The sequence below is a fragment of the Pocillopora damicornis genome, chromosome 14 (assembly GCF_964200805.1).
Source record: "Pocillopora damicornis chromosome 14, jaPocDami1.2, whole genome shotgun sequence".
NCBI classification, from domain to species: domain Eukaryota; kingdom Metazoa; phylum Cnidaria; class Anthozoa; order Scleractinia; family Pocilloporidae; genus Pocillopora; species Pocillopora damicornis.
Window position 1 is genome coordinate 13,421,772 of NC_142683.1, and position 117,525 is coordinate 13,539,296.

A 117,525-nucleotide genomic window follows, 5' to 3' on the forward strand; every position below is an offset into this window, starting at 1 on the left:
GATAATGAAGAGACAACACTCGGTCAACGGCTAAAGCTGTTATTGTCGAAAGAGAGGTTCCACAAACAGAAAACCCCATGACATGAGTTGCTCGGCCAAGATGATTGTTTCCTGTTGTATACATGTAAGCCAAAATGTAAATCGGTTGAGCGAAAAGGGCAACAAAAAGGTCTGAAACAGCCAAATTACCGAGGAAAATCATGGATGGCGAACGGAACGATGGAGTCCTCAATATGGTGACAAGAACCAAAACGTTGCCAATGATGGATACGAGCATCAGAGGAGCGTTAAGGATACAGTTTGCGATTTCAATGGTCCCTAATCCGGAACTATTCTCCTGGTTGCGGGACTGGTTAGTTCCAAAGTTACTTGCAATTGCCATCTTGGCGGAGATGATTTAAAGACGCGTTAAATTCGGTTAAAAGATAACCTCGTATGTGAATGCATAATGCAACATATGTCCAATTGAGTATTGGCATACTTTTATTTGCATAAATTAATAAGCGGAAAAGAGTACCAAATGTTTCGCTAAAATGAAAAAAAGGTAAAATATAACTCACCAACTATTCGCCGCTCTGCCCATTTCTTAGTAAGGTCTTCCTTTCCTATTGTTCTAAATGGAAGCGTCTGTTTCACAAACCTGGAATGAAATGCTGGCGTTTTCCTTTTTTTTTTTCTTTTTTTTTTTTTTTTCGTCTTTTCTTTGCATAATTTCCATACATAACGTATACAACCGTCAATTTGTTTCTTTTATTGTTAACCCAGTGCCAAAGTCTGTATTAGATATCGAGGGGAAAATTTGTTTCCTGTCGTAAACACTAATTGAAAAGAAAAAATGCATATTCGTTTTATGAGAGGAACAAAAACTTGCCGGTAGTTCCATACGATTCTTGCCTGGTGAAATTACTCGCGTTAATAATTTGACATTTAGAATGTATTCTTCTCTATCGCAATCAAAATCTCAATTACTTAAAGTGAAAATGCCTCCGATTTCACTAACGATTCCATTTTTTATTATTTTTTTTTAAAGAACTTGTTGTACTAGTTAAGAATATTAATATACGATAAGGGTTACAGGATATAGTTTCGGTTAACCCTCTCACTCCCAACATCTCATTGGTAATTTTCCTTACTTTCCGCCTTAAAATACTTATGATTTCAATTTGGTATTGGATCGACTTATAGTCCACTAATTGAGTTTTCATCCTTATTCTCCTCACTTGTCTGCTTGATTCCGTGTTGATATTGTGAGGAGATATTCTGTCTCGGTCACTCGTGGGAGTTAAAGGGTGAACGGAGCATCATTAAAGACGAACGCATTACTTCGTTCAATTTATGTCAACTAAAAGTCAAGATTTTTGCAATTTCGACAACCCAAACTGTAGGTACTTCTAACTTGCTATTTCAAGATATGTCTTGCTTGAGCACTTCAACGATCATTCAAATCGAATATTTGCGGGTTCCAGATCTTTCAATGACAGTTACATTTTTGTGCACATTAGCAAAACCGGACTTACCTTCCTTTGAAAACAGGAAGAGGGCATGCCGGAAATGCCTATCAATTTGGTACTCAGATACGGTGCGCGACCTTCAGAGTCATCTTATGGTCATCTCCATTAGCTATTGCGTTTTTAGACGTAATGATAATAATAATAATAATAATAATTATAATAATAATAACTTGCCGTAGGAGATAAATATTTCAGTCGCAATTTTTCGTTGCGATTTTCTTTTGAAAAGAGTAATAAAAGGAGAGAATAAAGCTTTATCACATAAAATGAAGTGTTGCACAAGGATTTCCAGCCCTATCGATGCCAATCAGCTGCTTACTCATCACTCGCCTTTTGGGCCACTCTGTCCGGTTGATGAATGAATGAATCACCAAGCCTTCACCATTTTCAATCCATGGTCTTTTAACGAAATTTTCTCGGATTAAGGCCACTAAAATACTTAAAAATTAGTATCGCTTGCCGGTAGTGACGATCTTTTCTCGGGTATTGTAGACCTTGTTTTCTTCATTCATCAATAAAATCTACTTTCTTTTCATGTCAGTAAAGGGCTATTGTCTTTATAAATTAAACAAAATAATACATGGCTGTTTATAGATATGGAATTTCTCTTCTCGTGTTCAATTCAAGGAAAAACGAAAAGAATAAAAAAAGATGCGTTTTTCGATTACTTGTGAGTTTCTTGCACTAACTCGAAAAATACTCGGGAAAAAGTGTTTTTTTTTTTTTTTTAATTTGTTTATCGTAGCATATTTTTTGTGGCTTTCTCGTCTGCACCCGTCTATCGAGTCCTGTTAAGGTTGAAACAAAATTTGAGAAGTTTTCAACACTTAATGGTCATAAGATGAAATACTGCGTTCAGTCCATATGTCATGACCTCGCGCCAAATATTTTCCCTTCCGGCACGACCAAACTCATTCAATAAGTATATATTATCCTGTCTTGGTTATACTGCTTTCACTGTCTTATTTTGTGGCTGGATTGCAAATGATTTAATGGAACGCCAACGAAATATGATGAGTCGTGAAACTCTTAGACTTAAAATCTGAAAAGATTTTGATAGCATGATTTATGCTATCTGTGTGTTGAGGCGCGATTGCTAAAAGTGAAAAGAACCATCCAATTTCAATAAATTGATCACAAACGCTCTCGGCCAGTGTTTGGCCTAAAAACATGAAAGCCTCAAAAGCTTTGGTTTTTTATCTGTTGGTCTGAAGCTGGCTGAATCAAACTGAGAGAATATTTCCAGAAACGAAACATAACTTTTGCATGAAAACTGCCACATCGATCACAACATACACCTAAGTTATCTAGGTCGGTGGGTGTTAAAGGTGTAATAAAAATACGTAAACAGTTCAAAGGTTGCGGCTGCCGCTCAAAAGTGTTACCGGAGTAATATGGGTTTATTCAAAATGTTGCTGAACGTAATTTGTCGGATTTAATAGAAATTTTGCGTCAAATGTGTACAAGCTGTCGCTTATAAGGGTTTGATCTTGCGAAAGTCAATAAACTTCTTTATTAACTGCCCAAAAAACTTATCGTGACTTCAAGTCATTTATTTACAGCGTAGTACAGTGCAATTAGTTGTTTTCACTGTGTTTAGGGAGCGGATTTGTGCGCTTTCAAGGTGTCACTTATCGTTGAAAAGACCCCTTAATCTACGTCTTACGAATACAAAAAAACTTGGCTGACTTCATTGTTGCGAATTGACGCCTAACCATTAATTCGCTAATCCCTTTGCTTAATTTTGTTCTATCGTTTGACAAAAGCACTTCCTTTTAGTTTTTAAAATTGCCGCTCGAAGGTCTCGAAGGCGCCAACAGTAGAGAAATGGATTGATGGATGAGTTGATAAAAACTAAGGTATCTGCTAAGATCCACTCAATTTTCCAAAGTTCAACTGATATCGACATGCTAATAAACAAAGGTGTGTAACATAAAATCATTGCAATGAAATAAACAAAAGCGTTCTCAGCACCTTTCTTCGAGCGTTGGATTTCTTGATTCTTTCCAGAATTCAAACTTTCTACCGCTTTTTCTTGAATTTTTATCTGTATTTGATGTCGTCGGACGATGCAAAAAATTTTGACGTAAGAAACGGCGCAAGTGAAAAGAGAGATAGAAATAGAAACGGTGATAGTATATTCGTAGACAATTTTGTTGAGAAAAGCTGAACATGATAACAAGACGGCAATGATCCATAAAGCTGCCAATAGATAAATGGCACGTCTTTGAGTCATTAGTAGTGGGTATCGCAAGTGAAGATGAAGAGCTAAGAGCCGATCCACCCCTATTGTTGTCATGGTGAATAGAGAGACACCACTTGCAATAAAACCCAATGTCCTCGTTGCCTCGAAAACAGAATAATTTTTCAATAGATATGAAGCAACGTAGAGTGGTTGAACTGCCAAGCTAACGAGAAGGTCAGACACAGCCAAACTGCATAGCATAATTGTGCTTGGCGAACGGAGTGAAGGTGTTTTCATTACAGCTACGAGCACAAAAGTGTTGCCAGACATGGTTACGAACATCAGGGGAACATTGAGGACACAGTTTAGCTCAACGATGGTTTTAAGACTGTCATTCTTCTCTAAAAAGTATCTCTCAAATTCACCAGCCATTTTAGCTCTCGTCTGCTCTCTTGTAGCAGTGTCCTGTTGTTAGTATTGCTCCAATGGACACGATCACAACTCCAGATGGAAGATATTGCCCCAAAGCTTCATAGGGCCCTTAAGATGTATTTCTGTCATGTTCACCTGCCACTTTGAGTCTGTTTTTAATTGCTGCACCCTCCTCTTATCGCATTGATCAATACTCAATCGTGCATAATTTCTGTAAACAGCACGCATACGTTTCCCTATTTGCGATAGAAGATTTCATTTAGCAATAAGACAAAATTTGACCCGAAAGACATTTTCTAGTGAGACTTCAGTTCATTCGTAAATGTTCATTTCTATTTGCTCATCGATGACAATCTTCTTTCCGTAAACTCTTCTAAGCAGGCTTTTCACGCAGCAATTTGAATTCATTACTGGGGGCAGAGTTGGTAAAACAAAATAACTAATTGGCAGAACAATGGCTCAGCGCGTGCGTTTTAAAGTTGTGTAAATGTCTTAGCCGTTCTATGCAAAACAACAACGTGAAATCACCGCAATTTGCGTCGTTTGTGAACCGAAACCGCGACTGCAAATTATTTTAATTTCCATTTGGAACTTTACGCTTCTTTTATACGTTATGCTGAAGTTGAGGTGTGGCGCGGTATGAGACGGTAAACACATGCAGCCATTTTTGAAGTTCTAATTTAAGGCAGAAATTCATTTTTCAATCAAAGTCTTCCTTGGCGCCACCGTCCTGACTACTTTAGGTCCTAATCACGTAATGAAACCAATTGTACAAAATATAAATGCATACATTAGATGAAAGGAAGAAAATGTATTGCACATGGCGTGAGGTTTTTATTTATATTAGAACGACTTCTTAGGAAAAAAATATTTGCTTTACTTCCTTCAAGACCAAAAAACATTTCCGAAACGCCTTTCAAATTTAATTACAAATCGGTTCTCCTCGTGTGTGAGGGAAATCTAAGTGAAATGGTGTTAAAAATTATCTTATTTCTAAGCACACTACTTTATTCAGCTTTTTTGGGAAATGTCTATAAATATCAGTTTTTCGTCTTTCTTTTTTCTCAGCTCCTATGGGGATTTACGTAAATGTGATTATTTCAAAAAGTGTCCATTGCAGTCAGGGGGAGCCCTGATTATTAATTGATGTCCAGGGTTGAACTCTCCTATGCGTTTCCGGTAACAACATCTTCAGTTGTTGACCTATCAGATAAAATTTAGCCCGCGAAACATTCCTTTGTAAATTGTAACCCTCCCAGAGGTGATTAACATGGAACTTCTCCCTATAATATCCATACTTTATCCTGCAAATCCTGCAAACAGATACTGAGAGAAAACTACAATTTATTAGGTAGAAATTGTTATCTTGATCTTACATTAAATTCTCATTACTGATTTGCAAGGAAATGTGTAGCTGCTAGAGGGGAGAGGTAGCAATCAGATCTTGGGTCAGCTGATGCCATCGAACGACGCAATCAATTTTTTGTGTAGAAAATGGTGCAAGTGAAAAGGGAAAAAGCTATAGAAATAGAAATAGTGAACCATAAACATTCTTATCAAGAACGCCTGAAGAAGATAACGAGACGGTGATAATCCAAAGGCCTGCCAATAGATAAACGACGCGCCTTTTGGTCATCAATTGCGGATATCGCAAGTGATAATGGATAGCTACGAAGCGATCCACGGCTACAGCTGTCATAATGAGGAGTAAGACACCTTTTGCAAAATAGTCAATGGCTCTTGTTGCCTCGAGAACAGCAAACGTTTTTGTTTGGTAAGAAGCGAAGTAAGCCGGTTGCACCATCAAGCGGACAAGAAGGTCAGACAGCCAGGCTGCAGAGCATAATCGTGGCCTGTGACCCGATCGAAGGTGTTCTTGACACGGCGACTAGCACGAGGGTGTTTCCAACGATAGTTATGAAAATCTGGGGAGCATTGAGGACGCAGTTGATGATGACGATGATTTCAGGACTTGTATTTTTACATGAAAAGTATCTCTCGAGTTTACCAGCCATCCTTCGCTTTGTCACAATTTACCCTACTACCTTAAGATAGACACAATTTACATGCAAAAGTAATGGCTGTATTTGTTATGTGTTTTTGACGTTTATGCTTCCTATTCACCCTTTATTTCCTTTCTTTGACATCCTCAGAGAAAAGCAAACTCAAGGATTGCTTTTGTTCATTCAAAACCCGTTTTGAGCGCGTTGATGAGTACTGATTTATTTGATAACTGCGACTTGCCCACAAAAGTATCCTTGTAATTACATCACCATGAGGTAGGTTTTCGAAGTAGTAGCCTGAATTCACTGTCGGGAGTGGTATTGATCCTCGAGCCTCATCGCGAAACTAAAGTGATGAATCGCCCGTCTAGCTCACCAGGGGAAAAAGCATGGCAGGTGGTTCCAAGAGATTTGAACTTAGACGGCTCCTCTGACAATTTCAATTCTTTTGTCTGTCAACATTATCAATAATTTCCTGAAACATCCTCTGAGTTTAATTACGAATCATTTCCTCAAATGAAAATCTGATCAGCAAGATATTGTCTGAAAATATTCTCTTCCTTAAGCGCTCTTTGTTAGACTTTGGTTTTAGGGTGCATCACTGATTGCTCTTTATACAAATTTTGATTAAATCCTTAATGTTATTCTTTTTTAATTTTTATTGGGAGCTATATGAGCTATAATAATTTCTTAATCGTCAACTGGATAGATGATCAGGTCCGTGCGATCTTTGGAATCAATTCCGAATTGTAAACCCTCGCGCTTTCTAAAGCAGACCTCTCGGGAAATTAGTTCTATTTGCTTCATAATAAAGATGGTTTGAAAGCAAAGATCATGTTACAACTCGGAAACACTCTATTCATTTAAAGTGAACACTAAGGAATCAAACGTGGCGAGTCTGGGTTCCTTCGAAGTACTTTGCACGAAGCACGGTGCATAGGAAAAACGTGGCAATTGGAGAGGAGATTTTCCGAACGGATACGAGACTTTGGATGACGAAAACTTTAGTGCTTGTTAAAAGTTGCTGCATTGGTATACCTGTCTAATTTTCGAAGTAATAATTGATCGAGACGAATTTAATAAAACAAAAGTTACACACTAAAAGCAATTCTCATCTCTCGGGAAATTATTGTCATACTGTGTCGACGTGTCAATAGGGAGATGATTATTAAGTTTACTTTTTCGTTGTTTGCTATTTTTTTTTTGTGACAATATGGTTCATTTTTTCTTTTGGTGAATTAGTACAACATAACATTTTGTTTTTCGTGTGGCTTACACAACATATAAACCACTCTATGTCATGGCCCGGGATATTTTTTCCGGGGTTTTTCACGGTGAACAGAACGCTTGTCACTCGGTTTACTGAGCCACGTTCCCAGTCACTGGCGATAGTCGAGGATAGTTTGCAGTAGTTACATAAGCCTCGGAGAGCGGCCATATGTATTTATGGATGTAAAACGTTGTCGAAGATCGTTTTTTATCAAGTTATTCGTTCATCTTTGTTGCTTAGATTTCACACGGTGGCTTTCCTAGAGTCGGCTTGTCTTCTAAGTGCGGGTTACAGCGAGGTGTTGTACTCTCACAGGCCAGTATTTCACGGTGTGAACCTTTCGTGTAGGTTGCACCACACTGAAACTTAGGAGTCATTTGAGTCTGCTTGGAAAATAATGGACATCAACGTCTTAACAGCGACAAAATAGGCTTTCGAATCAATAAAACTACGATTCTCCGAGGCGATGCAAATTAGGGCCAAGCAAGGCCTTGCGCTAATTTGAAGATTCCGAGGCCCCATAAATATTTTGTTTGAGTAATGAGATGTCCAAAAAGTATTTTTCAATCGGGAGATTTTGTGTCAAAACGTAGAACTTTAAGAATTTTCAACTTAACGCTGCGCAATTGTCTGGCCATGAAATCAAGTAAACAACGATCCAAGCAGACTGAATTCTACTTCGTGGGTTTCGTACATTCAAGAAATCTGTACGTTTTTCGCTTCAAACAGCAAAGCAAGAACTGTTTTGAATAACGCTTACGTCTCGAAATATTTCTTGGCAAATTTGGTCTTGGCTCCCATTTATAGATTTCATAGAACATGCAATCTCTTCACACACGGACGAATTTGCATAGTCACTTTTAAATTCGATCTGCAAACCTGTTTGCTGACGTGCAAAAATAATTTATCTTGATTATAGAGTAAAAACTTAAAATGCATCTATCACTTTTTTTTCCTTGAAAATAAGTTATTGAAATGGTCTTTCACTGGCGCTTTTTTTTGGAAAATATGATTTATAAAAATTTACTCTGCATTGCGTTCGCCTTTCTGGTTTCTCCAAAATTTTAACTTTAGCATAGGCACATGTTACGCTCAAGTGTCAACGGGTGCTGAAGTGCTGGTGGACATCAAGCCAAAAAAACATTCATATAAATTGGTTTCCTGGAGTTAATTTCACATCTGTTGCCTTGAAAAAGACAATCAACCTACCAAACTTCAGAACTCAATTCGTCTTGGTTACGTTAATAAAATCAGGACTGAGTCTATCAGGCCACTGTGAGAGATGAGGTTGAATTCCTAAATCTTCACTTTCAAAGCAAGACTACATCTGCAAAATGCGACTTCTATAATAAAGATTGACTTATAACCCTCAACTTGAAAATAAGGATTTCAGGAACTCCGATATGGTCTACGATATGCTAGTTATCTTGTTTTATTGTTTGTCAGAAACAATACAGAAAACTATCTAGCCGTGATCACAAATTAGCTCTACTAAGAGAAAGTCAGTGAGAGACCAGAGACGTATAATTTTGTTAGCTTCCCATCGTTACAGCTAAATTGCGATAGGATATTAAAAATAACGACCGATCTGTTAATGTTATTGTCGAATTTTCTTGATATAATGCCGCTTCCCCAGAATGGATCATAGAGAATGAAAACTCAGTGGATATGAGACAGAAGTACCTCGTCACAGAAACATGATCCAGTGATGAGCTGGATGCCTTTGTCTTTGATATGTTGAGATAAAGAATCGGTTTGACTTGCGACCGATTTTAACGACGAGTGCATTTAAGTTAATTAGCCAAAAATTCAAGCTGTGCATTTGGAAACTCCTCTTTTCCTCGACGCATACCATAGGAAACCAGCTTTATAAAATTAATAAACTGACTGCAAGGAAGCCCTGATTAATAAAGTAGTCTACCGAATACAATAAGAATAAAAATCTAATAGGAATGTTTTGGACGACTATTACTACTATTACTAATGCTATTTACCTTTTACACATAGTACCATTAGAGTGAAAATACTTCGATGTCTCATTCATCTTTGTGTTTATACACGAAGCCAGTTTAATCGACGCGTGAAATAATTTTGCCGTTTTCACCCAAAAGTGGCAAACTCAGTAGGTAGGAAAGCATATACCGATGTAGCGACACAAAAGACCGCTAAAGCTTACAAATTAGGGCTAAATCTTACAAATTAGAGTAGTTTGTTTTGCATCTTTATAGTTGTTAGACTCATTAATTTTACTTGCAAGATATCTGCTTTGCCATGTTTACAACTGCCTCTCGAAGCTCGCGGAGACGCCAACAGTATAGAAACGGGTTGATTGATGAGTTCATGAACAGCAAAGTGTCGGCCACGATCCATTCCATTGGCCATCTGTAAGTTGGGGAAATCGCTACAACTAACCAAGTAACTGATAGAGGTGTATAACACATTATCAGTACAATGTAAAAGATAAAAGTGTTTTTTGCCGTATTTCTCGACTCTCGCATGTTATGATTATTTCCATTGATACTACCTGCTACTGCCCTTTGTTGGACCATGATCTGAAGCTGATGTCGGCGAACAATAAAATAAATTCTTACGTAACAAGCCAGGCAGGTCAATAGGCAAGTGGCGGTACTAACAGCCACAGTCACAGCAAAGACATGGTTTTCCAATAGCGTTAAGAATAGAAAGATAAAAGCAACAATCCAAAGAGTTGTCGAAAGGTAAATTGCACGACGAGTTGTCACCAACTGCACGTATCTGAGGTGATAGTGAAGAGCTATGCACCGATCCACGGCTATTGCACCCATTGTCCACAGAGAAACACCACATGCCACGAAGCTCGTTGCTTTCATTGCTTTGTAGAAATTGGAGCTCTTTGTTAGGTGATAAACGATAAAACTTGGTTGTACTAGGATTCCAACAAAAAGATCGGAAACAGCTAGACAGCAGAGCAAAATTATGCTTGGTGAACGAAGCGAAGGGGATCTCAATATAGCAACTAGAACCAGAGCGTTACCAGTAATGGAAATAGGAATAAGGAAAGCATTGAAAATACAATGAATGATCTCGACAGTCTCTAGACTAGAATCACCATCGTTGTTTTCAAAGTGCTTTGTTTGATTTGTCGTCGCCATACCTGTTTTTGCGATCTAATATTCTTTCCTTTCTGCTGTAAGTACTTCACCTCAATGGTTATCGTTGGCAAATGCACCAAAAGCCACAAATCTCAACACATACGCTGGTACTTAAGCGCTTGACATCATCAAAGAACTCTTTTGATGACTCAGCATCAGTTGGCGGAGTGTCGATCTTTTTTTCTGACGAGTAATTAGCATACAAATCTTCCTAAATGTTATAGTTTTATTATTTTCCCTCATTTCTTTCTTTGATTTATGCTACGTGCAACACTGTGCTGTCAAGTCGCCATCTGAAACTTATTAAAAACAACCTGTTTTTATGTCAACACAGCCTTACTAACGCGTGTTTACAAGATAATTACGCTTAAAAAAAACGCTCTGTTCATTTGCTGCGGCGAATATGCGTCAGTGGAACATCCATAGAGTATAAGTGAATATCAAATACAGCCTTAGGTGATAATTGCTGATGAAAAATCCAACTATGAGGTCTATTCAGGCTTTGTGTAAAACGACGGTAATTAAGAACCCTTTGACGTAAAGCTGTTTTTTCTTTTCTTTTCATTTTTTTCTCATACTCTCTCTCAAATGGCACTATTTTGTAAGAAGCAAACAAACAAACAAAAACGAGCAAAACATCATTTTGAGCTGGATTGACATATCAGTGGAAGTAATAAGAAAATTGTTCATGACACAATTACATATGAATTATAATTTTATATTCAAGATGAAGTGGCAGCGATGCGTGCGTATTTATATCTATATTATATATCCCATTAGTAATTCCTAGTTTCCTCCTTAATTAAGGCTCGTCGGTAGATTACTTCGCGAGAAAAACGTAGTAGGAAACGGAAATACGTTGCTGGTGGAATATTACGTAAGTTCTCTGACGAGCAGGATAATTAATGACGCTGATAGATGATAACAGTGGTTATAAAAATGGCAGTAACTATATACTTCTATGCCTCTACTCATATGATTCAATTGATATGAGTTTGAATTTAAAGTATTGAACATTCTTTCTTGTGGTTAGTTTGGTAGCAGATCAACGTGGAACCAACTTGCGACTAGCCTTAGCTAAAAGCTATGGTACTTCCTGAACCCAGCTTGAAATATTCCCACACTGCTGTAGTCTTTATTCAAGATACATCAAACAAGGATGGACAGATGTTTTTCCCTTTTTTTTTTCTTTTTTTTTATTACCTGAGACAATTTTAAACTGATTTAATAACTTTTTTAATAAATATGTTGAACAATATTCGATTGATTTCGTAGACTGTGTTTAGGTCAGGTTTAAAAGGGAATTATCGATAACGGAATATTTTAAACTTTAGTAATGTATTTACAACTGCTTCCCTTAGTACAGTCTCCCAAGGGGTTTCATGAGGGTTCTGTTTTTGCAGTTTACAATATTTCTATTCTTTGGCTCGCTACCTTTTATAAATTTATTTGATAACTGTATACTCTCAATGACTGGGACTCCTTTTATTCCAAACCTTGTCTCAATTTCGTCTTGAAATCTCGAGATATCGTGACTCAACAATCGGTGAAAGATTTTGGCGAAAACTAGTTTACTCTGTTTGCAGCCGTAACATCTGTTTAGTTGTCTTAACAACTGCCTTTCGAAGTTCACGAAGTCGCCAGCAGTATAGGAAAGGATTGATGGATGAGTTCATAAACGCTACGGTCTCCGCTAAAGAAAATTCGTCTCTCCAGTATTGACGGAAAAAAGCGGAGACAAACATAGAAATAAAGAGTGGCGTGTAACATAATATCATCATCATGTAATAAATAAAAGTGTTTTTGGCACTTTTAGTCGATCTCACGATGTTCAATTCATGTCCTTCAGCGTTTTTTGAAGTTTCCTTCGCCACTTGTTTAGTTTGAATCGCGATCTGTAACTGATGCCGGCGAACAATGCGATAAATTTTCATATAACATATCGTACAAATCAGTAGGCAAACAATTATAGAGGCAACTATAGTAAAATGGAAAATATTCATCTGCCAGAGGGTCGAAAGGGATAACACCACACAGATTAACCAAAGCGCTGCAGATGTACAAATAGCGCGATTTAAAGTCATAACATATGAATAACGCATGTGAAAGTGAAGAGCCATTAATCGGTCCACGCTAATAACTGTTATGGATGAAAGTGAAGCACCACACACAGAAAACGCTACTGTCTCCATTATCTGACGCAGAGATCTCTCTCTGGTTATTTCCCTGGCAATGTAAAGTGGTTGAGCTAAAAAACCAACCAGAAGATCAGAAAGGGTCAAGTTGCACAGAAGAATTATGGACGCTGAACGAAGCGAAGGAGTCCTCAACGTAGCCACCAGCACCAGTGCATTACCGATAATCGCCATGAACATCAGCGGCACATTTAAGGCGACGTTTACGATGTTTAAGGTCTCAGATGTGTTGGGAGTATTCGTCCTTGTTTCGTCTACCATTTTGGCCCAAATGCTTTTGTTTTGGAGTATCGGGGTGCGTCGATTTGAGTTGTGTGTTGTGTATTTGAACAGAATTTTAATTTAACTTCAAAATCGGCTTGTCTTCGCGTAACTTAATTAAGCGAAGAAAAGCCAATTTTGAAGGTTGATGCCAATTTATTGGCAGCTGACACTAGTTTCATGCGAGAGATGAAAGCAGATTGGCTCTTATGTACAATCCCCCGGGTAGATTGTGAAATACTGGGGCCCCGTGCATGGGATTAGACACGGAGTCGGCAAAAATTAATATCGTCAATGATTTTTTTACGCCGAAAATATCATTTTTATTCGGTGAGTATCGTTGTATCTTTCGTAAAGTATCGTGAGCAGAAACTGACCATAAACAGTTGCTTAGGTACTCAACTAACGTTGTTCTGTGTGTTATTAAGCATAGGATGTAAAAGGTTGATGTGTAAAACAGACCCATGCTGTCTATGTAATATCATACTGAATAAGAGAAAGTTAAGAGAGGAACATACATGAATATATTGTCAGAAATTGTCAGGCGTGTTTCTCCTTACGCATAATTTCTGCTTGCTTGCTATTATTGGTACAGGTCGAAAATAAGTGTATAATTTGCGATGTGTAAAGAGGTTAGTTAGTCAGCTTAGCTTGTAACAACTCTTTGTTGAATTCAACCATGTCATCAGATATGCGTAGGAGTTTTTAAAACCTCAGCACATACAATGCTCCAGTTCGTTAACCATTTTCAAAGGTTTGATTGTCTTTTCAAAAGATATGTTTTTCACCCTGTCCGTTGAGACTGGAACAATACAAAGCCATCTGTGACGGAAGTCCAGTTTTTTTTTTTCTTTTAAAGCACTTGCTGGGTTTTAAATTGATTTAGTAATTTATAATTTTAAAATGATTTATACAATCAAGTTTTATTATTTTATCAATATCGCTAGCTGGGTATGCAATTACTTGGGTCATTCAAACGATTTTACGATCAAATCATTTTAAAAAAATTTCACTTGCGGATTGAAAACCCCCGAAATATTATAATTTTTTGGCCATTTAAATCGATTGCGTAAGAGATAGTTTCCGCTTACTCAAAAAAACATAAGCTATTCCAACGCCTACGCGCGATCTAGGGTAGGTAATGCTAGATTTAAGTAGACCTGCCATAAAAAAGAAGCAACTTTGCAATCAAGGCACTGTTGAAGATTCAGGATGCAAGAATAGTCCTTTAAAGTGCACCTCAGTGTATTCTCAGACCGGCTGTGAGGAAACCCCCCCCCCCCCCCCATGTTTGCTGATTTGTTGCATTGTCCTGAAAAGTCGTTCAAGGTAAACTGATCCAATAAGGATAAAAGATATCAGGAAACGTAGCTTCAAGAACCTTTAATTACTTTTTCTACATTTTTATTAGGCATATTCTCAATTTTGAAAAGGTTAAGGTAATATGACTGAGTGGAGTTCAATTTGGTCTGTAATCATACGAGTGATGACAATATCAGACGACCGTGCAGCAGGTATTTATGAGACACATCTCCACTGTTTCTAGAGACATCAATGCTAAACTTAATTCAAAACGTTTTCATGACCCGTTTCTCTTTTATTGTCTTCTGAATGCAAACGAATCACGCTTTGAAATATTTATGTATTTTTGCATCAAGGTTTTGCAATAAGAGTTATGTGAAAAAAAACTTGCTCGGGTAAAGATCCTGAGGAACCACGGGGGAAAAGCTGTCCTTCAATCCAAATATTTTTTTTCTTTTTCAAATTACCAGCATTAAACATTTGGAAATTTTCACTCAAGTCAAGCGATAGATATAGGATAAGTCACTCAGAGTTTTAATCAAAATCTTACGGATGATGTCTTGTTTATCTTTAAGAGGTTTTTTAGACTTCAATAATTTTTTTTTTTTTTTGCAACACATGTATATATTTTTCCCCCATTGTAGTTTATTATCGTGTATTTACTATCATGGTATATTACGACAGAATAGCCTCGCATAGAGGAGCCGTAATAATAAAATGTATTTGTATTATGTTAAATATTTCATGGTTATACTGTAATAAAAATCTAAATTCGAGTTTCTCTTGTGTAAACCTCGACATTAAAACAAGGTGTCTTGTTAGTGGTGGTTCATAATCTGGTGCTGAACACAAACAGCCTTATGTCTTCATGTACCGGTGTCTCTGCTACGATGAGTCAGCAATTTTCATTAAGCCTACCAGTTCTCCTCCATCTGTCGACCTGAGATTCACTGTAATATCTTTAAAACTGCCACCCGGAGCTCGCGAAGGCGCCAACAGTATAGGAAGGGATTGATGGCTGAGTTCATGAACACGACCGTTTCTGTGAAGATCCATTCATTTGTCCACAGATCGGGGAAAACAGAAGTTATTGCCTCGGTGATAAACATCGGCAAATAAAGAAGAACCATAGTAATGAAATAGATAAAAGTGTTTTTGGCACTTTTGGTTGATTTCTTCACGGTATGATTATATTCAGCATTTAATACCGCTTGTTGTTGGGCTTGAATCTGTAACTGATGCAGACGAACAATACGATAAATATTAATGTAACAAGCACTGCAAGTCACAAGGCAAAGGATGATACAGAGAGCAATGGCTAGGAAGTAGGTGAGATCGCTCAGATGATGCGAGAAGGATAGCAACACGGCGATGATCCAAAGAGTTACCATTAGGTACCTGGCGCGACTTGTTGTCATCAGTTGCGGGTATCGCATGTGATAGTGAAGAGATAAGGAACGATCAACTGCTGTGGCTGTCATAGTGAAGAGGGAGACACCGCTAGCTACAAAGGCTAAGGTAGCCATAGTTGTCTGCAGATAAGTCATCCCAGTTGCGGAATTTGCAATGTAAACCGGTTGTACAACCACGCCAACGAGAAGATCTGAAAGGGCCAAACTGTAGAGGAAAACTGTGCTTGGAGAAGAAATAGATGAAGTAGATGATGTTTTTAGAATGGCAGCCAGCACCAAGATGTTTCCAAAGATGGACACGAGCATTAGTGGAACATTGAGGACACAATTTATGACAACGATTGTCTCAAGACGAGTTAAATCGTTTTCGGGTTTGCTTGAATAATTACTTACAAATTTACTTTCCATTTTCACACCTGCAGACTGGTTCTTTAAATCTGTGCAATCACTTTTTATATAGCTTTAACCGGAAGAATACAGTCCAAAAAGTGTTTCCGCCGGTCTGAGAAAACACTGAGGTGCACTTTATAGGACTATTCTTGCATCTTGAATCTTCAACAGTGCCTTGATTGCAAAGTTGCTTGTTTCTCATGGCAGGCCCACTTAAATCTAGCATTATCTACCCTAGATCGCGCGTAGGCGTTGAAATAGCTTTTGTTTTTTTGAGCAAGAGGAAACTATCTCTTACGCAATATACTGTAACAGCCGTCAATTCGATGTCAATTCCACGTTTTATTCGATCCGATCAACTACGCTCAGCACACCGTTCGAATACAATACCGTACAAGAAATCCTTACAAACAAGCAAGTGTCTCTATCCGTAACCTTGAAAACTGCTGAAATATCCGTAATGCTTCCGTAATGTTCTATTCCTTCGATGTGAGACTAGTTAAACGATCCTTATCCGAGAAATAAAGGCGAAAATAACAAGCGATAAAAGCACATGTATGCCGAGGTTTGACCTAGTGTCGAATGACAACACCTCGGCGCAGACTGGGCCTAGTGCACAGGACACCTAGCATTTACAATACGATCTAAATGGCAAAAAAATTATGAACGTATCAATTATCAAGCCTAAAAGCAAACTGCTGACTGGAGTAAATCAAAGTTTTTTTTTTTTTTTTCTCGCATTGGCTTATTAAAAAAAAGACCGAAATGATGATTGGTAAGGTTGCTAAGCAATTTTTTTTAAGCAAAAAAGAGTAAGAAGAACTATCAGTCTCTCAACGGGTGTTGTGCAATGAGCAGGTAAAAAAAGATTAACTTGTTGACATCCTTAATCTTGGAGTTTTGTTGCAACGACAGATTTGACCTGAAAATAGCTTTGTCGAATCTTGGAGTTACTCTGCAATAGTTGATAATAGGATTAGAATTTATTTGACGAGGGATTATTTAATATCTGACGCTGTCCTTTGAGGATATTTGCTTTAGTGCAACTAATCTAATTATTTTCAGCGCTACTGCAATTTCTTTCATTAAAGTCCACATAATGACCCCTTTAAGCATTGGTGCTCCGTTTTTCTAATTGTGACGTGCGGCATGTGTATCTCCATAATCCCTTGAGTTGTTTGACCAAGATGAATTAACAAATTTCTACTTGGGCTTGAAGCGAATTTCCTGTCCGTTTGCAATCAAATTGTTTAATGCGCATTGACGCAAAACACAAAGATGTCCAGTTGATGTGCTATAATTTCATTTCGTAGAGGTGATATGTGAACAACAGGATACATCAGAGAGACGTGACAGTGTCAGAAATGTCAAAATCATGTCGTGAAGCTTTTTCCTCCTTCACTTGATAGGAACCTCAGGAGAAAAACGTCTTGGAGTAATTTGATGTCTGTCATACAACGCAGCAATTTACAATTCTGGTAGCCTTGAAAAGTGTTGGCGCTGCTATTAAAAGGCATGACGTGAAACGGTACCATGGCTTATAGTATATATCGTTTAACACAAACTTATCGCGCTTTGATTTATGTTACTGTCTTTCACAACTCAGAGGCTTAATTTCTATTGACCAATAGCAAAAAGAAGCTCTATTAATCGCTACTCACATGGCATTATACTTTCCTGTGCTTTATTGGAAGTTCTGGATGGGAACATCTTATCTAACCTGCATCACGTCGTGCCCTATAAGTGAGCAGTGACAAGCTTAAAGTAAATCCTCGGTGCCTCTCTACACGACCTTGAGCTAGTTTCTAAGCCGCGCTAAAACACCGAGAGGCGTTACCCTTTTGCAATCTATTTTTTAGCGTCTTCATGGTAGTCAAGTAGGATTGACCCCCTCGCCTCGTAACCGTCAAAGAAACGAGACCGGGGATGGCCTGGCAGGAAGGTTTTTACGTCTTTTAATTTTCATCTCATCCCTTGGATACTTTTTATAATATCTCAGATGAATGAAAACCAATATCTTGTTTTATTTATGTGTTTATCTTTAGAGACAGTGGCATTCACATTTGAACGTCGGATATGACCTCAACGTGGCAAAGAACTCATTAAATGAGCGTACTCAATGAAGGCAGCAAAAAACTTGTCGAGGTCTCAGTGAAAAACAGCGCCATTGCACACTGGAATTTTTGGCAGCCGACATATGTGCAAAGTATCACAGGACGGAAATCAAAATTCCGGTTACGAATGCACAAAGAAAATCTTGAATAAACAATTTTGTTGAACTACCGACTGGAACGTATGACATAACTCGTTGATTTTATACAAGTGGCGAAGGCTTATTCATCGGGTCTTACTTGTTGCCCGTGCATAATCTCTTCTTCAACCTGAATGCTGAGTAGAGCATCATGCAGGCTACCTGAAAGGTAGGGGAAGATTTATGTGTAACTCCATACATGTACTATTTAAAAAAAAAGACTCAGTCGTAGAGGTAATCTATTTTTTCGCCATTGTTTTGACTTATAAACAAACCGCATATAATGGAGTATGGCATTAGACTGAAATCTTGTTTAATTAAGAGTCTCTTTATTTATCAATTCATGAATAAATTCTTTAGACAGTTTTGAAATACACCCAAATACACTGAAGCCTTTCTTTTTCTTGCCGTTTCCGTGAAGGTGTTCGTCTGGACCTAGTGATTTGGGTATGCTCTCTTGTCTTGATTCCTCGGTCATCTCGATAGCGAGACTTGGCTTTTTTGATGGATGCAAGACCATTCTTGATCGATTCTGCTCATTTGCTTGCACGTGAGGACGTATCATTGTATTAAATCGCATGCTAACATCAATCGTTATTCATTATACCACGAAGCTCTTTCGCGCTACCGTCGATGGCATCAATTCCACTACGCTTTGTTTACTTTTTTCTGCCAATTCATAAGCTTAGAGAATATATATAATTGTTCAAAATCAAAATAAAATCTTCGATTGGATAAATCGATAGAAAGAGCGATCTAACATTTTTTTTGAAGTAAACTTATAATATTAGTATTTTTTATTTTTCATGCAAAAAGGACAAGTGCGAAACATTCGAATGTGTCAAGATTGTTCTTTAATTACTTTCAAGTTCCATGACAACAGTTGTAAAGTGAAAAAAGGAAACTATGACAACAGTATATCTTAGCCAAAAATTTCCACGATATTTACCTTTTCTTTATGGAAAATTTATATTTTTTGCATGAAGTCAGTTTAAAACTTATCCTTTTGTTATGAGATGAGGTTTCAGCGCTCGTTATCGAAAAAACGTTGCTTTCTGTTGCTGGCGTTTTTCGCTGCCGTTACAGTGTTAGTTCAAAATGCCATCGTCATTCTAGTGTCGTTTTGTAACAACAATTTTTGTTATTGGAGGCTCGGAAACTTCGAAAGCCGTCATTCAAGAATGATTGGTAAGATTTTGTTATACACTTATTATGTTTGTTAACCTATGTAGATTTTTTTTTAGGTCAGCACTGATGGGTAAAAATGGTTATCAAAAGATATCTTAAGTGTACATATCTGCCAGTAATACATTTCTGAAATTTTGTGAGAGACACGGTCGCCTTGCCGTTAATGCGTTGTTTTTGATATACAAGGGTTTCTAATCCTCCCTCCCCCCCCCCCCCTCCACCTGCATTTTGTCACGTATCCTTAAGAAAATTCTCCAGTAACAATTAAAACTCCTGTTTGAGGAGGAGAGAGGCACAGCCAAGTTTTCCTGATGACACGAATTTGAGTCCATCGTTGCACACTTACGGGGACATTCATATGAAAATACACCAGCAAAGTGGGGTCTGTTCAAATTATGGGGACATTTTCGCTTCCCCAGAAAAAAAGTCTTATTTAATAGGTAGTCTTTTAAAAATAAATCGTCATAATGAGTACTTCTTTTTGTGTGTAAGTGTGTGTATGTGCTTTGTTTTGCTTTTACTTTGTTTCGTTTTGTTTTGTTCTGTTATTTTGGTATAAATGTTTTTCTACTTTTTCTGCTGCGATTTTTTGAGAGACACGGTGACCCTGCCGTTAGCGTGGTGTTTATGATAAACGATGGGTTTCTTACCCTCCCCCCCCCCTTCCTGTTTGTTACTGTTTGTTTGTTTGTTTTTCTTTTTTTGTATGAATGTTTCCTATATTTTCCTTTTTAACGAACTTTTTACTCAAAAAAAAAAAAAAATTAATCAAGTAGTCTACTTCCATCAGGTTTGCATATTATGGCAAGTATAACACCATTATTGTACTCTGTACTTTTACTTATTTCACCAGAAGGATTTTTTTCTCTTCAAGTTTATATATTGGCAATTCTTTCACCAGACCTCTTTGCAAGAAATAAAATTCCAGAAGTTATAGAAAGACTGGATAGCCGTTTACAAGTTGACTCTACCGTAAAAACTGTCGGTTGGCTGCCTGAGGAAGATTGTGAGTATGGAATACAGACATTTTTTTGTCATATTCAAATCTTGTGAGCACTACGAAATTCTGGAATCACGCTGACTGAAATGTGAGTATTTATGCCTATTGCGCGCCAATTTTTTCGTTCTTTCTTTCTCTTAAGCCGAAAAACCTAACAAATGTGAAATTCCTGAAGATTCAAGATTTCCCCTATGTTCTTTCAAAGTAAAGGTACGTTTTCAAAAAGATATTTTACGGGAAAACGATTTAATTAACTAATTTTGTATATTTCCTAAAGAAAGTTTATTCATGATTTCTCTACTGTTTATTATCTTTTAGTCTTTCCCTGATTCATGGAATCCTAAATGCCACGATGGAAAACATAAGGTGAATCTGGATGATAGCTGTTCTGTGATTCAATATCTCAGTGAGGTTAGTAAATTACCGATCACAAATTACTTGTAAAACTGCTTCATGATTCAATGGTTGCTTCGAATTCATATATTCACAAGCTAACCACGCAAATGAGAATCATCAATATTTTGTCTTTTCTATGATGTTGTATGTTTTTGCTTTCTTGTAACACTTAGGTCGAAGCATGGTGTCCAGTTCTGCCATGGCGACAAGACATGGATCCCTTCAAGCCATCAGTTAATCAATCAAAGGTTTGTGCAAGGCTCACGGCAAAATCTGGTAACAATTCATATAAATAGAAATTTTGTTCTTTGAAATATTGTCATGGCAACTTCCTTTTGCTAAAACTAACGCTGAAAGTGACTCCTATTTCGTAATCTCTTGAAGCCTCTTGACAAAATATATATCTTTGTAAAACAATTAAAACTTTTTGTTAGTAGACTCTGTTCACCTACAGAATCCGTACTGTTCTAGGCAAAGATTCGCACAGATGTATCGGGATTACTAAAGCAACTTACTGATAACCGTTATGCCTGGATGAGAATTCGCATCACTGAAACATGGCCGCAATGGATAGAAGCCGTCAAAGAGCTTGCTATCAGGCAGGGCATATCAGAGAGGAAAAAGAAAAAGGTGATAATATTTTAACTTAATTTTGGTAACTTTCAGATATTTTTCTGGAAACAACCATTCTTCCGCTATTATTTTCGTGCTTGGTAAACAGCGATTTTTTTCTTCTTCAGATCGCTCTTTATATGGGAAGCTTAGAATTCAATTTTAAGATCTTTATGGAGGCCTTCAATGGTGGCGTTCTGGGAGAACTCAGCCAGTGGAGTGACGTCATGAGTGTTCTGTACATATTGGGACATGATTTGGTAATCACGTCGGACAAAAAAGACTTGCCAAAGTAAGTGCGTTAGTGCTCTTCGAGTTCTACTTTACAAGTATCAAGAGGACAGGGTTCATGTTATGCAACTCTTAGAGAATACGGGACGTGATGAAGGGAAAGAGACAACGGCAACGGAACAGTTATTGGAAATCACCGGAATTTGTTCTCTCATAAATGCTGCAGTCTGATTAGAAACGCTTTTCGCCATCTGTTCCGTGAGTGGGTAGAGTGAGTAACCATACAGAGTGTGATCGTTAAATAAAAAATGCAATGAAAAAAAACCGTGCATTTTTTTGTCAATTTAAGTTTTGAACTATTAGCACATTCGTATCTAAAAAATGATATTTTTCGGAATCGCCTATGGCTAATTTATTTCGGTTTTTTATACCGAGAGAGGTTGCAATTTATCCATTTCAATTCAAGAGTCTTAGTTTTAAAGATAAAAATGATTTTTGTGTAGATAGGAAGTTGGAAAATTTAAACGTTAGTGGTCCGTCTTGCTCTCCTCCTTAAACGTTGTGACCTTCTTTTTTGCAGTATCATCACACCTCCTGACTCGGACGGCTGTGCTTCCAGGAAACTGAACGACAGTTTGGATCTGATATTCACTGATATCATAGGTGTTGAAAAATTGCGCGATGCTAGTGGAGCACATCAATCTCGATACAGGTTAGACACGCTAAGGTTAAGACGTTTCCTTTTCGATTTTAAATGTTTAGATTACAGACGTTAAATTCTGCATGGCTCAGAGTAAATTTACACGGAGTTGATCATCACCGCAAAGCTTTGAGCTCACCACAATTTACGTTAATTTTTTTATGTTTAGCGGGTCATTGAAAATTGTCATTAGAATAGATAAAGATATTTAGAGACAGAATAAAAAAAATGAAAACAAAAAAACAAAAAGAAAAACCAAAAAAGAAAGTACGACATTTAAACTTTGCTTGACCACTATTTCATGTAAGCGCTTGCAAACACGTGATCCTCCACGGTCAATCTGCCTCGATTAAAAAGCAACATGGGGTCGTCAAGGAGGCCTCGGGGTTTTCAAACGCTAATGGGATACTAGTATGGCCAACAATGGAAAACATTAGTATTGCATATGACAATCTAATATATTTCGAGTTGAGCGTGCTTTCTCTGTGTAAGGATCTGTTACACTAAAAGGCGCGTACAGTAAGTACAAAAACAATAGAGATAACGCATAGTAGGTATAGTCCCTCGCGATAAAATCAAAATATCGCGAGATAAATGGGAATTTGTTATTACGCACATGATGAGTTGTCACGCACGTTGTTTCCGTGGACGAGACGACAATGGTTGCAACAGTTGGAAATTTCTTTCTTAAAGGGGTTGGCGATGCAGAAGTCACATCTAGAAATTTACAAATCTGCAGAGTAATCACAAAGATTAGATAATCCACACTTGTTCTCAGACACTGACAGCCATCTCTGAACATGTCTCGTAAGATTTCAAAAAATCAAGATTTACTGTACTGATTCACAGAACTATGTGCCGTAGAAGTATTGCAAGTTACCATCCAATGATCTTTTCACGAAAATAAAACACTCTTGACCTCAAAACATACCTCCTCGACTGTTGCAGCCATTGTCGTCCACGGAGATACCTGGCGTGACAGCCGATCACATGTCCTCTGTAGGCTACCGTAATCTAGAGTCTTTTTCTCTCAAAATTTGGCTAAAAAAACTCATGCTTCTAGCGAAGTCTGTTTGCTTCCCCTATTTCTGACCTTTCGCAGTTGTATTCCCACTTAAATGAACTTTGTGTGATCACATAAGGTTTCCATCAACAAGCTGAGGACCAATCCACATTAAAAAAGGTTATAACTTGGCTCCTATAGCGTTATTATTTGACTCCACAATATTAATTTCCCAGAGATTGGCATTTTCATGTATTTATTTATTAATTCGTTTATTTCTTTTTGCTCTATTTCTTCCTCACTTAGATGCAAAATTCGTGTCCTTGACTCATTTGGGTCTGACGCTGAATTCAACTTCGCGTTTTACAAGGAGAATATTCCTGGTGGGAGATCCGTGTGGGGAAACTTAAATCTGCTCCTTCCACAGTTTATGACTATGTACCGTGAGTTATGGTTTTCCATTATTTTACGTGGCTATCACTTGTTTTGTTTAGTCTGCTTTTTTTTATACCTTTTATGTAACTCGATGGTAGATTATTTTGGGAGCATTTATAGCATTTCGAAGTCATTATTATCACAGGCATACTTAAATTATTTAAACAACTCAATATTTTTGTGAGTCATATGTACGTTCATGCTTCCTCATCAAATTGATTTGGTGTGTTTGTATGCTAGCCTTTTTTGCTATGTTTTGTTTTATTTCATTTTGTGTTTTGCTGTTTGTATGTTTTATACCGTGTTTTGCTTTCTTTTGTTTTATGCTTGTTTTTTATTTAGTCCTAGCTTTTTGTCTCTATTTTCAGCGCACAGTCCTGATAATTCGTTCGTTGGCTTTGCTGTTCCAGATAAGAAGCATCTAGTGGAAACAAAAGTTACAAGAATAGGAACAAAAGCGCTTGTTTACGGAAAAACGCCTTTTTTCTGGGAGGTAAGGAAACTCACAAGTTCATCTGCAACGAGATTAAGGTCCTATTTCAATCGTCTGATGATGAGGTTCGGTCACAAAAGTCCTTATGAATTTCGTTAATAAGTTTATCCCTTTAAACTCTAAAAGTTACTAGTCTGTAAATTATCCTTCCATAATTAGAACTGAGTCAAACAGTAGGGCCATAAAAATATTGAAATTGAGCGCGAACGAAGGAAGCAAGCCTCTTGATTGTTAACCAATACTCCTTAATTATTAATACAATGGAAAATGTGTAGAGAACAGAATGGAGAAAATAAGGATCAGTGTTAGTATCCAAGAGCTGCACACATACCCCTTCCTAACCCAACAATAGTCATTTGATAACAAATTGGGTTTAATGTTGAGTTAGGGGAGGTTTAGGTGCGAAGTTTCTCAGATACTGATATGAATATACCTACTGATGTTTTGATCTAAAGGGGGGGCTGGGAGTTCTCTCATAATTCAATTCTTTTAAGGGTAAACTAAAGTTGCGATAGGGCACATAAGAAAATAGAACCCATGAATAAATGAGAGCAACTTAACAGAAAAAATGTTATTGCAGCTTTAAATTAAAATTGCATTCTCTTTAGGGCAAGAGACATTATCTCGATATAATAAAGAAGCACTTCCCTGAAGTCCATGCCAACATCGGAACGAAAAACGTGAGGAAATTTGTTTTGTTTGCTTGTACTGAAGTTTCACGAACGAAATTACAATAACTGCATCAAAAATCATTTAACTCCGCACTGATTTGTATTGAATACTACACATCCTGACTCAAATCTGACCTTATCTGTGAATGAAAAACAAACCGACAATTACTGTCGGCTCCGGGTTAACCCCCTATTCATGTTTATATATAAAATAAATAGCCTGCATGTTGCCTCGCGCGTCATATTTTTGTTCTTACCACATTTTGAAGTCATCTGTGATCAAATACTGAACCGACGCACGGCAACGTAGAACCTATGTCAAGCAGAGCTGGAGATCTAGGGAAAATTCGTGTACGTCAAGTCAACCTATTTGTTTATTTGACGATTTATTTCTTTCATTATTTATCTATTTACTTTTGTCAGGAGAGCGAGCTTCTTAAGTATGAAGTCCCAGAATATATCATCAATCACGGCATAGTGAACATAACCACGCTATTGAGTCTCTTCCAGAGTAGTAAGGTAAAGAGTGAGTAGCCACAACTTTTTTTTCTACTTTTAACAAAAACCAAAAGAAAAAAGAGCACAAAATGACTGAACAACAAAACAGCTTTAAACAACGTGGGGTAAAGAGAAAAGTCGCTCGCTCTCAACTAAACTTCAATTTCGACTTCTTTGCCAATTATAGTGCGCGTTATATTGGCCACAAGCCCGAGCCATATAATCAAGATCATTAGTATATACTAAAACAGTGCATAGCGTTGATGGCAAACTATGATTGGCCACTCCAACTCTGAATATCCTTTGTTATTTAGCAACTTGCATGGGATTTGCACCCGAAAATATTGCAATCGTTGCAGAGATAATGATCAAAAAAATATATGTTTGTGCTACTTTATCTCACTGTCTTAGTATATACTAAAACAACTCAGTGTCGGTGACAAGCAGTAGATATTTAACTCGCCGCTTCCAAGCTCGGTAAATATCCACCAGTGGCCACCTCAGCTAATGTGGATAGTTTTTAATTATGATGCATTCCTCTTTAATTATATCATCATTCTTTAATCATTTTTTAATCAGGTTTTTGTGGGTCTTGGAATGCCATTCGAAGGACCAGCAGCTCTCGAGGCACTGGCTAATGGATGTTTCTTTATAAATCCCAAGGTATATCAGAGAATCATTATTATGTCAACAGCGTGCTTTTTTCTACATCCCTATTACTACGTTATTACCACCCTTGTGCAATTTTTTTCGTGTTAACGTAAATGGCCCTGGGGATGAGCACTCGTCAGGCCGCGATGAAAAAAGTACATAGAAAAAAAAATTATGAACGAGCTTATATCCTCCAATTTTTCTTGAAGTTTATTCCGGCATACGATCGTCTCAATCACGGATTTTTCGCAGGAAAACCCATGAATAGGAAGGTATGTATGCTATAAATTATACCCATGTTCCTACTAACACCACATGAATTAATTGTTGCGCTTCTTTTTTTTCTTTTCCCAATAGGAAGGGTTACGTTTAAGATATATATCCGTTATTTACCAAAGTTGTTCGGTCAAGATGGTTAAATCTGACAAGCTTTGTTCTCTTTTTGAGTCTCTGTGCACTCAGACGAAGTCGAGGTCCCTAAAACCTAAAAAAAAGAAAATTAAACTATAAAAATTAAAGTTTACAACCGTTCAATCTTGACCGAACAAACATAGTCAATAAAGGGCTTATCATATAGCAGAACGATTTCAACCAGCATGCTTTTTACGCCACCTCTCGATCAGCTAGGGACATCCAAACGTTCATTTTACTCACATTTTTAGGCAAGGTATTTCCGTGGTACATCTGTAATGAAATGTTAATTATTCCCTCATTATTTTATCCGATTGATATTTTTTTTGGTGTTAGATCACATCTCAAAATCCATACGCCGAGGTATTCATTGGAAAACCATTTGTACAAACAGTTGACATCAACAATCAAGCAGAGGTTGAAGAGGCCGTGAGGAACATACTTCAGTCAAAGGTAAGTTAATAATATCTTCGTGACACAAGGGAAACGTCTCTTTGGATAATTTTTACTTGAGTTTTGTGGGTAACCTTACATTGCATCGGTTTTTACTTCACCTATATCTCTGAGATTGGTCTGAAAGACTTTCGCCCCTTGTCTCAATCAATTATTGGAAATAAAAATCCATCGTGACTTAGTCACTCGCATTTTCCGGCACTCATAAGATAGCCCGAAATTGATTAAAAATGAAAAGTGGTCCGGCATCTGTATGAACTGATTGAGAAAAAAACACTCTTTCACAACAAACGAACAGATGGCTGTAGATGCCAGGATTTTAGGGATTGGTATTTAAAAATGACCGAGCAATTCCAAGCCCCTTCAGCCAGTTTGGTCCTTTATACTCTAGGGTCTCATTGGCTAATTTTGACATTTCCTTTGTCTTGATTGCCGCATTGATTACTTTCAGTGATTTTTCTCTACGAATAAGCTTCAAATTGAAATGCACTCTTTTGTGATTTGCATTTTGGTTGGTCCATAAAGATTATTTTGAAAAACCTTGACCCAAAACGGAAAATACTCGAAGCCACACGTACTTTCAGAAGTTGTAAAATACATTGTTTTGAAAGTGTAAGTTCGACTGAGAGATACTATGTCATTGTTTGGGGCAAGCCAGCTTTACCAATAAAAATCGAGAGAAAGAGGCAATTTTCAATTTTTTCCTTTTGTTTTGTTTTTTTTAAATGATTTTCAAGTTGTTTTATTTTGCAGGCCACTCCACACTTGCCACACGAATTCACGGTTCTAGGGATGTTAGAGAGACTAAATGCTTATGTAGAATATCAGGTAGGCGATCTATTCCTACGTTCTTTATCTCTTGCTCAGTATTTCTCATCCTTGATAATCAGGAATAATAAAACCCATCCAATCCTGCCAGCCCTAATGAAGAGGAATTCAGATTTCTATGCCATGAGTAGTGCCTTGTAGGGGCTTACTTAGTTACTTGGCGTGCTTGTTGGCTTGTTTAATTTTTGGGGGGGGTTTTGTTGCTGTTGTTATTATTGTTGTTGTTTTGTGTGAGTGTGTTTTTTTTCAATTTATTTTGATTCCATACTTTTAAATCTACGATAAACTTCACATCCTACAATTGTGTAATCGTGGTACATAATACCCTAGATCATACTTAATAATGGTTTTCTTCTGAGCCTGAGAGCCGGTCCTCATTATACATAATTTGTACTACGGGACACGCGTTTTTCCACCTGCGGGAAGAGTCGGGGAGAGGTTTGCCGGGGGTCTGGCGCTAATGGCATTCCCAGACCCCAGGCAGACCTCCAGCTGGCTCGCGTTGCTCAAACAGGCCTCATCCTTTCCTGCAGGCAGAGAAATGCTGGTGCCTAAGTATAATAATGAAGGCCTGCTTGAAAACTAGTTTTTACTATACACTGCGTATGTTACTAGCATCAATAATTACGGCAAAGAGAACGGCTTACCATCTCCCTGATTAAAAACTCCATGGCCGACTTTACTCTCACCTCAACTTTGCCCTCTCCCTTTCTGAGATTTATCTTTTCTCTTAAAATTTTCGTTTTACTCTGGGTGAGAGAGAAGTTGTGTCTTTAAAGAAATGATGGGTTTTCCTTAACTCAGGACTTTTGTCGCCCTAATGACTGGCCTCCTATCAAAGAACTGAAAACTGCGATCAGTAAAGATGGCCAATCGTGTGAGTTTGCGTGTCTGGACAAGGGTCTCGTCTGTGAGCCTACTTTCTTCCCATTAATCAACACAAGAGACACATTCAAAAGGTAAGAAGATTACGAGTACACATTTTTTCGGTCTTTTAACCCTTTAAATCCTGTGAGCATCTCATATCTCTTAACAGTTACAAACATCAAGGTCACGAGAACAATGGAAGCTCAAGTTATCACTGTAGTTAATATAGCAAATATATAAAGATACATTCTGACTCACTAAACCCTCCGTTTTCCGACTTTTCCATGCAAGAAACGATACCATTTTTCTTCCCTTTTGAAACTTTTTTCGAAAATATTTGTTTCTGGACGTTTGAATGTAATCGATAGGCAAAATGATGCGTTTTCGAACGAAAACGCTCCATTGTGTGGGGATTTAATTTCATCCTTTCTTTTATTAGAGCCAGGATGCCCTGCAATGCATCAACGATAGAACGACGTGACAGCATCCTAGCTCCATCAATGAACACAGCAGACAACACGTGCATGCTACAGAATGAGGCACTCCTATTTAGCTGCCGAGCGGCAAAGGCTGGTGTCGTTCGTATCTGCCCTTGCCGCTCCTACCGCAAAGAACAAGTTGCACTGTGTGAATCGTGCTTGGGAAGCTGACACCACTGACGGCAAAAGAACAAACATGTTAAAAACCAATATGTTTATATTCTCTTGACTACTGATTCGTGAATGTGGGTTTCCAGACGTTTCACCATCCATAAGATGATTACAGAGGAATACACCAGCCTCGAAACTCAGCCTTAGGTCTCAGCACTAGATCAAGAAAAGTACAGTTTGATCTCTTAAGAGAATAGCGCGTTTTGACCAAACGTTGTAGAACAATTTATTGCAATGACACCTGAAGACTGAAACGATGAATCACGTATACGCATCCAACTTATGTCCACAAATCTTCTTTCTAAAGGAGATGTAAACGTGTAACAGTTTCACTGATGTTCTTACCACATTTTGACATCCTCTGTGATCTATTACTGAACAGACGCACGGCAACTTGGAATCTATTTGTTTTATATAACAAAGAATTGAAAAAGGTTTTAATGATGACGTCATCTATACGTCTGTCCTCCAATAGATCATGAGTGAGAACCAATCAGAATGCGTGCATTACTGAGCTTATTATGTAAAATTAATTTGTTTCTAAAAAATACTACAGCACTCATAAGAAGCAAATTCAAGAATGAGCAGTAGCTTACAAATATAGTGATAAAAAAATATTGAATGAAATAATAGACGAGAAGCGAATGAAAACAAGGATAGATGTCATAAATTAGAGAGGCGACAAAATTGACATATAACTATGGAAAGACTCTGGAATTCACGAAAAGAAGGCAACGAGCGTTTTGCCATCCAAACAACGCATAAATCGGAGTAAATAAGGACTTTTTTTTAGGACAAATAATTGCAGCATGATCCCGACAACACGACGTAAATAAATAAAAGGTGTGTTTTACCAATAATACCATTTCCCTTTTTTTTCTTCAATGAGATGTAATCGTCATCATTCGTGTTTAATATAAATTCAGCAACTTCATTAAATTCCTATTTGCGTACAGAAGCCTGTTTTGTGACAGTTACTAATGGCACTGTTTACAAAACGCCACCTGTTGTGTTTGAAAGTCTCTGCATGGACAAAGGCGTCTGGCAGAAGGTTCTTTAGCCACGCATGTAAAGAGGATAGGCTGTTTCTGTAGCGTGCACATGTGGGTTGACACATCGTAACTTGGAGCTAACAGTGACTCTTTGGTCTCCACAGCGCTACACTTCATTCCAAACCTTGTGAAGGGCAATATGTATATCATATTAGAAGTTTTCGTGAGTAATATCGCAAAGAAATTTTTACGAGTCAAAATACAAACAATGAGTTGCGATACTCAGCGACACTAAGTACCAAAACTTCTTATAAGCTTTTATTATAAGGCAGGGAAACCGAAGCAAATAGAGAAGCGGTTTGCGACATGTATTGCATAACGCTCGCTCCTTATTATAGTAAAAATAACCAACTGTCCTATTAATAGCACAGGATATTTTTACTCGAGTCGGCCAGCTAAATCTGGAGTCTCAACACCCTATAATCATGCTTCTTAAAAAAGATGGAGAAGACTTACTTTTTAAGATCTTCTGTACTGTTAATGTCCACAAAAAAGGTCGGCTCACACAGTGATTCTGAAAAAAACAGAACAAAACAGTACATGATAATGAGCTTATTGAACTTTCAGAGGTGGGAAATTGGTTAAACAGTCCATACGTTGGGCAAGATTTTCACCCTTAGCGAAACTCTTTGACTAGCTTGTAGTAAGAGGATTAGCGGGAGAAAAAAAATATGAAAAGAAAAGATATAAAAGACTTACCACGTTCTTTGCAGACATCAACGCACGATTTTCCAGCTGCACCCATTGATAGTATCATTTCTGACAATGGAGGCCACCGCTCGATATGCTCACAAAAGTTCTAAGGAAACAAAAAAGAAAATTCTGTAAATTAATTTTTATCCTTCTTTGTCGGTCCAGCACAATAATTTTCGATCCCATCCTGAGCGATTCTTTATTAAAATGTATGAGGGAAACCGCTCAGGATTTATCAACAACCCAAAAACTGTGCATCATTTGTTCAAGACAGAACTCCGAGACCGTCCAAGTCCTTTGCTCCGTTTTCTGTCAACCATCAACAATTTTCATGCTTTTTTCTTGGGTTTTTTTTGGTCGACCTTCCTTTTTCCATCCTAGTTTTCCATGCTTCACTAGGTAAAGTAACAGTCAATCTCTTTATCAACATTGATCATATTATAATAAATTATAAAAGTATGATCTCAAAATCCCTCATTAGCACGTTTCTTTCTAAAAGTGAGTGGATAATAAGGACAACTTTTTTTAAAACTATGTCTATTCCGAGTTATGATGAAGTTACTTTCCGGAAGTACATTAAAGTTACTTTCTTTAAGGGATAAGTTGTGCATGCCAGGAATAGTTGAGCCAAATAAGCTCAACTGGCCAAGCTACGTACGTGCAAACGTAAGTACTCACATAATATTCTGTGAAAGCATTCACGCGTTCCAGCATGCCTTTATGCGTCCATTCATGAGGAAGGTAAGGCTTGACCTACAAGAACGAGTAATCTAATCGATTAAACAGGTGGTCTAATTTTCCATTTATCAGCTTAGGGTTCAGTCCGTCAATCACACCTTAACACGTTCAGTCAGCAAATTAGTCAGTGACTCAGTCACTCACTAGGTCAGTCTATCAGTCACTCAGACAAAAATTTGGCTAGGTTTAATCAGTCAGTCTTTCACAAAGCACCCATTAAGACAAGCAGCCAGTTAGCCAGTCAATCTGTTTGTCAACCCTCAGCCCGTTCGTAGGTCAGTATTCAGACAGTCGGCAAGTCAGTCAATCAGTCACTCCTTCAGTTCATGAGCCAGCCGATAGTCTACTGTGGTCGTCAAGTCTCTGGACAGCGAGTCAGTTCGTTCGTCATTCATTTAGAGAGCCAGCCAGCCAGTCGTCAGCTTCTACCCTCGCGCGTGACTCGCACTTCGCGCCGCCTCGTCCTTTCCTCCGATCGAGTGAAAAACGAGAAAAAATTACGCCTGTTCTGTAGGCTACCTTAAATTAATATCTCTCTAAGATTTTGATATGACATCGACATTGTCCCTATCACAATCTCCCCTTCAATCTCATCATTCTTCTGAATTATCGTTTTTATTCTATGAAGAACTGACACTTCATTTGCAAAGGTGTAAATACCTCAGTTCTTAACATCTCCTTCACAGCCTCTTCCACATGCGAAAGATTAGAAATATCAACGGTGAACACGTGTGGCTTTCCGATGAAGACTTCGGCGTAAGGATTCTGTGATGTAAGCTAAAAACAACACAAATGACTAACATTGCAGCAAAGCCTCGGTAAATTGCTGTTGCTCAACAATAAATAAAAGCTTAAAAGATTACACATTTCCCTCGGCAATGTTTCCCAGATTAGTTATGGATATTGAACTTAGTGGAGTGCAAGTTGGTCTGAAATTGTACGCGGGATTTCAAAATCAAGCAAGCGCGCAGCGCAAGTGTAATTAGAAATCAACCATTACATTATATCTGTTTTGAAATCCCAAAACCCATCGACGAAAAAATAGTCAATCTCTTCTATTAGACTCCCGCACAAGCCTTAGCAAACCTGACTTCATCTAACAAAAAATATCACCTCAGTCTCTTACGTTTCTAAGAGTTGGTTTCAACTTGAAGAATCCTGTGTTGAGGCGATTATGCGGAGGGTCAGACTGCAAAACAATACTTAATAATAATAATAATAATAATAATAATAATAAAAGTACATTTTTAATTTTCATTATCTATATACAACTTTACCAAAATCCAAATCGTACCTACATGCTAAATTGCTAAAGAGAAAGATCTTTTTGACATCACATAACAATGCAGAAAAAAATTAAATCATCTTTGTTTTATCTGCGTACATTCGGAAATTAACAAAGGGAAAAAATGCTCTCTACACAATAAAAATAACGACAACAATAATAATAAAAATGAGATATAAAACAATAATGATAACAATGTCAATAATAATGATGATGATGACAAGACGAAAAACATCTTTCTCTACTTCTTTACCAAGCTCAAAAATTTATCATATCTATTATTCTCTTTAACAACGATAATTATAACGATAGTAATAACGATGATGACAATGATAGTGACCATACTGATAATGAGGGTAAAGATTCTCAAATCACAAATAACAGCACTCTTTAAATAACCTTTTTCCTTGCGATTACATCAATGACTACCTTGGCATTTAGAAAAATACATCCTTGTGCTATTGCTTCCAGGGGTGCAGGGCCTTCATACGGAAATCCGAGACCTATGAACACCTGAAATGATTAAATATGACATCGGTGCTTTGATCAGGCAAGGCAAGGCTTCAATAACGTCATCGTCGCCGTCAATATCTGAAGAAATGTTGCACGTTTATTTCTAATGTCTCCTGAACTCTTTTACTCATCCTTGAAATGTGATCATTAAATCAAGCATTAAGATTGTGAGATAAAAAGGAAATGATCACGAATTAGAGAAGTTCTTGATTGTTAAAAAAACCCTGTACTTGTTGGAACCGAAATGCATAGAGAGCAGTAAGGAGAATATGCATACTGATGTTGGGTATACATGGTTTACGCAGGTTGTCCGCCAGTAATTATTAAATTGCACAAAAACAATGTCGGCTACTGATCCAACATCTTGAGCCTATTTTTCCTTTTGTAGTCTCTATTTTAATCCAAGTGAAAGTCGATCTCAAATGTGGTTGTCGACAAATGAGGCACGTTTTCCTTATTCTGGTTAGTAGTTCAGCAGAACATTCTTCTTCAAAAACTCTGGCTCTTATGTTGATGGCATGTTTATGGATTGCGTAACAACTCGGACTGAACACGATTTTAAAATTCTACACTTCTCCTAAAATATGAAAAGAAATTAATAGTAAGCTGCTTTAGGTGGTCGCTTAACAGAGACAATTTGGGTCTCAAGAGGGTTCAATTTTGGTGTCCATGCCCACTGGACAATGGTGCCTGTTACATGAAGAATATCTTCGGAGTAAATATGGGAACCCAAAATTAATATCTAAGTTGGATTATACTTTATTCGAGGTTGCTCTGTATCCACGCTACATGATCACCTTAGTTTCCTGTAAAAGTTTTTCTAAGTCGGGTTTGCTAAGAATGCCATGTGATATCACGTACTCAGGAATATTTTCTTTGATCTCTGCTTCCTGAAAACAAAAGACACCAGTAGTTTAGTCACTAGTAACAATCTACAGGAAAAATTATTATACATGCATTTTTGGCAAAGTAAAAGTTGCAATCTGTATTATAATGCGACTAGTATTTGGAGCAGGACTGCTTCTCCTCCTGAAAAGAGATTTGAGACCACCGGTGGCTAATCCACAATCGAGATCGTCAACTGAGCAGTAATGTTCGATCAACGGTAAAATTACCTATCCCCCAACCTTGGATAGAAATTTCTATCTCCCTCAGACTTTAGTCTCCAATATGATATCGAATATGGGGCAAAACTTTTCACGCAGAAAAACAGAGAGCTTATTGAGGCACTGTCGTTAGCAATATCATACAGCCTTCAGTTATTTACTTCAAACACTTTTTTCCATCAACATTTTTCCATCTCTGCAAACATACCGACGTAGCAGAGAACGTTCCATGTATTTCTAAATGTTTATGTAACGTGTCGAGGTATTCTCTTTTTCCCTGCAAAGGAAGAAACGATACAAAAATTAAAAGGAAACTTTGAACAGGGAGGCTTCGAGGAAATCACCTTGTAACTTATCAAACAACATTAAAGGATGCTTTGATTATTTCGGCGTTTTTTTCCTTTTTTGTTTTATCGTAACATCGTGTTTGTTTATTTCAGGTGAATTGGCATATGGGTAGCCATGCAGGCATGCGCGTCAGTCATCCCTTACGACAGCTTATATATGAGGTGTCACACAACGTTTCGTTTTATAACTAAGACCCTTTTGAGCAAATCCTTCGCTTCATTTACTAGTAAGCGCCGAGGCCCCATTCAAACCAGCTTGAAGCTTATCTGGGCCAGCCTGCATAAATATCGCTAATAAATAAATAAATAACGTAGCAGCGACGTCTCCCTCCAGATATTTTGTGCTTCTCTAAAAGCGTTAATACGATTTTCTTTAAGCTCAAGGTTTCTGTGCAACAAGTTCTTGAGAGGGGATATGAAATGGCTTTGATCGGAGGCTATTGCACGTAAAGTCGTCTTGGTAAAAAAAAAAAAAAAAAAAAAAGGTGCCAACGCTATCCTCTCTATCCCTTGTGAGGTTAATGGGCATCCAGGCATCCAACAACGAAAAACTACAGCACGAGTATAATTAGAAAGTTTTCTTAGGAGAACGCTAAGGACACAAACTGTGCGTCGTTTAAAATTTGCAGTCCGTGTTCATCGTGCGAATCCTATACAAACTTGATCTCTCTAAGCCTGTTATTTTCCCTTGAGTTGTAACATTTTTCAAAATTTGCAAACAAATATTTAGTAACTTGTCAAAATATTTGACACAGTTCATTTTTTGAGTGAACTTGGCGATCGCTGCAGGCACGTCACCAAAGCAAAGCACACACTCATTGCCAACTCTTTTTTCTGAGAATCTATGTATATGTCTCCCTGGGTGATCGAAGGAACAAAATTAATAATACTAGAGAGCCATTGGACCAGCTTAAAAACCCTCACCCGCCAGAAGCTAGCTTCTTTGCCATAAACGAGTCCGATCGGTTTTTTCTTCAATGGTTTAACGTCTTCTGGAATAGGTTCACCAACCACAAAGCCCAGAAACAAGTTATCTGGACTATGAGCTGATGAGAAGAGCAAATGGTAATCACTTTTCTGAGAGCGGGATTATGACTCGGTTCTTCTAAGACAGGAAAAGATCAAATTTAATTCCTTACTAATTGGTTATAAACCTCTTACGCCTTCGGATTTATACTAATCCTTTTCGTTTCTCGTTTACGCGCAAGTGTTACAACTGTTTGTAGTTTTATCTTTTGTTTGTTGCTCCTATTTGAGGGCATCCGAAAGCGTTGCAAGGAGGGGTAAAAAAAATACAGACAAACAAACAAACAAGATAATTGTAAGTGTAATGGTTAGGATCAACTGGGGATTTTGTTAACCACTCGTACGATTACAGACCGAATTTGACTCCACTCAGTCTTATTAACATAATTAATCAGTTTTGTAAAAGCAGCTTGAATAAACAGCATGGAAAGTCGCTTACGAAACATTGTCATGATCTGCCGAAGATTGATATCAGCTCGCGCCCACGCTGTCTTTTCGCCAGGTATCACGCCTTTATATGCTCCATAGTTAAACTGTGCGTCCGTTCCAAAGGAATCAAGAATTCTTATTCGGCATCTAGGAATGGAATTACAAAGTACCCACATTAAACGCGAGACAAGGACTAGTTGAACAGTTTATGAAGAAAAAAATCAAAAAAGGGTAACTATGGCATAAATCCAAAGATTGAGGGCGAACTGGCAACAAACAAGTGCAAAGCAATAAAATAACAAAAACGAAAACCATCGAAATAACCATACGACCGACCTAATGAACGGAAACGGCACCGTCCGAAAACAACACGATAACGGAAAACCGTCCCAGCGACCGGCTGACCAACCAAAGAAACGAAGGAACGAAAGAACTATGGAACGAAGGAACAAGTTAGTTCAAACATACATCTGACCTCTAACCCCTACACTTACCTATAAGGCGACAAATTTGGAGTAATGTGCCTGAACATGTTGGTAAACCCATTGTAGTCTGTGTAAATCAGGTCAAATTCAGGCTCGAATATATCAGCACAACCACGAAACTTTGGAGCCGACATATAACTGAAAAAGAAACATACAAATGCCAAGCAAACAAGCACAGGAAATCACTTATATAAATATTGTCATGAACCATAAAATATTTTTCCTGGCGCTCGATTGGTCTAAACGCGTCACGTTACCGACAAATGTCCGTGCATATTTTCGCGCTAATTGAAGGCTACTATTTATATAATGCGACATGGACACGTCTTCAAATGCTCCAATATCAACGCAATCGTTGTGGATAATAACGAGAGATAAACATCACAAGTAACCGATGAGAAGTCAAGTTTAACACAAGGAAACGGTATCTAAAACACGACAGAGAAATTTTGAATTGAGTGTCGAAAAGCCAAAACCAAAGTGATCTCAGGCGATCCGTCAGAAGAAAGATCAAGATCATCAGTAGCCCATAAGGACTCTTAGTGGAAAGAAGCAAACTCCTTGAGGTGCGAGAAAATGTGAATGAAAAAGTCGCGATTGTTTTTAAGTTTTGCATATGACTTGTTGAGAAGATGGCGCGAGAGTCTTCTGGACCAATCACGAAGCAGCATAAATTAAGACTAAAGCGATGCCGGATTACTTTCAACTGAAAAAAGCTTTAAGGGGTTAACGCACGTGAGAAAGTGGCAATTTAATTCTTACTGCTTTATTCTTAAAAATTTGATGGGTTAAGAAGATTGCACGAGTATTATTGACCAGTCGAGGGATAAAAAGACAAGACCAATCAAATGTTGTAAATCCAATTCTAGAGAACGTACATGTAATCACAACTCTGAACCAATCAGAGTGTAGAAAAAGAACACACGACTCGAAGAAAACAATACAAGATTTGCGTTTGATTGGTCGAGAAGAGTTTTCTGGACCAATGACAGAGCGGAGCGAAGAGAAAGGAAAACTCGACATTCAATTCCCAACTGCTGTAAAACTGCTCTGAAATTGCTTGACTCAAACTTACCTCTGGTACGTGATAGAGTTGACGGAGATTGTCACGTCATGTCCCAAAATGTACAACGCCGCTATCAGATCGCTCCACTGCACCATCTCTCCCAGAGGTCCACCGGTAAAAGCCATATTCAGCAACATGGGGTTATAAGCATACGTGCCGAGGAAAATAAAAATCTATGGAAAGAGTTAAAAACAGCGTCTTAGTCAACTTTTCCCTTGCTAATGTTTCGCGTTGGAGAATGAAATCGTTTCCTTGAAAATGCAAATCAAGGTTCTTCGAGTGTATCAAAACTCGACTCTCGATACTCTACTCTCAAAAATGACCGCTACCTTTTTGACGTGATGTTTCCTGCGTAGTGATCCCTCTGTTGTGAACTGTTTGGCTGCTGCCACCCACCGAGGCCACATTCTTGAGATACGGTCACGCATCCACCGCAAATTCAATTTATTCAGGGTGTCTATGAATGTTTGATCCAGCTCAAATCTCATTTCTGCAAGCTAACAGAAAAACAGTAATATGACCCTCAGCAACACGTTCATTTTGACCAAGGTCGTGTTACAGTGCACAGGACTCCATTTTCTCTCAAACAACTATCCACCATGTTCACAGCAGGAGTAACACGTTTACTATAGGTAATCTGATGTCTTTCATCTATCACGTCTCTCATAAAGCGTGGTAAAATACACGTTAAAAACACAGACAAGCCAACATTTCTCATTCTCAATGATGCTTCCATTCTTCGAATCCCGTATTAATTAAGGGTCCCCAAAAGGTTCTTCAATACCGCGATCCCGAATAAATTTTCTCTCAATCCCGTAGTCCCGACGGTTTATACCGGCCAATCCCGATCCCGATCATACAATTTTGTCTTCGCTCATTTCCTAAACTTAGAACGGCCTTTCCGGTGGTTGATGATTTTCTTAATTAGCATTGATTCGTTAAAGTCTATAGTCATTGTAAGGCATGAGTTTATCTCTTTTCACCAAGATGATGATATTGTTCATTTAAGAAGTTCTGCACGAACAACGCACGCTAGTCACGGTAGCGACGTCCTCTCATTAAACTTCGATCACAGAAAAACGTATGGGTATAGGTAGGTCAGTATCAAAGAAACGAAAACCAATTTCAAACAGTGGATAAAACACAAAAGGTCACGGCAATCCTGTAGTTCCATAACAACGGAGATAAAAACAAATTAACTGAACACAATACTGCTCTTCAAGCGAACACTTTTTCCGAGGCGGGAACCTCTTCCGAGGTAAAATCAGCCTCGGGGAATCGTATTCCATCTTCCTCTCCGTCTTGTTTCCCGCTGTTTTCTCGCTGCTTCTCGAAGTCAGAGCATTCGAGACTGACCCGGGTTCGACCTGCTGAACTTCTCTCTAATAGAGGTACGACGGGAAGTTCCAGCTCTTGCCATCGTTGTTTCCTGTCTGACAGAGAGCTAATGCACTGCTGCAACAAATGTTTACGCCCGATCCCTCATCTTCTGTATGTTCTGTGGTGCCATCGGCACAGGTGGTAACGGTTGAATTTCTGGTATGGCCGACAGGATCATGGCACGTTCGGGTACAGGATACCAAGAATTTGGATTTGTTAAATGGTACGCCGTCTAATGGGTTGTCCTCATTAAGCCTTCTCAGGCTACATTTCCAAAGTTCCTTGGGTAGTCTAACACCGTGGAAAGTTTATCTTTGTAATGCACAACCGAAAGAATATTCTTTACAGTGTCGTGTAACTCAACAGGTTAAGAGCATCATATTAGTATAATTCTGAGACTCGCTGGAGGCATTTCAATTGACGCAAAAGTCTTAGACCACGTTCTACATGAGCTCTGCGGGCCATTGTGGATTTTTGATAAATTGGTAACTTCGCTTCTGATATAATTTTCATTCCCGCAGAATTACTGAAGAGTGTCGTTAAGTAGCCCGACCGCCTCTTAAATGATAGAGAGCCTGTATGCCTGGTGCTTTTTATGACTGAGAAGATCAATTTCTTCATAAATTCTCGTCAACGGACATCTCTGTTCTCGGTTTGTTTAAGTGATTATTTCCCACATCACGCTCCTCAAAATCACCGATTTCAGTGTCCCGTTCATATTAGCAATCCCGCATTACGCTCCCTCCTTAATTTAAATTCCCGGATCCCGGCCTTTAAATAAGCCCGATCCCGGATCCCGAAAAACCTATTGGAGACCCTCTTAATTCGTTGAAATTTGAACACCTCCAGAACCAAAGAACAAAAAGGACGCTCTGCATGATTGGTGCGAGATGTATACCTTAATGCGGTGATCTGATTGGTGCGAGATAAATACCCTAAACGATCTGATTGGTGCGAGCAACATACCACTCTATACGCTAACATAGTTTTTTTTTTTCTTTTTTTAAAATTACTTTTTTCACGTGTGCTTGATATCACCAATCAGCTGCTGCACGTCATTCGCCTTTCACGCACTCGTTCAGGTTGATGAAACCAGGGAGTATGGCTACTACAGCACTGAAAAACCCGTATCGCTCACCGAAAGTGCCGTTCGAACTTTTCTAGTAGGGAAAGAATAGCCAAAATTCGAAAAGAAAAACCAAAAGTCACCTAATCAGTGGTTTTGGTAATGGCATTTTCCGCGGCTAAGAACGAAAATCGACATCTGGAAGATTTGCCACAAGCCGCTGTTGGCTGTGTACCTGAAAGATTTCTTCTTTTGGTGAGGACAAAATAAGTAACTGAGAATTTTTTTTATTTTTTATTTTTATTCTTTCTTGTTTCTTTTTTTATTTTGAATTTTTATTTTCATTCGTTTATTGAGTCGATTTTTGTCGTCAGTGAAGGTCTATTGTATGTGTTTATATGATAAACAAAATAATACATGGCTGCTTGTAGACATGGAATTATTCTTCTCTAACCTCGGGTTCTTTGGTGCTTGCACCGTTTTTCCGCCGCCATGGCAGTAATGGACAAAATCTTTCAACCTGTGACGGGAATTGCATTACCAATGTGCATTAGTGCGGTAGTTATTTAGTAGAAAAGGATATGAACACTGTGCATTTAGAAAATTGCACCTAAATAGTTTACAGAGAGAAATATGACACTCGAGGTGAAACAGAAATTTGCTATAAGAACATACCTCACTAAGGTAAACAATGACAGAGCAAAGGTTCTCTGGCTTCAGTTTGTGTCTATCAACATAGCATTCTGCATTTATGTACCAAAATTGCTGCATAAACTGAGAAGTTGATTGGGGTAGTGAGTTAGTTACAGACACATTTTATATAAAGTCAGTGAAGAGTTAATATATAATTATGGTCGATGTAAAGATCGTTAATACACAGCATGCAAATAACAAATAAAACATTCATAGGAACTGCAACAAAAGCCCTGAAAGAAAAAAAGACATATTTCTGTTCTATTTGGAACCATGCAAAATTTTAAAAATTAAAACCAAAAAATTGGACGAAAAAAGCTTCTCATTTAACCTGCAATTAATTTCATGAAAAATAAAGAAAAGAAACGACCCCTGCGGGTGGACTCCAGTTTTAGAAGATGCAGAGAAGAAGCAAAGACAAAAGTTATTTCATTGCAAGTTAATTGTTGTCAAATTTCTCCATGCATATGGAGAAGATTAGAACCCTCTCAAATGTGCCATGCTATCAACGTGTGGCTTTGTAACTGACAGAGGGTTGTAATTTAAGTTCCCAACTAATATCTGGGAGACAACTACTCTCTGAGTCCTAGTTGTATTACAGATAGTAACCCAAAAAGAAACATGTTATATACCATTATTCAGTCCTACATGTCACGCCAACATTAGGAAGCACACACTAAATGTAAGGTCTGCTAAATATCTTACTTGAATTTTTGATTCACAAAATGGGAATAACCAGTCATATGGAACCTGGCATTCTTCTTTGCTGAGCTTTTCTGGGTTAAAGAAAATGAAAGAATGAAAAAAAAGACAAATCAGAGGAATATGTCATGAAAAGCTTCTATAACAATTTCAGTTACTGCATATCTTAAACAGCATTGTAACTTATAATGTATCACTAACGCAAACTGATTTATAACACATGTATCAACAGACTGACTGAATGTCATTGTCTGCCAGCGTAATTGACTGTCTAGTATTCGGGTTTAGATTGAATAACTTTTAGAACGACAAACAGACTGACTGAACATATAACTTAATCACTCCATGACAGACAGTGACTGACACTATTATGACACATTATAGGTCTAAAATCAAGCACCTGAACTCTCAATATGGTATTCCGGTGTTTTTACTCTTTGAGTTACATCTTGCTTGTTTGAATCATATGCTGCAATTAATAATTAAAGCAAAATAAATACAATGACAAAAACACTCTGTATAAGATCTAACAAAACACAGTTATTACTTCTATCATTTTATCATTCATGTAATTATCATTATCAGAGCCATACATCTGAACTCAAAATCATGCCTGCTCTGCAGGCTTACAGGTTGTGAGTAACTGATCACAGCTTGGGTATTAATCAGATTACTGTAATGACAAAGGTATACTATATCTAACGGACTGAATTGGACTGGTCTGAACTGAGCTCTACAACAATTCCCAGAGGGCATAAAGGGGGGAAGGAGAACCAAGATTAACATCTGCTCAACCTTTCACACCCTAAGATCAGCATGTGTATTCTCTTTACTCCTCTATAAACATTAACTTTGGCACTGGCAATGAGAATTGTGCCAAAATTCAAGAACTTTTCAAGCTTGTGATCATTTTTTTAAAAATCTAACGAGCCTATTGTTTGATTCCACATTGATGCCAGAGTGAAAAATCTGCTTGATATTAAGGTTTGGGTAATTTCTTATTACCTGTTTTCTGTATAATGTATGGATATTGTAGAGGGAATTTACATGTTAATCACTTCTGGGAGTTAAAGGTAGTTGAGGCAATTAGCTGTATTCGAAAGAAATACTGCAAGTCTGCAAGTCATTACAAAGTACAATTTGCATCATGTTCATGTGCGAATGTTGACAGAAATGAAAGGAAACAATTGCGAAAGTGTGAAACAATAGACATTTTTACGAAAGAAGATTTGTTAAACAAAAAGCAGATCACACAAAAGAATGGATACTGCTAAAAAACAAGATCTGTTAAACAAAATAGCCGAACAGTACAAAACAATGGATACCACTAAGAGACAATGATGATGTACCAACTGAGCTTGGAAATCTTCAAAAACTGGAACAAATAATAATTGCACAGCGCATTGTATTTGAAAAAGTAATAGTTACGCCAAAAGAGCAACAAAGAAAAATTAAAGGTGTGGTATGTAATTTACTAGTAAACTATGCATAAACATATAACGTACTACCTTGTCCTCCCGAACGATTTGGTACATATCTCCTTAATTCAAAAAGAAAACTTTAGTTCATGAGACATTTTTATTTGCAACCTATTAGACCTGAGTTCATAATTATAATAACGGCGCTTAATTGGTTAAAAGCTAATAACCCCTGGTATAAAGCTATTTAAATTGATTGTGGAGATAATGATGTAGACTGGAAAGATATGACACACAATGAGAGTAATGACACTACCTTTGTGACAAACTTTCCACCAGCAAACCAATCAAGCAATACGGTATACTTTTCGCTTATGACACTGACACTTTATTTGTTTGACCCAGACAAATTAAGATATAAGATTTTGATAATTTGTGTGTACGAATTAGATGTGAGCAGATTTAATATCTATTGATGATAACACCTTGGCACAGTAGTTGCTATTTCTTGAGGTCTTTGCTGTCACATATGGCACTAACACTGACACTGACATGAATATGTCTGCAGATGTAAAGCTATTGACGAAAAGACTTGTTTCAGGTATATACAAATAAGATCTTGTTTTGTTCTTCTAATGTTACTTGGAGTCAGGTCCACTTTAAAATTTAAGAGTTAGTTAAAATTGCTTTTCCTATTGATATGGAGGTCAGATCAAATTGACCAATGGGTTTGATTCATTCTGCTGGTAATAAATAAAAGTTGAAATACAAAAGTTCCAAATTATAAAGTGCAAGATTATAATTTTGCTGGAGTGTGTAATCATACAAAACAATACATTTTATTGTCCATTCAAGGGACTAAGTCACGCAAGGTGTCCAAGCCAGAGGCTCAAACTATCCCTGAATGCAAAAAATCGAATGACAAGAAAACTTCATTTCATTCATTTTCATTCTTCCCAAGAAAAGACAGGTGGAAACAGAGTAATTTAAAAGCTGCCTTGAATTTTTGAAAAACAAAATTCTAAACTCAAACTATGCAACATTGAAAGAAAGTCCGCGTAAAATGAATGAGAGAAGAAGCATATACTTCATGCCCTAGAAAAGATATGCAAATTGCCAGACGACCATTGAATCTCGTCACGTAGGTATAATACACTTTCATAGCTGTATATCAAGTGACACAGTTGTCGCAGTTTTGTCGTTAACTTTAGGCAACGGACATAATCTATTTTTAAACATAACAATCAAGTTTCATCGAAAAAAAGAAGCCCGAGTACACGCAGATATACGTCGAGTTATATTTAAATCTCATCTTTAAACTTAAACAGTCAATCAGTCATAACACTTTGGTGGTCAACCAGACCATACAGTATATGTGATCCTCTGTCAATTTATTTCCTTTTTAATTGTTTTTGTTTCATTTCAAGATAATGTGGCTTAAGGGTGCATTGTGTTTAATTATTTACATGAAAATGAGACTAATAATTGCTTCGTAGCTGTCAACCACTTGAACTTGAAAACAAGCATCCCTTATAAGAGATTCGAGGGCCCTGCTACAATATCGTACTCTTAAAGACTTAAACAGACGTAACCATGGTATAGAGCTCAATAAGTTTACTACAACGAGCGCATCAAATAGACACTCCGCGTTCATGACAGCTGTACAAGTGTGCATAAATAAGTAACGAAGCATTAAGAAAATTAAAGGAAGTCACAGAGGCCAGCTGTCTTTAGTTCGATCTGTATGAGGTATATACTTATATTTCTGCTTCTTTCAATCAAGAAACAGATCTATTGCTTTGTACAAAATTAAGCCCATGATGATAATGATCTCCTTGAATGCTACGAGCACAATAAAAAGCGATCAGTAGTCATCATGAAGTACGTATATGAACAAACAAGAGGAGCGTTACAAGGTTGTTTTCGTCTAATTTCAACCCTTGAGCGCATATCAAACGACGCGGTAAATGGAGCGTTGCAAGCTGGCAGTGTTGTCCTCGTTTAGTTTTAACCCTCGAGCGCATATCAAACGACTGCACTTCCCTTAATTTACGTGGTAGATGGAAGCAAACCAACCTGCAACGATCGATCCTCTTTTGGAGTCTGAGTTCATTAGCAGTTCCGCGTAGAAATAGAAACTGATGAGAGTGCTCACTATCGTTGAGAAAACGAGCAACAAAATGCAATATCGTCTGCAAGTTGGCCATGACATCCTCCAGAATGAATGATACGGAGGGTCTGTTCGGCCTTGCCACCCGGGGTAAGAATTCATGTTCTCTGGCGGTGAATAGGTTTTAAATGATCTCTTAGACGGGATCAGTAGTCGTCACGAAGGTATGTATATGAACAAACAAATTGAATAGAGCGTTGCAAGCCAGCAGTGCTGGTTTCATCTAATCAGCCCTCAGGCGCTTATCAAATGACCTCACTTTCCTTAATATACACGATAAATGGAAGCAAACAGACTCTTCCTCGCAAAGCAACAAATCGCACGTGTTCACGGACTCGGAACGAATCAATAGTCGACATAGATTACGGTCGCTTTGTTCGATGGTCGTTTCTTTCCAAGTCTTGTGGTTGTCTGGGCGATCGATGTAGATGATGTTCTTTTGAAGGATGCAAGTGGCCTTCCGAAGAGCACAAAAGAATTGGATAGTATACTTTCATCGTGTCATTGCTATCTCGATGATCATTTGAAGTACTCGCCTTCCTGTAAGCGTTTTTTAGAGCTTCAACTGTACTGATAGTGCAGTGTACTTCCAATTTTGGCAAAAATTTAAAGTTTACAGAAGTTTATGTTTTCTTTCAAAAGTTTTTTTTTTGACATGAGCCACAACCGGCAGGGCCAATTAACAAAATAAAAAAGGTCAATTTCGAGTAAAGAAAAGAAAGGCAACGCTAACGCTAGAGATATGGTAGCTCCATCTGTTCAGAAATGGAGGAATAAATATGGATTTTACTAGAGTAAGAAGGTCTTTTTAGTAAAAATCACTTTCATTTATCATTTCAACTGCACAACAAAATCGTATACACTCTTTGCAACCTTATTCTCCAACCTATTAAGTTACGAGAGTTGTGTGACAATTCGATGATCTGAAAAGGCTCTTATACATGCCAAACAACAGAGAACCAGTAAGGCTGATATTTAACAGTGAGGATAAAAAACAAAATATTTCCAAAAGCCTTTTCTTATTAGGAATAAAACTAAATGAGGTCAGATTAAACTAATGTGGAGAGGTTTGTTGATCTCTTTATGAAAATGGATTTACATCTATCAAATTTTAGAGAAATGAGACTCATGTAAAAAGGGGACTTTAACATTGCATATTCTGCAGTAATGGGCGTTGGCTTGGATGCCTATTTGCGGAAATTAATAGTTTTCAAGCCAGGGATTTGGCTGTGCTAATTTTAATGCAGAAAAATCATAAATCAGTCACTTAAGCTTATAGCTCTGACTGGAAGCTCAAACACTCTTAAGGAACAGGACAATATTTCATATAAACTGAATTTGTAATTATATAACTTATGCGAATAGCACGTAGTTTTCTTAGGGGCGGTACCTTGGGTACGCCCCTTCTTCTCCGAATTTTCTGTTTACTCTATTGTTATATAACAATCTTCTAAGGCTATTTTCTCGTAAACTATCTTTTCAAGCGTAATTTCAATTCTGCCAATAGGTTAATTATAATTTTTATATTATCAATCTTGTCTGTGTTTTGGCCGATCTTAACCGTAAAATGAAGAAAGTTAGGGTAGAAGATGATTTTGTGATTGCGTAAACAATTCGAAAGTGCATACTTAGTATGCAGGAACTGTCGTACGTACTCTAACGTGATTCGCTGGCTGAAAGGGAGCGATCGCGGTGTAAGAAGATTGACAGCTTAGAAGTGTCATCTTTGGTGTCACCTTTATAAGCTGGTGCACAGTATCTTTCAATCAGAGAATATAGCAAAGTAGAAGAGTGTGGACTTATGTCGAAAGGAATTAGTTGAACTGTAGTGAATAAGATCAAGACTGGCAAGTCCCCGAGAGTAAGAATTGGAGCTCAGCCAGGAAATAAAGGTAATTCAACCGAGTGTTAGAGTAAATCTTCTATCACTTTTCTATGCAAGAAACGGAACCGTTTCCTTCCTTTTGAAACCTTTTTCGAAAATATTCGTTTCTGGTCGTTTTGATGTAATCGATAGACAAAAGATGCGTTTTCAAACGAAAACGCTCGATTGTGTATGTGGCTTTAATTTCATCTTTTCTTTTATCAGAGCCGGGATGCCCTGCAATGTATCAACGATAGAACCACGTGACAGCAGCCTGGCTCCATCAATGAACACGGCAGACAACACGTACATGCTACAGAATGAGACACTCCTATGTAGCTGCCGAGCGATAAAGAGCATTTGGGGACTACCGCCTATCCCTAACCCAAACCCGACCATTTAGCTCATTAAAAAACTTAATTACTTTAACAATCAGAGGAGTTTTTCTAAGCCCACAAAGGAACAGGGACTTTGAAACTTGCATATTTCAAAGCGCAAATGACGCTTTTTTAGTTCACTGGAAATTTTTCCATTCTTAGAGTTTTTCTCAGTCCACAAAGGACCTGCCACGTTAAAATCTTTCCGTTGTGCCCAGCTTATTGCGATATCTCTAACGAACCTTTAATTGTCTCGGAATTGTCCTTATTGACCGAGATGTAAAGGCATGAAAAATAAAACGAGAGAAATTCGAAAATGAGCTTTTGAAGCTACCTTCCTAACCCTTGTTGAAAGTTTTTTTTTTTATTTTGCTTATCAACCAAATTCTATTCAGAGAGGATTTCCTCGACCCACATAAGAGCTGTGACTTTGAAACTTAAGCAACACAGACCGCTAATTACGCTCTTTCCGACGTGTTAGACATTGTTCTAGAAAATGTATATTAAGCATAGATATGAGCCTGATACTGTGACAACAAAATTCCGTTATTGAACTTTAGGAGACAAGTAATTGACCCTTGTAAAACGTGGTCGATGTTGCATATTGAAACAGTAAAATTACGTTGGCAACTAACAGGAATGGAACTAGTTAGAGAAGCATTAAAACGGGCAAAACAAAGAGGCATGACATACAAAATTATTTTAATGATTACTAAAAATTTAAGAAAAAAATTAAATTTAACTATTATAGAAATTCATATAGCTAGTGTCAATCGATGAATCTACGTCCCAAATATTCTATTGGGACTGTGCCCTTATAAAATTTTTGGTAATAACTACAATCATCTAGTTAACGACTGTTTAAAATATTTAAATTTGACAAATAAATACAATAAATTTGTTTCTAAAAAATGCTACAGCACATAAGAAGCGAATTAAAGAATGAGCAGTAGCTAACAAATATAGTGGTAAAACAAATATTGAATGAAACAATAGACGAGAAGCGAATGAAAACACGGATAGATGTCATAAATTAGAGAGGCTACAAAATTGACATATAACTAAGAAAGGACTCTGGAATTCACGAAAAGAAGGCAACGAGCGTTTTGTCATCCAAACAACGCATAAATCGGAGTAAATAAGGACATTTTTTGGGACAAATATTTGCAGCATGACCCCGACAACACGACGCTAATAAATAAACTGTGTGCTTTGCCAATAATATAATTTCCTTCGCTTATCTTCAATAACATGAAATCGTCATAATTCATGTGTAATATAGATTCAGTGACTTCATTAAATTATTATTTCCTTTTAAATTTAAAATACTCTTTCTTAAAGCGTCCTAAAAAGCCCGTGTAAGATACACCGATGTAGCAGTCAACCCTCCAAGATTAGAACTCAAAGCTTTTTCTGCTAAGAGTTACCTTGGGAGTATCACCTTAATAGCGTGGTTCCACATATCTGGGATATTGTACATCCGCGGTTTAGTTTGGGGGGAAGGCGATAAACTCAAGGATGTCAGTTTTTTTTTGGTAAGTAAGAGGGTACAGCAGGCTGTTTTGAGACAGTTACTAATGGCACTGTTTACAAAACGCCACCTGCTGTGTTTGAAAGTCTCTGCATGGACAAAGGCGTCTGGCAGAAGGTTCTTTAGCCACGCATGTAAAGAGGACAGGCTGTTTCTGTAGCGTGCACATGTGGGTTGACACATCGTAACTTGGAGCTAACAGTGACTCTTTAGTCTCCACAGCGCTACACTTCATTCCAAACCTTGTGAAGGGCAATATGTATATCACATTAGAAGTTTTCGTGTGCAATATCGCAAAGAAATTTTACGAGTAAAAATACAAACAATGAGTTGAGATACTTAGCGATAATAAGTACTAAAACTTCTTATAAGTTATATTTATCTTGATAAGGTTTTTTTTATGTGCAAATAGAGAAGCGGTTTGCGACAGGTATTGCATAACGCTCCCTCCTGATTATAGTAAAAATAACCAACTGTCCTATTAACTGTAGAATGGCAGATGATATTTTTACTCGAGTTGTCCATTATTTTTACTCTACTAAGTGCAAACGTATCGTAAAAGCGTGTTAACCCTTCAAATCCTAACATCAATATGCATATTTGCCACACTATTTTCTATGCAATTATTATGATACTAACATGGAGAATATGCCTAAGACTGGAGAGATTCTTCAGCTAGTGATCCTTTTCTATATTCTCATGATCCTTCTGTTTGATTTAGCTGTGAAACTGTAATGAGAATATCGATAATATAGACGACAGCTGAGCCCCCTTCCTCTACCGCAGGGTTCGTAAAAGGGTTTGAATTAGTCAAAGATAAAAGTAATATAGGATATCTCTCCACACTTGGAAAAATTGAGAAAAAAAGAGACCTCCAAACCCTGGAAGTGGCTGGAACATAAATTCCTTTGATGGTATTACAACAATTTTTTGCTGTTTCATCATCACTTACAATAAAATGAAGTACAATTAGCCAGCTCAAGAGGGCAGAAAGGCGGCCATTTCAAAGTTGGCCGGCTACTGACTAATAGACTTCGCTAAATCTGGATTATTAACACCCTAAAATCATGCTCCCTAAAAAAGGGCGGAGAGGACTTACTTTTTAAGATCTTCTGTAGTGTTAATGTCCACAAAGAAGGTCGGTTCACACAGTAGTTCTGAAAAAAAAAAAAAAACAAAAAAAAAACAGAAAAAACCAAAAAAAGGTACATGATAATGAGCCTATACAATTTTCAGAAGTGGTTAATTAGTTAAACAGTCCATACGTTGGGTAAAATTTTCACCCGTAGCGAAACTCTTTGACAATCTTGTGGCAGGAAGAATAGCAGGAGGAAAAAAAAAATGAAAAGAAAAGAAATAAAAGACCCACCACGTTCTTTGCAGACATCAACACAGGATTTCCCAGCTGCACCCATCAATAGCATCATTTCTGATAATGGAGGCCACCGCTCGATATGCTCACAAAAGTTCTGAAGAAACAAAAAAAGACACATCTGTAAATTTATTTGTACCCTTCCTTATCCGTCCAGCACAATAAATTTCAATCCCATCCTCAACAACTCTTTATGAAAATATATGAGCAAAACCGTGCAGGATTTTCCAAAAACCCAAAAACTGAGCACTATTTGTTCAAGATAGATCTTCGAAACCGTTCAAGTCCTCTGCTTTTTTTTCCGTCAATAATTATCAATTTTCACGCTTTTTTCAACCGACCTTCCCTTGCTCAGTCTAGTTTTTCATGCTTCACTACTTACAGTGGCAGTCAATCTCTTCATCAACATTGATTACATTATAATAAATTATAAAAAGTATGATCTCAAAATCCCTCATTGGAACGTTTCTTTCTAAGAGCGAGTGAATAATAAAGACAACTTCATTTCTAACTTTATTTCGAACTATGGTGTAGTTACTTTCCGAAAGTGCATCAGTTACTTCCTTTACAGAATAAGTTGTACATGCTGGAAACAGCTGAGCCTGATAAACTCAACTTGCTAAGTAACGTACATGCACACCTTGGTACCCACATAATATTCTGTGAAAGCATTCACGCGTTCCAACATGCCTTTAGGCGTCCATTCACGAGGAAGGTAAGGCTTGACCTACAAGAACGAGTAATTCAATCGATCAAACAGGTGGTCTGATTTTCCACTCATCAGCCAATCATTCAGTCCGTCAATCACACCATAACTCAGTCAGCCAGCCAATTAGTCGATGACTCAGTCACTCACTCAGCCGGTCAGTCTATTAGTCACCGAGACAAACAGTTGGCCAGGTTTAGTCTGGCACTCGTTCACAAACCACCCACCAACACAAAACCAGTCAACAAGTAGATCAATTTGTTAGCCCTCAGCTCGTATTTAGACAGTCAGCAGGTCAGTCAATCTCAATCAGTCATTCCTTCAGTTCGTGAGCAAGTCGATAGCCAGCTGTAGTTCCTAAGTCTCTGTGCAGCGATTTAGTTGGTTAGTCAGTCGTTTAGAGAGCTAGCCAGTCAGTCGTCAATCGGTTGGTCATTCAGCCACTAAGCAGATAAATCTGTCGGTTAGACAGCCATCATGTCAGCGAGTTATTAAACCAGTCAATCAGTTACTCAATCAACCGAACAAATAAATGTAGTCAGTCAGTCACTCATTCAATCACTCACTCACTATTTCCAAGACAATCTCTCCATCGGTCATTCTAAGACAGCCAGTAACTCCTTCATCCTTATTTTATTTTTATTTTTTTGCGCTCCTACCCTTGCGCGTGCTCGCACTTCGCACCACCTGGCCATTTCCGATCGACTGAAAAACGCGAAAAAATTACGCATATTCTGCAGGCTACCTTGAACCTCTCTAAGATGTAGATGTCACATCGAGACTGTCTCTATCAAAATCTCCCCTTCAATCTCGTCACTCTTCTAAACGATCGTTTTTACTATATGAAGAACTGACACTTTATTCGCAAAGGCGTAAATACCTCAGTTCTTAACATCTCCTTCACAGCCTCTTCCACAAGTGAAAGATTAGAAATATCAACAGTGAACACATGCGGCTTTCCGATGAAGACTTCAGCGTAAGGATGTTGTGATGTAAGCTAAAAAAAAACACAAATGACTAACATTACCGCAAATCCTCGTGATGTTGCTTAACAATAAATAAAAGCTTAAAAGATTACACATTTCCCTCAACGATGTTTCCCAGATTAGCAATGGTAATTGAACTGAGTAAAGTGCAAGTTGGTCTGAAATTAAACGCGTGATTTCAAAATCAAACTAGTGCTCAACGCAAGTTTGATAAGATATCAACCACTTTGTTACTTATATTTTGAAATCGCAAAAGTGAGTCTTATTGGTCCAATATATTAAGCTGGTTTGCAAAATATTGCAGAAGTCACCTCTCGTTTTCCTGCAATTTGATTGATTTCTTTAATCAGGCCTTGAAATTTAATTGATTGTGTTTTAGTAAAGCTGTCTCTTGGCTGGAAAAACGATGCAATTTAGAGCATAAAATGGTGCGATTTGTGAATAAATCGCATCAGCGAGAGCCATACAGAATTCAAGATTACGTGTGACTTTAAAATAGATGTAATAAAACAGAAAATCAAATCCGAGTCACACCCGCCAACACAAAAATAGTCGATCTCTTTCATTAGACTTCCGCAGAAGCCTTTGCAAACCTGACTTCATCTAACAAAAATATCATCTCAGTCTCTTACGTTTCTGAGTGTTGGTTTAACCTTGAAGAATCTTGTGTTAAGGCGATTATGCGGAGGGTCAAACTACAAAATAACAATTAGTAATAACAATAGTATACTTTTCAATTTTCATTATTCATATGTAACTCTACCAAAATCCAAGTCCTTACTACATGCTAAATTGTTAAAGAGAAAGATCTTTTTGATATCACATAATGCAAAAAAATTATATCTTTGTTTTATCTCGGTATATTCGGAAATTAACAAAGGGAAAAAAATTGTCTAAACAATAATAATAATAATAACAATAAAAAATTTAAAAAATGATGATAACAACGTCAATGATAATGATGATGATAATGATGATGATGACGACAAAAGTAATCATAACGATAATAGATAAATATTTTTTCGTCTTGTAACGAGAGTGGGACAAAAAAAAAATATTCTGAGTCCCCATGAGGAATAGAACCTTAGAACTTCCAAAGGTCTCAGTTTTATAATAAGGATAAAGATGCAAAAATAACAGCACTCTCTATATAACCTTTTTCCTTGCAATTACCTTGGCATTTAAAAAAATACATCCTTGTGCTATTGCCTCCAAGGGTGCAGGGCCTTCATACGGAAATCCGAGACCTATGAAAACCTGAAATGATAAAATATGACATCAGCGCTCTGATCAGGCAAGACAAGGCTTCAATAACGTTACGTCACCGTCAATAATTGAAGAAATGTTGCACCTTTATGGAGTTTTTTTTTTTTTTTTTAATTAAAAAAAATAACATCTATGTTAGCGTAGAGAGAGTGGTATGTTGCTCGCACCAATCAGATCGTTTTAGGGTATGTATCTCGCACCAATCAGAGCGTCGTTTTTGTTCTTTGGTTTGAGAGGTGTTCAAATTTCAACGAAGTAATGAGGGATTAGAATGAAAAATATTGGCTTTTCTGTGTTTTTAACGTAAAATTTTACCGCGCTTTTACTGGACAGATGAAAGATATCAGATTACCTATAGTACATGTGTTACTCATGCTGTCAAGATGGCGAATAGTCCTTCACGACGAGAGTGTGTGGAAAAATTTTCAATCAAATATTGCTTGAGGTGTTGATGAATTGCACCAAACATTTTGATTTGAGCTGTTCTTTAACGGCAGGCTGTGTTGCAATATTCATGATTTGTTGAGTGTGCCGATTATATTTTTCCGGATTGGTTTGCTCGGTGCTATATCTTGATGAATGTCTAATTAAAATTAACTATGGACGATTTTGTCTATGTTTTCGATGCCTGGAGAAAGTGATCTTGTGGAGTCGTTTGTGTTTGGCCAGGGACGAATTCAGATACCCATCGTTAGCATGTTTATTTGATTTTAATATCTGGAATGAATGATTTACGGAGGTACTTAAATATGATGCGATCTACTAACGTCGAAAATATATCAAGTCGAAGGAACAGTTTTGGTCTCGGTCCGCATTTTTGTTAATAAAATAAACACACACCGCTTAAAAAGATGATAATAAGGACCACGTGCAAAGCTGTCGATTGTTTCTCGAATATTGCGCGTGTTAACTATTCAAGAGTGACATCTCGCTGACATCTACATTTACATCCACTTTCATTACGTTGGTAAAATCTGTACAGACATCACGCCAACCAACTCGCGCGCAAAGTGAGACGACTATATAAAGGTTTAAAATTATATTACGATCGATTTCCATCAAGCAATGGGCCAGGAATATTCTACAATAGTGCAAATAATCGTGACAGCTGATCGCGCAAAGCGATTGCGTGACGCTCGGTAAGTTGTAAGATGACATGTTATCACATACCAGACGAAAAAAACTCTTTAGATTCTCAGTCTGCATTCTGTACCCACTCTGCAGTCTGCAGTCTACATTTTGTACCTACTCTACACTTTGTATCCGGTCTGCAGTCTGCAATCTGCATTTTGTAGTAACAGGTATCCGTAGGACCAAGACAGTTTATTTTTGGTTACAGTTGTTCGCACAACACACACGCAATCTACCACAAAATACCTGTGTGTGAGTTAATTCGACATTTTCGTTTTCTTCCGCGTTAATACTCTTCTTTCCTTTTGTAAGAATGTAGACATCACTTACAATGTTTCAAGTAATCCACCCACACCCCAAAAAAAACTCTTGCATGCATAGCATGCCCATGTCTTCTAATGTCTCCTTAACTCTTTTACTCGTAGGAGTGACCAGTATCTCGTTCCTCCTTGAAATATAATCATTGAATCAAGCACTTAAGATTGTGAGATAAGAGGAAATGATTTCCAATTAGAGAAGTTCTTGATTGTTAAAAGAACACCCTCCTTGTTAAAACCGAAATGCATAGAAAGTAGCAAGGAGAATATGCATAATTATGTTGGGTATGTATGGTTTACGCGGGTTGTCTGCAAGTAATTACTGTAGATTGCGCCAAAACAGCGTCCCTATTTCAGTCTGTATTAAAATAAAAGTATATCGCTGACTTTTGATCCAACGTCTTAAGCCTCTTTTTTTCAATTTTCGTGTTCATGCCTACTGGACAGAGTGCCTGCTACATAAAGGATATCTTATAGGGGTAAATATGGGAACAGAAAATTAGTACTTAAATTGGATTATACGTTATTCAAGGTTGCTCTGTATGCACTCCACATACTCACCTTAGTTTCCTGTAAAAGTTTTTCCAAGTCGGGTTTACTAAGAATACCATGCGCTATCACGTACTCAGGGACATTTTCTTTGATCTCTGCTTCCTGAAAAGAAAAGACACCAGCAATTTTAATCACAAGTAACAATCTACAGGAAAAAATCATTATACATGCATTTTTGGTAAAGTTAAAGTTGCAGTCTGTATCATAATGCGACTAGTATTTAAAGCAGGACTGCTTCTCCTCCTGGAAAGAGATTAGAGACCAACGGTGATTAATCCACACTCGAGATGGTAAACTGAGCAGTAATGTTCGATCAAAGGTAAGGTTGCCTATTCCCTCAACCTTGGGTACAAATTTCTCTTCTTCTGACCTTCATCTCCATTATGATATTAAAGATGGAGGCAAAACTGTTCAAGCAGAAATACTGAGAGCTTATTGAGGCACTGTCGCTAATAGCACTATATAACCTTAATTTATTTGCTTCAAACATTTTTCTCGATTAACATTTTTCTCTCTCTGCAAACATACCGACATAGCAAAGAACGTTCCATGTATCTCTAGATATTTACGTAACGTGTCAAGGTATTCTCTTTTTCCCTGCAAAGGAAGAAACGATACAAAAAATAAAAGGAAATTTGAACAGGGAGGCTTCAAGGACATCACCCTGTAAATTAGTTATCAAACAACAGTAAAGGATGCTTCGATCGTTTCAGCTTTATTTTTTCCTTTTCTTTTATTTTTTTTCATCGTCACATAGCGTTTGTATTCTCAAGTGAATTGGCATATGGGTAACCATGAAGGCATGTGCGTCGGTCATCTCCTCCCACACCTTACGTGTGAGGTGTCACACAACATTTCGTTTAATAATTAAGACCTTCTATAGTAAATCCTTCGCTTCCTTTACTAGTAGGCGCCGGCTCCCATTCAAACTAGCTTAAAGCTGACCTTGGCCAGCCTGCATAAATATCGCCAATAAATAAATAAAGTAGCAGCGACGTCTCTCTCTTCAAATATTTTGTGCTTCTCTAAAAGCGTTAATAAGATCTCCTTTAAGATCAAGGTTTCTGTGTAACAAGTTTTGAGAGGGGATTTAGGATGGCTATGATCGGAGGCTTTTGCACGTGAAGTGGTCTTGGGAAAAAAGGCTGCTTTTCGTATCATTCTATGGTTGCTGATGTCACTCATCTCTCCCCCCCCCCCCCTCCTCCTTATCCCGTGCAAGGTTAATGAACTTGCAATAAAGGACAATTACAGAGGGACTCTTTCGAAGCTTTTCTTAGGCGAACAACAAGGACACAGTTTGTGCGTCGTTAAAAATTTGCAGTCCGTGTTCATCGTGCAAATCCTATACAATCCTTGATCTCTCTTGGCCTGTTATTTTCCCTTTGGATAAAACAATTTTCAAAACTTGCAAATGAATATTTAGTAACTTGTCAAAATATCAGACACAGTACGTTCATTTTTGTGCGAACTTGGCGATCGCTGCAGGCACGTCGCCAAAACAAAGCACACACACAACCAACTCTTTTTTCCGAGACACTATTCATATGTCTTCCTGGATGATCGAAGGAAAAAAGTTACTAATACTAGAGAGCCATTGGACCAGCTTAAAAATCCTTACCTGCCAGAATTGAACGTCTTTGCCATAAACGAGTCCAATCGGTTTTTTCTTCAACGGTTTAACGTCTTCTGGAATAGGTTCACCCACCACAAAGCCCAAAAACAAGTTATCTGGACTATGAGCTGATGACCAGAGCAAATAGTAATTACATTTCTGAGAGCAGGATTATGACTCAGTTCCCTCAGAAAGGGAAACATCAAATTTAGTTCCTTACTAATTGGCTATAAACCTCTTACGCCTTCGTATTTATTATGATCCTTTTCGGCTCTAGTTTACGCGCAAGTGTTACAACTGCTTGTAGTATGATCTTTTGTTTGTTGCTCCTGTTTGACGGCATCCGAAAGCGTTGCAAGAAGGGGTAAAAAAACATACAAACAAACAAACAAACAAGATAAGAGGAGGATAAAAGTAACCGTGCTCCTAAAATATTGTCTATTTACATGTCATCGTGTATCATTTTCCTAAACCGTCTAAAACATCAGAGTATAAATCGTTGCAATTTCCTCAAATGTGGTGGCACTAACTCCTTTATTTTTCATTAATTATTTTGAAGAGTTGTAATCAGACAGTGTAAGCAGACAGTTGGCTGTAATCGGACAGTTGAAGCAGCCAATCATAAATCCACTTAGCTCATAGAAACCAAATTTCCAAAACTGGAGGAATTTTTAACTTTAGAAATTATCTCCATTCGAGATATTTGTTTTAGATCTATTTGTTTTGTCTAAAATTGTAATGGTTAGGATTTATTGGTAACACGACTTCGTGTCATCTTCGTGTCTGTAATTATACTCGTGATCAACAAATAGGACTCCCGCTACGCGGTTGTCCGTTTTTGTTAATCACTCGTATGATTACAGACCTAGTTTGACTCCACTCAGTCCTATTACCATTAATAATCAGTTTTGTAAAAGCAACTTTAATAAACAGTATGGAAAGTCGCTTACGAAACATCGTCATGATCTGCCGAAGATTGAGATCAGCTCGCGCCCACATTGTCTTATCGCCAGGTATCACGCCTTCATATGCTCCATAGTTAAACTGTGCATCCGTTCCAAAGGAATCAAGAATTCTTATTCGGCATCTAGGAGTGGAATTACAAAATACCCACGTTAAACGTAAGACAAGGACTAGTTGAACGGTTTATGAAGAACAAAAACAAAAAAAGTGTAAACTATCGGATAAATCCAAAGATCGAGGGCGAACTGGCGACAAACAAGTGCAGAGCAATGAAAATAACGAAATGTAAAATCATTGTAATCACCATACGACCAACCGGATGAACGGAAACGGCACCATCCGAAAAAAACCGATAACATAAAACCATTCCAGCGATCGCTGACCAAGCGAATAAACGAAAGAAGGAAAGAAAGAAAGAAAGAAAGAAAGAAAGAAAGAGCAAAGGAACGAAGGAACAAGTTAGTTCAAACATACATCTGACCTCTAGCCCCTATTCCAGCGACCGCTGACTAAGCGAATAAACGAAAGAAGGAAAGAAAGAAAGAAAGAAAGAAAGAGCAAAGGAACGAAGGAACAAGTTAGTTCAAACATACATCTGACCTCTAGCCCCTATACTCACATATAAGGCGACAAATTTGGAGTAATGTGCATCAGCATGTAGGTAAACCCAGTGTAGTCTGTGTAAATCAGGTCAAACTCAGGCTCAAATACATCAGAACAACCAGGTGACTTTGGAGGTGACATATAACTTAAAAAGAAACGTACAAAGTGTCAAGTAAACAAGCACAGGATATCACTTATATAAATTTTCATGATCCATAAAATATTTTTTATGGCGCTCGATTGGTCTAAACGCATCTCGTTACCGAATATTCCCCAGCTATAACTACGGGATATCCAAGAATATTCACGATTAACAACCCTGACCCTTACTAAAGGCAAACCTTACGCCCACTGCGATAAAACTACATTTCAACCCTAACTCCCAAGATCTGAATGTTAATTCTCCCTTCTAGCTGCTACACATTTCCTTGTAAATCAGTTATGAGAATTTAGTGTTAGATCATAATAACAACTTTTACCTGATTAGTTGGGGTTTTCTCAATACCTGTTTGCAGGATAATGTATGGATATTAGAAGGAAAAGTTCCATGTTAATCACTTCTGAGAGTTAAAGGGTTAAAATATAATTCAAGATAAGAGAGCGTTTTATGGTTGCTACACAGGAAGGAAACCATCGAAGTCGTACCAGGAAACACTCAAAAAGAAGCAAACAGTAAGCTGTTCGTATAATTTTTTTCTCGCGCGCTGCAAATATTTAAAGAATGACAAATAAAAACAGCCTCTATTTAGCGCGAAAACATGCATGTATATTTATATTTATTTATTATGTATTATTATTATTATTATATTATTTATATTTATTATATTTATCCTTGGACATAACTTTTCCTTAAAGCTCAAAGTTTTCCTCAAGCTTCGCTCTCGAATATTGTCCGCGGACAAATATCTGCGCATATTTTCGCGCTAAATAGAGGCTACTGTTAATATAATTCGGCATGGACACATCTTCAAATGCTCCAACATCAACACAATCGTTGTGGATAATAACCAGGCCCAGGTTGTTCAAATCTGGGTTAAGATAACCCAGGGTTAGCATGAAATTTGATTTCAGGTCTGAAAGCTTTAAAAGAAAAATCACTTCAAATCTTTTTGCTTGCAATTTGATCACTGAATGTTCTAAAATTAAAATTTAACCCTGGGCTAGCACTAATCGGCCTTTGAACAACTGGCCCTGACGTACATATCAAAAGTAACCAATGAGAAGGCAAGTTTAACAAAAGGAAAAAGTATATAAAACACGACAGAGAAATTTTGAATCGAGTGTCGAAAAGGCAAAACCAAAGTTATCTCAGAAAAAAGATCAAAATCATCAGTAGCCAACTAGGAATCAAAGTGGAAAAAAGCAAACTCCTTGAGGTACGGGAAAATGTGAATGACAAAGTCGCGATTGTTTGAATTTATGCATATGATTGGTTGAGAAGATGGCGGGAGATGGCTTCTGGACCAATCATGAAGCAGTGTAAATTAAAACTAAAGCGATGCCGGATTACTTTCAATGAAAAATTGCTCTAAGGGGTTAACGCACGTGAGAAAGTGGCAATTTAATCATTACTGTCTTAGTCTTAAAAATTTGATGGGTTAAGAAGATTGCGTAATTATTCTTTACCAATCGCGGAATAAAAAGGCACGACCCATCAAATTTTGAAGTATGTTTGACAACGCTTTTCGATCATATGTCACAAAACCAATTCCAAAGAACGTACATGTAATCACAACTCTGAACCAATCAGAGTGTAGAAAAAGGACACAAGACTTGAAGTAAGCAATAGAAGCAAACAGCCTGAAGCGCGGGAAAGTGAAAGTGACAAAGTCACGATCAGTTTTAGATTTGCGTTTGAAGCGAAACGAAGCAAAAGGAAACTCGACACTCAGTTCCTAACTGCTTTAAAATTGCACTGAAATTGCTCAACTCAAACTTACCTCTGGTACGTAGTGGAGTTCACGGAGAGTGTCACCTCATGTCCCAATATGTACAACGCCGCTACCAGATCGCTCCACTGCACCATCTCTCCCAGAGGTGCACCGGTGAAAGCCATATCCAGCCACATGGGTTGATAAGCATACGTGCCAAAGAAAATAAAAATCTATGGAAAGAGTTAAAAACAGTGTCTAATACCCCATTCACACCAGCAAAACATGTTTTGTTAAACTGGTTTTCATTGAATGAAAATTATAAACAGAGAACTGAAAAACTTGATTTTCCATTGGATTCAAGTACTTGCTAACTTGCATTTCCAATGTGCTACATTCAAGTCAAAAATATTCGGTTAAATAGTTTCTAATGAAGAAAAAAAAAATTAAACCGTGTTTAACAAAACAACTTTTAAACATGTTTAAGCTTTGGTGTGAATGGGGCATTAGTCAACTTGTCTCTTGCTAATGTTTCGCGTTGGAGAATGAAATCGTTTCCTTGAAAATGCAGACAAGGTTCTTCGAGTGTCCCAAAACTCGAATCTCGATACTCGACTCTCAAGAAATGACTACCTTTTTGACGTGATGTTTCCTGCGTAGCGATCCCTCTGCTGTGAACTGTTTGGCTGCTGCCACCCATTGAGGCCACATTCTTGTGATACGTTCACGCATCCACCGCAAATTCAATTTATTCAGGGTGTCTATGAATGTCTGATCTAACTCAAATCTCATTTCTGCAAGCTAACAGATGACAGTAATTTGACCCTCGGCAACACCTCCATTTAAGTGTATAATCAAGTTCATCGACGGCAATACTCTTGACCACAGTTGATGTTTACATAAAAAGACCGAAATGGAAGGTCTGTGGTACCCATCTACAAGCTAGGCTCAAATTTGTTTCCCTTACTCCCTATTCGTGACTTTCTTTTCCCTTCATTTTATTGGATATGTTTTGCAGTAATCGTTGTTATAGTAAGGCATATGTAAGTCTATACCTGAGGCAAATGGCCCATTATTCAAGGAGACTCCTGGTTTCCGTAGCAATAAGCAAATTTGGCTATTTTCTGCTCCTTACTCGATGAAATTATGGTTCATATGACCAGGCGTTCTCTGTAGTGACTGTAACTGTGCTGCCTTAGCAAGCACAGTCTTAATGCATTGTAGGCGAGCGAGCAATAAAGATGGCGGACTGAAAGGTATTTTTGTTTCTCTGCGGATACTCCGCTTGAATCGAGGACTTGTTTGTAGTTCAGACATTCTGAATCAGAAAGACCTGTGTTTGGGCTAAGGTTATTTGGTTGCATTCTCTAACAGTACCTCGCTCAAACCAGGATTACAAGAGAGTTCCACAACAGAAAATAACCTGATGAGGTGCCGGAGGGTAACCTATGGCCACTTGTGAAACATTTCTAGATCATATGTACTTGTGCGTATTTGAAAAAATTGACTACGCATATGTGCTTGAAGCACATATCAAACCTAATTGTGACAACTGAAGAACATCTTAGTTTGTGAATAGAGAATGATACATGGGCGCGAGTAGAGGAGGAGGCGAGCGTGGCCTAGTGGTTAGGGCGCTGCACTTGTAAGCCGGAGGTCCCGGGTTCAAGTCCTCCTCCCTGCCACTGGATGGATTTGTCTTCGGTGGCCCCGAATTCAACTCTTGCACGCTTTGTAGATAGCCAACTGGTCTGCCTCCTACCAGTTGGGGTTTTTAACGAGTTTCTGTTCATTTACGATATTTGTTTCCTTATTTACAGTGTCCCCAATTAGCACAGCAGTGCTAAATACACTGACACTTAAATAAAGTTATTATTATTATTATTATTATTATTATTATTATTATTTGGAATTTCTCTTCGATTGTTGAATTTGATAGCTCACGAGTAAGCGCAGCGAACGAGTGAGATGTCGAGTTGAATACGACTTTATCATATAAACACGACTTTGTTTATCATGTAAACACAATAGCCCTTTACTGACGAGGAAAGCCAACTTTATTAATGAATGAAAATAAATGAATCGACAATCCCCGAATAACAATCGTAAAGTGCGTTGGCGCTAACTCTTAGGATGAAAAAACGCGTTGAATCATGATTATAAAAACAACAATGGAAGTAATTTCCAATTCACAAAATTATCATTCATAGAGTTTGTCCTCACTGACAGAAGAAGTCTTTCAGGTACACGGCTAAAATCGGCGAGGGGAAAATCCTCCAGTTGTCGATTTTCATTCTCAGCCGCGAGAAATGCCATAACCAAAGCCACTGAGTACGTAACTTTCGGTTTTTCTTTTCGTGGGTTGGTTTTCTTCCCCTTCTAAGAAGGTTTGAACGTCACTGTATGTGAGCGATAAGGGTTTTCTAGTGTTTTAGCCGCCATAATCTGAGAAAGTTTCGACAATCTACCTTGTAATGAGAATGGTGAAGGCTTTGCCGTTCATTCAACCTGAACGAGTGGCGCGAAAAGCGATTCAAGTTTCAGCAGCTGATATCAAACACACGTGAAAAAATATCGTATTTTTTCACGTGCGTTCTTACGGCTTTTCTCAGGGCTGGAAATCCTTGTAGAACACTGTAGGTTATATTATAAATTAATTTTATCGTGTAAACTACTGTGTTCTACAAGACTTTCAGGCCTGAGAAAAGCCGTAACAACACAGCTGACAAAATACGCTATTTGTCCACGTGTGTTTGATATCGCCAATCAGCTGATGACACGTCATTCACCTTTCGCGCCACTCGTTCAGGTTGATGAAACCAGGGTCGTTTGTCAGAATTTTCTCAGATTATGGCTGCTACAACACTAAATAATCCGTATCGCTTATAATTACCGAACGTAACGTTCAAAACTTCCTAGCTGAGAAAGAATAATCAAAATTCGAAAAGAAAAACGTATTCAGTGGCTTTTGTAATGGCATTCCTTGCGGCTAAGAACAAAAATCGACCTCTGGAAGATTTAAGGCACAGGCCGCTGTTGGCTGTGTACTTGGAAGATTTCTTCTGTTGGTAAGGGCAAAGTCAATAACTAAGAATTTTTTATAAGGAAAATTACTTCCATTGTTGTTTTCGTGGTGATTCAACGAAATTTTTCATGTTGAATCTTAGCGCCAACGCTCTTTGCAATTTTTATTTAGGACTGTCGATCCCTTTATTTTCATTCGTTAATAAAGTCGATTTTTCGTGTCAGCGAAAAGCTATTGTGTTTATACGATAAACAAAATAATACATGGTTGCTTGTAGATATGGAATTATTCTTCTCTGTACTCTAACCTTGGGTTCTTTGGTACTTGTACTGTTTCTCCGCCGCCATGGCAGCAATGGACAAAATCTTTCAACCTGTGACGGAAATTGCAATACCAATGTGTATTAGTGCAGTAGACAGTAGAACAGAAGGTGAATATGGAAAAGGTGTGCATTTAGAAAACTGCACACTCGAGGTTAAACAGAAATTTAAACTAAGAACATACCTCACTAAGGTAAATAATGGCAGAGCAAAGGTTCTCTGGCTTCAGTTTGTGTCTATTAACATAGCATTCTGCATTTGTTCCCCAAAGTTGCTGTATGTACTGAGAAGTTGATTGAGGCAGTGAGTTAGTGATAGTCACATTTTATATAATGTCAGTAAAGTGTTAATACATAATTATAATTAATGTAAAGATTTTTAATACACAACATGCAAATAGCAGATAAAAAATTCTTAGGAACTGCAACAAAGACCCTTGAAAAAAAGATACATTTGTGTTCTATTTGGGATTGTGCGAAATTAAAAAAATTAAAACAAACAATTGGACAAAACAAGCTTGTCATTTAACTTGCAATAAATTTCACAAAAAATCAAGAAAAGAAATGATCCTTGAATGCAATTTTAGCAGATGCAGAATTGGAGCAAAGACAAAATTTACTTCATTATAAGTTAACTGTTGTCAAATTCATCTAAGGAATAGATTAAAACCCCCATAAATGTACCATGTGACCAACGTGTAGCTTTCTATCTGTCAGTGGGTTGTTATTAAGTTTCCAACTATATCTGGGAGACAACCACTCTTAATGTCCTGGTTGTGTAACAGGTAAAAACCCGAAAAGAAACATTTTATATACCATTAGTCAGTCCTACATGTACATGACCAACATTAGGAAGTATGTACTAAATGTAAGTTCTGTTAAATATCTTACTTGAATCTTTGATTCACAAAATGGGAACAACCAGTCATGTGGAACCTGGCATTCTTCTTTGCTGGGCTTTTCTGAGTTAAAGAAAATAAAAGAATGGGAACAACAACAAATCAGAGGAACATGTCATGAATAGCTTCTATAACAACTGCAGTACCTGTATATCTAAAACTGTGTTGTAACTTATATATTATAATAGTGTATCACCAAATCAAACTGATTTATCTCAAGACTGACAAAATCATTATCAACATGCATGTATCAGACTGACTGAATGTCACTGACTGCCAGAGTAACCGACTGTCTAGTATTCTGGTTTAGACTGAACAACTTTTAGAATGACAAACACACTGACTGAACAAATAACTTAATCACTGCATGACAGACAGTGACTGACACTATTATGATGCTATAATGCAGTAACTGACTGACTGGTTAACTTATTGGCTAAGTGATTAACTTAGACTGACTGACTCAGATGTCTAACTGACTTAAATGCCTAATAACTGATTAACTTATCAGACTGAGTGACTAACTGACTGACCAAATCACTGACTGACCAAATCACTGACTGACCAAATCCCTGACTGACCAAATCACTGACTGACCAAATCACTGACTGACCAAATCACTGACTGGGCAGTTGTGGACAGACTGGCTCATTAACTGACTGATTTAACTAAATGCTTGCTAGTCACTGCTTGATAACACTATGGAATAACAAGCAAAAGGTCCACTGAGCAAAAAATTATTATGCAAATTATTCTTATAATAGGTCTAAAATTTAAAGCACCTGAATTCTCAACATGGTGTTCAAGCGTTTCTACTCTCTGAATGACATCTTCATTGTTTGAATCATATGCAACAATAAATAATTAAAGCAAAATAAGTATAATGATGAAAACATTTTGTACAAAATTGAACAAAAAAAAAATGTTATTACTTTTAAACTATAATCATTATTATCATTAGTATCATAATTATTGTAATAAAAATTATCAAAACCATAGGTATGAACTCAAAATCATGCCTGTTCTGCAGGCTGCAAGGTTGTGGGTGACTGATCACAACTTGGGTATTATCAGATTACTGTATTGACAAAGGTAAGCTTTATGTACTGGACTGAACTGAGCTCTGCAAAAGAGGGCATAAGGGGGGCAAGGAGAACCAAGATTAACATCTCTTCAACCTTTTATACCCTAAGATCAGCATGTGTATTCTCTTCACTCCTCTATAAACATTTCCTTTGGCACTGACAATGAAAATTGTTCTGGGAGTTAAAGGGTTAACCCTTTACACCCTAAGACATTGGCAGTCACATTCTCCTCAGTGTGCTCTTTACATTTCTCATGGTACTGACAGGGAGAATTTGTTTAACAATCAGGAAATTCTTACATTGGTCATCATTTCCTTTATAGCAATGACCTATTCATTTGATTCAAGGGTGCTAATGTAAGAAGAAATTGGAAGCCAGTCACTGTTAGGAGTTAAAAGGTTAAGATAGCATAAATTATAATGAACCAACGCTATAGTTGCTATGCAGCACAGAGTGGACACCGGAGAATAAAACAGGGAGGGAGGGAGGTAGACAGTGCAAAAGGAGAGTAACTCGGCTTAGAACAGACTGTACTATTGACTGTGATGACCTAATAGTGCAGCTATGACAACAAGAACAGATGATGATGTGATAAAGATAATATCTGTTAAAACATATTCTAAGCAACCCACTACAACCCTCCCTCCTTTTTTTTTTTCATTCAAAGCCATCATCATGCCTCTTTCTTTGCAATACCCCCTATCAATGTAGCACCTAGGTATTCATCAATCATTACTCCAAAGGAAACACCCATTCCAGGTCTTTTTTTTCCCCTCATTCAGTCACAAATCCCCATCTGGGCTTTAAAATTAATGCTTGGAGTAGGGCATTCGAGCAGTCGCTCAGCACTCTGCACATCGCTGAGTTTGTTACTACCTTTGTAACAAACTCTCCACCAGCAAACCATTCAAGCAATACAGTATATACTTTTCACATCTGACACTGACACTTTATTTGTTTCAGCTACATTAAGAAATAAGATTTTGATATGTTGTGTTTGCGAATTAGTTGTGTGCAGATTTAAAATCTATTGATGACAACACTTTGGCACAGTAATTACTATTTCTTGAGGTCTTTGCTATCATATGACACTTTTTAATACATTTTTTAAAGATGTTTGCAGATGTAATATATCTATTGACGAAAACACCTGTTTTAGGTATATACACATAAGATCTTGTTTTGTTCTTCTAATGTTACGCTGGAGTCCAGTTTAAAATTTAAGAATTAGTTAAAATTACTTTTCCTATTGTTATAGAAGTCAGATCAAATTGTATCAATTGGTTTGATTCATTCTGTTGGTAATAAACAAAAGTTGAAATACAAAAGTTTCAAATTATAAGGTGCAAGATAATAATTTTGCTGGAGTGTGTAATCATACAATACAATACATTTTATTGTTCATAAAAGGGACTAGGTTACCTAAGGTGCTTGAACTATCCCTAGATGTAAATAACCGAAAATGACATAGAAACGTCTTTTCATTCATTTTTATTCTTCTCAAGTAAAGACATGTGGAAACAGAGTAATTTGAAAGCTAAACTGAATTTTTGAAAAATTCTCAACTCAAATTATGCGACGTTAAAAGAAAATCCGCGTAAAATGATTGAGAGAAAAAGCATTTATTTCACGCACTGGGAAAAATATGCAAATTCCCAGACGACTATTCGATCTTGTCGCGTGGCTGTAATACACTTTCACAGCTGCATATCAAGTGACACAGTTGTCGTAGTTTTGTCATCATCATTAGGCAACGGACATAATCCATATTTAAACATAACAATCAAGTTTCATCGAAAATGAAAAGCCCGAGTACACGCAGATGTGCGTGTATTCTTTAAACTTTTACTGTCAATCGGTCATAATACTTTGGTGGTCAAATATCAATAAATTTCCTTTTTAATTTGTTTGTCCCACTCCAAGATAACGTGGCCTTAGGGTACATTTTTCCATAAGAGCTTCCCAGTTGCTAAGTCAACATTGTGTTAAACTATTTACATGTATATGATACTAATACTTGCTTCGTAGCTGTCAACCACGTTGAACTTGAAAACGGGCAGCCCTTATAGGAGATTTCGAGGGCCCTGCTACAATATCCTACTCTCAAAGACTTAAACAGACGCAACCATGGTATAGAGCTCAATAAGTTTACTATAAGTTAACGAGCGCATCAAATAATCACTCCGCGTTTATGACATTGTTCGTTACTATTCGTTTCAGTTTTGCAAGCATGCATAAATTAGTACCGTAGTATTAAGATAATAACAGGAAAGCACAGAGGCCAGCTGTCTTTCGTTCAATCTGTGTGAGGTTTATACTTATATTTCTGCTTCTTCCCATCAAAAAACAGATTTATTAATTTGTAAAAATTAAGTTCAACAGATCTTAAGACTACAACGCGCGGGCCGGTGGAAAGGTTGTTTTCGCTTCAGCTGATCTGACAAATAAATTTAGTAAAATAAAGGTAAAATTATCGAGTACGATAGTTTGATAAAGAGGTAGTGCCCGTTCTGTGGCGGTGAATAGGTCTTGTCTCCAAGGATGATGCGAGCACAATTTAACGCGATCTTTAGTCGTTCATGAAGTACGTACATGAACAAACAAATTAAATGGAGCGTTGCAAGCCGGCGGTGTTGTTTTCGTCTACTTTCAGCCCTTAATTTACGCGGTAAATGGAAGCAAACAGACTTTTCCTCGCAAAGCAACGAAATCGCTCGTGTTCACGCACTCGTAATGCATGGATAGTCAACATGCATGAGAGAGTAAGGACAAGGAACGCAACCTCGTCACGCTTACCAACCTGCAACAATCGATCCTCTTTGCGGGTCCGAGTTCATAGGCAGTTCATTGAGGCCACTGTAATTCAGGAACGAAATGAGATGCACACTATCGTCGCGAAAACGAACAACAACCTGCCATATCGCCTTCGAGTCGGCCACAACATCCCCGAGGATGAATAATACCTCATTCGTACGTCAATTGTTTTAAATCCGTGCGGAAGATCGGTTCGATGTTGCCATCAGTAGTCAACATGCACGTTCTCTGGCGGTCAATAGGCTAGGTTTTAAATTATCTCCTAGACGCGATCAGTAGTCGTTACGAATTCAAGGTATGTGTACGAACAAACAAATTGCCCTGAACGTTGCAAGCCTTGAGCGTTTCAACCCTTGAGCGCCTATCAAACGACCTCACTTCCCTTAATTTACGCGGTAAATGAAAGCAAACATACCTTTCCTGGTGAAAAAATGAAATCGCACGTGTTTACGGACTCAGAGTGACTGGATAGTCAACGTGCTTAGGTAATTAAGGGCAAGATACAACATCGCAATGCTTTACCAACCTGCAAAAATTGATCCTCCTTGCGGGTCTGAGTTCATGGGCAGTTCCTTGAGGACATTGTAATTTAGGAACGTTATGAGAATGCACACTATCGTTGCGGAAACAAGCAACAAATTGCCAGATCGTCTGCGAGTTGGCCATAACATCCTCGTGAATAAATAGTGCCTCGATTGTACGCTACTTGTTTTCAGCCCGTGCGGAGGGTCGGTTCGGGTTTGCCACCTGTGGGGTTAGGAACGACACAAACGAGGGAAAATAAGATTATCGCGTACCGCGGGAGATACAGAAAATGTAAAACACTCAGTATAAATTGATCCTTAAATTTTAATGGAGCTTACTCACATCTTACCTATCCTCTATTTTAACTTCTCGGTTTTGACTTTGCGGCTCCCACTAGGTACCGTATTCAAAGCCGCGTCGACAAAATTATATTGGATAGGACTACGAAATACTGGACTACGGATCAGATCACTGGCAAGGTCACGCAAAAGTGTAAAAAATAAATCAGACTGAGAAACTATTCCGGATCTTGTTCAGAGGCTACATTACTTCCATTTACTTGCCCTTTTGACTATGTCATATTCTTTAAAATTCAATGTATGATTTTTAATGAGGATGCTCCACTCATACAAACATGATTTTCACACTTTCTTTGTTCACTGACAAGATGAAATTGATAATATTTTCTGTAGGTCAACAAAATAAAAATTGCAAGAAATATTAAGACTTCATTTTCAAAGAAACAACCACAGAGGGATAGTTACATTACAAATATCCGTCGTGATAAACAGAGACGCTGGAAGTTCTTCCTTTTCCATTCAATCAAATAAGTCTGTTCATTACAAATTCAGCGCTGGAGATGAAGGTAAAAATTGTGAACAAGAGCAACCACTTATAGCGAGAGTGTGAAGAGGAATTTTTAAAGAAAATTTTGACTGCGTTAAATTAAAACTAATATGCACTTTTTTCCAAAAGAGGATTAGGCATAAAATGAATAAAGAGAGTGAACCATGAATGACGGAAAAAGATAGAGCAAATTTCGGAAGGACCCTGCAGCGAAATCAACTTGCGCAAAGGCAAACGCATATTCGTGGTGTTAACAAAGAAAGTGGAACATAGTTTGTGAAAAAAATTAATTGTTATGGAAACTAAACGGCTGTATTAGAGCGAATCCACGATGAGAGATATCAAAGATACAAATTGATCATAACAAACGATAACAGGCTCGTAGGAACGAATTTGGAAGTGAGAGGACACAAACTCTGCAATAAATGAGAGTACTGACCCTCGTAGATTGTGCTGGCAGATTGTTTGAAATATTTTGAGAAAAAAAAAAGCGCATAATTTTTTCACTTTTACTGGAAGTAGCACTGCTATTCTAAGCAGCATTTTTCAAGTTTTTGAAGGAGAAATTACCAGAGTCATGACTTTCTTGGTCTCTGAGATAGATTAATTTCAATTTGGATCGACAGTTAAGTCTTTTTTCAATTTTGCATTGCCTTAGCGGAAGACGATTACCGCAATACTGCGTCGTTCGTTGTTCAGAGAAGTGGGTCCACCGGAAGTTAAGATTGCACCAGTCCCAGTTCTCGTTTTCATGGGCAACAAAATGGCAGTTGTAAGTTGTGTTTCATCAGAGCGTGTGTTTAACTCGGGATAAAGAGAATAGCATGCTACAGTAACAATGAATAAACGATTTGGACTTCTTTTTTTTTTTTCCTTGTTTCAAAAGCATAGTTTCGGAAAAGTAGCCTAACTTTGAGCATAATTTTGAAAAATGGTTGGTGATACTGATGGCATGATCTACCACTAGCAGATCTGCTACTTTTACTTTCTTTTTAGTGAGCAGATCTTCTACTTTTGATCTGCTACTTTTACTTCCACAAGTTATAAGAACCTAATTGAGGGCGATTTTAATGGACAAAGGGGTCCGAAGGGATAATGTTTTGAATCTTGATGAGTAAGAATTTCCAACACAAAGAGTAAGCGAAATGACAAACCAAGAAATAATTAAGAAGCGATCTCTGTAAGAGCGGTCCAGGGCATTTCGCATCGGAAAAAAGTTTTCCCTCAAACTTTTCCCAATAAACTATCTTTGGTTACAAGTAAATAAAACCACACTAGTTCTTAGAGCTCTCAAAAGTCAAAGCTGCAAAAGGCCCTTTTTTGACCTCTTGCGACATCGAAAATTTCAAAAGTTGAATAGCTCGGTCCTCGTATCACACCGCATGCAGCAAAAATATTTTGTATTCTTAAAGTGTGTGATATATAAGGTGTATAAAATGCATTTCAATTTTGATATACGTTTATTCAGAGGCTCGTCAAAATTTATTTAAAAACACTCCTTGAACAGCTTTCTGAAATTGGTTAAAAGTACTCTTTCTTTCTTGGTTGATATTGCTCAAGTCCAGACCAGACCATTAAAAACTCCGCTTGATTTCTGCTAATAAGATGTTTGGCTGCAGAAAAATATAAAAATATCTTGCACTTATTGATTTTCTTCGCAGAGGTGACTTCAAACTTTTAGCGATATTGCTAGCGTGACAGCCGATTATGCAAATTAGTTCATTGAGCAAACTTCGACCGTTTTATATGAGTAGCTCAATAAATCTTAGATTTTAACCATTTTAAGTAGAAAATACAGTAGGACAGAGCTTTAAGACCACACTGATTAATACTTTAAACTTTTCAACAACAACGTATCGAATATCATAATTTGATTAGCGCTCGCGAAGTTATTTAAGAATTTGGCTTCTGTTATTTCACATTTGAGTTCTGATGGCTTACGCTATTCAAACCCGTATGAATATTTCAAAACCAAACTACAGGATTCTATTTAGTGTAACTGGCGATAACAGCACACACAGAAATACACCGTGACCATTGACTCTGTCACGTAAACGGACAAATTGTGTAATTGTCCTGAATACTTCTCACGTCTAAATAAAGCAGCGATTGCTCGGATTTATAGCTGAAAGGGAAAAAAATTATATTTGGTCGTCACGCCTGTCTGCATAACAGTCCCTTCTCATAAGTTTGAAGAGTTCTTGTGAAAAAGGATATCGCATTTGCATAATTAACGGGTGGACGTCATAACTAGATTGCATAACACCTGCACTCCGAAATCATTTCCTCCATTTTTGCAATAGGTGCTGCATTTGTATCTTGCATTTTGAATGCGAGCTCAAAATTTTTGCACATGTCTCTTAGCATCTTGACTTTGAGGCTAGGCAACCTTGCTTCTCTTGCCACGAGCACACGTCATAGATATCAAACATGATTGGATGTTTCAATCCTATCTCATCCATTACTGTGTTCCTCGCCTCTCTCTGAAACCTACCCAAATGCATTGTGTACTCAGAAGCGCCTTTTACTCCTTCAAAAATACTCTTCAGCTTCTCACAATCCTCACACCTCACGTTGTGACTGTGACTGCATACTTTCTGAACGTCAGTGTCACCAGCATGACTCAGTGCAAAGACCTTAGAGTGATCGGTACATTTTCTATCTTCCTCTTCGCAGCGATTACGGTATGTAGTCTTCAAATACAACTTGCTCTCCTAGAGCCTCTTCCCAACTTCTTTACCCTAGTCCTTTTCTGCTCTCACGCTTTCCAATTCGTCAATAATTTGGAGAAAAATCTTTGAAACCATCCGCTCCCTCAGCTACAGTATTGTCTAAACCTCTATAGAACGCCATACATCTTAGAAATGGCCTTTGACATTTGCAAATTGACAGAATACCGGCTCTTTACCCATTTGGAATCGCTACCAGGGTGTGTCGGATACTGGCACGCTGAACTTTGGCGCCAGAACTTCCCATAAGTGTGCCTATGCTTTGCGCAGACCCACATTTTGCCATAACTGAGTCTTCTATATCGATCGAACAGGCCAGCCCTTGCAAAGATAAGCTCTCCTTCTGTGAAACTCTCTTTTGACAAATGGATTAAGCAGAGATGACTCTTTATTGAGTCAGTACTCTGAGGCAAGTTAAACAAACCGGAAACTCCTCGTCAGTCTCCGAACGAAGTTTCTGAGGAACGCGACTGAAAACAGGACTGCTTGTGGCGAATACCGCTTCAAGAATTTTTTTTATTAATCCCAAGCAAACCAGTACCGAAAGAGACATATGAATTACAGCTAATAAAATTACGCGCTTTACGACATAGATATAGCTAATTGTTGGAAAAATGAGGTGACACGTAACGTAATAATTTATTTCCTCAAAAATCGCAGGGTCCTTTTCCACAAGAACTCTCTAGAGTTCTGAATAGAAACTTTCATAAAGACCGGTGTGCAGGCAAAATTTCTCTTATTTCTGCCGACCAGAATTCTGATCCAAAAGGCGATGTTATCGCTGCTTTATTATGAAGGGAGAAGCAATTCAGGATATTTACACAATTGAATTATGTGACAGTGGTCACGGTGTATTTCAGTGTGTGCTGTTATCGCCGGTTACACCAAATAGAATCCTGTAGTTTGGTTTTGAAATGTTCATACAGGTTTTAATAGCGTAAGCTGTCAGAACTCAAATATGAAATAACAGACGCCAAATTATTTAAAAGGGGTTTGCGAGCGCCAATCAAATTATGATATTCGATACGTTGTTGTTGACGTCTTTCGTCACGAGATAATAAAATTTGTCAAAATTTTGGCCTTTTAAAATGTTTAAGGTATTAATCGGTGTGGTCTTAAAGCTTTTCCACTATATTTTCTACTTTATTTTCTACTTATAATGGTCAAAAGCTAAGATTTATTCAGCTACTCACATAAAACGGTTGGAGTTTGCTCAACGAACTAATTTGCATAATCGGCTGTCACGCTAGCAATATCGCTAAAAGTTCGAAGTCACCTCTGCGAAGAAAATCAATAAGTGCAAGATGTTTTTATATTTTTCTGCAGCCAAACTTCTTATTAGCAGAAATCAAGCGGAGTTTTTAATGGTCTGGTCTGGACTTGAGCAATATCAACCAAGAAAGAAAGAGTACTTTTAACCAATTTCAGAAAGCTGTTCGACGAGTGTTTTTAAATAAATTTTGACGAGCCTCCGAATAGACGAATATCAAAATTGAAATGCATTTTATACACCTTATATATCACACACTTTAAGAATACAAAATATTTTTTGCTGCATGCGGTGTGATACGAGGACCGAGCTATTCAACTTTTGAAATTTTCGATTTCGCAAGAGGTCAAAAAAGGGCCTTTTGCAGCTTTGACTTTTGACAGCTCTAAAAATTTTATGTTAACGTATTTCCAGAAACTATTGTGGTTTTATTTACTTGTAACCAAAGATAGTTTATTGGGAAAAGTTTGAGGGAAAACTTTTTTCCGATGCGAAATGCCCTGGACCGCTCTTACAGAGATCGCCTCTTAATTGGCAGTAAGGTGCATGTAGGCAACATGGTTTTCCGAGAACTTTACGTCATGTGAATTTCCATTTGTTTGTCGACTGTTTATTCCTTGCAGTTATAAACTAAATCAAATAATATTGTCGGCTAATCTTCCGGGGACTTAACCTATAAACCTCTTCTTTAATGTCTCGCATACGTTCACGAATAGTTTAGCATGATACATAGAGGATATTACATGGCTGCGCGGGGATACGAATTTTATCTTCCCGTGCTGAAAGCATTTCTCACCAGTGAGCGAAGATAAAATTTATATCCCCATGCGGCCATGTAATGTTCTGTTTATTTTATAGATACTGATGAAATTCCTACATAAAAGACAACCTTTTTTTTTTTTTAATTAATTTTCGAAACAGCAAAACAGTGCAATTAAAGTGGTAACCTATCGCAAAATGTCTGTCACAAAAAATCTTCCTGAATGTTCTTCAAGCTCGGAAAAAGTATTGATGTGAAAATTTGGAAGCTCATCGAGAAGGTCACCGGTGACTGTACCGTCTTTGCACCTCGAAGCCATTTTGTGAATGAAATTTCAAAAGAACCGGCCGCGCACCTGAGCGGGAAGCCCTCTTGTAATTGGCCTATCATGTTAATAACCATGGCGACACCAATATCCTCACACGTAAAAGATAAAAATAGTATCTTCACTGCGCGCGATAAAGATATGATTTTTCAGTAAAAGGAAAAATCCTGGTATTTATCAGTATTTATATAATAAATCATTTTATTGTTTTTTTAGAGGGCACGGTAACGAATCTTGCAATCTGATTGGTTCTTTACCCGGTCAGTATTTTCCTATCTCTGCCCACGGGCCACGGTAACGCTTTCGTGAATCGCCAGGTGCATCCTAACTTTTGTTGTCATTTTTCATAAATATACCTCGTTTTCCGGCTGGGCAGTATTTTTAAGCAAACACGTCGGTCACTACCTCAAGCCGATAAATAACTTTTGAATCCTCTCTTTTCTCTCTATCAAATCACTTTGGTTGACAGAAAAATATTGGTTTCAGAATGAATTTGTATAAACAATATTGGTTGACAAGCGGCCTAAAAAACCGTCTGCAATTAATTTTAATCGTTCACAAAAAGTACCCAGAAAGTTGAAACGTGAGGTATTTGGTGACAGTTAAACTGAACGATGGAACTTTCATTCATTTAATATCTGAATTTTCTCGCGCAATTTGTTCATAGTGAAATAGCGAGCGAAGTTTTAATTTAAGTTCTACAACAAATATACGCTCCTGGTGAGTCTTTCCAATTCCGTTCAATTTGGACATTTGTACCGTAAATTGCACAACAGAAATTGAAGGAATTTTTTGAGAAAAGGCCGCATTAAATTCCCTTGTGTCTCGTTGGTGTGTGCCGTTCGAATTTAGTTTTTGTGAAGGAAAGACCAGAGTTAAACACGCCATTACAGCAAACAAACGAGCAAACTCTCACAACTTCAAAATAAAAAAAATTGAATTTACTCACAATTACTTTCCTCGCCGTTTACTTAATGAACAGAGGTAAATCTTCGTACATGAATGAATGGTCGATGAGAGTGAATAATACTTTCCGTTAGATCATTGACTGATTTTGAAGAAAATATTGTCGTGACAGTCCTTGCCAAACTAGTTCTGTTGGTTTTCAAATGTTCCTACGCTTTTTTTTCTTGCGCACTCTCTAATTGACAGGTGTCAGATTGTGACAGATACTTGTAAAAATATAGTTTCAAAGTTTGTTTGGAAGCCTTTTAAATCACCTTTATCGTTACGGAAATGAAAATGTTTCGCTGAGGCATCTCTCTTAAATTTGCATCACCTCTATTTCAACTACCATTTACTCACTCAAAAATTGTTCAGTTTATGGAAGATCTTGCCGTATTTACGGCCATAAATCATTCGCGTTCTTTCGGAAAGAATTTCGTCAAGTTTAAAAACAATAAATATGTTATTTACCGGCTAAGGGTCGGTCCGTATGATGAAAAACTGTGACCTCGGTCTTGAAAATGCTGCCCTCGGCCTACGGCCTCGGGCAGTATTTTCAAGACCTCGGTCACAGTTTTTCACCATACGGACCTCCCAGCCGGCAAATAACATATATTTATTTGACATCCTAAGCTCCAACAAGAATTCGTCTCTCCGCAACTGAATCCGGGTAACGATGCATTGGCCCCCAGAGGAAAACTGAAAACATAACTTTCGAATAACAAAAAGAGGGAAATATTCACTTCCGTTCGAAATGTTAGCAACGATCTGGAAAAAGGCGAAACTTTCCCGAAATATCGTAACTGACAGCTTGATCATTTACATTCGAAATTGATGAATTGCATATTTGCACCTAATTGCACCAAATTAATCGATGAATGGATGATGTTATAATTTCATTTTCAATGCGAGAATTTTTAGTAAAAAGAGAAAAAAAAACGCAACACAAAAAACCAAGAGAAAATAAAACAAAAAGTCAAGTATAGCAACACGGTTTGGCGTTTGACTTTGAATACGTCTTGTTCGCGTGTCCTGCGTGGGTGATGAGAAGTGTTAACGAAAACGATAAAAGAATTCTGCCCCCTCATCCTCTGGGTTCATCAGCAAAAAAATTTCGATTCCCAACATCTTTCTCGTCGAAGAAGAATATGAAGAATATGCAGTTTAAAGCAACATTTTTCGAGGAGATCAGCGATTGACCCTTTGCACTCCAAAATCATGATGTAAGTTCTCAACAATGTTCTCTATACATCTCTAGGAATACTTACAATGAGAATTTTTTCTAAAAATCAAGAACTTATCGGGTGTGCGATCGTTTATTTCCATGACCATAAAGTTTGATTCAAGGGTGATGTTGCTAGGGGGGTTGGATGTCCATCGCTGTTAGGGGTTAAAGGGCCAGGCTATTTTAGCGGATTCCACAGATACCTGAGGTTTTTGGGTTCAAATTGTCATATGGGATATAAATCTGTTCTCTTTGTTCTTTGTCTCACTTTATGAAGAACCAATGTAACGCATGCATCGACCTTTCTTTAATTTTAAAATTGCTGCAACGTGACTGGGTGTATGAGAAATTCAGTGTTTTGTCTGGTGGTGTAAGTGTGTTTCTATTCGACCGGAAATCATTCATAAAACTCAGCCATGAAAATATCGCAGACTCGTGGTCTCGGTGTGAGTAATATCTTTTATCTAACCTTTATTGCAACGAATGTATACACACATTTCCCTGAAAATAGCTGTGTTAATTATTGAATTAATTAGTAATTAGATGCACGTACATGTTTGGTTGAAAATCGCGTTTGATATTGTCAAAGCATTAATGTCAAAGACGTTTTTTTTTATATTTTTACCAATTATTTATATTTTACACTGATCACCGGAGGAGGTGTTTGCACAGAAATATTGAAAAGCGCATTATTATAGTGATGTATTGCGATTGATATTTACCATGAAATGAACTAAGTACTGTTTCCGGAAATATGTCGTTATTGTGACTGAGAAAAAGCAAACTTCGGTGAGTTGAAAGGCTTGGTAATGGATGCTATACTTTAAAAGATTCAACACATACAGTTCGCACAATTTATGTGGTCTCTCTATGCACAGATAACTCCTGAACACCATACTCGGAAATACACACAGAACTCAGAACGAAACTACATCAATACCATTTCAACTTCAACAGAATGAAGGCCAAACATCAAATCATAGATAATACCATACAATCATAGAAACCTCTTTTAAGTTGGCTTATTTCTATAAAATATTGTTTTTCCGAAAAATGTTTGCGATCAATATGAAAGAAAATACGTCATGGATGGTGCATCTCGAAAAATAAAGTGACGCAAATATTTTCACATTCTTCCCTGTTCTCGAGCATTCTCGTTCTGTGCGATTCATTATTAACTCTGATCTTTGTTTTCCATGGTAAATTATAAATGATTTAACTGCTTTATTCTATTCATATTCAATTAGTTTTATGTATCATGACTTAGTTAATTAATTGTGGTGAGGATCGAACTGTATTCATTCTTCCGTTTCACGTTTGTTTACGCAATATTCTCTCCACTGTTTTTGTCACTGCTTTGCGTAACGTGCCAATTCTCCAACAATACAAAACCGGGTTAATGGACGAATTCATGAAAACTGCAGTTGTTGCGAAACCCTAAGCACTATTCCAGTTATCAGTTACGAGATACAATGTCATAGCGATGGACATTGGCATATAAAACACAACCATAACAATAAAGAACACAAACGAATTTAGCGCACTGGTCTTCAACTGTTTGAAGTTGGAAAGACTTTCTGTTGTTGAAGCTTGCACCGCTTGCTGTAGAGTATTGATCTGTAGTTTTTGACGTTTGACGATTCTGTAGATCCCAATGTAGGCGAGAATTGATATCAATAAAAAAATGCCCACGCCGAGAGCTACGAGGAAGAAATAAACAAAAGGATTTAAATAGTAAATTCCCGAAAGAAGTAATATCAATAACCAAATTATCGCTATCGAGTAAACTGTTCGAGATTTCGTCACAAGAGATGGATAACGCATATGGTAGTGAAGAGCCAAAAATCGGTCGACACTGATGGCTGTTATGGTGCAAAGAGAAATCCCACATGCGGCAAATGACACCGTGAACCACAAACTATCCAGAAGTTTATTTCTTGTAAGCATAGAGGCTATGTAAAGTGGTTGAATCAGTGTGCCAACAAAGAGATCCGAAACTGCCAGGCTACAGAGAAGCAGAATAGACGATGAACGAAGTGATGGTGTTTTAAAAATGGCAGCGAGCACCACAGCGTTGCCAAATATGGAGAGAAGTATCAATGGAACATTTAAAGCACAATTTACGATGACGATAATTTCCGGCTGAGAGGAGTTTTTCGCGACTTGTGAACCATAAAATCCTGAGCTCCCGGGCATGTTTAAGTCCTGAAGATGTTCTATTCCAAACCTTCCTGTGCTCCAGAGACAAGCAGCTGACGCTTATCTCTCAACTTTCGAACTCAGTTGAAGTGTGATTTTGTAATATCAGTATGTCAAGTTTTATGACATTTGATATTTACGTATGGTAATGGCAAAAAAAAGCCAAATTAAGTACAAGAGCAATATGCGCTTCGATAGCTAACTTACATATAAATGTTATGTTTATTTGAATATCATTTTTCTTTTGATAGCATGAAAATCTAGGATTCCGTTTAAAAAAAAGTTTCGATTGTATTTAAAATGCATTTTTGCACCTGGTTTCATTTCATGAAGATTGCTTGTAAATGTCAACAATTTCCTGGCGTAATTATTACAGGGGAGACAAACATCTGACAGAAACTGTAAGACACCAATCCAAAAGTAAGACATACTTTATGTTTTTATCACTGTTTGTTCAAGTCTATCATGAACGGCAATTTTGCAAGAAAATTTTGTTACCTGCTTGAATCCATCAAAAGAACAGAAATAATCAGAAAGTGAAATCTACTGATGTAAATCAGTATTACTTTTGAAAGAGAACAAATTTTTGGTAAAATTGAAACGGAAATAGAGCCCTTAGATGATATCATAAAAGCGACAACCGAATCACTCTCGAAACTAGAGTTACTCACCACTGCCCATGTCAGAAAGAGACAAGCCTTTCGGATCATGCGAAGCAACACAAACCAAATTCATGGGAAAATAAATACAGAGTTATTTTAAAATTTGAAGGGCACCATTCCTAGTCGCTTCAAATTTTGTTAAGTGGCGTTAAGTAAAAAATAAAAGGCTTAATGAACAGTCTCATTGAACAATCAAATTCTGAATGTCTTTGTCTTCGAAAAAAAAAACATTGAATGACATCTCAGCAGACATACTCATTCAAAGAAAAATTATGACTAAAAGCACGTAGAAATCGAGTAATTTATACGAAATTTGCTTATATAGTTTCGAAGAATTTATTAGCCTTCCCGGAAGATTCTTATGCCAAATTACGTTTTTTGGACAGGCCTCGCTGTGTCTCCGTGTATACGATACAACAATATACGCAGGTTTTCTCTATGGCGTTACACGATAAGATGGACATCTTTGACAGGCTCACAAGATATTGTGGTCTTTTGGTAAAGATGATTAAAAGAAGACCCAAATTCTGCGAACAACTCGTCGATACTCAGGATCTGAAAACTTAATTCGAAATTCAGTTCCTGTTTAACCACATTGATCATTACATAATGATGATGCAGTTTTATATTACTTTCAACGCCATACGAAAGGAAGTAGTGATATTGAATTCGAAAGGCATGTTTTTCTTTTGTCAACTCTTTCGCTTTTTACCATATCTTTATCCAATCATCATTTCAGAGAATTCTGTCAATTAGTTAAAGTCTGAAAGTTTTTTTTTTTCCGAAGGATAAATCTGCGAACGAAGGTACAGCGCCTGTTCAACTGCGTTTTCGATTTTCTATTTTATTTTATAGTTTTTGCTTCTTTGCATCATTTCTTTTATTTTTCCTCTAAGGCCTTGGGTAAATTTTTGATGTTTCTAACATGGAAATTTATGTTCGAATTTGTGATATTAAACACTTAAATCCCTGTAATGTGTCGTTAAGATGCAGGTGGCAAAGCTTGAATTTGTGAACGACTAAGATATATTGCAAATTTACTCTTGTAAAGGAAACACATTTTCCTTCTCCCTTGCGATTTTCTCAAGCTGTTACACGGTGGCCTTACCTAAATTTTAGACAGATGAAAATGACGTTCTAGCCCAATTTTCACAAGTAAGGTACTTTAACAATATTCACTATTCACTTTTGTTATGCTAAAAACTTTAGTGACAGTAGAATGGAGTTAGATATAAAATGCAAACAATTGCAAGGGGTTTACAAATTACGAAAATAATTGAACACCATTTCTCGCGAAAAAAAAACGCAAGGGACGTTCGCTTGATTAAGATTGAGGATGCGATTGCCATTCGCGTCTTGCGTATAATTGTTTTGCAAATGGACACCCAAAAGTCCCTAAATTTTTAAGTTTTGTTGTGTGAATATTTTGAATTGGGAAAAGTGAACACACACAAAAAAAGCCGACAAATTAAAGGTAAAAATGATCCTCTTTCATTATCCATTCCCACGTTAATGTAAAGGAAAAAAAACATTCACGAAAGGAAGTCGTTACTTCAAGACCCAAATATCAGGACTTTATGTAATATAATATTTTCATTGAGGCACGACGGCCTTTCATCATCCTATTCATAAATTAATGAGTATTTTGCTCTTTACAAATCTATGAACTTAACTTCTAAAAGGCGACTTAAAATTGAAAATGAAAATTTTACTGACAAAGCTCTAGTCAATGAGGCACTTTGTCTATTTTTTGATGGAGGCTTGAGCTCTCGAGGAATCCAGATGGTCAATGTTTCCGCTAAAAAACTAAAGCAGCTTCGTCGAAGATGTACAACGGAAACTTGAGCACCACTGGGAATTCAGCTGATACCAGAGTCAAATTCCAATCGAATGCATCATCATATGGAAATATTGTAGTCGTAAACTGCGTTATAAACGGGATCATGATACTTGTCTCCATTCTAGGGAACTGTTTGGTCTCCATCGCCATATGGAAGACATCATCACTTCGGTCTCCATCCACAATGTTTCTTTTTAGTTTGGCTATTTCTGATCTTCTGGTCGGTTTAATAGTTCAGCCAGTTTACATCGTCACGTCTCTAATAGATGTGTATTTCCTTCAACTTCTTACAGCCCTTATGGCGTTTGCTGCTTGTGGGGTATCGCTTGGCACAATGGCCGCCATTAGCTTTGATCGATTCTTGGCCCTCCATTATCACTTACGATACAACGCATTGATGACGTCATTTCGTGCTACATCTGCGTTATTGACTATATGGATAACAACTTTCTTTCTATCGTGCTTGATATTTTGGGACTCTGCGATCTACATTGCTGTTTTGGCCATTTTTATCATTGCGTATCTGATAACCTCGGCTAATTTTTACGTTAGAATTTATCAGATTGTTCTTAAGCATCGTTCACAGATTCAACATCGAGAATCTGGCAATCGACAGCTTTCAGTCGGACAACTCTCTAGTCAGAAAAAGTTGATCGGAAGCGCTCTGAACACGTTTGTATTTTATATCTGTACTGTTATTTGTTATCTACCAAGGTTTATCTCATTAACACTCACGGATACTAGCACATACAAGAAGACAGCTTGGATCTTGACGGATACCTTGATATTTTTGAACTCAGCTATAAATCCTCTTTTGTATTGCTGGCGTCTACCTGATCTCCGTGCTGCAGTTGTTAGAGTTTGGAGGGAATTTTTCGGCATGCAAAATTAAGGGAAAGACACTCATAGCAGTTCTGCTTTGGATGCATTCAAAAAGTATTCTTCGTTTTGACTAGTTCAGTCTTCATATTTTATAACATACAATTTAAGAATATGTTCGTGCTTAGCGTGCGTATACCGAGTTATGGATGCACGCAGGAGGTTTGGGGCACGAAAAATGCAACTAAAAATGTATCTACATTTATTTGAGCGTTATCATCCTCGATGTTACGGTTCTGAATGCTTAAGGTCCTCATTGTCTACAAATTACATACCTATTTACTGAATTTTTAAATACTTTCTTTTTAAGTACTTTATCCGTAACGGGTGTTTCATCTTTATGTATAGTCATCCATTCTTGTTCCCTCAGCTCCGCATCAGTTGGTGCAGTGTATATCCTTATAAGGTGACTCGAAATATGAGCTGATAACTGGGACTGAGTGAACGAATCAGAACGTTAGAAACGCAATATTCCATGTTGAAAATTTAATGATAGTGATTTTTTTCTGTCACAAGGAAATAGTCAATTCGTTTAATCCTCAAACAGATAAGAGCATTACATTTAAAATTAAATATTTACGTAAGAGACATCTATCTGTCGAAAGAAAACTTCGCAAGACTGCCTACCTTATAATGTAATATTTGAAACTGAAATTTCAGTGAACATATTTGTGCGAAAACAAACTTTGTTAAGATAGAGGAAATTATTGCTCATTGCTGTGAGTATATCTTGTCAAGTAACAATTGGGTTGTTTATCAAGAAAATGCTGTAGTCAGGTTACAAAACGATAAAATTAACTGATATGAAATTAACTTGTAATATTCTCCTTTTTTATATTAAAAAGTTCAGGCTGAGTTTAACCAAAATTGCAAGAACTTCCTAAGGACATATCCAGGCAGACAGTCAGTTTATTAGGAATGTCTTTATTTTGTTCATTTTTTTTTAGGAAGAATTACAATTAAAGGCAGCAGAAATAATTCCACATCACTGGAAACAAAACATTTCGACAGGGTTTTTGGTCACATCAAAATTAATTTGCTAAAAATCATTTTAAGAACGTTTTCAGGCTGAAATCGCAAAAAAAGAAAAAGGTAAGAAAGTTTAGCCTCATCCCCAAAATGAGACGTTCTAAGAAAAAGACTATGTTGTAACTTGATTTATTTAGTAAGTTAGTTGTTGTCTTTAAAATTGTCCTTTAGGTGTTTGCCATTAAAAAGAAAGGTATATTCCCAAACTACGAATTATTTGCTGGTGAAAACTTCCAGTGAAGCATATTGTTTTAGGATTCATTATTGTCAGCCAATGTTTTGTTGAATGGTCTGTTTAAGGAACGTGAGATAGAATTAGTTCTTTTCATCAAGCTGGTGTGCGCAATAAACAGTAATTCAGTGAAATGATGGTTAATAATGGATGATATTTATCGGCCGGCAAAGAAGGAAGGTAAATATCTATTATTTTCGCAGAACCCCTAAGGAAGTTTATCGTTTATTAGTATGCACCATATATACAGGTGACACAACTAGCGGACAAAAAAAAATTGCTTTATTTGAGACTATATCCCGACATATGGTGGAAGATTCGACGTTTCGCTATCTACAGTATGGATAAGTGTAACTACCTAAAGTTAGTTACAATTAGAATTCCCAAGTGTTTTCTCTTCCACTGGGCTTTATTCATGTCTTCGAAAAATGCAGCAAAACAGATATTTCATTTTCAGTTTTATTTCCCTTTTATTTTGTCACTGGCACAATTCATGGTGATAATTTCTGCAAGATGGTAAATTGCTCTTGGCTGTTGTTTCCAAAATAATCAATCACCACGCCTAAAAAGCACGACCTTCTCTTGGGGTAATCATCCAAGAGCGAAAGCGATCCATCTTGTCAGGTGGGAGAAACACAGTGTCTCCCTTAGTTCTAAAAATCTTAGTTCCCCTGCGGTGTTCTACATAAAATTTGCCTTATCGTTTGCGTTACTGCGACTCTAAGCTCTGTTAAGCGCCAACAATATAGAACTGGATTGATAGAAGAGTTTAAAAACACAACGGTATCCGCGAGTTCCCACACTTTTGACCAGAGCTTTTTAGAAAAGAAATTCAGTGATAGAGAAACAAGCAATGGCAAATAGCACACAATGATTGCAAAGTAAAACACAAAAGTGTTCACAGCACTCCTTTGTAATCGAAGCATGCTTGTGACATTAAGATCTACGCTTTCCATTACATGTTGCTGAACTTGAATTTGTATGTGATGCTGTCGAACGACTCGAAAGATCCGATAGTAGGAGTAGGAGGAGAAAATCAAACAAATGCAAATGGAGATGGATACTCCCAGGTAAAAATAATACTTGCTCCAGAAGTAAAATCCGGATAAGAGACCTACGCCAAGCCAAATTAAGCCTGATATGTACAAAACCTTTTGGACGGTGACTACAGTAGGATATCTCATATGGTAATGCAGTGCAGCGAATCTATCCACACTCACAGCTGTTACTGTGCAGAGCGAAACACCACAGAGGGCAAATTCCATAATTTCGACGAGGCGGGATCTGTTAAAAATATCTAACTGTTTAGCAATGTAAAGAGGCTGTACCACAAGTCCGACAAGCAAGTCTGATAGAGCCAAACTGCAAAGCAAGACGGTAGTTGATGAACGAAGCGAAGGAGTTGCTAAAATGGTCCCAAAAACTAAAGCGTTTCCGATAATGGAACTCAGCATTAACGGAGCATTTAAGATTCCGTTAATAAAAGCAAACGTGTTGGGATTTCCACTTCCTTCAAATGTTGATGTCTCGTTCTTCGCTGGTATATTGGTCGAATTCATAGTTGGCAGGTATTTTTAAATATCGAACTTCACAAAGTCGTTTCAGTAATTTTGTAGATTGAAACCCATCTTGTCTCACGAATCTCAATCTGTGTCTTGAAAACTTTCCAATTTCAATAAATTTGGCCTAGTGTGGGAAATATTATGTTTATATACGGAAAGCAGTTAGTCTTCTATATACGAAAATGATGACATGTAAATGACACTGACCTATATTATTCAGGCGAAGATCTTCAATTATCATAAATTGCAGCTCGCAGCTATCTTTATCTTTAATAGCATTTGCCTGTCAGAAAACAAAACGTAGCTCAAAGATCTATGGATGAATTCTATTTAAGCTTCTGTTTTAATCACAGGGAAGAAATTAAACACTCGAGCTTAGATTTCGCGTCCAAGTCACTCGCTTTAAAAGTTTTTAAAAATCATAAGGGACTTGTTTGGCTAACGCCTCCACTGTTTAATCGTTTCTCATTGAAGTTTAATCTACGACAAAATATAATTGCCAACAAAAACAAAGGAATAGGTCTGCAGGCAATCTTGCACCCGTCAAGTTATTGTTTAAAACCCATTAAGAAAGGTGCCAAATTTGTCGGTAGTCACCTAATCGGCTAACATATGCTCTTAGGAACTGCCAAACGAAATGGTGATATTGTTTGTGAAAGGAGTTAGCACAGATATCTTCTTCTTCATTGAATATTGCTTTGCGTTATATAGCTAGGTATTCAGTAACCGTACCTCATTAAAAAAATATGTACCTTTTCTGCAAAGTTTAACGACTGTTGTGATAAAGACAAGTCATGTAAATTAATATCTTCTTTCTGAGGAAGTAAAAGGTAAATATAAACGTCATTATATTTGATAAGCATAAATTTCTTGCGCAATTGAATTCAATATGGTTTCAGTTAGAGGCAGCTCACTGGCGCTGCGCTACGGGCGGTGCAACCCATATGATTGATTCCTGCGAGCGAAGCGAGTAAAGGCGAGCATGTACGACCTCTCAAAGACCTCCCGCACGCTCCCTTCGCTCACCGGGTGAAACAGGCCCACGGGTTTCAACATTCGCGTCGCAACACCAAAAAAAAGACTCTCATGCTATTTAAGGCCAAGCAGTGATATCGTCAAGCCAAAAACATTCGAATGGCGCACATCAAGGCTTTGAAAGTTCCACCTTTGAATAATTTTGAAATAACATGATAATGTTTAATTACGAAGAAGAAGAATATTTGAGTAACAGTAAGGGCAATTTGAGGTACAAGAGGCGGATATTATGCATATAGGAAGATTATAAACTTGAGTGACTATTGTGAAACATTAATGTTCCATGGTGCGTACATAATATTAAAATACAATATTTTGGATGATTTACTTGACGTATACATAAACCAGAAATACTCAATTTTAATAGCGTTCAAGTAATTAAATTTTATTCTCATGATTTTAAAATTCAAGGCAAAAAACCTAAAGTTTAGGCAGCTTCATTCAAGAAAATAATTTCAAACTTTGTCTAGGAAAGAAAAAGTTAAAACGTCTTTTAGCTTTGATGTGAATGGGCCAGCCTTGTTAAGTAATACTAAGACGGAAATGAACGAAAAGAATTGGGAACTGGTTTTACCCAAGTCAAGGTAAGTTTTAAATGACGTTTACGTTTATTTCATTTTTTTAATAATTTTTTTTATCAATACAAATAAATATTCAAATCCTAGATAGAAGATGCATGGACAAATTGCAATGGACAAATACCTTCTTTACGGTTTGCTTTACTAATTACAAAGGCTTATATCAATTCAGCGTGGTTAGTGAAATTTGGGAAAACATCAAATTGATTCCATCTTTTTTTGAAAAGTCAGTGTTGCACATCTAAATATTATAGACTACAACACTTCTCTCAGTTAAAGAGGCAAACCACAAAAGGAATTTATTTCAAGTTAAAGACAAAAGACATCTGTTGTGTACGAATGTATGCTAAGAAAAACTCTCTAAAGATGATTTTTCATTATCACCCGCATAGTGAAGTTTGGTCTTATTCTTTGACATCTCCGTGCTGCACTCGTCCCAATTCTATTTTCAATGTTGGTTCAAGCTAACACAAACATCTGACAGTTTGTTTCTAGATCAAATAAATTGTTTTTAGCCTCGGGGTAGAGTGCCTAAAACACCAACTGTTGTGTTCATGAACTAACGAACAGAAAGATAAGATTAAGAAATTCCTAGATTTTTCAAAGAGATTATTTGATACACGCGTTAAGAACTAATTTTCTCCTTTTTTCTTTTCCTTTATTTTCATTTATTTATTTTTGAGTCTGTAGAATTAACTGCTCTTTGTTCATTATATTGATTTAAATCGTGTCTGTACTTATCTACATATTCACCACATGCTCTTGATTGTCGTCTCTAATGACCAACCTCCTAACAGTCTGGATAACTGCTTCCCGGAGATCGCACAAACGCCAGCAATACAGAAATGGATTTATGGCCGAATTCATGAATATCAAAGTTGTAGCAAAGTTCCATTCTTCCGGCCAAGGCTGGTGTGAGATGCCATGGAGAGTTAATAAAATGTACATTGGAAGATAGCACATGACCAAGATTACATAAAAAACGAAAGTGTTTACAAAGCTCTTTTTCAGACGCAGCATTCGCATGTCCCTGGCGGTTCCCGTAGAAGGCGCTTGCATGGCGCCTAGCTGAGCATGAATCTGCTGCTGATGTTTCCGAACAACCACAAAAATGTAGATATATGAAAATGTAGAAATTATCAGACAGGTTCCTGTCACAATAGCGATCATAAGGTGATACGCAAAACTGCTCCAAAAGAAGAAAAGCGACGATAGAAAGTTTCCAAGCCAAATAATAGCTATGGCTGAATTGATTCGCGATTTCGTTATTACAGCGGCGTATCGCATATGGAGGTGTAAAGCCAAAAATCGATCCACACTTATGGCCGTGATGATCAACAAAGAAACTCCGCAAAATGAATATGCAACTGTGTCCCAAAGGATGTCCAAGCAACGGTCTCTGGTAAGTTCCTTAGCAATATATAGCGGTTGTGTAATAAGACCCACAAGAAAGTCAGAAAAAACCAGATTTGACAGTATCTTCATCGATGTTGTTCGAATGCAAGGTGTCCTTATAACAGCAGTCAATACCAAACCGTTGCCCAGGATGGATATGAGAAGCAGCGCAGCATTGATAATGCAGTTTATAATGACAATGTTTTTAAAGCCGGACTGGCCGTCTTGTGAATGGCTATGGATTTTGCAAACATCGCCATAGCTCATCTTACCGATAAATCGTGAATCCTTCGTGAGAAAGAGCGTCGTGAATCCAAGCTACAGAACCTACCCAATGTATTCTGAATCGAACAAAATCATGATAAATTGATGAGCTATCTCACGTAATAAGAAATATATTTATTCTAGGGTGCAGCTGGATTTTCACATTTTAATAAGTGTTCCTTCAATTATGCATTTCCAATGTTGCAAACCAAGGGAAATTCAGAATATTTTAAACGATTTATTTTTTTGGCAAATTTACCATGTTTGCAATACAGCTTGAACGAAAAGTAAAAGATTGAATCACATTTCCACTTGTTGAAATTTGTTGAAATATATTGATTTTGGTCCATTCGTGCCGGAAAATGGTTACTCGATCGGACACGCAATACTTTTTTGAAAACAAAGATCTGGAAACGTGTGTACATACCTTGCAAAATGTTACTCAACGGAGAGTCGCTTATTCATAAGGCATTTTCGATAACTGAACTGCAGGGGAAACTCTAAAGTATCCGTTTTATGTGGAAATGTTTATTCTAGCTTTAGGACATGAGCCACGGTATGAAAATTGAGACCAAAAAATATTGAGGTTTTTTTGCAAAACAATAGCACATTGTCAAAGGTGGAGAAAAACAACAAGCCAAGTATCCAATATTTAACACAATTGGGATCTGCCGGAGAGATAATCATGAAAGCTCGTATTTATCTTTTTTCAAAGTTTTATATGATATTGGCGCCTTTTTTTAATTAAAAGGCGCACATTTACATAACTGTTGAGACTCCATGCGTGCAATCATTAAGAAGTAATTGCAGGGATATCAGAAAAAAATGCTTTTTTTAAGGAGGAATTATATATCATAGCACAACAATAAAAAGATAAATTCACTTTGAATACAAAACGACCACTTATAATAAAAAAGATAGCGACATCATTTTTTATTTACTTTAATTATGGCTGGAGAAGACGATCTCATAGAAAGAATCTATGATCATGAGTTTACGCTTACACTCAAAGTGACAAAGATCCAGCTGATAACAAAAAATAGAGAAAAATAGAGGCCAGAAGACTCATCGCAGTGTCATTAGAAGTTTCAGGGTTCAGTGTTAGAGTCCCACTTTTGTCTAAATAGGATCCACGGCTCTCGCATTTTGCTATTTACTTGACGTTAATACAGACTATCCAATAACCTTCTCAGTTTTGGGACACCGGTGTGTTTCCACTAAATTAAATCACACTTTATGATTATGACTATTCAGCCGCCGGTGAGAACCAAGCTATATAGGTCAGTCATAAATATCGCTTAAGCAACGAGGTCTATGCGAAAGTGATCGAGCTTCAATGAATGGTATATGGTTTTATTATCACGGCCGGCTTCGAAATGCTACTCTGCAAAGATAAAAACATTGTGGGGCAATTTAGACGATCACGAGTTTTGAGACAGTATGGTCTTTGGTCATGTTTCTTATCCCAAATTCTTTACCAAAAAATGCTGATGGAATTTCCGTATTCACCCTATTTGGAACCATTACAATCCAAATAGAGCGTATGTATCGAACAGAGGAAGTTTCAACTTGCCTTCTGAAATTTATCAGCAGGTTTAAACAGATCTATGTGATTGGTATATATTGTCAGAAACAACGACCATGTCAGTTTATACAATGCGTTCTAAATTTTTAAACTTGATCCTGAAGAAACAATCTTGATCAATAAGGCAATCCCATGGTCTTACTGCATGTAAGTCCACTTCATAAGAAATTCTAATAAATGGGGACAGTTATTTCCTTTCTCTTCTCGTTTAATATAGCAACGTCTCAGCTAAAGAGGTGAGCCCTAATTAAGGATAAGCCAGTTGGGGATCGTCCTGGGTAATTTCGAGACCATGGTATATTTAATTAAATCTTGGAAAAAGGATTGGTGCATTAAGCTAGGGCTTTCAGAAAAAATATTGAAAAAGATTAAAAAATAGGCCACGAAAGTGTCACCTGAAGAGAAGTTATTACGTAATTAAACTAAGGTATCTAGCTGTCAAAGAAAAAAAAACTAATGGATCATCAAAATTAAAATCCTCGGCGTGAAGAAAATTATTTGTGTAAAACCAGGGAGTTGATGTCTTCTCCGAAGTCCCAATCACAGATTTCTCACTGAAGAAAATAACCTGTGACACGCTATTGAAGTTGAACACGTTTGTTATTAAAAACTTGTTATTAAAACTTCACCTAGCCTTTGTCTATCAATTAAATATTTAAATTTACCCACCAAAATACAATTTAACTCCTCAGGTTCTCTGACAGCTTCTATTGTCTTCTTCAACTTCCTCAGTCAGAGCAGTTTTGTGGTTTCTGGTCTAATTTCTAGATTGTTGACATCGATGACTCTTCGAATAAATAATCAGAGGATGTTTATGACCAATATAAACATTTCAGGCTGAGCATGCATCGAAGACCTCGAAGAAATAGCTGATTTTTTTTCTAGTTTTATATCAGTCTTTTTGGTTACCTTGGCGTAAATTTAAAATCTTCCAAATACTTTCATCAATTCGTGTTCACTTTGGACAGGTGCTATATAATGTGTATTTTTCATTATTTAGCTTAGATCGTAACTGGCACTCCATCAAAAGCTTGATGGTTTCTTTTTCTTCTGTTTCAAGGTTAGTATTGACATATCAATATCGGTGAACAGCCCACGAATTTAAGTTTAACTTTGTTAGATAATTCAGTGAGAGGATTTCTCAGCTTAAAGTACCCTTCCAACAATTTAATTATTTCTAACATTCGATTTCGAAACCGACACTAAATATGCAAAATATGGACAGACTTAAAATGTGAAAAGGTTTGTTGATAGACAAAACATCGAAGTGATCAGTTGGCAAGGAAGTAACTTAGAATAATTTCCCTGGGTAAAAGAGGCAAATGGCTTGTTAAAGAATAATTTTAGAGATGTATAATCGTTATACTGTCGTTCTATGTAATGTATAGGCAAAACGTTTATTTCTAGCGAGAAGATGCAATTTAAACCTGTACCAAAAGGGAAACAAGGGAAAACGTGTCACTAAAACGTCAACATGTGAAAAGGGTGTTCCTTACTTAGCAAACAAAATTGCATCTGCAATTTGTGATTAAGCTGTTGCTTATACAGGCTTGGTGAAACGTACTCTAAGAAGAAAAAGAATATTAATTGCCCTTTTTGGTGATAACTATCGAGAAGATGAATTTAACCGTCCACAAAGAAAATAAGACAACGGCTCATTCGACAATTTTTTACGACCAGACAACTCGCGGAATCATTGCCATTCTGAATTGCCCGTTGTTGCTTGCATCTATCGTGGGGAATGCTTTAGTCCTGGCTGCTATGAAGAAGATTTCTTCCATTCATCCCAACTCATTGACCCTGCTCTGTAGTCTTGCTGTTTCAGATCTGTTGGTTGGTTTCGTGGCTCAACCGATTTTCATAGCCGGTATTCTAACGAGAGATAAGTTCGTTCAAAACCTGTCGGCAGTGGCAATGGGTTCGGCGTGCTCAGTGACGCTTTGGACGATAACTGCGATAAGTGTGGATCGACTTATGGCTCTTCAATATCACATGAGATATGGTTCTTTGTTCACCGAATCTCGGGTCAGATATGCTGCGCTAACCATATGGTTGGTCAACGTACTCCTTTCTGCCTCCTATTTTTGGATAGAACAAATGTACAAATTTACCATGGGTATTGTGACTGTAATCTGCTTAATAATTTCAGCATCTTGTTATATTTTGATATACCGTGTGGTTCGCCTGCATCAAACCCAGATTCTAGCTCAACAAATAGCAATTCACCCTCCTTTGGAAAGAAATGGTACAGATATGAGACGTCTAAGTAGAAGCGCTATTAATACTTTTATATTTTTCATGTTTTTGATCATTTGTTATTCTCCAATGTATGTGATACTGTTCCTTTATGGATTGTCCTTCATAGAGTGGAAAATAGAGTTCAACTTTTTCACTACTTTAATGTTCACGAACTCGTCAATTAACCCATTCTTGTATTGCTGGCGGGTCAGTGAGTTACGAGGAGAAGTCTTACACACTGTAAGAAGATTGTTTTGTAAACATACGGTGGAAAGCTAGAACTTTGAAGATGGGGCTCAATACAGCCAGCCTCTTGATGCGACGATGTGAACTTGTTCACACTCGGGTTACAACTTATGCATCGTTGTCTTTCCTTGTGACTACGTTTCAATTCCAGAGAATAAAAACTAAATATGTATACAACTTGACTTTAATGGTGTTCATCCCGTCGCCAATAAATGCGTCGTCGGATGTTTGAAAAGCACCATATCTTCTGGGCGAATTGTTGAGATGGAATAACCCACCAAATAATACATAAATAAATAAATAAATAAATAAATAAATAAATAAAAGTTTTAGCTCGTGTTATTTTTTATTCCTAAAATCTTTTTTGAAAAGTAAGTTTAGTTTATTCGCTGTAATATTTCAACGCACTTATTACCCGTCGAGATGACTTGTGCATCTCATAAATATTCTCTCTTTTCGTGATCCCAACGAGTTCAAACGTGGATGAATTTAAAAAAAACACTTTGGCGTGTAAGTAACTAAAATGCGGATTATATGCACATTAATGCTCATAACTTGTTAAAATCCACATGGACTTTCAACTTAAAAACAAGAAAACATAACACGACGTGATCGAGTGGGATGGACCTATGGTTCCTGAATAAAACACAAACCTATTTGACATTCTAGAAAAATATAAGACGCCTGCAATCAGAACCTTCACAAAATTTAAATACAAAAATTGTGAGCTACTGTTATCACTAAAACATGACAAAAATTTATTTCCTATTCTTACTTCGCTTTGCTAATTTTATAATAAATTATATCATGATAAGAACAGGTGTTTTTCTCTGTTTTCAAATTTAAATGCTGAAATTTTTCCTATAATAACAACTTAATGTTCGGTTATTGAGCTGAGAAAGTCAAAGCGCAATTAATGGGAAAAAAACTGTTGATGTATGAGCTAAAGGCGTATTTTTTTTTGTTCTTTCCTGAGATGCCGCACGTTTCAAGCAGATCGAAGTGACAATATTGTATCGTCGAAACATTAAGGGATCGATGGAGAAAAGAAAAGAAATAACTTTTTCTTCAAATTTTCTTCATTTTTTTCCAAGAATTTGGTTCAGACTAAGGGTGAAAACAAAAACAAAAAAAAAAGAACATATCCACGGGCGTTGCAGTTCATTTTTTTGATGTTTGTTTTCGTTTTCGCAATGATAAAATTAAATGAGTGTAATTAATTTCTCAATACGCATAGGGTTTACTAGTATGACGAGGTTGCATTATACAAGTCGCAGTCTCCTTGGTAGCCCAAAACAAACAATGATTTCACAAACTTCAAGTGAAGCTAATTTTGGTGACTGTAATTTAATCAACTTGAACATCTGCAGGACATGGCTATTAGCTTTTGGCACGACTCCTAACCACTACATTCGTGAATATTGGGTTACTATCCACCTATCCATTTTTTCAAATATTCCCGAGTTGTTTTTTTTCTAATTCTACATTGTTTGAGTAAAATTGAAAAGGAGAGATGGCAATCCTAACCAAAATGGACCTGTATGAGCGAGCCTCTTACGTGAGTGTCTTTGTAAGCGCGGTCGGGTCGATTTTGCTTGAGACACGGATTTCGCTCGTTTCTTGTGTGTTGTAAGACATTCATGTACCTATACTAAAACAACAATCAGTTTGATCGGATCTCTTTACTTTTCGGAGTTTTACAGAAATTAAATTTCACCCGAGCGAAGGCTATCCGATCGACAAGAACGGTGATCAGGAATCGATCGGTATGTTTCCCTCATAAACGTGACCGCTGACCAGTCGCTGAGTGAAAACAGTATACCGCGAGGTGGGGTGGGTGGCGGGCTTATCGTCATAAGATATTCGAATACATGCTTAAAAAGCTTTAGGACTATCAGTCTAAACAGTGAAGGCATGCTTCGTGGTACAGACAACTTTTATTTTATTCTCATAACTTTCTCCTTTAAATTAGAGCTGGTATTAATTAATAGAATTATCAATATATTTTTAACCAGGGTACCCATATAACCTTTTTGCCTGTCATTTTCCACCAGAACCTTTTATTTATGCCCCATTGCACGGAATGAACACTATACTTAGAATGTTTGTACTAAGTAATTTTTGCTGTTCCCAAGAATGTGTGCAAAATGATAGAGATTTGATTCATTCCACTGAGACGTTCTTTTAAGTTATGGCGCGTGCAGGTTTTTCCTATCAAAAGTCGCGCATGCAACACACCGGAATTGAAAATTCGTCGTAAAATCGCACGAAGCTTAGAAGGAGTGTAGGCAACTTTGACTTCTGGCGAGATGAAGTGGATGGTTCAAAGGACCCCCTGAGATTTTTTTCAGGACTATAAGTGAGATTTGTTTATAACTATGATAATCGTCCTCAATAGCGGACGGTGCTTTTTACCCATTGCTGTCATCATTATCGTTATCACGCCAGAAGAAGTGTAAAGCCGGCATGTCGCCTTACCTAACTACACAGAAAATTGTTCTCTCTTTTGCTCCCCTTGGATCCTGGAAGCTGTTATTATTAGGACGATCAAAAAGAAAGCCTTTATAATTATTGAAACTTTTGATTAACAGAATGTAAGAAAAAGTCGGTAGGGAGAGTTATTTGCGTATCTTATAACCTGAACGATAGTTTTCAATAAAACAAATACCCCTTAATTCAATTTACCTTAGTTGTCTCGTGTTTAAAAGTGGCGTTTCTGGGGACCGTAGGTTCTTCTCTGATTCTTCTTGTCTCAGCCAAGACTCACTATGATCAACTTTTTTCTTGTGCCTCTTACGGCATGGGACACAGAGAGCTGAGGTAAGCGATTGAAAATTTCTCAGTTAAAGTAAAGCCCAGTAGCATCCATCAGGAATTGAAAACCGTGATGCACTGTTTACTTCTATTATTCTTAATCAAATAAGGGGTGTTTTAGTCTGCAAATTTAATCATACTGGTTAATGAGAATCATACAAACTGAGGAAAACTGACCGCAAATAATTGTGAACCGTACGCATAAATAAGTGTATTGCGTTGTCAGGTGATTAAACCTTCTACAAAAACATTATTGATTATCAACCAAGCAACATTGTACATATTTCCATCTGCAATTAAAAGCACTTACACATAGATCTATGTTTTTTCAACGTGATGTGTACTTAAGTACCCTTCATCTAATAAAGAATTTCTTCTCTTTTCGAGCAAATATGTCACGTGACAAAAATATATAACAGAAAATGTTACTGAAGACTACCTGATTCAACTGCAATAATAACTCCAAACAGCTTTTGAATGTCCTGAGACATATGCAAGGTAATTACATCTCTGCCTTGGATACGCTTCCTGACACCATTATGATCGGGATACTGACATGTTACCTTTGCACTTCTCCAAAACTTCCCCAAAGTGTGGCGATACCTATAGCAAATCCACATTTTTTTTGTTTATCCTCCTAAGCGAGGTGAAATAGGCCAATCCTTGCCAAGATTAGCTCATTTTCACTTAAGACCTCTTTAGACAGGTGGCAGCTTATCAAATGATGTTTTACTTCGTCATTGCATTCAGACAGTCGTACCAAACCACTTAAGCCACGCGATCAACCAAAGTTTTTTCCATCTTTGCTATTCAAAAAGCAGTCCTGAGACGTAATGAACGTCTCGCTAGCGATCGACTTCTTCCTGTACTTGTAATTGTTTCCAACGCGATAAAAGTTCGGGAGATCTAAAGGAACTCATTATAACTTTGTATACTCGATACGATTTCAATTTCCGCGTCAAAGGAGAAGCCTACTGTGGTCAGTGGTTACGCTCGTGAGGTAAAGAATGGGTTTGTGACTTTCTCACTCAATTGAAAGACTCACGTTACTCTTATGAAATGGTTGAATGGAATACAGACTTCGAGCAGTCTCTTATTTTTCTTAAAGATGGTGAGGTCACGCGTATCCTGTGAGCATGGAGAAGCCGCGATACGCGAGACTCGTGTCTCGCGTCTTTGCCGCTCCACGCTCTCAGAGTTGGGCGAAGACAAAACACGTTAATTCTGGTGCGATACAAGAGGTTCAATGGTTATCACGATTATCTAAACACATTTATTTACGTGGTAAAGATTTGCTTGTAAATCTATGAATTGATGCCAGTCCTATTTGGAACGAAATGTATTTGAAAGAAAAAAAGAATACTAAGTAAAACAAAAGTTGTCTGCAACACGAAGCATGCCTTCACATTAAGACTGACAGTCCTAATGTTTATCATGATACTTTAATGCATATGTTCGAATGTTCCCAAAAATCTTCTGATAATCTGCCCGCACCCACCCCTCACCCCGCCCTCACGACTGAACCGTACTGTTTTCACTCAGCGGCTGGTGAGCGAGCACGTTTATGAAATAAACGTGGCGATCGCTACCTGATCACCGTTCTTGTCGATCCGAATGTCAAAATACTAGCGTGATATTGCCGCGAAGATGAAGCAGTTGTGTTATTTGATTCGTACTTCACATTCGAGTCGAAGCTCGGGTGGCACAGGTTATTTCTTACGGTGGAATCGACGAGGGGAATTCGAACACTAGTCGTATTGTTTGAATTGTTGGAAGAAATGGTCGCATGGGGATGGCAAGTTTAACGAACAGTTTCAAATTTTGCCGCTTGAATTGAAATTAAAGTTCATTTGAATTGCTTTCGTATGTATTTCTGACGGTTTTAGATCTACCTGCTTGATTTATATCGGTTACGCTTCATGTTGACAAGTCCCTCAAAATGGCGGCCAAACTTGTAGATTACCGAAAATTAGGTAAGTTCACGGAGTTATAAAGTTCTCGCAAAGGTCGGGCCGCAAAGTTTTTTTCTGTAGTTATCTTTTCTATGGTACCTACTTCCTAGCTATGTTAGTTGGATCAGTTTAGAACGCCTCACTTTTTCAAAAATTTACTTTGAATCTGATCGGTTTTGGCGTCTGTGATTTAGGCGAACCAATAAGGTGTCATTCAAGTCTTCCTGCTTCCTTGATTGAAACGTGATGTTTACGAAAGTCGCCTCGATAGATAAGATAAAGTTAATATACATGGCTGTGGTATTTGTTTTTTGCTGAGTTCCTTTGTTTTTTGTAAATTGTCCTCCAAAGTTGTATGAAATTAAAGTCTTAAAAAGTGTCACGGCAAGCATTTGCTCGAGTGAAATTTAACTTCCGTAAAACTCTGAAAAATAAAGAGATCCGATCAAACTGATTGTTGTTTTAGTATAGGTACATGAATGTCTTGCAACACACAAGAAACGAGCGAAATCCGTGTCTCAAGCAAAATCGACCGGACCGCTCTCACAGAGACACTCTCTTAAAGGTGGCTCCATAGATATGTTAATCCAGGATCCTTCCGTCGGGAAGGTTGTCAGTTATAAAGCAGCCTAGCATTAAGAACAACACAACACAAATAAGAAGCGTTGAAGAACTTTTTAACAGTTCTCTCCATGCTTTCTTCCCGGCTTTTTTCCCCTTTTTCCGTGCTTTTCAGTCGTTGATACGCGAAGCGTAGACCGACGATTGTTAAGAGTCAGAATATGCAAATTTGTCACTCACCCAGATGGAAACAAAGCGATATGTCAATGACAGACCAATTGATATCGGTTCTCTGAAATAATAATACGTGTCTATCCACTTTATCCGCGACGCTGATATATAATTTGACTTTTCTTCGTGGAAGTTTCGATTAATACTCGTCGCAGTCAGAATCTCAAAGACGGGCATTTAACAAACGCAAAGAATCAAATCCTGGTCATATCAGAGAACTGCATGGGCAGGCATTTGCCAAAAGCAAAAAGAGTAACCCTCGGCATGAGCAAGAAGTGAACAAAAATGCACAGAATAGAAAGAGATCCTTGATGTCTGGGTTGAACCCATGTGACCATCACCTGCTTCAGCCAGTTAGCAAAAGACCAAGTTGTACAGTAGTTGATGAGAAACTTTAATTTGAATGTCAAGATTCTACACAAGAGATGCAAACAATGACAAAAGTCATTCAAAGTTTTCACGATAACATTAAGTGTGGTCTTGAATATGTATGTACTTATTGTGATCAATTATGGTATCGGTCCTCTGTCAGAAAGTGTGAAGCAAACAAATATCCTAAATGTTCCGAATCTTTGCTCGAAGCATGTAAAACTACTATAACTGCTAGTATAGATAACACGAAATAGATTTGCTCTACTTGCCAATCAAACCTAAGTAATGGGAAGCTACTAGTCCGTTCTAAAGCAAACAAAATGGGATTCCCTGTGAAACCACAATGTTTAAACTTGACGCCTATAGAAGAAAGATTAATTTATCCGCGTATTCCATTAATGCAGATACATCACAAACTATCTCCATCAAACTTAAACGAAGGTTGAGTTAGAAGCGTCATTATCAATTTCAGAGTGTAAGACCAAGAAAAGTGTTAAAAGCAGCAAAATACCTTTTTAAGACAAGTGAATTGTTGCAAAATGAGCTCATAGAAGTTCAAGAAAATTGGCTCGATAATCCCGATACTCGAGGTAATGTTGCTCTTGCAAATCAACGTAAGGAATGGAAAGAATTCATCAGAGTAATTCACACTCATAAGCAATGGTGATGCTGAAATATATTCAGCTGATCCTGTACCTAAAATTACTATTTCTGAAGCTACTCAAAGATATGATAAGCACACCGAGCAATTAGTCACTGATTGTAAAGACAATCGTGATAATGTATGGTGGGAAGTTGAAGAGAGAATTTCAGGTGTCATAGATACTCTATTACAAGAACCAGATACGACTGAAAATGTTGAAAAGGTGATAACTTTTGTACCAGGAGAAGGAAACAAACCTTTAGGTATATTTATGGAGAAAGACTTTGATTCCTATCATTTCCTCTTATTTACTGTGGTAAAACTCGAGCTGATAATTAAGGCAGAGCAACACCTGTCCATCACAGTACAAGGTATGAGTGGGAACTAAAAAGTCAAGAGAGGAGAGTAGCACAATCAGCTCCGAATGTCTTTTACAAATTAAAAAAGTTACAAATTAAACAAATTCAAAATACCGCCTGTATCTATCTAAGAAAATGTAAAACAAAAGCCAACAAATATATTGCAGGTGACCTAAAATCAGATAATTATGTAAATAAATTAATCTATTTTGAAGGGTTTAGAGTATTAAGAAATCTAAGAGGGTCACCAGCTTACTTTGATAATAGCAATAAAGACTTGTTTGCTGTAATACGTCAGCTGAGTAATCCTGCATGGTTTTGCTTATTGTCAACAGCAAAAACAAGATGGTTACATCTCCTGAAAACATTAGACAGGCTTGTAGAGAAGAAAGATTACATTAGCTATGAAATTGAGAATACGAGATGGCAACAAAAGTCAGATCTTATTCAAAAGGACCCCGTAAACTGATAGCCAACCAGCCAGCCGTTCATTTGCAACTTTGTGGGGATTCAATCGCTATCCAATGGAATCCTATTCAAAGAAAACGAGGAGGAATGGAGGGAGTAACTTTTTCACAACCCGCAGCACATTCATACAAATTTTACGTTTCAAATCTGCTATAGTATTCGCTTTTATGGCAAAAGTGAAGTTTAAGGTGCAGGTCAAACGATAGCCGAAATGTCAATTCTGACTATTCACCCAACATCACCCCTGCAGTTTAAAGTAATTCCAAGTAGTTTCAACTCTATCCGAGAGTTAGCCATTGATTGCCTATGTTTACATGTAAAAGTGTATGTTTTTGTGGAGAGGAATTTAATTATCTTCAAAACCCATTCAAACGTAATGTATTCACGACTTATTCACAGTTCCTTTTGATTTCCATCTTTAGTAAGATCCCGCAAGCTGCCAATGCAACCATTCAAAACCATCTTGATCAAATGGAGTTTAAACGCTGCCAGTTTTTAAATGTACCACAATAAGACATGCAAGGGAATTCATGGACCATATGCAACAATTGTCATATGAAAGATGTCAGCGATAGTAATAAACACGATTTTTACCAAAAATGGGTACGACAATAAGATGTTTTCTAATGTCTCAAACGTCGATAAGATTCTGACACCTTTTACATTTGTTGCCTCGAGTCCATGCCTGAGGATATGAGGTGGGCGCACTTCATTATACATACAGTCATAGATGCTGAAAAAAAGAAATGGAGATCTGTCGGTCAATAAACACCCAAACGCCACAAAACATACCCGGGAAAGAGTTGAGAAAATTGCGAAGAAAGCTCTCACTACACACGCCTAATTTCAATAACGTTGGCACAGAAAAAAGCGAAAAGTGAAATAAAAAACTTTCAAGAAAGCCCAAGAGAAATTTATTGGTATTCAAAATTGCCCTCTTGATATATGCCCGACACCAGAACGATTTTTAGAGAATTTCCATCCAAAAATTGTTTCCAACTTCTTGAGAGCATAAATTCGATGTTGCGTAGAATTTTTGAAGCGATTTCTTAGAATTAAGAAAAAGAGATGTATGCCAATGCCGTATGCGTATGCTATAGGCTATTAAACTTCCAATTGGTTTTTTCTTCTTATAATTTTTTTGTAATTATTATTTGTCTTTTTGCTCTTTTCTACGATAAAGTTATTGCAATTTTGTTTATTTAGTGGAAAAAGAAAAGGTGTTTCGTATGAACATAATTTTACTAGCTAGATTATTTTGCAACTTAGAGTTTTGCATCGGAGGATCAAAAGAAGTCGAAACAATAGATCTCGTAATTGGCGATCATATGGTTGAAAAATATATGATCGGCGGAATGGAAAATGTGCGCCTTGGCCGTCCGAAACAACGAGATTCAATTGATGTTTCCCAGTGTTCAATTAACTCTAAAATCCAGAGAGATGTTTATTTTTTCGCCATGTGATCAATTGCGGCGAAAAGCCTTTGAAAACCTGCGATAAGATACCGGACAACAAATCATTCCAAAAAGCGAAGAAACCAAGTCACTGCAGCAACCTGCTATGTATGGCGTAGATATTTTTAATTCCAATTTTTTTCAAATTCTGAATTCTTTTTTAAATTCTGAATAATTATATATTTCTTTAAAATGTTTGGTTTTTTTGAAGAAGCACACACGAAATGGTTTGTCGCAAAGCCCCACCCACCATTATGTGTTCTTCAGTTTAACATATTATTTTTTAAAATGTAATAATGATTTCATAATATTGATTGGAGTCACAGAATACCCTTCCGCTTTCAAAGAAAAAATTTGCGTGAGAATTGCTACAGGAACAGGAGTAGCATCAGTCGAGAATGACATTGGGATGGAAACAAATCAATTGCATGCAGAACAAACAAATCAGCGTGAAAAGATAACAAAATGTCCCTGAGTCAAGAAAACACATCACTCAAACCAAACCAGAACCCTTAGCTGTGATCAGACTATGCTGATCTGATCCGTGATAACACGTTTTAAAGTTGTGGGGCATCCAGTGAATAGCGACAACTAAATGAATATGTGAGAGTGAAGATAATTTAATCTAACGAGCCGCGAAGCAGCTGAAATTGCTTCTAATTGCCTTGTTTTTTAGAATATGGCTCTTTTCCCATTAACGAATCTACTTCTTTAGAATATTCTAATGAGATCCATTTAGTTCATTATTATTTGTCTCCTTTTCAGGAATTAAAGTTGTGTAGGTACTTGAAAACATTTAAAGGAAAATGAATCTGGTACACGATCATGGCAAGTAATAGAAGTGGGTCGCATTATTGAAAAATCAATTCATCTTCAAATTGATCTTTACTGATGTTCCCAATTGATAAACCCAATGTTTACACAATTTGCTTGGAAATTACATGACGTTTTTTAATTATAGATGACTACTTCATCTACAGAAGCTAAATAAAGTCGATAGGAGCTACAGTAGATTTATCAAAGTTGACTTTTCAAGATGGCGAGTGATTCGCACTCAGAGCGGACTTTAGTCATCGTAAACTGTATTCTGAACGTTCCACTGATTTTAATATGCATCGTGGGAAATGCTTTGGTTCTCATTGCTGCTTCAAAGAGTCGTTGGATTCGGTCAAGTTCCATGGAAATTCTCTCCAGCCTTGCATTTTCAGATCTTCTCATTGGTATCATTGCTCAACCACTTTTCCTGGCTCAGCAGTTTACTAAGGAGTCCTTTTTAAACAGTCTCATGGTACAGATAGTCTACCCTATTTGTGGAGTTTCTCTATGGACAATGACAGCCATAAGCGTCGATCGATTTTTGGCCCTTCATTTCCACATGCAATATGCAACGTTGGTTACCACAACTCGTGTGAAAATTTCGATTGCTTTTATTTGGCTGTGTAACTTCGTTTCGTCTGCTTTATATTACCTCGTGCCCTTCATATACTTCTTCATAATGACTCTGACAACTGTCATCTGCATATTAACTTGTTTCCTGGCATATCTCGGGATCTATTTCATTGTCCGCCATCATTAATTACAGATTCATGCCCAACAGCAAACAGTAGAAAGTAAAGATGTAGCCGGAAATGTTAACGGTATCAGTATGGCTCGACTGAAGAACAGTGCCATGAACACTTTCGTATTTTTCATCTTTTTCGTTATTTGTTATTTGCCAATGTATGCTCTGTTAACTTTCGAAATATCAAAACGGGCGCAGTGGACGACCGAGTACGATTTTTCTATCACCGTGGTTTTTCTTAATTCTGCCATAAATCCATTTTTATTTCGCTGGCGTCTTCAAGAACTTCGAAGAAACGTTTTAAAGACACTAAGGAAGACTTTTTGAAAACAAACAGACATTAACTAATTTACTAAATATTTATTTTCATTTCCATTCGATTAGATTAAGAATGCTGTTAATTAAGAAAGTCCTAATGTAGGAACGGGACAGTTCCATGTTGCTCCCATTTGTCTGTTGCCAACCAACTGTACAGGTATATAAAAATTTATTCGAACTAAATATTATGATAATACTTATTTAGAATAAATTTGAACGTTTTGGATTAGCTTTCAATAGCAAAGATGGATTAAAGGAAAAACACAATGAATTAGGCTAGCTGTTTTCTTTTTAATAAATGCTTCCAGTACGCTAGAAGTTGAAGGACAGTGAACGATTAGGTTCAAATTGCTATTCGACTTTGCATGTACGGTAAGATTTAATTCAACTTCGAATTCATTTTAGTCCAATTGAGTCTGATATGAATGCCCTTAATTAGTAAAAAAGCAGTTGAAGGACGGTTATAGTTTAGTTGCGAATTGTAAGCTAACTGTCCATGTAAATAAAAAGTTAGACCATGTCTATAAGATTCCATTTGCACATCAGACTTAAATTTTACCTATAGAATACAGAAATTCGCTGTATGTACCAAATTAATACTTAAATTAAGATGAATTGTAGCCCAGAATTTCAAATTTATAGGAAATGTACCAAATAACAGCATAACCTTAGGTGTTAGAAAAGAAATTGCACAAGAATAAATATAAATATAAATATTTTAAGCGGCGTAAATTGCTTTTCTATTACGAATACTTTAGGCCAGTTTGGTATAAAGCGTAATTATTTTTTTAAAGATTCTCCTTTTAGTTTCCAAATCTCTTAATGCTATGGAACCGTTGTGATTTTCAGAACTTTTAGCTTATCGTAGGAGTTCGTATTCACCTATCAGCAAAGGTGATGTCGCTGCCGAACCACCTTCGAGAACACCCGCACTTATGGTTATTGGTCCTCCGCTGTGTGTGCTCAAAGACTGTGTAGATTTTTGTCGCTGTTTATTTGCAGAAGTTCATCAGTTGGCATTTTTAAGCAACATGCGTGGCTTCGCCTCCTATAGAAGCCACTAAAAGCTTTAAAGACTGACTCTTTTAGGAAGTTTGAAGCTTTTTAATGAACATTTTTTCTGGATTTCTGCGCTTTAGAAGCACTCCATTATTATAACATTATTATCATTATTAAAAATATTATTATTATTAAATTAAAGCAAATCGAATGGAAGTACATGATAGTATTGTGTTCTATAGGCCGAGTGAATATTGTAAGTGACGTCATATATTTCTTCATTAAAAAAATAGAATTGATGTGAGATAACTTATCTTGAAATTGAAGCAAATGAGGGGTATTCTGTTGCTCATGAAGAGGCGATAACAATATAAGACTGTCTGGGACTTTTCCAGTATGTCGTTTGGCATCAAGACATGGGAAATTCAGCGCTCATCTACATGTCACCTTTCTACAACCAAATTTCTTCGGTGCAAGCTCGAAGCCGGAATTGCTTTTACTGAAATTGAAAGAAGAGCCCACACGGCGTGTTTATACACATTAAAATTAAATATTTCTTAGGCCCTCCTCGCGTTCTTCTAAGGTCCACTTCATTATTACATCACCCTTTTGAATGTTCTCATTAGCACACTTAACAGAACTCATGAGAGGTTAGTCTTTCTAAAATCAGAAACAAATTCCTCTCGAAATATGGTCAGAAAAATTTTGCTGCGGCATGAACATAAACTGTTATTTATTTTATTCTCATTTTTGCTTGCATACCCTTTAGAGGACTTTAGAGCCAAGAGGGTTTGTGACACTGCACTGGTTCAGGGGATACGTTCCCAGTCTTTTTGCTGAAAGGATTTTTAAATTTTCTTTATCTGGCGCAGACATTCCTGATTAATTTTATGAGTTGTCCCCACAGGTTCGTCAAAATGCAAACAAGGAGTGCAAATACTAGGCAATACTACATACCAAAAAGTCTAATAAGTTATTTATCTCGTAGAAAAGGTTATGGTTATTCATCGTGGTGAATAACAATAAAAGCTAAGTTTTTCGTTTGTCTAACGATGTAGTCAAGTGTGATGTAGATCGCGACGTTTCAACTGCATACTGCTAGTCTTCAGGCGATGAGGTCTACTAGTCACGCGTGATCTTATGAAGCATGATGCTCTGCTGTAATTAGATGTTTTTTCAACAGCTCTGATTGGTGCATTTCGATCCTTGCTGTTCACTCAGTGATTTGCTCCCTCGGCGGTCCGCTGTCGCACGGCTCTCCTGTTGTTGCGTTCTTTGATCGTGGGCATCCACGCTTCTGGAATTTCTATTCCACTATCCCTGTTGATTTTGATGTTGTTATCACTAATAGATAACTTTTATAAGTTATTTATGATCCAACTGCCTTTTTTTTCTGTCAAGTCTTTCTACTCATTTCTTATAGGGCAGGAAGCGCAAAACGGATGGAGAAGCGCAACGTGCGCAGCTAACCTGTTAATTTGGTTGCTTTTAGCCTCTCACTGGCGCCAGGCTTATAATTAACAACGGATGAGTAAGTGGGTTAGTTCTTAAGGAAACTGTGGTGTCGCGTCGGCGAGGGGTACAACGAGGTAGTTTTGTTTATAATCCAATTGGGGAGTTCAAATAATGCGACTATATATATCACATGTATATTGCGATATTGTGAAGTTGGTTATTTTGTGCTGTAAAAAACTGTTTAAACCTAATAGACTGCATTTTGAGTAGAAATGAGAGTGGCCGAGTGGTTAAGGGGTTTAGTTTCGGGTTAAAGTCCTTTACCCTGCGACTTAATGAATTTGTTCTCGATTGCTTGAGTGCAACTTCGTGGCTGCTCTTTGTCTGTAGCCAATTGGTTTGCTTCCAGCCAATTGAAATTTTAAACTCTTCGTTTACTTGCCCTGTTTATTGACAATTTGTGTCAGTGAACAAGAAGAGCCACTTCGTAAAATGTCCACTGCTAAATCCCATTATGTAAGATTTCCTAGGAATAGAGTTAGCGGTAAAAATACAAAGCGAAGCCACCCATGCCATTGTGACATCCTCTGAAAAATGGAAAGCCGCATCTTTTTTGTACTGATTTGCAGTGGATTAGCCCCGGAAGCAATCCACATCACGAAACTTGTACAAAAATGCTCCAACTAGCTGCCATAGCAATTACAAAGTGAAAGCCAGTGCTACGAATTTTACATGATGCGGATTTCTTCGTCTCTGTCCGTCTGCAAAAAATCGCCAGCAGCAATTAGCTGATTCTTTAAGAGTGGCTGGCGTATCTCCATACAAGCTTTCATGGAAATGTTAATACCACCTGACCAGGATAAGATAAAATTAAAGTGACCTTACACCGAAACAAAAATTTTACAAAGAATTTCCCATTGATATCAGCTGAACCCTTAGGCGGTGGAAAGACTCCATCACTTTTAACCGGATATATGGTAGTTTTTTTACCTTAGTTTTTGTTATTGAAAACTTAAGAGATTACTGCTGTTATGCTAAATACAATAACGTACCTTTAAAGTGCCTTTGCCTTAAGCTCAATCAGCTTTTACGTATGTAGGACTCGTGATTGGTTTCTTTGATCACCAGGCAATCGTGTATGATCAATACAGATTTTCTAATACTGATACACTTTTTAACATACCTTCCATTTGCTTTCCAGCGAAAGATTTCTTGACACACCTTATTACGTCTCAGCTTCTTGGGAAGGAAATAACTCAGTGATGCTCCGCAGATAAGAGAACCCGTGTAAATTACTAGTTAGATGTATTTTCCAATTTTCATTTTTTTAGAAAAATTTCAAGATTTTTAGACCCTTTTTAAAACCAGATTCCCTTTCTTTCCCAGTCTTTCGAGTTCATGTTCCATACAACGCAGTTTCCTTCAAGATTTGTGTACTTTGCTTAAACAGAATATGATCATATGAATTAATGTTTAAGCGTTGGACGAAATGAAATACTGTTTGCATAAATCAATTGATTGAACAACTTGTCAGTTGAGTTGTTGTCTGAATCACTGCAAACAGTGAAACTGTCCATATGATTATTTTCATTTCTGTTTGCGGCGAAAATATACATATTTTTCATTCCTTTATATATAAGTAAGTGAAATATTGAATGAAAAGATCCTTGTTAATCAGTTCAGGTTAGTTTAGGAGCAATTCATTGTTTCATCGCTAGTCAGAGCTCTGATTCGCCCCTGCAAAGATTGACCGCATTCATCTGACAACCTCAAGAGTATTAAATGAAGAATCACGCCTGAGATTCTCCTGACTGACACGAATAGTCATGACGCCTCTTGGAGTTAGGCGCTCTTCAAATTCACTGCAACGATTGTGCACAATAAATATGTGCATTAAGGATGCGCGCAACCTTTCAATCAACCTCACCTTACACTGAATTAGTTGCGTTTGAACATGTACGTTACAAAATAAAAATACCATGAGTCTCAGCGATAAAAATGAAATGGAATTGGATTATCGGGATTTAAACCCCTTTATATGTTTAAGGAAAACATAAATAGGCGAAAATTTATGAATATATGTTATTCGCCAGCTGGGAGATCTGTATTGGGAAAAACTGTGCCTGAGGTCTTGAGCACCGCCCGACTGAAGCCATAGGCCGGGGGCGGTACTCAAGACAGAGGGCACAGATTTTCCCGACCTGGGACCGACCTAGGCTGATGAATAACATTTCTATTTTTTTAGCTTAAATTTGACGAAATTCTTCCCAAAAGAACCCAAATGATTTAGGGTTGTAATTACTTCAAGATCTTCCATAAACTGAACAATTTTTGAGCGAGTAAATGTTAGTTAAAATAGAGGTAAGCAAAATTAAAGAGAGGAGCTTCACCGAAACATTTTCATTTGCGTAATGATAAAGGTGACTTAAAAGGCTTCCAAACAAACTTTGAAACATTACTTTTACAAGTATCTGTAACAATCTGACACCTGTCAATAGGAGAGCGCTTAAGAAAAAAAAAAGCGCAAGTACACTTTTGAAAAAACAACGGGACTAGTTTGGCAAGGACTGTCACAACAGAGTCTTTCTCCATAGCAGTCAATGATCTTACGGAAAGTATTATTCACTCTCATCGACGATTGATAAATGTACGAAGATTTACCTCTGTTCAGTGAGTAAATGGCAAGGAAAGGTATTGTAAGTAAATTCAATTTTTTTTTATTTTGAAGTTGTGAGAGTTTGCTGGTTGACACTGCAAAAACGTATGTAAATCTGGTGTTTCCTCCACAAAAACTAAGTTCGAATGAGACACTTCAAATAGACACAAGGGGATTTAATGCGGCTTTTCATCATTGAATTCATTCATTTTCTGTTGCGAAATTTACGGTACACAATTGTCCAAACTGAACGGACTTGCAAAGACTCACCGAAAGCGTCTTTGTAGTAGAACTGAAACCTTCGCTCGCCCTTTCACTACGAAAAAAATTGTTTGAGAGAATTCAGATATTAAATGAATAAAAGTTCCATTGATCAATTCAATTGTAACCAACTACCTCACGTTTTAACTTTTTAGGTACTTTTTGTGAAGGATTGAAATCAGGTTTTTAGGCCGCTTTTCAACCAATTTAATGACACTTCGAATTTATTTCGTAGCCAATATTTTTCTGTCAACCAAAGTGATTTGCGAGAGAGGAAAAAGAGGATTAAAAAGTTATTAATCGGCTTGAGGTGGTGACCGACGTCTTTGCTTAAAAAATACATCGCCCAGAATGCCGCGACACATCCGGGACCTTTTGCGTAGCCAATAGCGCTAAATTTGAATTCTCGTAATTGAAAACAGGCGAAACAATAAAGAAAATGGCCGAAAACGGCCTAATGCCTTGTGTGTTTTACCAATTTTTACACAACTTAGCCCACTTAGCGATAAGGTACCCTCTGGCTTTTGTGGAAGAGGTGTTCAGCTTTTATTTAAGACGCTCATCCAAGTCGTTTGTCTTCGATAAGTTTAATCATAGTGATCTTGAAAATGCGGCCGTTTCGCTCAGCATTCGTATGGAATATGAACTGATTAGTATTCAGATTGATTTTTTTTTCCACAAAAGTACTTCGTGGCTTAGGTACCCTCTAGTAAAGAAAGTTTGATATCTCAACTAAGATTTGGTGGAATTTCGCGTTAATACGATGGTCACAAGTGTTATCAAAAAGATCATCTCCAAAAGCTACTCCGAAATGTCCTAAAAGTCCTCGAAAGTTGTTCCCTTTGGACTCCCAAGAGAGTTCCAAGAGAGTTTTTGCCCCGCCTCTGTAGACAATAGGACGCACTTTCGCCTGACGAAGCATTGTTAAGAGGCTTTGTCATGTCACACATGTGCGCCAAATTTAAATTGAAAAGTTATAGAGTCCTAAAGTGTGACGTCACGTTGCCATGGGGCTAAAATTTCTGTTCTAAACAATCGAGCGCGTCCTACTGATAACCTATGCGTTGCTGAGGTCAAGTGTGTAATCATCGCTTGGAACGGTTCAAAGAAGCTTAGAATAAGGTTCAGTTACATTGTTATTAACGCTGTAGGTCATAGAAATCTAAAACTGAGAAACGAAGGCGATCGAAACGATTAAAATGGTGCACTGCTTTGCGCCTGATTGCAACCATCACTCGGAAAGTCACACGTGTAGCTTCTTCGGATTCCCTAGCAAGGAAAAAAAGCTGAAGGAATATAGAAGATGGATTCACCTACTGAGGTTAGTAAGAGTTTTATTTCAATACTTTTTCTGTCCAGGAGAAAAGTATGCTTACGCAATTTATTGCGGTTGTGGAGTCGCCATCTTTGTTATGAAACTGATTAAGCTTATATAAATCTTACTGATTTTTAGACTCCTTTTTCTTGTACTCCAACTTCAAAATCGGTTCCCTAGAAGCCACGAGCCAACATTTGACTCAATGACGGAAATCAGTTGTGAGAGCTTTTGGTGTGGTTGTTGATACTTAATGGTCACCCTGCAGTGTTAAAACAGGTAGATAGAGAACTGTCTTCTTAATTAGAAATTTTTATAAGATAGAAGCTGCAAGATAAAAATCCTCCGCTAATAGCACAGTAATCAGAAAGAATTATAAAGCTGAAATTATCCTTTTTGCTATAGGAGAGAAGACAGAGAGCCAGGAAAACATTCCAGAGTCTGTAGTTGCCATTTCAGAGAAGGAAAAAAAAGTAATGGTCCTGAGATTTTCAAGAGGAACCAAGACAAACTTTTCCCAGCAGAAGAAGCAAAGCCAAAAAAGAAAAAAATCGAATCACAACAGACCCTACAAGAAATGATAGAAGCTGCAAGGAAGAAAGAAGAACTTGAACAAGGCACCTCTGGCAGCGTGGAGAGACTTGAATCAACAAGAAAAGAAGTTATACTGGAAGCAGAGTTGGAGCAGGCAAAAAGGGAAATGATTGATCAAAGAGAAAAAAATTACTATGTGCAAAAACATTACACAGTTTCGAAAATGAGTGAGGAGGTTTTGAAGATGGAAACTGGGCTGCCAACAAAGGAAGTTTTTCAAATTGTTGTCAACTATGCAGCTAGGTTTAAACAATCCATCAATTACTTTGCTGGCTGGAGAGTGCAATCAATCAGTTTTGAAGAACAAATATTTATAACATTAATGAAAGTCAGACAGAATTACACAAATCTTCACCTTGCACAGTTATTCAATTGCAGTGTATCTACAATAGCAAATATTGTAACAACTTCATTCATGTCTTACACTCAATTCTATTTATTGACCTCATGGCATCCATCCCATCTAGGGATAAGAACAAGCTGTGTGCCCCATCATCTTTTAGTCAGTTTGGTTCATGTAGAGTAGTGATAGATTGTACAGACATAGAGATTGCCACACCTGGGCTTATGAGCCAGCAGAATGCTACGTATTCAAATTATAGGGGAATGCATTCCTTCAAGGTTATTGTGGGTGTAGCGCCAAATGGTGTTATTACTTATGTCAGCAAACTTTATCCAGGGTCAATATCTGACAAAGCAATTGTGCAGAAATCAGGATTTTTAAATCACCTTACTGCTGGAGATATGGTCTTAGCTGACAAAGGTTTTGTTATACAGGATCTTGCACCAAATGGTGTTTCAGTAAATATACCACCTTTTTTAAACAATGGTACATTCACTGAGAGTGAAGCAAGGGCAACAGAAGTTATAGCAAAATGCAGAATTCATGTTGAGAGGGCAAATGCTAGGCTCAAAGATTTCAAGATTTTATCTTTTATTCCCTCATATTTACGTTGTCATGCAGATATAATATTTCAACTCTGTGCTTCACTTGTTAATCTGCAGTTTCCACTGATCAAAGAGGGCTGTGAAGGATATGAATTTGATTAATGAACTAATTATTTTTCATATAAGGAAAATTGAATACTTTGTAAAATACATGTTGATCTGTTTGTTTTATTCAAAAAGTAAATCTGCTATCATTGTTGAATTTATGGATGCATGTATAATTTCAGCCCAACAACAGTTCACTACAACAGAGCAGTACAGCTCAACTGTGAAACAATGAAGTGCAAAAACTGTAACTGTTTCTAAAGTTAGTTTGAGTAAACCAGGAGAGCCCTGTTGGGATTTGAAGATCTGTGTTCCTAAAGTTACTAGAGTGAACTTAAAAGTACACCTGAGCTCCCAATACCCTCCATCTGAAAAGCCTCCCTATCTCAAGAAATTCCACAACAACATGCCATCAGTGAAGACTAAACACCAAAGGGCTCCTAATGATTCCTGAAAATTATTATTTCTTAAAAAATAATTACATGCAGTAATAGATCTGGAAACCTATAATTGTCCCTCTACAACCTTTGGGAAGAGGTGTTCAAAATAAAACTGAGTAAGCTTAGAAATGTTTCCACTCCAGCCTTCATCCTTTGCTATTTTCAAAACAACTACATCTTTAGATGTCCACACAACAAAATAGCAAAGCTTCCTTTGAGCAAAATGTATCTCCCCTTGGACCTGATGCCAGTAGACATGTTCTTCCTTTAAAGCATACTGACCACTTTCAGTTTTTTTCAAGCAGAAATTGGGGGAGATATTCACTGCCTCTTCCATTGTCATATTCCTTTCGGTGTAGGGACACTTGACCTCCAAAACAGAGTCTTCATCCACAATTCCATCTGGGGAAGCACCAAGAATCCCAGAGCCATCCAGCCATAACCCAGTTTCCTGTACAGTTTTTGCAGTTAAATTGGTAAATGCCTTAATCGCTTCTGCCTCGTTGTTTACCCCCCATTGTACTGCCTTAACTCTTGATATGTCATACTCTCCAAGGAGCCGTTTGAGAAGTGAAGGGGTCACTCTTTTGGCATGCAGAACGGATCCAAAATTGCTTGCTGTAAGCCGTCCCCTCCTTGCAAGATGCCAGGTTGGGTTGTCTCGTTGGCCTACAGTTATCTGACTGACTAACAGGATATCTGCTTCTGTGAGTTTGGCTTTCCGAACCAAACAGTCCAATTGTTGCTGTGTACCTCTTGTTTGGATAAACTCCTCTGAGTAGATGATTTCCTCAATTGTTGGCACAGGCAATTTGGCTTGGGGAGCAGGCTCTGGGCACATGAGCCAGCAAAGACCAGTGAACCTCCCATATGCCTTTAAGCTTCCATATAGTGCCTGACGATCTTCTGTGTTGGGAGATCGAGTAATCGCCACATAATTCTTTGGCAGAGGGAACAGTTCTTCGACTGCCTGTAAAGACAGGGAGGTATTAGACTTCTTTTTCCTCCACTGACATTCAATATCTGTGCGGCTTAAGTTGTGAATCCCATTTATAAAAAGAGCCGCCGCGTGACTGCATTTGAATTTTCCCTTTGGACATTCACACTCCGTGGATTTTATGTTGAAGTGGTCATCCAGGTAAATCTAAGTGGTAATTAAGATAAAAGTTCAAACAAGGTGAACTCATAAATGTCTTGGTAACACTATTTCATATGAATCATAATCTGTACGATTTAAGCCTCAGCCTGGCTTTTTTGATGAGGGAAATCGACAAGATCGAAAATATATATTTCTAAATTGGGGGAGTAGATAACAAGAAGGTACTTAAAAGATATTTAAAAATATTCCTTAGGCTTCTTAATGCGATTGGTGGCTCTAAACTCACCGTGACTCGATAGACCTTTTTCTTCATACTTGCTTGAACCTCACCGCGTAAAATACCCTGATGGTAAGAAAATGACTCAATGTGTTCAGATCTGTAATGATTTTCTCCTCGTTCGATTGACTTCTTTTCTTCAGCGAAGAAAGATATCAGTGCAGCGATTGAAAGCGACGCCATTTTGGCTCTGAGCACGTTTGTTTAGAACAGAAAATTCTGCTCCCATGGTAACGTGACGTAACGGCTTTAGAACTCTATAAACATCTCTGTTAACACACCGTATCATCAGATCACCATTGTGCCTCATACCGTCCAGATATTGAAATGTTTTCCGTGCAAGAAATGCAGCGCGTTGATTGGGAGCTCTCTTTAGAGCTCACAGAATCCCAGATCAACCCTGCCTTCATTCACATGTCTGCACCTTTAGTAAATGGCTACGATCCACTATACGGGGGCTCGCCAAAACCACATTTAAGACAAAGATTGAATGAAACTAACATTTCACTTGACCAAAGATTAGCTGGCTTTCTGAACATCGCTTTTTATAACCTCCAATCAGGCGTTTTTTTGTTGTCAGTCCGCAACCGCAAGCCTTTCACACTCGAAAACCGTCTGATTACAAGTTACGCTTTTCAAACTGCCTATTCTTCATGACACAATTTTCTAAATTTTTCTATTTCCTATTTTCATGATACTAATTTTTATAATCCCGATAACATTTAGACCAACGGGAGTCTGTCAGTCCAAAGAAGAATTCGCTGCAAACGAATTTGCTGAACGCTTTGTTAAGAGCGTGGCTATTGTTAATTATTGCTATTGTTCACTTTATGTCACCATGGGATTTATTTTACGTATCCAACCGTTTGATTGACAGCAGCTGAAATCTGTCAAGAGACTCATTTATTCTCAAAGCTTTACCTGCTGACCAATCACGACCGACTAGTTCAGGATATGCAAATTATTATGCTGCCCGCTGATTAAATGGGCACTGCAAGTACATGTCGCGAAAGACAATAGCATTCTGGGCGATGACTGCCCAGCCGGAAAAACGAGATATATTTATGAAAACCCGTGGGTAGAGATAGGAAAACAGGGACCGCGTTAAGAACCAATTAGATTACAGGATTCGTTACTGTGCCCTCTGAGAAAAAAATGAGAACGGATATTTGTCCTTGGACATTATCTGTTCCTCGAAGCTCACAGTTTTCGCATCTTGGAACAGAAGATGTCCGCGGACAAATATCCGTACTTACTTTCGTGCCATAGCGCTGTACGGTGATGTAAAGTTCAGTAGAGGGAAGCATAGTGCTAATCTAGGGGTACATATTGTTGTGAAGCGCTGTATAGTTACTACATTTTACGGATTTACAGTGCTACTAAGGGGTATAATATTGTATTGTGCTGTATAATGATAAAAGTTGAAGAGGGGTGTATTGATAGTGCTATTGAAGGGAGGGGGGAGAGAGGCACATTGGCGTGCGTGTTCGAGGCGTTTATTCTACGATGTAAGGGGACATGGAGTCAAATAACCGACGGAACGTGTTTGCTCATAATGAATCTCTCAAGTTGTTATCGACTATTCCTCTAAGTACCATAGTAACTTATCTTTTCTTCACTATTGTTTTGTCAAAACTCTTTCTTTGCGTCTACATCCAAGATGGCGGCTAACGACTCTATGAAGTTTGTGGATTAGCCTGCAGCCATCTTGGATTCACGATGTAGGCGGATCCTGGACGAGAGTTTGACCCATTCCAAATCAGATGTTAGAAGAAGCCTTAATTTGGACATTGTAGGGCTCTTTTCCAACAAAATGCATCGATTATGTCGCCGAGACTTGGAGGGAGCTCTCTTGCTTTATAACTGCTACTGTGATCAGAGGACTGAGGAGATTAAACACTGGCACGTGAGACTTAAGAGTGGGAATCAGTTGAAAGAAAACTATTTTCGCGCCAAAGTGGAGAAATTGTTTATATAGGGATGTAGTGTGATGTAAAATTCAATGGAGGGAAGCATAGTGCTATCTTGGGGCACATATTGTTGTGAAGCGCTGACTAGTTACTGCATTTTACGGATTTACAGTGCTACCCAGGGGTGTAATGTTGTATTGTTTTGTATAATGATTAAAGTTAAAGTAGAGGGATGTGTAATGCCATTGAAGGAAGGGGGAGAGGGGCATATAGGCGTGCGTATTCGAGGAATTTACTCTACAAGGTAAGGAGACATGGAGTCGAATAATCGACGGAACGTATTTGCTCATGATGATATCGACTACCTCTTGGGAAGTATTATAGTAACTTATCCTTTCCCAATATTATTGTTTTGTCAAAACTCTTTCGCAGGGTCTTCTCTGCATCTACATTCGAGATGTCGGCTACTGAATCTGTAGGAGTTTGTGGATTGGCCTGCCGCCATCTTGCATTCGCGATGATAAGTGGACCCTGGGCGAGAGTTTGACCCATTCGCAATCAGATGATATGTATGAACACGTCCGTCGGCTTTGAAAACCGTGTGACACAATGGAAAACGATAAAAAGTGGAAGAGAAACAATCGAAGAGACGACGAACGTTTGTTAAGTGGGTAGGGGCTTGAAACATGGAATGTTTGTACACTGTTAGCCGCGCAGATTATCAACTTAGCACGCGTAGGTCAAAACAAGCATTGAAGTCCCCAAAGGATCTCTTCTCTCTGCATCTCACGTGAATCCCTTGGGAGACAGACAATGAAAATCAACGCAGTTTTCGTATTTTCTACACTTTTTATTTCTCTTACAAAAAGAAGTAAAACATAAGTACAATAGAAACTGTATTGAATTGCCCAAGGCATTAAGTAAAATACGCGCTTAACAGAGACACTAAAATGAACCCATTTACTCTCAAGGCTGATCACAATTTAAGTTCTCCTCACGAAATTAATACACTGACAAACATGGTGTCAATAAGAATTAGAGAAAATCTAAACTGGAGGATAATTTTTCGCTTGAAATATAATGTTACATCGAATCCACGGAATGAAGCAACAAAGAAACATTCTTATTAGTTGGAAGAATTTTCTTCAGAACTTGGGAGTTCAAGAGTTAATTAAACTAAGGTAAATGAACAATTATCTTCAACTGTAAATAAAAATAGCATCAAAACACTTCACACGAAATACACGGACATTAAAAAGGCATATTTAGTTAAAACTGTCCCAGCTTGTTTTTCAAATCCTACGTTACATCATATTCAACCGTGTTCGAGGTTACCTATTACATTTTATACCAGCATATATCAATGGTAGTTACGAAAATCTGCAAAATTAAGATGGATTTTAAAAAACTCTCTTCTAAAAAAAGCTTTATTGCAATATATCTTAAATCTAGGAGAGATATTATCAGAGATCCTTAAATCATACTTAAGTAAATTTGAAGCAATGAAAAAAGTTTAAGCAGTAAAATTT

General features: G+C 37.5%; 13 protein-coding genes and 2 pseudogenes across 22 annotated transcripts in view; 4 read left to right on the top strand and 11 right to left on the bottom strand.

Annotated features, from left to right (window-relative positions):
- Positions 1-639, bottom strand: part of LOC113683785 (melatonin receptor type 1C) — a 2,660-nt gene extending 2,021 nt beyond the window's left edge. The window contains 1 exon segment of the mRNA XM_027201065.2: positions 1-639. This exon segment is cut by the window's left edge and continues 445 nt beyond it. Within this exon segment, the coding sequence (XP_027056866.2) occupies positions 1-382 (382 nt within the window). The 5' untranslated portion in view covers positions 383-639.
- A 2,412-nt stretch (positions 640-3,051) lies between these two features.
- Positions 3,052-6,524, bottom strand: LOC149034559 (beta-4C adrenergic receptor-like). The gene has a single exon (XM_089193093.1). The coding sequence runs from the start codon at positions 4,126-4,128 to the stop codon at positions 3,250-3,252; it is 879 nt and encodes a 292-aa protein (XP_089049219.1). The 5' UTR covers positions 4,129-6,524; the 3' UTR covers positions 3,052-3,249.
- Positions 6,525-8,544: 2,020 nt separating this feature from the next.
- LOC113683770 (melanocortin receptor 3-like) lies at positions 8,545-10,532 on the bottom strand. Its single transcript, XM_027201053.2, has one exon. It carries the CDS (start codon positions 10,530-10,532, stop codon positions 9,648-9,650), a length of 885 nt encoding a protein of 294 aa, XP_027056854.2. The 3' UTR covers positions 8,545-9,647.
- Positions 8,820-12,988, bottom strand: LOC113683772 (melanocyte-stimulating hormone receptor-like). The gene has a single exon (XM_027201054.2). The coding sequence runs from the start codon at positions 12,986-12,988 to the stop codon at positions 12,104-12,106; it is 885 nt and encodes a 294-aa protein (XP_027056855.2). The 3' UTR covers positions 8,820-12,103.
- A 1,818-nt stretch (positions 12,989-14,806) lies between these two features.
- Positions 14,807-16,248, bottom strand: LOC113683773 (adenosine receptor A2b). Its single transcript, XM_027201055.2, has one exon. It carries the CDS (start codon positions 16,108-16,110, stop codon positions 15,238-15,240), a length of 873 nt encoding a protein of 290 aa, XP_027056856.2. The 5' UTR covers positions 16,111-16,248; the 3' UTR covers positions 14,807-15,237.
- A 2,970-nt stretch (positions 16,249-19,218) lies between these two features.
- LOC113683774 (alpha-1,6-mannosylglycoprotein 6-beta-N-acetylglucosaminyltransferase A) lies at positions 19,219-47,881 on the top strand. Of its 2 annotated transcripts, none has more exons than XM_089194276.1 (18): positions 19,219-19,531; positions 20,433-20,537; positions 20,674-20,741; positions 20,850-20,942; positions 21,101-21,175; positions 21,399-21,557; positions 21,668-21,831; positions 22,351-22,482; positions 23,780-23,916; positions 24,277-24,401; positions 25,010-25,081; positions 25,496-25,591; positions 26,150-26,233; positions 26,431-26,493; positions 26,969-27,085; positions 27,839-27,913; positions 28,718-28,872; positions 47,689-47,881. In XM_089194276.1, the coding sequence occupies exons 1-18, from the start codon at positions 19,360-19,362 to the stop codon at positions 47,864-47,866; spliced, it is 2,070 nt and encodes a 689-aa protein (XP_089050402.1). In that variant the 5' UTR covers positions 19,219-19,359; the 3' UTR covers positions 47,867-47,881. The 2 variants fall into 2 exon arrangements, with proteins under 2 accessions (XP_089050402.1, XP_089050401.1); XM_089194275.1 differs by lacking the exon at positions 47,689-47,881 and adding an exon at positions 29,220-29,763 and having other exon boundaries at positions 19,225-19,531.
- On the bottom strand, positions 29,927-45,782 carry LOC113683775 (alpha-1,6-mannosylglycoprotein 6-beta-N-acetylglucosaminyltransferase A). 2 transcript variants are annotated; one of them, XM_089194284.1, is made up of 19 exons: positions 45,506-45,782; positions 42,412-42,459; positions 42,015-42,085; positions 41,292-41,390; positions 41,071-41,136; positions 38,500-38,667; positions 38,180-38,343; positions 37,114-37,242; positions 36,630-36,766; positions 36,089-36,210; positions 35,026-35,094; positions 34,509-34,601; positions 33,628-33,711; positions 33,040-33,102; positions 32,574-32,690; positions 31,854-31,928; positions 31,182-31,281; positions 30,939-30,996; positions 29,927-30,606 (listed from the first exon to the last, which is right to left on the bottom strand). In XM_089194284.1, exons 1-19 carry the CDS (start codon positions 45,699-45,701, stop codon positions 30,408-30,410), a joined length of 2,058 nt encoding a protein of 685 aa, XP_089050410.1. In that variant the 5' UTR covers positions 45,702-45,782; the 3' UTR covers positions 29,927-30,407. The 2 variants fall into 2 exon arrangements, with proteins under 2 accessions (XP_089050410.1, XP_089050409.1); XM_089194283.1 differs by lacking the exons at positions 42,412-42,459; positions 45,506-45,782 and having other exon boundaries at positions 41,292-41,542; positions 42,015-42,080.
- A 644-nt stretch (positions 47,882-48,525) lies between the features above and the next one.
- Positions 48,526-69,655, bottom strand: LOC113683780 (alpha-1,6-mannosylglycoprotein 6-beta-N-acetylglucosaminyltransferase A). 6 transcript variants are annotated; one of them, XR_016183045.1, is made up of 20 exons: positions 69,422-69,642; positions 65,779-65,826; positions 64,989-65,059; positions 64,283-64,381; positions 64,086-64,151; positions 61,387-61,554; positions 60,823-60,986; positions 58,899-59,027; positions 58,267-58,403; positions 57,323-57,444; positions 56,230-56,298; positions 55,711-55,803; positions 53,609-53,692; positions 53,068-53,130; positions 52,330-52,446; positions 51,396-51,470; positions 50,741-50,840; positions 50,471-50,528; positions 50,011-50,100; positions 49,477-49,613 (listed from the first exon to the last, which is right to left on the bottom strand). XR_016183045.1 is itself a non-coding variant. In XM_089194278.1 (19 exons), the coding sequence occupies exons 1-19, from the start codon at positions 69,564-69,566 to the stop codon at positions 49,415-49,417; spliced, it is 2,007 nt and encodes a 668-aa protein (XP_089050404.1). In that variant the 5' UTR covers positions 69,567-69,655; the 3' UTR covers positions 48,526-49,414. The 6 variants fall into 6 exon arrangements, 5 of the variants coding, with proteins under 5 accessions (XP_089050404.1, XP_089050406.1, XP_089050405.1 ...); XM_089194278.1 differs by lacking the exon at positions 50,011-50,100 and having other exon boundaries at positions 48,526-49,613; positions 69,422-69,655; XM_089194280.1 differs by lacking the exon at positions 50,011-50,100 and having other exon boundaries at positions 48,526-49,613; positions 61,387-61,547; positions 69,422-69,596.
- An 8,154-nt stretch (positions 69,656-77,809) lies between these two features.
- On the bottom strand, positions 77,810-79,797 carry LOC149034560 (melanocyte-stimulating hormone receptor-like; annotated as a pseudogene).
- On the top strand, positions 79,790-86,011 carry LOC149034561 (melanocyte-stimulating hormone receptor-like; annotated as a pseudogene). The gene has a single exon (XR_016182691.1). The product of XR_016182691.1 is annotated as a melanocyte-stimulating hormone receptor-like (transcript).
- LOC113683784 (adenosine receptor A3) lies at positions 84,830-85,920 on the bottom strand. The gene has a single exon (XM_027201064.2). The coding sequence runs from the start codon at positions 85,918-85,920 to the stop codon at positions 85,024-85,026; it is 897 nt and encodes a 298-aa protein (XP_027056865.2). The 3' UTR covers positions 84,830-85,023.
- On the bottom strand, positions 84,830-89,296 carry LOC149034562 (beta-3 adrenergic receptor-like). Its single transcript, XM_089192947.1, has one exon. The coding sequence runs from the start codon at positions 89,196-89,198 to the stop codon at positions 88,278-88,280; it is 921 nt and encodes a 306-aa protein (XP_089049073.1). The 5' UTR covers positions 89,199-89,296; the 3' UTR covers positions 84,830-88,277.
- Positions 89,297-92,247: 2,951 nt separating this feature from the next.
- Positions 92,248-93,606, top strand: LOC113683768 (melanocortin receptor 4). Its single transcript, XM_027201051.2, has one exon. It carries the CDS (start codon positions 92,398-92,400, stop codon positions 93,295-93,297), a length of 900 nt encoding a protein of 299 aa, XP_027056852.2. The 5' UTR covers positions 92,248-92,397; the 3' UTR covers positions 93,298-93,606.
- Positions 93,607-110,392: 16,786 nt separating this feature from the next.
- Positions 110,393-113,916, top strand: LOC149034563 (uncharacterized). Its single transcript, XM_089194933.1, has 2 exons — positions 110,393-110,689; positions 111,089-113,916. The coding sequence occupies exon 2, from the start codon at positions 111,725-111,727 to the stop codon at positions 112,325-112,327; it is 603 nt and encodes a 200-aa protein (XP_089051059.1). The 5' UTR covers positions 110,393-110,689; positions 111,089-111,724; the 3' UTR covers positions 112,328-113,916.
- LOC149034564 (uncharacterized) lies at positions 112,195-114,352 on the bottom strand. 2 transcript variants are annotated; one of them, XM_089194935.1, is made up of 2 exons: positions 114,096-114,352; positions 112,195-113,680 (listed from the first exon to the last, which is right to left on the bottom strand). In XM_089194935.1, exons 1-2 carry the CDS (start codon positions 114,267-114,269, stop codon positions 112,775-112,777), a joined length of 1,080 nt encoding a protein of 359 aa, XP_089051061.1. In that variant the 5' UTR covers positions 114,270-114,352; the 3' UTR covers positions 112,195-112,774. The 2 variants fall into 2 exon arrangements, with proteins under 2 accessions (XP_089051061.1, XP_089051060.1); XM_089194934.1 differs by having other exon boundaries at positions 112,195-113,854.
- Between the last annotated feature and the right edge of the window lie 3,173 nt (positions 114,353-117,525).

Excerpts from the sequence above, each read along its gene's own strand:
- LOC149034559 (XM_089193093.1), bottom strand. The coding sequence starts at position 4,128 with ATGGCTGGTGAATTTGAGAGATACTTTTTAGAGAAGAATGACAGTCTT.
- LOC113683770 (XM_027201053.2), bottom strand. The coding sequence starts at position 10,532 with ATGGCGACGACAAATCAAACAAAGCACTTTGAAAACAACGATGGTGAT.
- LOC113683772 (XM_027201054.2), bottom strand. The coding sequence starts at position 12,988 with ATGGTAGACGAAACAAGGACGAATACTCCCAACACATCTGAGACCTTA.
- LOC113683773 (XM_027201055.2), bottom strand. The coding sequence starts at position 16,110 with ATGGAAAGTAAATTTGTAAGTAATTATTCAAGCAAACCCGAAAACGAT.
- LOC113683774 (XM_089194275.1), top strand. The coding sequence starts at position 19,360 with ATGAGGTTTCAGCGCTCGTTATCGAAAAAACGTTGCTTTCTGTTGCTG. Across the intron at positions 19,532-20,432 it reads CCGTCATTCAAGAATGATTG|ACCTCTTTGCAAGAAATAAA; the intron begins GTAAGATTTTGT and ends TTCTTTCACCAG. Across the intron at positions 21,832-22,350 it reads GACAAAAAAGACTTGCCAAA|TATCATCACACCTCCTGACT; the intron begins GTAAGTGCGTTA and ends TCTTTTTTGCAG.
- LOC113683775 (XM_089194284.1), bottom strand. The coding sequence starts at position 45,701 with ATGAATTCTTACCCCGGGTGGCAAGGCCGAACAGACCCTCCGTATCAT. Across the intron at positions 33,712-34,508 it reads AACTTTTACAGGAAACTAAG|GTGTTCATAGGTCTCGGATT; the intron begins GTGATCATGTAG and ends TAATCATTTCAG. Across the intron at positions 30,607-30,938 it reads AGTACAGAAGATCTTAAAAA|GTTTGGAATGAAGTGTAGCG; the intron begins GTAAGTCTTCTC and ends GCCCTTCACAAG.
- LOC113683780 (XM_089194278.1), bottom strand. The coding sequence starts at position 69,566 with ATGTTATGGCCAACTCGCAGACGATCTGGCAATTTGTTGCTTGTTTCC. Across the intron at positions 65,827-69,421 it reads AGGAGGATCAATTTTTGCAG|ATGTCATTCAGAGAGTAGAA; the intron begins GTTGGTAAAGCA and ends CAAACAATGAAG. Across the intron at positions 50,529-50,740 it reads TGATGTCTGCAAAGAACGTG|AACTACTGTGTGAACCGACC; the intron begins GTGGGTCTTTTA and ends TTTTTTTTTCAG.
- LOC113683784 (XM_027201064.2), bottom strand. The coding sequence starts at position 85,920 with ATGAATTCGACCAATATACCAGCGAAGAACGAGACATCAACATTTGAA.
- LOC149034562 (XM_089192947.1), bottom strand. The coding sequence starts at position 89,198 with ATGAGCTATGGCGATGTTTGCAAAATCCATAGCCATTCACAAGACGGC.
- LOC113683768 (XM_027201051.2), top strand. The coding sequence starts at position 92,398 with ATGAATTTAACCGTCCACAAAGAAAATAAGACAACGGCTCATTCGACA.
- LOC149034563 (XM_089194933.1), top strand. The coding sequence starts at position 111,725 with ATGGCATCCATCCCATCTAGGGATAAGAACAAGCTGTGTGCCCCATCA.
- LOC149034564 (XM_089194934.1), bottom strand. The coding sequence starts at position 114,269 with ATGGCGTCGCTTTCAATCGCTGCACTGATATCTTTCTTCGCTGAAGAA. Across the intron at positions 113,855-114,095 it reads AAAAGGTCTATCGAGTCACG|ATTTACCTGGATGACCACTT; the intron begins GTGAGTTTAGAG and ends ATTACCACTTAG.